This window comes from Saccoglossus kowalevskii, chromosome 2, assembly GCF_978046115.1.
Source record: "Saccoglossus kowalevskii chromosome 2, keSacKowa6.1, whole genome shotgun sequence".
NCBI lineage: Eukaryota > Metazoa > Hemichordata > Enteropneusta > Harrimaniidae > Saccoglossus > Saccoglossus kowalevskii.
The window spans coordinates 28,535,182-28,679,360 of NC_140642.1; the positions used below are offsets into that span (position 1 = coordinate 28,535,182).

A 144,179-nucleotide genomic window follows, 5' to 3' on the forward strand; every position below is an offset into this window, starting at 1 on the left:
TTCAAACATTTTAAGAAGTTCAACAAACGCCTAAAACAAATTCCTGTTTCAATAAAGTGAATTCTAAAGACAATATAGATGGAATATCATCAAAACTGACGCACATGCATCAATAACCTGTCAACTATGTAGCAGCTGAACTGAAAGTTAAAAAATGAACTGAGAAATAATCATTTGATTTAAATTTGTGTTCAAATGAGAACATATCTCCCGCATGCGTGGTGCGACGCCTATTAGAACACCTAAAATATATGATATGAAAAGTATGATGGCTTATAGTATACAATTCTTCCACGTTAAAGATCTTTAAAAAATGTTAATGTACACGACGCAATATTATGAAACTACATAGAATCATGTGGCTGAAACACAACTTTGACAGTTTTATAAATATGACGCCAGCAAAATACCTATTTTATGACATTCTACCATGACATGTTAGAAATATTAAATCACAACTCACCGTTCAGTGGAAATTTGTTGTTTTGTTTTAGTCACTGGAATAAACAACCGTCATTCTGATACAGAACTCGTGACCTCGATAATAAACAGCTCATTATGCATGTAAATTAGGTACCGATACATGCATTTTTTGTTTTATTCATGAACGTTTTTTATTAGACCTGACTACAACTTAACTTGCACATTTCATGCCGTGTGCTTATGGGCTGTGCCCTCATTTAATTTACTTAGCACATTAAATATTGTCAAAATCAGTCACATTGTTGAAAACTGTTTAGACGAGTCGTGTTACAAAGTGTAGTTCAGGCTTGGTGTTTATTCATCCAGAAAATACCCATAATGCACTCTTTGGAGTTACATATAATATATACATATATATCATCATGGCTACTGAGTGTTTTGACTACATCATTGTTGGGGCGGGGAGTGCAGGATGTGTGGTTGCTAGTAGGTTGTCTGAAGATACACTGTCTACTGTATTGCTCATTGAAGCCGGTCCGGAAGACAACGATCCTGATATTCACACCCCAGGTCGAGTTGGAGGCTTATTAGAAAAGTCAAATTTAATTTGGACATATTTGGTAGGAAATTATTTGTTATATGCGTGCTTAGATACAAATAATATAACTCATTCATGTACCAGTCATTTTTATGCAAAAATTATGTGTATTATGAGTTTATTTTATCATGGCGTTAATCTTACTAGAATATATATCCCATGCCAAATAGTATTTATGCAAATGTAGGTCTTACACTTTACATACTAGTGTGTAGTATGTATGGCCCCTGTACAGAACCGAGAAGGCCGACACTTTCGTATTTTCACTGTTGCCATTTTATCCATATTTTAATTGATTTCGTAATCACTTTTGTTTGTACTAGTACGTACGATTTATATTTTCATATGTAATCTATTTAAATTTTAAATTACCCATTACAGTTTGAAATACATTCATAATTGCATTCCTAAATGCTTTTTTTTTCCAATATGAATTTGCATTTCCACTTTGTCTTTTGATATGCTATTTAAGTTTATAATTGCGTTTCTCTTTTACTTTTTGATGTGCAATTCCAAATTGCTTTTGCATTTTTGCATTTTTTTTATTCGAATTCACATTTTTGGCACAAAATATCATACATTGATTTTTGTTTATGACTCGGAACCTTTATAACAGTATTTCAATTAAAAAAAAAAATAGTTTAAACGCAAATTATGTACTATTTTGACCAAATTATTCAATCATTCTAAAATGGTCAATGTTAAACCTTCAAGGTTTGGGATTGAGAGGGTGGTTCTGTGAACAATAATCTATGGGGTTGCATTGTCATTGTATTTATTATTTGCCAACGTAAAAAAGAAAGTTTCATTCCATGTGCATTTAGGCTATCATAGGCCTGATTTTACATTACTTGTACCAGGTTATATTCACATATTATCTTGTCCCAACATCAGTGAACGCAACACCACTTACTGCTGAAAAACATTTGCATGAACAATTGTCATAAACACAGAAACAGTGCATGCTTACTCCTGGCATTACGTCATGTATACCATGGTGTCAGTCGTTTTTTTATACTCTTGTACTTTTAACTTCCCTGATATAACTGTCATTCAATGGTTGGGTGTGTTATTTACAAGAACATTCATGCCTGGCATTAAATGATCAGAGAAGTATTTGGCACAGAGGAAAGGTAAGACATATTTAGCCCTAAAAGAAAAGTCGGACAAACTACGTCACAAGGAACAGTAAGGCAAGCTGTAGTCATTGATTTCGGTTACAAAATACCATTGACCAGGTAACCCAATTTAATTCCTAGTCATGGCTTGTGTACCCCTCTCCACAGGGTCAAGGTCAAACGGGAGGCTCTGTTACAGTTGGTAAACGAGCTTGTGTTGATAGGCGCACGGTGTTTCCGGTAAAGAAGCTATCGGTGCCCGGTTTCCACTCCAGAGTATTTCTAGTCGAGAAATCTATCGGTTGGTGGTTATCGGTTGGTGATGAACTTAAAACCACTCAACAGATTTGTGATAGCAGACAAGTTAAGAATGATACACCAGCTACATACGAGTGAGGCAACGCATGGGCGAATGGCTAACTTCGTTGGACCTGAGAAATGCATATCACCATATACGGATACATCCTCACAGAGTCAGAACCTGTTAAGGTTCACAATAGGATCGAGGGACAACTTATCAGTGCAGATCTCTCCCATTCGGTCTCAAATCGGCTCTATATGTATTCACAAAAATCCTAGGAACAGTAGTGTCAGTATTACACCGGAGGACAGTGGATCTGAGCCCCTACCTAGACGGTGCAAAGCTATGGTAAAGTTGATAGCATTGGTTCTGAGGGAATCACATACCTCAGTCAGGGACTTAATGAAACTGATTGGGAGGATGGCGTCAATGAGGAGGCTCGTACCACAGGCAGCATCGCGATCCAGACCTATTCAGAGACTGTTGCTGGACACAATGCGAAAATACCACAGAATTCACGCGACAGCGCCACCACTCGGCCACCGAGTGAAGATGTCCCCTGCGTGTCGAACGGCCCTACCGTGGTGGGGGTTGGAAGAAAACCTAATAATAGGTGTTCCGTTCGAGGCGATGAAACTGGCGATGACAATACTAACGGATGCGTCGGGAACAGGGTGGGTGCTCATCTGATGGAAATGACTGTACAGGGCCTATGGTCATCCAATCAGGCCAGTCAGCATATAAATTAGCAAGTAATGACTGCCGTCAAGTTAGCATTTTCTCCCCAAGGTGAGAGGCAAGTCGGTCATGATCAGATGTGACAACATGGCCACAGTGACTTACGTCAACAAGGAGGGGGGGGGGACAAGGTCGTCATCACTGAATGCGTTAGCAGTGGAAATACTGACGTGGTGTGTGTGGAAAAGGGGATTCAGAACAGTGTAGCGGATGCGTTGTCAAGGCAACGGCGTTTCAAAGACACCGAATGGCAAATACCTCAGAGAATTGCCAACCTACTGTTCATAATTTGGCCGGACCCATTGGTCGACCTATTTGCGACATACCAACACAAAAAGAGGCCAATGTTCGTGTCACTGAGACTACACGAGTCGGCACTCTGTTGGAACACACTGATAATGCACTGGGAGAACATGGACACTTTCCCCTGATACATGCCGTGTTATGGAAATTGCGATCAACCAGGAATGTCAAGTTAACTCTCATTGCTCCCAGCTGGCCCTCCCAGTTTGGTTTCTTTTGACAGTGCTAGTGGATTATCCCAGGGAGCTGCCCCACGACCCCAGTTGCTATCACAACCGAGCTTACATCATCAGTCCAATTGCATACTGGGAAGCCCCACCTTGTACCCCACCCCACCAGTTACACGCAATTGTACAGGCTGTGCGGGTTTTCAGACTAGGTGTCAGAACAAGTCAGTAAATCCACTACTGGGTTGTACCAGAGTCACATATCATATCAGTGGCGGATCGGGGGGGGAGGGTCTTGGGGTCCGGACTCCCTTGAAAAAGTTATTCAATTTGTTTTTGTATAATATAAAAAAATAATTAACGTTGTTTGGGACCCCCCCCCATAACAAAAGTCCTGTATCCTCCCCTGCATATAGAGCTTGGTGTTGTGAAAGAAGCTTTCATCCACTCTATCCCACTATTCCAGACCTGACAAACTACTTTTCATATTTGTTTGATACAAAGAAGTTGAAAGCAAACACGATAAGAAATGCCAGGACGTCTCTGAATTCAGTATTGCATATTAGTTTGGGGTTAAGCATTTCTGAATTGCTCAAAATTGAAGCTATCATGAAGGGCTTAACTAGGGAGCAGGGCCCACAGAGCCCAAGAACCCAGCCAGACTGGTCTTTATCCAAGGTGCTGGATTCTTTGAGACACACCCCTTATGAACTGATGAGTAAAGCATCATTGGAGGTGTGGTCTAGAAAGACACTATTTCTGCAAGCTCCCTCCTTTAATGACAGGCTAACTCGGGTCCGTCCAGGAAAAATCATACTGAGAACGGTACTGGAATTCAGGGCCAAGAATCAACCATTGCATCAGGAGGCGACTGATATTATCATACCTTCCTTCACGAGACAGGTTGAACTTAATGATACACTGGAGAAGGCTGTGTGTCCGGTAGGAGCCATTTAGCACTACGAGCGCATGACAGAGTCCTTACGTTTTAATCAAAGGGCAATGTTTGTGTGTCATCATACGGGCAAAACTAGCACGGCAGCAGCACTTCTAACACCTTATCTCGTTGGTTTTAGGAAACAGTATACAGAGACTACAACGAAGATAAAACTGACTCAGATAGGATTCAAGCAGTCGGATTCCATCAACTGAGGGGGCTAGGTAACTCCGTGGCATTCTCACATGGGGCTACTTTGGCCAATGTATTGGAGTCAGGATATTGGAAAAGTCCCAATACATTCGTTAATCACTACCTGAAAGACCTCTCCTACCAGTCTGAAGGATTGTTTAGACTGGGTGGGTTTGTGGCTTGACAACGTTTAATTGATGATTCATAGTAGATTAATTGTTCTGAATTATTTTTTATACTTTCAGCCGATACGTTATTAGGCCAGTATTGTACCTCTTGCTGTTTAAGTACTCTTCGCAGTCGTTTGGAGCTGCTAAAATGTTCGTTTTGGCATTAAAGTGTTCACGATTTCATGTTACGGGTGATAAATTTCGTTTCATTTCTTTTGCCTTATTTAGCTCGGGACACTAACCAGTTGTTAGATAACTTATAGTTATCATAACAGTACGGTAATATCATCCTATATGACATAGTTTGTTAGAACTGGCGGCGAAGCCGCCTATTAGTTCTTCTAACTATGGAATATAGGATGATACTTACGTCCGCACCCGCCTCCCCAAAAGAAATGACCAATATCAACGATGCTCGGATTTATAAAGGGAGTAATTTCGCGAGCGTACACACGCTATTTCAGGGATGGGGGACCCTCCCTCTGGAGGTAATCCCCCATCAAAAATATTTTAATCCGAGTTGGGGTTACTGACAAGTCAATAACCAGTTGTTAGATAACTTTTAGTTATCATAACAATACGTAAGTATCATCCTATATTCCATAGTTAGAAGAACTAATAGGCGGCTTCGCCGCCAGTTCTAACATATATATATGTTTCAGTTATTTTTTAGCATTTGGCCGGGGGGGGGGGGGGGAGTCGTAACCCCTTGTAGTGAGAACCAGTGTGAGTGGCCTGCCAACGGGTGCTAAGGATTCCATGGTAAAAGTTATCAGTCACATCTGTTAATGTAATTTCGTTTTACTTAACCGTAAATCAAAAATCACTATTTCGATTTTTAAAACACCGTTTTAAGACTTCCGAAAATCCGCCGTTCGTAATATTTCTGTAGCTATTTGGTCGTAGCTAGAAAGCTAAGGCAGATGAACAAAATCGAGAAGAGATCCCCAAGCCTACACCATAATCAACACCCTGTGCAATTCACAAGTCCTCGCGTTAACAATATTTTAACGATGTTCTGTCCCGTTCCGAACAAGTTCGCATTATCTCGGTCAAACTAAAACAGGTTTATACAGTGAAAAATACACAGCTTGTCATTGAGACTATCGATAATACATAGAGAATATTTGCAATCAATAATATATCATTTATATCGTTATCATTTATTGTATCTTTACATAGTACATCGATTATTTACATTTATTCATGATGTGAGAGTGATAGCCGTTTGACCAATCAGGACTCTTCGCGGGCTTTTTCAAAAAAGTAGAATTCTCTAGTTGTGTTGTTGTTTTACCAGTGAGCTGTCTGATGTAAGTTTTGCCCCAGAACTTTGCCTTGTAAACCTACATAGTTTTGTACGTTCTACTAGACATTGTGTTACATTGTTAGTGTTCAGTTTCTTCAGGAATTCTGTGATAATAAAGTATTCGATTTTAGTGTTATTGCTGTGATCGTGCTTCTGTCAACCCACGAACTACCCATTGCGGCAGTACCACCAATGAAACGCAAGTTAAATATTTCGAACCTAGCGTGGGGACCAAGTTTAACAACCGAGTCCCGGATGCTTATTCAGAATCAAATTTCCCCCCAACACAGCTAGGGTGATCATGGGATCATGTAACGTCTAGGTATTTAGCAGAATTGAACAAATATCGTCAACGTCTTGGTGTCCTTTATATTCTCCGTACACAACAGAGAAATGTTATTTTTGGATTATCACATTAATTCATTTTAGACAAGTACTTAATTATTCAACACATAGTAAAACTAACCCTCGGGATATGTACATAGCCGTTTTTAAACACAATTTTGTTTCGAAACCCATAAAGAGGTTTAAAACACGATGACACGATGTCTTGGAAATTGATTGAATTATTATAAGGATATTCCATCATCTCAGGCTTTCACGCCACTGCTGGCGGGTGGCCTCCACAACAGCTTCATTTTGTTGTGGGGTTGAACCGTAACTCAAGAGTAGGCTTTGTTTGTTGGTTTGGTTTGATCAGTCGGGCATTGAACTTTAGGAAATCACTTGCCGCACACTGCAAAGCTGAATATCTCCTTGGCACAATTGAACATCGTTTAGCCCTGAATAGCTCTTTAGCGGTGTCTATTGATCGAAAAACGTCAACAAGAGTAATACATCGCCGATTTTACCAAGCAGCATATGACTATTGTTGTTTTGTTGACGATAACAAAGGCATCGACGTAAATCCGTGTTCTCACCTGGTCAAGGACGCAGCTTCACTGTTTGAATAACCCATTGAAGTTTTGCATTGATGATTTGCATATTGTCTGTGACCAGTCTAATTATCGCCCGATTGCTGTTGCAACTGTGTCATCAGAACTGTTAGAGAAAGTTTGGCTCAATAGATGTATTGATTGCCTTTCTACTAGTAATGGATGCCTCAAAAGCATTCGATTATGTTCGTTATGATATTCTTTTTGAAAAGTTATTACTTAGGGGTGTTAAGACTTATTTAATGAAAGTTTAAATTTTTTTGGTACAAGCACCAAACATTTGTTGTTAGATGGAATAATTGTTTTTCTGATGTTTTTTTCATTCGTCAAACGGTGTTAAACAGGGTGGGATCTCTTCACCTATATTTTTTACAGTTTAACTTGATAACCTCAGTAATGAACTATCCTCCCTTCCATTTGGTTGTTTAATAGGGAGTCAGAGAATTAATCATTTATTTTATGCTGACGATATTGTAGTATTCAGTACAGGAGCGTATGGTCAACAATTACTAGTTGATACTTGCGGACGGTATGGCGAACTTAACTATATCTTTTTTAATGAGAAAAAAACGTATGTATGTTAATTCAGCCTCGTTTTCGAAGGTTAAGGAATGTATCAATTTATATAAGTGGTAGACTACTTCATTACGTCACTGTATATAAATATCTGGGACACTTGATCACTAGTGACCTTAATGACAACGTTGACATTCAGGCCTAATCTCGTCTCTTTTATGTGAGAGGCAACGCGATTATTCGCGATTTTAAATTTGCGTTCTTAGCTGTTAAATGTCATTTATTTTCTGTATTTTGTGATATTCCATATTGTGCATTTTTGTGGTCTAATTTTACACTTTGTAGTTTTAACTCTATTAGGAGAGCACACTCACTTGTGTTTCGTAAATTATCTGGGTATTCACATTCTGTTGTACAGAGTAATAGGGCATTGTTTGTTAAACTTTATATTAGATCTTTTGATGAAATTCTTCGGAAAAAGACATTTAGTTTGATGGGTAGACTGCACCTTTCATCTAACCCCATTGTAACAAAAAACATTGTACATTTCAATTCATTCCCAGAGTTTAATATGGAAATTATGGGAGAAGAGTATTTTTTGACTTGTATTTTTTTTTGCTATGGATTTTTTATGATCTGAAACAAACATATAATAATATTGTATGTGAATCATACTTGCATATTCGGTATTGTTGTATTGAACCTGAATCACTATACCTTAAAAATAAATCCTCTCGATTTTGAATTGGAAGGCGTCAACACGTTTAGAAAAACATTCACAAAAAATTCATGACTCTCCGATTTTATGAAGCAGCATATAACTACATGTATTGTCGATTTGTTCACGGGAACAAAAGCACCAACGCATCCGATTTTTTTCAACTCTTTGCTTCTCAACAATAGAGTGACGCACAAATCAATTTGGCTATTATTTTTGAATACCCATCAAACATGCTACAACTAGTTTTGTATTTATGTTTGTATGTGAATCGTATTTGCATATTCGGTATTGTTATATTGAACCTGAATCACTATACCTTAAAAATAAATCCTCTCGATTTTGAATTGGAAGGCGTCAACACGTTTAGAAAAACATTCACAAAAAATTCATGACTCTCCGATTTTACGAAGCAGCATATAACTACATGTATTGTCGATTTTTTCACGGGAACAAAAGCACCAACACATCCGATTTTTTCAACTCTTTGCTTCTCAACAATAGAGTGACGCACAAATCAATTTGGCTATTATTTTTGAATACCCATCAAACATGCTACAACTAATGTTGTATTTATGATTTGCATATTGTATGTGAATCGTATTTGCATATTCTGTATTGTTGTATTGAATCCGAATCACTATAAATGTGCCATGTATCATTGAACCACATAACATTTGTGTCTATCATTGGCATCCTCTCATTAACGAAGGAGACTAAAGTAGCAGCAATGTCAGGTACGTTTAGACATACCAATCATTTTTCATATAAACATTGATACACTTGTGGTGTTTTTTTTGTTTTTTTTTGTAAAATGTTCAGCAATTGCTAAATTTTAGGCAAAACTAAAGACAATGTAGATTTTTTTCTCGGCAACGTAGACTCTCCATCACCGAAATCACAGCAAAGTGATTTACACTCAAGGTAGCAACAGGATTAAATCACATTATTGATGATTCAGACATTTTATAAAAATTACTACTGCATGCTACTATGATAACCTATATATCATCTGAAAGCTTAGATATAGGTGATAGCACATGGATCATACCAATGTTTGTTTAAGGGATCATCTGACGGCCTGGATCGCCATATTTTGTCACTATTTCGACTTTTAAAACACCGTTCTTCCGAAAATCTGTTGTTTGTAGTATTTCTGTAGCTATTTGGTCGTAGCTAGAAAAGTAAGGCAGAAAAAACGAGCAGAAATCCCCTGACCCTACACCCTGTGCATTTCACAGGTCATTCACGTAAAATTTTTTTAACATGTTCTGTCCCGTTGCAAACAATTTCGCATTATCTTGGTCAAACATGTTTATACAGTGAAAGACACACAGCTAAGGTGATCATGGGAGAGGAATCGTGTTATTTTAGACAACTGTGGCTTTCGTCCGTTTAAATGTAATTACCTGTTTAAATTTGGAAAGTGTTGAGCTACGACTTTGGAGAAAACATCTTGCTGATCATGTCTGTGTAATATGTCTATACTTGGTACATGTCGGTGCCTCGGTTCCAGAACCTTGGATTTATCATAAACCTAAACTGGAATGTTATGTAATTAAAGCTTGACAAACAACGTCTAGGTATTTAGCAGAATTGAATAAATATCGTCAACGTCTTGGTGTCCTTTATATTCTCCGTACACAACAGAGAAATGTTATTTTTGGATTATCACATTAATTCATTTTAGACAAGTACTTAATTATTCAACACATAGTAAAACTAACCCTCGGGATATGTACATAGCCGTTTTTAAACACAATTTTGTTTCGAAACCCATAAAGAGGTTTAAAACACGATGACACGATGTCTTGGAAATTGATTGAATTATTATAAGGATATTCCATCATCTCAGGCTTTCACGCCACTGCTGGCGGGTGGCCTCCACAACAGCTTCATTTTGTTGTTTGGTTGAACCTTAACTCAAGAGTAGGCTTTGTTTGTTGGTTTGGTTTGATCAGTCGGGCATTGAACTTTAGGAAATCATTTGCCGCACACTGCAAAGCTGAATATCTTCTTGGCACAATTGAACATCGTTTAGCCCTGAATAGCTCTTTAGCGGTGTCTATTGATCGAAAAACGTCAAAAAGAGTAATACATCGCCGTGCAGCAGCATATGACTATTGTTGTTTTGTTGACGATAACAAAGGCATCGACGTAAATCCGTGTTCTCACCTGGTAAAGAACGCAGCTTCACTGTTTGAATAACCCATTGAAGTTTTGTATTGATGATTTGCATATTGTCTGTGACCAGACTAATTATCGTCCGGTTGCTGTTGCAACTGTGTCATCAGAACTGTTAGAGAAAGTTTGGCTCAATAGATGTATTGATTGCCTTTCTACTAGTAATTATCAGTTTGGGTTTAAGCCAGATCATGGTACTGACATGTCTATTTTCGTTTTAAAAGAAGTTTTGTCATATTATAAGAGATTGAATACACCTGTTTTTGTTACATTTATGGATGCCCCAAAAGCATTCGATTATGTTCGTTATGATATTCTTTTTGAAAAGTTATTACTTAGGGGTGTTAAGACTTATTTAATAACAGTTTTAATTTTTTTGGTACAAGCACCAAACATTTGTTGTTAGATGGAATAATTGTTTTTCTGATGTTTTTCATTCGTCAAACGGTGTGAAACAGGGTGGGATCTCTTCACCTATATTTTTTACAGTTTAACTTGATAACCTCAGTAATGAACTATCCTCCATTCCATTTGGTTGTTTAATAGGGAGTCAGAGAATTAATCATTTATTTTATGCTGACGATATTGTAGTATTCAGTACAGGAGCGTATGGTCAACAATTACTAGTTGATACTTGCGGACGGTATGGCGAACTTAACTATATCTTTTTTAATGAGAAAAAAAACGTATGTATGTTAATTCGCCTCGTTTTCGAAGGTTAAGGAATGTATCAATTTATATAAGTGGTAGACTACTTGATTACGTCACTGTATATAAATATATGGAACACTTGATCACTAGTGACCTTAATGACAACGTTGACATTCAGGCCTAATCTCGTCTCTTTTATGTGAGAGGCAACGCGATTTTTCGCGATTTTAAATTTGCGTCCTTAGCTGTTAAATGTCATTTATTTTCTGTATTTTGTGATATTCCATATTGTGCATTTTTGTGGTCTAATTTTACACTTTGTAGTTTTAACTCTATTAGGAGAGCACACTCACTTGTGTTTCGTAAATTATCTGGGTATTCACATTCTGTTGTACAGAGTAATAGGGCATTGTTTGTTAAACTTTATATTAGATCTTTTGATGAAATTCTTCGGAAAAAGACATTTAGTTTGATGGGTAGACTGCACCTTTCATCTAACCCCATTGTAACAACAACATTGTACATTTCAATTCATTCCCAGAGTTTAATATGGAAATTATCGGAGAAGAGGATTTTTTATGATCTGAAACAAACATATAATAATATAATAATATTGTATGTGAATCATATTTGCATATTCGGTATTGTTGTATTGGACCTGAATCACTATACCTTAAAAATAAATCCTCTCGATTTTGAATTGGAAGGCGTCAACACGTTTAGACAAACATTCACAAAAAATCATGACTCTCCGATTTTACGAAGCAGCATATAACTACATGTATTGTCGATTTGTTCACGGGAACAAAAGCACCAACGCATCCGATTTTTGTCAACTTATTGCTTCTCAACAATAGAGTGACGCACAAATCAATTTGGCTATTATTTTTGAATACCCATCAAACATGCTACAACTAGTTTTTTATTTATGATTTGCATATTGTATGTGAATCGTATTTGCATATTCTGTATTGTTGTATTGAATCCGAATCACTATAAATGTACCATGTATCATTGAACCACATAACATTTGTGTCTATCATTGGCATCCTCTCATTAATGAAGGAGACTAAAGTAGCAGCAATGTCAGGTACGTTTAGACATACCAATCATTTTTCATATAAACATTGATACACTTGTGGTGTTTTGTTTTTTTTGTTGTAAAATGTTCAGCAATTGCTAAATTTTAGGCAAAACTAAGAACAATGTAGAATATTTCTCTCGCGAACGTAGACTCTCCGTCACCGAAATCACAGCAATGTGTTTTACATTCAAGGTAGCAACAGCATTATTCATGATTCGGACATTTTATAAAAAATACTACTGTATGCTACTATGATAACCTATATATCACCTGAAAGCTTAGATATAGGTGGTTGCACATGGATCATACCAATGTTTGTTCGAGGGGTCATGTGACTGCCTGGATCGCTATTTTGCTTTCTTTTACTATTTCAACTTTTAAAACACCGTTTCAAGACTTCCGAAAATCCGTTGTTCGTAGTATTTCTGTAGCTATTTGGTCGTAGCTAGAAAAGTAAAGCAGATGAAAAAAAAAATGAGAAGAGATCCCCCGAGTCTACACCCTGTGCATTTCACAGGTCATTCACGTAAGCAATTTTTAACATGTTCTGTCCCGTTGCAAACAGTTGGTTATTTTGGGATTATCACATTAATTCATTTTAGACAAGTATTTCATTATTCAGCACAGAGTAAAGCTAACCCTCGGGATTTCATAGCTGTTTTTAAACACGATTTTGTTTTAAAACCCATAAAGAGGTTTAAAACACGATAACACGATGTCTTGGACATTAATTGAATTATTATAATGATATTAAACGGTTGTAATTTCCATGCATTCCTGGTTCACTTGAGGTGATATAATAATGTTCTGATCACTAATTGGTAAGCTCGTTTCAAAATACGGAAACGAGAAAATAGTGAACTTCCCGTAACGCATAAGCTGAAATTCCTCCTCCTTTGACTGAAGTATGTTTGGTATGTTTTAAACAAACGCTAAATATACATAAATATACATAACTTGTGAGTGGAAAAGATACCGTACCATACGAAACAAACGTTTTTTCGTGAATTTCTACAGAAATATACTATAAAAAACAAATCCGAAATAAACATCGTATACATTTTGGTTGATAAGAATAATAACTAGGCAGGATTATTTTATTGCAGGAGTCATGAATAAGAAATACGTCATCTTACTGGTTGTCTTCATGGTTTTATCTGTCTGTGTCAGTAACTGCAATGGATTCACCTCTAAAGGGAGAAAAATAAAATCGGCCTTCGATGAGTCACGGTAATACACATTCTCCGTTTATGTATTCGCTAGATTCGATCGTCCCTTCACATTCCCATCGTCATAATTAATATCTATGTATCTCATAGTACCATATGCTATATTATAGAAGATTGTACTGAACACTATTTACATTATCACAGAGTTGTTATATATATTGAAATTAACTATGCTATATCACGTGTTTTAGTGTTACAGCAAGTCATCAACCTTGCCATTTTGTTTATCTGATGTTAGTCGTTCATACTAGTTATAATATTTATTTGTTTTGCGGCGATTGGATTGATAAATATACCTTAAAAACATTATTCACATTGAAGCCAATTCTGGGCTTTTCCATGAAAAGGACAATTTGAAATTTTGCCAAATTGGCATATTTATATTTAATCTATTCTGAGGCTGTTTATAAAATTCAACTTTATTTGCCATCATCGTATCCAATCATATAAATATATATTATACATTAATTATAATTAAAAGAATACAAGTCAATTAGCATTTGTATCTTTTGATTTGTTTCAGGTTGGATAACAATCGTGTAGAGCGAAGTGCAAGTGGAATAAACGGTGACAGGAAACGAAATGATGCGAAATTGAAATAAAAAGTGGATGTCATAGACTCAAGTATATTTCAAATAAGAATAGTATCAAATGTTAAATGTATTCGATATACTAGGTGAATAAATATAGCATGGCAATTGAATTAGTACAGTGTTTGTGTGTCAGTATGTTCAGTACTAACACTGTTCTATTCAGGAAATATATCTATTCACACATAGAAATGGCCAGGAAATCCAGCATATTAAAGATGGAATACTGAAGAATACTGTTGTGTGTCCTGTAAACACAAAAAGCTCCACTGGGTCTACATTATGGAGCATTTCCACCAGTTCATTCACTCTGCCTTTGCCTCACCATTATAAGAGCGGTAATAGGAGGTCGGCTTTAGCGAAATCGTACGAACGATGATCATCGGAAAACATTGAAAAAAATATGTGTTTTCGTTCATTCAATAGCGATGGCAAATTAAACATATTTCGCAGCGATGTTAATTCTTGACGTCATTAATTTTGGTAATTACACATTTCCCCAATAACATTATTTTCTCACAATACAGTAGTGCATGTTACACCTATACATCAACTACATCACTTGGGCTTGGGTATTGGGCTTACGATAATTGACATCTATCATGGCAACTTTCTCGTCCATGATAGTAGTTTTCACAAAGATCTATTCACAGTGCATAATGCAGAAAGCGTTAATTTTAATGAACGACAACGATGTGTGTGTGTACCGTGTAGTGATGATATTATGATGGCCTGATGTCCCTCTTTGTTTTTCTCACATATATTTTGCTGTTGCTATTCCATATCAATTTCCAGTTACAGAGTTTGTTTTTGTTGTTGGCTTTGCCGAATAACTCATTATTTGTGGGTTTCGGGTTTTAATTGATATATATATATATGTATTTGAATGAATTCTGAACTATGTTCATTTCGCTGGTGAATTTCCTGTGTTTCCTGGGGCTGACTTATGTCAATATTATATTATTTGATTGCGTTGCTTGAAGTTTGACTTTCAGGTCAAGGTCAGCACTATTTCCACTTGTTTCTTGTAATTTTCAACACCATTTATAACAAAATTCACAGAGGCATGTAGGCTTTGAATTTCTGGTTCTGCTGTTTTGATTCTGTGGATTTTTCTTCAAAAGTCATCCACTTTTGATTTGATTTCTAAGAGTAGGCTTTGTTTGTTGTCATTCTCCATCTTGGTTTGATCAGTCGGGTATAGAACTTTAGGAAATCACTTGCCGCACACTGCGCAGATAAATATCTTATTGGAACAATTCAACATCGTTCAGCTCTGAATATCTCTTTAGTGGTGAATACGTTTCGCTTTTGTCTATTGACCGAAATGCGTCAAAAGTTTGGGAAAACATTCAAAAAGAGTAATACTGTGGTCGGGGCTTTTCCCATCAAGTTTGGTCGTGGTTTCTATCGAGTTTGGGGAACTTCAGTAATCGTAGATTATCTCAATAAGTTGGCAGGCTAGAGGTACGTACGGGAATCATTACCAAGAGATACAGATTACATGTAGTCCAGTATGTAATTCTTAGTAGATTTATTCTTAATACACAGTAGATCCAATTCATGACTGACAAAACCACTAACTATAAACGAGTCTAGGGTGATGACTTTATCATAGTAGTGAGATTGGACGGTTCTCTCACAGTCCATTTGACTGCAGCGCCCCTCGTCACCAATCGGGCTGATATTAATGTCGACTCACTCGTTGTTGCTCTGATCTTTGCTGCTGCTCTCTCGTGTCGTCTTCTTCCAAAACAGCTCTTACCATTTATACACATAAGCAAACAAATTGCGTAGTTTCTTATTTTAGAGATCTTCGTCATGGATGGTCATAGATTAAATTCATTGTTAGTTCAAGGATTGTTTTGATTGGACAAGTAAATAACTATAGTTCAAGGACTGTTTTGATTGAACAGTAAATAACAATTGTCCCTACTTAGAAGGTATTAGAATTCAATGAACAATTGGGAAAGACAATCATATTGTTGTCGTTGGGGAATGTACGCACGTAACGTAGACGTAAAGTTCTAAATATAAAAACACGTAATTTTCGAGGTTTACAAAACATCGCCGATTTTACCAAGCAGCATATAACTATTGTTGTTTTGTTGACGAGAACAACATCACTATTCAAGAACGCAGCTTTATTACCCCATTAAATATACTACAATTAGTTTTGTAATAATAATAATCTTTATTGCATGATCGTGACGAAATGGAAGCGCTATTTATGATTTGCATATTGTTATATTGTAGGTGAATCGTATTTGCATATTCGGTATTGTTGTATTGCCCCGGCAAGTGTGAATTGGGGGTGTGGCTATGCTAATGAGTGTTGTTAATCACTTGCATAGCCTATGTTTACAGAAACTCGTAGTTTATTTACAAGCTAATAATCTCCGTAAACACCGATGCTGGTAACGGTCCAATCAGGCTTGCCTCTATAGAGCATGGACCTGAGCTACATAGGCATTCTGTAACGACAAAACTAATAACGCAGTTAAAATGGGACGTGTTATAAAGTGATGTGGCATAGATTCATGTTTATGTCAACAATAGCCTTAAAAATAAATCCTCTCGATTTTGAATTGGAAGGCGTCAACACGTTTAGAAAAACATTCACAAAAAAATCATGACTCTCCGATTTTACGAAGCAGCATATAACTACATGTATTGTCGATTTGTTCACGGGAACAAAAGCACCAACGCATCCGATTTTTGTCAACTCTTTGATTCTCAACAATAGAGTGACGCACAAATCAATTTGGCTATTATTTTTGAATACCCATCAAACATGCTACAACTAGTTTTTTTATTTATGATTTGCATATTGTATGTGAATCGTATTTGCATATTCTGTATTGTTGTATTGAATCCGAATCACTATAAATGTACCATGTATCATTGAACCACATAACATTTGTGTCTATCATTGGCATCCTCTCATTAACGAAGGAGACTAAAGTAGCAGCAATGTCAGGTACGTTTAGACATACCAATCATTTTTCATATAAACATTGATACACTTGTGGTGTTTTGTTTTTTTGTTGTTGTAAAATGTTCAGCAATTGCTAAATTTTAGGCAAAACTAAAGACAATGTAAAATTTTTTTCTCGCCAACGTAGACTCTCCGTCACCGAAATCACAGCAAGGTGTTTTACATTCAAGGTAGCAACAGCATTATTCATGATTCAGACATTTTATAAAAATACTACTGTATGCTACTATGATAACCTATATATCACCTGAAAGCTTAGATATAGGTGGTTGCACATGGATCATACCAATGTTTGTTCGAGGGGTCATGTGACTGCCTGGATCGCTATTTTGCTTTCTTTTACTATTTCAACTTTTAAAACACCGTTTTAAGACTTCCGAAAATCCGTTGTTCGTAGTATTTCTGTAGCTATTTGGTCGTAGCTATAAAAGTAAAGCAGATGAAAAAAAAATGAGAAGAGATCCCCTGAGCCTACTCCCTGTGCATTTCACAGGTCATTCACGTAAGCAATTTTTAACATGTTCTGTCCCGTTGCAAACAGTTGGTTATTTTTGGATTATCACATTAATTCATTTTAGACAAGTATTTCATTATTCAGCACAGAGTAAAGCTAACCCTCGGGATATCATAGCTGTTTTTAAACACGATTTTGTTTCAAAACCCATAAAGAGGTTTAAAACACGATAACACGATGTCTTGGACATTAATTGAATTATTATAATGATATTAAACGGTTGTAATTTCCATGCATTTGTCATGAATTTGTTTTTGCGTATCTGTTAACCGACTTAATTAGCTGATTATTAGCTGAATTGCTGTGTTATGTCTGTCATCGTTTAGGCCTATTTGAAGTTTTGGACGGAACTTGGCTCAGTGATTTGGAACTAATTACCAGATAACCGCCGCTATTCAGACTATTCATTCTGACAGTTTATATTCATAGTTATTAATGTAGTGAACGATTAATCAAAAGATATGACGTATTCAGTACTTAGTGTGATTGGCTTTATGATTGAAGGTTACGCCCTAGAGTCTTTTTACGGTTTTGTAATTGGTTAGAGTTTTGAAAATGAATAACGCGAGTTTGAGTTGGTCTTGGCGAATACTCCACGACAGACGCAGTCGAGTCCAGTCCCGGAGAGCCTTGGGGCGAGTGTTGACGCAGTCTAAGAGAGTCTTGGGTCAGCCTTGCGATAGTCTTGAGGATTTTTCCCCAGGGCGCTGTGTCTTATAGAGTGCTCGATTGACCGACTAAGACGAGAGCTGAAACGTATTTCGTTGTGTGTGTCTTATTTGACTGTAAAGTATAAGTGACTTCCCCGATCCCGTACCTCAAGGGGACGAGATATAGAGACGAGACGAGATTCCCCCCTGACACGTGTGGAGAACCCAGAGAGAAGAGAATTTACCCCGTGATACATTCCTGGTTCACTTGAGGTGATATAATAATGTTCTGATCACTAATTGGTAAGCTCGTTTCAAAATACGGAAACGAGAAAATAGTGAACTTCCCGTAACGCATAAGCTGAAATTCCTCCTCCTTTGACTGAATTATGTTTGGTATGTTTTAAACAAACGCTAAATATACATAAATATACATAACTTGTGAGTGGAAAAGATACCGTACCATACGAAACAAACGTTTTTTCGTGAATTTCTACAGAAATATACTATAAACAACAAATCCGAAATAAACATCGTATACATTTTGGTTGATAAGAATAATAACTAGGCAGGATTATTTTATTGCAGGAGTCATGAATAAGAAATACGTCATCTTACTGGTTGTCCTCATGGTTTTATCTGTCTGTGTCAGTAACTGCAATGGATTCACCTCTAAAGGGAGAAAAATAAAATCGGCCTTCGATGAGTCACGGTAATACACATTCTCCGTTTATGTATTCGCTAGATTCGATCGTCCCTTCACATTCCCATCGTCATAATTAATATCTATGTATCTCATAGTACCATATGCTATATTATAGAAGATTGTACTGAACACTATTTACATTATCACAGAGTTGTTATATATATTGAAATTAACTATGCTATATCACGTGTTTTAGTGTTACAGCAAGTCATCAACCTTGCCATTTTGTTCATCTGATGTTAGTCGTTCATACTAGTTATAATATTTATTTGTTTTGCGGCGATTGGATTGATAAATATACCTTAAAAACATTATTCACATTGAAGCCAATTCTGGGCTTTTTCATGAAAAGGACAATTTGAAATTTTGCCAAATTGGCATATTTATATTTAATCTATTCTGAGGCTGTTTATAAAATTCAACTTTATTTGCCATCATCGTATCCAATCATATAAATATATATTATACATTAATTATAATTAAAAGAATACAAGTCAATTAGCATTTGTATCTTTTGATTTGTTTCAGGTTGGATAACAATCGTGTAGAGCGAAGTGCAAGTGGAATAAACGGTGACAGGAAACGAAATGATGCGAAATTGAAATAAAAAGTGGATGTCATAGACTCAAGTATATTTCAAATAAGAATGGTATCAAATGTTAAATGTATTCGATATACTAGGTGAATAAATATAGCATGGCAATTGAATTACTACAGTGTTTGTGTGTCAGTATGTTCAGTACTAACACTGTTCTATTCAGGAAATATATATAATCACATATAGAAATGGCCAGGAAATCCAGCATCTTAAAAGTGGAATATGGACAAGAATAGGTTTGTAATTTGTAATATTGTTGTTCATCTAAAGAATACTGTTGTGTTTCCTGCAAACACAAGAAGTTTAGTTTATGATGAATCTTAATTTCATTTGGTCTACATTATGGAGCATTTCCACCAGTTGATTCACTCTGCCTTTGCCCCATCACCATTATAAGAACGATGGTCATCGGACGACAATATTTGAAAAATGCGAGGGCATTTTAAAAATTTTCGCAGCAATTTTAATTCTTGACGTCATTAAGTTTGGTAATTACACATTTCCCCAAAAACATTATTTTCTCACAATACAGTAGTGCATGTTACACCTATACATCAACTACTTCGCTAAATTTCTATAAACTGTTTCTATACAGAACACAAATGTTATCAATTTGTATGATGGTGTTGTATACCTTTTTTTTAAATTTTGGTCAGAATGAAGGTTACATACATTTTGAAATCCGCACACACATATATGTGGATAATTTAGAGCAGTGATACGAGTGAAACATGTGCATTTGTGTTTCAAGTTTATATGCTCGTCATGTGCCAATAATTTATATTGAATGACCTTCTTTGCATAATCACATACGTTTGTTATACAACTACAATTGACGAAACAGCTGTAGTACAAACGATAGTCGATGAAAAACGATAGTTGTTTGTTGTTTGTTCATTGATAGTAATGATATTAATTTATTTTCATTACTAAATTTGTCAAAATTTGGTATACATTTATTAGCTACAATGTAATGTAAAGTTTTAATCTTATTTCATTGTAATGAGGACAATTTATAACAAAATGTTGTTCATCTTCAACATGGTCATTGTCGCACATATTGCAGATTCTGTCTTTAAAATCCAATCCTGTATGCCGGCCTGTTTCATTTTTCAGACAGTGGTTGCCAAGTCTAAATTTTGTTAAGGATTTGCGAAGTTCACTATTTTTCATAATTGTTAAGTAGTTTTCTTGTTCTATTTTGGTTTTAAAAAGTTTGTAGGTTCTTAGTTTATTTTTAGAATTTGATTTTTTCCTATTGTCATTATTTATTTCATTTTTCATCTTTTAATATCTCATCAATTGTTTTTAATTTTGATAATGAGATAATATTTGTTTCATTTAAAAAATAAGAATGGTTTATATTTTTTAATATCAAATCAAGTTTTTTAAACCATTTACTTTTAATAATTTTATTAACATAGTATGCTCGTTCCGAGCGGGCGGTGGAACAACTACGCATAGAACGGGCTGCCGTCGCCGTAAATGAACTTCTAAAATAGAACAAATACAAGACTGCCTGGAAAACAAAATACTGAAGCAGACGGAGAATCTGCTGCCACTAGGTGGCGCTATATACTGGTGGCTACACTGCAGCAGAGATAAACTGAACAGGCAAATCTATATATGTGCAGCAATTAATTAAAATTATACTAAAAACAAATTTAACACAATTATTATTATTTCTTTTTTATTCAATATACCACAACCCCTCTATGTAGGATAGAGCTCAACACAAGCTGCAAATTATTCTGTGTTGTTGCATTTTAATTTGTTCCACTATAAACAATATGCCAAGTTCAAGTTAAATCTCAGGGTGGCGCAGCGCTCAGGTTTTCATGGAAGGTTGTAAGGGGTCCTTCTATGGTTATTTTAATGATCTTCCACGCTTGTAAAATACTGGGGTAAAATTATTCCCCGTTTTGGTTTCTGTGCCCAGGTCGTAACGCTCAGTTTTGTTGCTATTTTTGCTGATTTTAATCAAAACTACAATCGATGGGAGACTTCGATTTACACACCGCGCAATCATTTTCGATGGCAATTTGAAACTGTGTTTCATGTGCGTTTTCGCCGGCGAGTATGTTTCTTTCGTTTGCTTTAACGGGTGACTTAAACCGAACTGATTTGATCTCAGATGCTCAGGTTGGAACACAGTGTCGGTGCGCCAACTTCGTTTTGAGTTTTTGCTGTAAACAATTTCCCAAGCTCAAGTTGGGTGGAGCTCAGGTTGACTCTGAGCAAGCTCAGGTTGAAGCTCAAGATTGCCATTACATACCTCCTACAGTTCACAGCATATATCTACATGTATTGTCGATTTGTTCACGAGAACAAAAGAACCAACACATCCGATTTTTGTTTCCGATTTTTTCCAACTCTTTGCTTCTCAACAATAGAGTAACATACAAATTAAATTGGCTATTATTTTTTAACACCCATTAAACATGCTACAACTAGTTTTGTATTTATGTTTGTATGGGAATCGTATTTGCATATTCGGTATTGTTGTATTGAATCTGAATCACTATACACTAAACATAAATCCTCTCGATTTTGAATTGAAATGCATCAGTACGTTTAGAAAATCATTCACAAAAAATGTATGACTCGCCGATTTTATGAAGCAGCATATAACTACATGTATTGTCGATTTGTTCACGGGAACAAAAGCACCAACGCATCCGATTTGTTTTCAACTCTTTGTTTCTCAACAATAGTGTGACGCACAAACTAATTTAGCTATTATTTTTGAATACCAATTAAAAATGTTACAACTAATTTTGTATTTATGATTTGCATATTCTATGTGAATCGTATTTGCATATTCGACATTGTTGTATTGAATCTGAATCACTATAAATGTACCATGTATCATTGAACCACATAACATCTTTGTATATCATTGGCATCTTTTCATTAACGAAGGAGACTAAAGTAGCAGCAATGTCAGGTACGTTTAGACATACCAATCATTTTTCATATAAACATTGATACACTTGTTGTTTGTTTGTTTGTTTGTTGTAAAATGTTTAGCAATTGCTGAATTTTAGGCAAAACTAAAGACAGTGTAGAATTTTTTCTCGGCAACGTAGACTCTCCGTCACCGAAATCACAGCAAGGTAATTTACACTCAAGGTAGCAACAGGATTAAATCGCATTATTGATGATTCAGACATTTTATAAAAAATACTACTGCATGCTACTATGATAACCTATATATCATCTGAAAGCTTAGATATAGGTGATAGCACACGGATCAGACCAATGTTTGTTTAAGGGGTCATCTGACGGCCTGGATCGCCATATTTTTTTTTACTATTTCGACTTTTAAAACACCGTTTTAAGACTTCCGAAAATTCGTTGTTCTTAATATTTCTGTAGCTATTTGGTCGTAGCTCGAAAGCTGAGGCAGTTGAAAAAAAACGAGAAGAGATCCCCCGAGCCTACACTCTGTGCATTTCACATGTCATTCACGTAAACAATTTTTAACATGTTCTGTCCCTTTGCAAATTTCGCATTATCTCGGTCAAACTAAAACGTGTTTATACAGTGAAAAACACACGGCTAGGGTGATCATGGGAGAGAAATCGTGTTATTTTGGACAACTGTGGCTTTTGTCCGTATAAATGTAATTATCTGCTTAAATTTGGAAAGTGTTGAGCTACGACTTTGGAGAAAACATCTTGCTGGTCATGTCTGACAGTGTGTAATATGTCTATACTTGGTACATGTTGGTGCCTCGGTTCCAGAACCTTGGATTTATCATAAACCTAAACTGGAATGTTATGTAATTAAAGCTTGACAAACAACTGTATGTATTTAGCAGAATTAAGTAAATATCACCAACGTCTTGGTGTTTTTTGTTTTCTCCATACACAGCAGAGAAATATTATTTTTGGATTATCACATTAATTCATTTTATACAATTATTTAATTATTCAGCACATAGTAAAACTAACCCTCGGGATATTTACATAGCATTTTTTAAACAACGATTTTGTTTCGAAACCCACAAAGAGGTTTAAAACACGATAACACGATATCTTGAAAATTGATTGAATTATTATAAGGATCTTAAACGGTTGTAATTTCCATGCATTCCTGGTTCACTTGAGGTGATATAATGATGTTCTGATTATTAATTGGTAAGCTCGTTTTAAAATACGGAAACGACAAAATAGTGAACTTCCCGTAACGCATACGCTGAATATCCCCCCTCCTTTGAGTGTATTATGTTGGGTATGTTATGGTTAAAAGCGGACTAAAATATACATAATTTGTGAGTGGAAAAGATACCGTACCATACGAATCAAACAGTTTTTTCGTGAATCGCTACAGAAATATAATATAAAAAACAAATCCGAAATAAACATCGCATACATTTTGGTTGAATCTAAGAATACTAACTAGACAGAGTTATTTTATTGCAGGAGCCATGAATAAGAAATACGTCATCTTGCTGGTTGTCTTCATGGTTTTATCTGTCTGTGTCAGTAACTGCCATGGATACTTTCGTGTTGGAAAAATAATTAAATCGGCCTTCGATGAGTCAAGGTAATACACATTCTCCGTTTATTTAACACCTACATCTCGATCGTCCTTTCATATACCATCGTCACAATTAATATCTATGTATCTCATAGTACCATATGCTGTATTATAGAAAATTGTGCTGAACACTATTTTCATTATAACAATTATAACAATAAGTTTTTGCTCCGTCGTACGTACCCGATATATATTTTGAATTAGCACATGGCTGATAGCCCTCGACCAATCGGAGTCGCGATAAAGTGTGGTTCTATTTCACCACGAATTCACTTAGATCACGGTTGAAAAAAAAACGCAAGAAAACAAAGGATTTTCATTGCAACAATATATTTATAACGCCAAGATCAGATACAAAGTATCCATTGAGTTATGCTCGATTCAACTGACACTACTGGCAGCACTTAGGCCATCGTTGCATGATTTTGACAAAATGTAACATAATGTACTAAAATGTTGTTTTACAAGTTTGATTGCTGTCAAAATGTCATCATCTTTTCTCGGGCTGATTGGCCAATGCTAAGTCGGTTAGATCGGTGACTATGGGAATTAGAACTCAAATTCAAATGTATCATACCATACGAATCTTTTCATCGGTGTCACGTGTTAGAGTAAGTCATCAATCATGCCATTTTGCTCATCTGATGTTAGTCGTTCATACTATTTATAATATTTGTTTTGCCGCGATTGGATTGATAAATATACCTTAAAACATTACTTACATTGGAGCTAATTATGGAGTTTTTGCATGAAAAAGACAATTTTAAAATTTTGTTAAATTTGCATATTTATATTTAATCTATTCTGAGACTATTTATACAATACTACTTTATTTGCCATCATCGTATCCAATCATATAAATATATATTATACATTAATTATAATTAAAAGAATACGAGTCAATTAGCATTTGTATCATTTGATTTGTTTCAGGTTGAATAACAATCGTGTAGAGCGAAGTGCAAGCGTAATAAACGGCGACAAAAAACGAGATGATGCGAAATTTAAATAAAGTGGATATTCGATCCAGCGTCTTAGACACAAGTATATTTCAAATAAGAATGGTGTTAAATGTATTCGATATACTAGGTGAATAAATATAGCATGGCAATTGAATTACTACAGTGTTTGTGTGTCAGTATGTTCAGTACTAACACTGTTCTATTCAGGAAATATATATAATCACATATAGAAATGGCCAGGAAATCCAGCATCTTAAAGGTGGAATATGGACAAGAATAGGTTTGTAATATTGTTGTTCATCTAAAGAATACTGTTGTGTTTCCAGCAAACACAAGAAGTTCAGTTGTTGATAATCATAATTTCATTTGGTCTACATTATGGAGCATTTCCATCAGTTCATTCACTCTGCCTTTGCCCCATCACCAATATAAGAATGATGATCATCAGACAATATTTGAAAAATGCGAGGGCATTTTGAAAATATTTCGCGATTTTAATTCTTGACGTCATCAATTTTGGTAATTACATGACAAGACATGCACATTTCCCCAATAACATTATTTTCTCACAATACAGTAGTGCATGTTACACCTATACATCAACTACTTTGCTAAATTTTAATAAAGCGAGAACTGTTTCTATACAGAACACAAATGCTATCAATGTGTATGATGGCGTTGTATACCTTTTTTTTTAAATTTTGGTCAGAATGAAGGTTACGTACATTTTGAAATCAGCACACTCATATATGTGGATAATTTAGAGCAGTGATGCGAGTGAAACAGGTGCATTTGTGTTTCAAGTTTATATGCTCGTCATGTGCCAGTAATTTATATTGAATGACCTTCTTTGCATAATCACATATGTTTTTTATACAACTACAATTGTCGAAACAGCTGTAGTACAAACGACTCAGACTGCTCACTATTTTTCTTTGTTGATGAAAAACGATAGTTGTTTGTTGTTCATTCATTGATGGTATTGATGTGATGCAGTTATTACCCAAACCAGTAGATGGCATACTGAGTAATTTAGTTGAATAAAGCGACCAATCGATGCAATAAACGCAGTCAGTGAGGATCTTTGTAAATTGTAAACTCTACTGTTCATAATATGAATATTATGAACAGAATATTTACATTGCTACTACAACAGTTGTATTTATATGACAAGTGTAATTGCTACAGATAATCACAGCATATTTTGTAAACCAGCATTGTCTTAGCTAAATAACCGTAATAAATAATTTTGCAAATCACAATCATAAATTAGATTTAGTCATCTGGGGTTGATGAGGTTTCTTAATTATTAAAACAAGCAGCTTCTCGGCTGAGATAGCTCCGCTGTTAGCAATGCACATTTCAATTAAAAAACAGAAGATATCATTAGAAAATGAACAATAAGTATAGTATCAAAGCAATCAGACTTGTGGTTTTTACAGTAACAAGAATTTGAAAATACCACTTTTTACCAAAAATATTCACCAAAATTAGAGAATTGAAAATATCACGAAATGAACAAATCTGAGAGGTCCACATGTAGTACCTACATATGTAATATCAAAGCAATCAGACTTGCGGATTTTAACAAGAAGTCGAAAATTTATACCACTTTTTACCAAAAATATTCACCAAAATTAGAGAAATAAAGATATCACAAAATAAACAAATCTGAGAGAGGTCCACATGTAGTACCTATATATGTAATATCAAAGCAATCAGACTTGCGGTTTTTAACAAGAAGTCGTAAATATCACTTTTTACCAAAAATATTCACCAAAATTAGAGAATTGAAGATATAACGAAATGAACAAATCTGAAAGAGGTCTACCCAAGGTACATATACACCAAGTACCAAGGCATTCAGACTTGTAGTTTTCAAGAAAAAGTCGAAAAAGTAAAATATTGACACAGACGAACAATCACTCGTATGATAAGCTCCGCTCGACAAAATCGACAGCGGAGCTAAAACGTTGGCCATACGCTGTGCACTGGCAATGCAACAGATTGCTGAATCAATGGTTCTTTTTATAGCATCCCAAACACACAGATGTAAACCCAGTTTTGATCAGAGTCTTGTACAATGTACTTGACTTGGACCAAAACTGTAGGTTTATATCTGAAAACCCAAACTTGCTTGTTGTGTTTCTAATACATATATACAAGATGTAGTGAAATAATAAGTAAACCAACATGCATGACAAAAACAACAATTTATCATTATTACTTTATTTACAAATAAATTCTTTACTATTGAACGTTGTTTCTTTAAACATAATAGATGGCATATGATCAGGTTTCTGCTTTCGAATATAAATACTGATCTCCGTCTGTTAACTGCACTTATTTCAGCACATCATAACATGATTGGGTTGTTTCAAGTGAAGATGAATTATTAAAACATCAGCACAAAAATGAAATACAAAAATAAATATGTATTTATATGATGTGTCAGGGGTTCATTCTACTCCTCAGAATCCCAAAACGGGTTAGCAGGATGTGGGACAGCTGGTTCACTACATGAACCAATTCCCTGTTGTAGTTCATGATTACTCTGCTCATCACTACTATCCTCTGTTACCAAATGTTCTAAACTGGTTCTGAGATTCGGCAAAGTTCGCACAGATGTTGTAGACCAGTTTTGATGCAAATTTAAAGTAACAATATAAGGTCTCTCGAAAAGCGTCCTTTGAGTGTGGATATCTGGCAATATGCTGGAGTTGTATGTTTGTTGTGTCCGTGGGTATATTATAGGATCGTTCACAATTGGTATACTTGACCAAGCGCTGAATGAACTGTGATCAGAATCAGTCTCAACGTCTTGATTATGATTATGTTCATCACTTTGGTAAACACAAGGTCTAGCTCTCCTGTCACAGTCGTCCATAGCTAACTCAGAAAGGGCACATTTCTGTTGAGGTACTTTCATGGTGAAATCCTGTTGTAAACGTAATCTTATCAACTATTTCAAATTGAATGCTGCATATAGTGCACTGTAGGTAACTGTTGAGAGAACACATAAATTTAGGAATGAGGATTTGGTTACATGACAGTAACATTTGTAAAATAGGCACATAATGTTGACAAATCAATTATAAAAACAAGTAACAATAGTTTGACCATAACAAAACAAGAACAATACCACGATATGGAACATTCCAAGGGTAATTTGAAAACAACATTTGTTAACATTTTTGCCAAGCCTGGGCTCTCTCTGGAATTTGCTAGGTAATAGTAAATTTACTAATCAAGAAAAAAAAGTATTAGTAAACTTTTTCTGGAAACTGCGGAGCATTTTCCCGCGACCGAGCACAACGGGGAAGAGAGAAGGAGAGGGAGGTGTCCCCTCTGTCGTTAGCCAAAAACAAGAACAGCATGCTGAAAATGGTGCTTGCTAGTGCAACCTGAGCACTAATTTTGTGTGTAATTTCATGACATCAAATTAGGCAGTCTGCTCCACAAAATGTACCATTTATGATGGTACAACAAAACATCACAACAAAATATAAAATGTAGACACCAGAACCTTTATTTGAATAACTCAGTATTAATTAAACATATTCATGATAAGCTCACATTGTTAACAGTGGAGAAAATAGTCATCATTCGAAAGTTCACTGCCTAGAACACAAGTCTGTGAATAAATTTTCACGGGAAATTTCTCAGAAAAAAACTCTGTGCCAATCAATATTATTATGAAGTAATCTCCCGTGCTCATCATGCAAACCCGCATGTTGACGTTTATGACGACACAAAATGACTATTATTTTCATCGAAATTTCTGAATTAAAGTGAAAAAGTAACTAAAGTAACTTTCGGTCTTGTAACTCGATCTCAATGCTAAGAATGCCCGGTAAGAATGTTACACAAATTATAGTATTTTTCGATCGATTCGCTAACATTGTCTCACCTTCCATTAGCTGTGGAATAATAGCCCTATGTTGCCGACCGCATTATTTACGTGACAGACACTGGCCGGCCCATGTTCGACCATGGAGCTAAAAAAAGAGCTCCATGGTTCGACATACAACAACAAAAATAAAAACAAGACGTCCGAATGAAATTGGTAGGGCAAAATTAGATTGTATGTCGCACCAAAGCGCTACGGAACCGCAGCTAACCTTCCATTATTTCTGAAATCGTGCTGCAGTACGATCAACTTTCCGTTTCTTGGTGCTGTCAGGGTTAGGACACCTATATGTTTCTGGTTCTGAACACGATTTAGCGGTTTCTCCATCTCGTCGTGAAAAATACTCGTCGAGCAGTTGTCTGCTCCTTTTTGACGTAGTCTCCATTTTCAATAAATAAACAAATCACGTGTTTGATAAGGGCGACATGAAACCGTTCCATACTGAGAGTAATGTCGCGGGGTATCTTGAAACACACGTCGACTAAACTACGCATGTGCGATGACACCAAAATAACTTTAGAGTGGAAAAATACATTCAGTGGCAGTTCCGTGTTGATCGCGATCACCATGTAACAATTGTTGCAATCTTAGAAGTAACGGGACATTGTTTAACTTTAAAATGGCAATCACTCAAACCGTAACACGCGTGATGATCACAGTCGAGTCTTGACAATTAAATGAGGGCGATTTGCGAGGGTATTTTGTACAAAATGTGTTCGTAAATTTTACTAATAGATATTTATTTTGTTCGTAAATCTTGTACAAATTTCGTAATTTACGACATTTGCGAGCGACAGCGAGAGCACAGCAAGCATGCTGCAGATGTCTGACAACAAATGTCTCTCACTGAAGAACAGTAGCCTATGATATGCTGTGACATTGTTGCCTATAAATTTGTAACATACATGTGTATTTAATAGCAGAACCAAGTCATTGTTCAATCTTCAAATATGAACAAACTAGTTATTGATTGATTGGCTCCTAAAGTTCAATAAAAACTTCAGTATCAAATAACCTTAGCGTTACTGGTTCTAATAAGGTGTTCACATGGAAAGGATTCATCCATGTCAAAACGGAGCATGTGGCTATTACCCCTTACATTACAACACTCGCATCCATTTTATTTATTCTCAACATGTTTGATACACGTATATTTTATTTCTGGCGGAAATTAATCAGCTCCACACTTCAACATTATGCAACATTTGATTTTATTTGGCGATTTACTGAAACAATAATTGGTTTCTAATAATCATCCCTTCACTTTCCTTTATTCAATGTGTGTTACGTCTAGACACTAGTTTATTTTGGCTCATTCAATTAAAAATGTAAACATTGTTTCAAACTGCAATGATTTTCGCTGTATTCTCAACTTATTCAATATCGTGCCTATTTTATTGGCATAAATAATTAGAAATCTGCATGCAAGCCCACAAAGCCAGTAAGATTTGCAAATTAATTTTCTTTATTCCAACTTGTAAGTTGTATTTTATTGCCACACTCGGTCTTGTTTGTGCGTAGATTCTATAGTGATTAGAATTCCATACGCAAGTCTGTTTTGTCTATACACGTCAAGTGGCATATAGATGAAACTGCTCTCACCTTTTCCATGCTCAAATATCATGCAATGGCACCCTTACATACATTTCAAAATAGAATAACAGTAAGACTGCTAATTTGCGATGGAACGAAATATTGTGATACACCGTGAATTAACTTGAAGGAAGTTTCAACATTTCTTCAGTTTATTATGTTGATGAAAAATTAATTGATCTGTTGTAAGACAACATTGAAATACCCAAAACAATAAAGATAATAACGTGAACTTGCATAATTATATTAGCAACACAGCTAGTTAAAAGCACGAACACTACATCACTGTGTATTCGAAGGTTAAGATTTCCATTAACACCGATTACAGTCAGAACTGGCGCGCACGTACGGTAAAATAAAAAAGAAAAAGAACGTGTACACATTGAGGAAGTCTGTGGGTTCAGTTTGAGGTCAACCTGTCGGGCCTCGATAGTCGTGTCACCAGACACACATACGCAACGCAATATATAATGACATGTCATGTATTTTGATCGCGATGAGTATTCACAGACACGCTGTAATGTGTTTCGTAATAAGTCAGTAAATGTAATATCACCACTGACATGGTTAAAATAAGGCTGTAAATTGAATTAAAATATTCAGGAAACCCGGGTACCAACGACAGCAATTATAGACGGCCTATGTATTAAATGCTAAAGGTCAACCTTAGCTCGGTGAACGAATTTACGGTCGGTTAATTTTTCAGTAAAGTTAAACACAGATACAGACGAAAATAAAAAGTATTAACACACTTACAATGGCAGCTGTTCTTAATTTCTGGTCGATATATACAGCAACAGAACATACACGATTAGTCGCCATGAAAGAGAGAAAGAGTGATAGAGTAGAATAGGAGAAATGGAAATTTCCACGGCTTTCTCAGCTACTAAATTTGAACCAATCAAAAATGGTGTTTCATGTGTAAATGGATATTAACCAATTACAGCGTCGGTTGTTTGGCAGAGGCAGGGGCGACATTATTTCAAACGGATGACAGTCGTACACTGTTGACCTATTTTTTATTTTTATTTTCGTAAATTTGAAATTTAAATACATATTATTCAAAGTTTTCTACATATTTGTCCAATGTCATTAACATATTCTTTCAAATGTCACTTTCCAGAAATTGTATCTGGAACGCGGATGCCACCTGATCGTAGAAATCCGTACAGTGGACATCCCCACCCTTGCAAATGAGTTAGGGGACAGAATTCACCCCACCTCAGTAACCTGTCACATATTATTGCTATTTTAAAGCAACTTTGTAGAGAATAAATACAACAACCAATATTTCGCACAATAATTAGTATTACATTCAATGCAGACATAATTTCCCCAAAACCTAACAATCCTCACCCTCCTATTTATACCTTTCTCTCCCATTGTGATATGGACAATTCTGGACAAATTCAACATGGCGGACGCTGATTGTGGTCGGCATTCTGGCTTATGTGGAAATTATTCCATTTTTGCCTAACTTCTTACCGTGCATTACATGAAACCCAAATATGTGGCACGAAGCGCGGAAACAGGAGCGAAAGCTCCGTGGCATGATGGTCGACTACAAGAAACGGGCCGAAAGGAGGAGGGAATATTATGAGAAAATCGTAAGTCTACAAAAATGAAACATCAAAGAAGTCCCCCTCGCAGTCATGCATGCTGTACTGCTAACTGGAATAATCTTCGTTATGAAGTTTATCCGATGCTATCGTCCAAAAATATTATTTGTCATTGTAGTCATGCAGTCACGAGTAGAATATTATGCATATGTAAGACTTCTACAAATAGAAAATGCCAATAATTCTGTATCGGCTGCGTATGTGACATCTAATTCTAAGCATGTATCTAATAATAACGATGTCACGTCAATTGGTAACTGTTATAAACACCTTCCTACAAAACGTCTACTAGGCTTTTAAGTTTTTAACGCCTTACAGTTTTATCAAGGGTGTTTGGTAGACATTTTAGATGAAGGTCGTTATAAATGATTTACAACTAATTTCAATTTACTTTTTACTGTGAACGAAAAAAGCAACCCAACCAGAATATTGCAAAGTTCACAGTTTTGATAACAAAGTAGCAATATTGATATCAGCTTATCATTACAAATTGTTACAACTTAACTATCAATATTACTATTTTGTTTGCAAAACATATGATATTACAATACTGCTGGTAAAGTTCAAAAACTGTAAGCACACAATTGAAGTTGGGTGTACTACAACTGTACAGTTGAGTTGGGTGAGGGGGTGGATGGGTGACACATTCATTCTTATTATATAATATTCAATGTATGGAGAGGTTTCAGGTGCAGTCACCTTCAATCTCAATTTCAGTCACTGGTATACATCTCCCAATAAGCATCTTGACAACTACCTATGCAAAGTCACCTTCAAATCTCACAACAGCAAAACAGCAGATCGCTTTGTGGTAAGACTTGCGATAATTGGTTGACCACTCCCATTAGAGTGAAGCTGATTGAATGTGATTTGCATAGGAACTAGACCAAATTTAGTACAACTGAAATGAGACAGTTGTGAAATCATGATTTATGCTAAAGCAAAAGCTCAATTTCTTTATCTCTGGTGTGATAAAGAGGCGCATTTCAAAGTAAATCACAGAATTGGTTAGCGCTTCTTATAATATATTGTTAGGGTTTAGACTCGGTGTTTGATTCAAAATAAATATATCATTGATGTTTTTCCATGTTAAAAAGGCAAGATATTATTTTTTATTTGCATAGATAGAAGGGTCTTACGATGCATTCTGTCTAGCTTGACATATTCTGTATTTTTGACTCCCGTGTGCGAAGCACAAAAGGGAGTCTTTGCAGCTACCCTGTCTGTATGTCTGTATGTATGTATGTATGTATGTCACTTTTTTTGTTCCACCGTTATCTCAAGAACCACTAATCAAATTTTGATGAAACTTGGTACATAGATGCTCTGTAATAATGCGCAGAGTTGATTAGGTTTTGGTGAAAATCCATGAATATTAATTAGCTAATTTGCATAATTTTTAGCTGTTCCATGACTGTTCCACTGATATCTGAAGAACCACTCATTGGATTTTGATGAAACTTTGCACATGGATGCTCTGAACTAATACGCATATTTGATTAGTTTTGGGTAAAAATTCATGAATATTAATAACCTAATTTGCATGATAATTAACCGATTTTCAGCTGTTCCATGACTGTTCCACTTATATTTAAAGAACTACTCATTGTATTTTGATGAAACTTGGCACATGGATGCTCTGAACTAATGTGCAGATTTGATTAGTTTTGGGTAAAAATCGGTTTATATTAATTACCTAATTTACATAATGATTAATCAATTTTCGGCTTTTCCACTGATATCTCAAGTACTACCGTAAAATCTGTATTAGAAGCCGCATCTCTAATATAAGTCGCACCCATTCTTTTGAGAACAAAAATTCACCATTTCTCGTATGTGTAGATGCTCTAATAGAAGCAGCATCCCTTCTGTTGTATTGTACCATTTTAATAGAAGCCGCAGCTTCTAATACAGATTTTACAGTAATCATAACATTTCAATAAAACTTGGTACATAGATGACATATGACACTTCACAGACCTGATAGTTTTTAGGGTAATTTCAGTACATATTAATTACCTAATTTGCATAATTAATTAATTTTCAGCTTTTGATATTTCAAGCAATAATGATCACATTTCAATGAAACCTGGTACATAGTTACTTGAGGACTGTGCAGAGACCTAATTAGTTTTTGGGTAAATATTTGTGCATATTAATTACCTTATTAGCATAATTAGTTAATTTTCAGCTTTTCACCTGATATCTCAAGTACTAATCATCACATGACTTGCAACATAGATCTTCTAGGACTATGCTGAGACCTGATTAATTTTGGGGTAAATAATTTCGCATATTAATTACCTAATTTCATAAATAGTTAATTTTTTGCTGTTCCATGACTGTTGCACTGATATCTAAAGAACTACTCATTGAATTTTAATGACACTTTTAAAGAGTACTCATCACCACATTTCAATGAATCTAGGACTATACACCATATTAGGTTTTGGTAAATATTTATGCTTCTTAATCACCTAATTAACATAATTAATTATTACTTGTATCTCAAGTACTGATCATCACATTTGAATAAAATTTGGTACATAAATGCTCTAGGACAATAGGCAGCCTGATTAATTTTGGGTTAAAATCTGTTCATATTAATTCACTAATTAGCATAATAATTAATATTTTTTTGGTTCTAATCACATTTCAATGAAACTTGGTACATAGATATTATATTACGAAAATCTTTTACATTGTGCAGACCTTATTAGTTTTACACTTAAATCTGTTCATATTAGTTACCCTATTTGCATAAGCTTTTCCATCAATATCTCAAGTTCAAGTAATATTGAATTAACTTTTAATGTGTCTCCAATACTCTCAGCACACAGAGTTCTTTCTAAGCTTTCTTTGATTATTTTTTGCAGAAACTAGACCCTACCCAGTTTATTCGCCTTCATGGACGGCCATGTAAAATAAACCTGGATCCTGCTGTAGCAATGGCTGCTGAGGGACCTGGAACAATGTGAGTAATATTGGCATGATTCTATTGCTACATTTCCTTAGTTCAATGTTTTGTTTTATTTGGTATTCTGGTAAGAGTCATTTGCACTAATCAAGTCAATTACCTCACTAGGAATAAAAAAAAGTACAAAATTAGTGCAAGTGCAAGCATGCAAATTACAATACTATGGTTGTCCGCACTCCTGACACTTCACTCTCGACGAATCAAAGACAATATTTGGTAAATGACTGTGTTATATACTGACACAGTTTTGAAATCGCATCTGCCATAAGTAGCTGAGTCCTTGTACATATATGTGTGTTGTTCTATCATCCTGTGGTCTCCTTTGAAATCATTATTGATCTGAACTCTACTAACAAATCTTGTTGCATTTTTTTATTTAAACAAAACAAACATGATAGGATGCCGTGGCAGGGAGATGCTCATAATCTGATTGATAGATTTGATGTTAGAGCACATTTGGATTATATTCCTGAATATAATCATTCACCGTTCCAAGACCTTGATGCAGAAGAAAGAAAATGCAACTATGAACGTTATAGAACACTAGTGCAAAGTGACTGGGCTGGAAGTAAGTATCATTTAATTTGTGTATATGTTTGAGTTAGTAAAGATATTCCATGGTACAGCAGAAATTAATTCAGCTTATCAGGTTCATTATGTGGAGCGTGTATATATTTTTGTTGTTGATTTTTTTTTTATTCCTGAAACATAATGGCGCATGTTTATCACTGAGTGCCAATCATTTAAGTAATAATACTCTCAGAATATACTTGATATCTCTGATTTTCTATGAGTCACTGTGTTTTACGTCTAGAAACTTGTTTATTTTGGTTCATTTAATTGGAATTTAAAATAAAAACGTCACTGTCTAGTTACTATCAACAGTGTCATGTTTGCTGTGCGTGCCTGGAGATCATAACATCTACAGGGATTGCGTTAACCCCATATTTTGCTTCCTGTACTCCAATTATTGAAGTTGGACCCAGTTTTTCAGGCAAGCTGGGGTCCAATCTCTAATAAAATTATCCAGGGTCAAATTTCAATTTCTTGCCAAGACATTAGCGCAAACCCTGCCATCATTAGAATAAGTAGGGTCAAACCAACCACAACGTGAGCCATCTAACTAATAGTAGGGAACTTGGACACATTAAATATAAATAGAATATCACAATGTAATTGCTTTTTATTTTTTTAATACAATCATATAAATTGCTATAAAGTAAATGGCAAAGTCATCCAAACAAAATTTTTGTACTTCCACAGTTTGAAATGTCAGGACACAGTCACTGGCGTGTCTGGTGCATGTCATAACACTCGTAAATGTGTGCATTTAGTCAGATGGTACACCCTGGTAAAAATGGTTTGAACTAAGCAGTTCTAAACAGTCTCAAGACTTGCATTGCAAACCAGTCAGTTAGTTGGCTGGTAATAAAATAAATGAATCACAACTTCTCTGTTCACACGTAATTCTCATGCTCAATAGACGTTTGATGCAAATGGGCGTTGGTTGAGTTCTTGTTGGAGCGAGAAGACTTGTTTTTGCACTTCAACTAGTGTTTTTTCTCTTATTCATGTTCGCTGTGCCAAATACAGTGATTTTCGCTATTTTCACTGGAGAAATGATTCAGTGAAAATAAAAACCAGCTAATATACCTTTTTTCCTATATTTTACATTCAACTTGACAAAAATCAGTGAAAATATAACAACACACCCAAAAAGTTTTTTTCAGCGAAAATTAATTCCAGCTAAAATTAAATATTTTACAGTACCCCCCTATGCATGGTTTAGTAATAATGGAAGAGAATGAATCACATTTCAGGTGCAAAAAAACATGTCTTGTTGATCTCTCACTCTCAATGAGATCTTTGTTCCCTATTTGCAACTACCGGTAAGGTCCATTGTATCTATGTATCATACATTTGTAAATAATCACAATTTGCAGTAACGTTAGAAAATTGCCTGTAATGTTGACGTATATGCGTATATGATTATTTTAATTTTCCCTCTGAGCCCTGGTTATTGCTGGTCTACTACTTGTCTTGATTTCTGTAAAATGTTATTCGTTTCAGTTACTGAAGAACAGTTTCTCTATCAGATTTACCTGGATGAACTATTTGGTGCCGAGAAGAAAAAGAATGATGACAAAGAAAGGTTGGTCCCACTTTCTTTTCCTGTTCAGGGTTTTTGTGCAGTTCTTTGTCACTTTGGTTATGTAGGTTAACTTCATTGTGAATAGATTGATTACTTGGAAGCAAACCTCCCTGAATTCTCTTGGAGTATTCAGATCTGTACTATAAGTTATTTATAGTTAGGATAGATTGCATTTACTCTGTTAGTAGTGCATGTGCTTACGTAGAAGAGTAATATTTGATTGATTCAGTATACAGTTATTGGGGGATTCACTTCTAATAGAGCAAATACGGTAGCTAGTGTAGTTAACTAAATTTAATATAGAAAAAAAAAAAAGTCAAGTGGAGGTGCATGGGATGTGATATCATATAGTAGTCGTATCATTCACATGTAAACTGTAAATTACAATGGGGGAGTTTTGTGAAGCCACAATTCTACATGAGTTCATATTGCATCTCTTCAGGTTGTCTAAGGAGAGGGTATCCATAGGTTATGTCTATGATGATAGTACTACTGCTAATGCTGGAGGAGGAGAAGGCAATGGTGGCGATGAAGGAGGTGATGAAGAGGAAGATGACGAGGATGATGATAGTGATATAGATATAGGTATGTGTAAACCATTGGCTGCTCATAGTGTTATTTGTGGCAATATATATATACATTGATATGTGAAGGGGAAACTATTGCTGCTTACCTTCCAGTAATACACTGCTGGTTTAACCCTTTTCCGGTCAAGTCGGTGAAAAACCGCCGTCAATATGGGTATGCTAGAATTTCCCACTCCAGCTAGCTAACTGGTTAAGTCGTTGAAAAACGGCCTGTTATTTAGGTTGCTCAGACGGTCAAGCGTTTATAATACGTTGTACGGAACCTGATATTTTACACTTGCGAAATTATGGAGGGAGAGAATTTGTTTTCGATTACGCCAAGTCAAATAAATTAACCAAGTAATAAAGAATGTAATTCTATACTCTTGTCTGCTCATTTCACTATTTTACCGTCACAACGCGACGTTTGCGACGACGTAAAAAAACCGCCTTGACCACATTGCAAACTGCAGCATTACAACCGTATTTGAACGACACGATTCACGGTTATAACGGTAGTAACGTATTTTGACCAGCTTGGCAAATAGTCCCGGCACTTAGAATGAATAGCATAACGGATTCCAACGGCTGAGCTTGGAATGTCGGCAATCACCAACGTAAAATGACCGGGACAGCTGGTGGGAAATATTAAAGTCCACGTGATTTCACCGTCTGAGCTAGCATATGCAATTTTATGTGTATGCAAATTGTAACCAGTCTGTGTTCGAAAAAATAACATATTTATTTACATAACAATAAATATTCAAATTGTGGGGAGATGCAGTCTTGTGGACATCTGGTCGTTCAGTATAAATATGGCCGAAGAAAGTGAGATAAAGCCCAGACTCGCTGTGTGCCTCCTTTCCGACACATACGTTAATATGCCGTCCTATACAGATAGAAAGTGTTTTATGAAGGCAAGAAGGAAACTGAAGAAAACGCGTCAATCGTGCAGTGGCACGGGGAGTGATAAGTTTGACATTGACACGACAGATTTTTCACCAGCAAAGCGTGGAAAAAGAAAGAAATCCAAAGCAAAGGAAACATTTGACGTCGGTGAGTTACCAGCCGAGCGTACCACGGACACCAGTGATAATAGTCCACTCAAGAAAAGGCGTAAAAAGAATAAGAACAAACGCAAGTCGGAGACTGTCTCCTCTGTCAATGAACATGCGATTACAGAAGAAAACCGTTTGAAGGACTGCAGGGGCAAACCAGGAGGCAAATGTAAATCGAAGACGAACCGTAAAGTGGTTGAATCGCCAGCTGCCGACAAAGCAGATGCCAAAGAAACGGAAGTTGGTCACGCTGAAATACAACGTGCCGTCGAAGATGTGATACAATTTTTGCAAGACAATGTTTGCGATTCGGAACCGTCGACATCCGCCACAACTGCCAACGCAGAAAAGCAGGGGCCTGAACATATCGACCCAGCGAGTACGCAACAAAACGTCGATGTCACCAAAGAAATGGTACAAGAAAATGTATGCGGTACAGAACAATCAACACTTGCGAGTTTCCCCGAAAAACAAACTATTAAAAAACGTGTTGTGTATGCACACGCATCGCCAATGGACACGCGTGATGATGAACTTGTATTGGACGAAAAAACGGGTGAGCTACGACACAAAATACCAGATGATTTCATAGTTGCAACTGACGACGATACAGATTCAGAAATCGATGAAGATCGTGCTGAGAATGACGATTTTTTAGAGCAACGTTACCCACCTGTACTCGATAGCGACATTGAAATTGAATCCGACACAGAAATTGGTGCTACATTCGATTATGTTGCCTCCGGCACTGGTGAATGGAGAATGGCCACGGAGGAAGACTGCGATATATTTACTATTCCAGTTTTTGAACCCGAACCTGGACCAACTTTCGAACTGCCTTCATATGCTCGTGAGGTGGAATATTTCTACAAATTTATCCCACCAGAACTGATAGAACTGGCTTCTACCGAGACTAATAAATACGCCAAATATCATCAAAAATGCATTGCAAAAAAATTAAATGCCCGCTGGCGTAATACAAATTTCATTGAAATGCAAGCATTCTTTGGTGTGATGATATGTATGGGTGTTGATCACAAATCAGCAATCGACGATTATTGGTCGAGTGACCCCTTTCTGCAGAACATGGGAATTGCATCAGTAATGACTCGGGCCAGATTTCAAATGCTAATGCGTTATTTTCATTTAGCTGATCCAGTAAATGACCCACGGCGGGATCCTGACATTGAACGTCGCCGTCAACGATCAGAGGCCGACCCGTTGTATAAAATCAACCCGTGGCTGAAACCCGTACTCGAAAATTGTCGGCGATACTACCAGATGGGACAGGAAATTTCGATTGATGAGGGTATGATTAGATTCAAGGGACGGTCCAAGTTTAAGCAGAGATTGCCCCACAAACCCGACCGTGATGGCTTCAAAATATGGCAGGTGTGCGACTCGACAACGTCTTACATTGCAAACTTTGAACCATATTTGGGGGTGAAATATAAAACTACAATTGAGGGGAGAAAGAAAGAAACTGGGACAATCAAGAAGACAACACACCGGTTGCTACAGCCCTTCACAGAAAAAAACCATATTCTTTTCTGTGATTCGCTTTTTACGTCAGTTAACACAGCCCTTGAATTACAAGACAAGAAAGTGTACATGGTCGGTAGTTTTAGCAGACGAAATCGGAAAACCATGCCGCCGCAATTAATTCCTGAAGGGAAAAGCAAGAAGCTGAAATTGAAAATTGGTGAAATGAAAGCAGCAACTAGACCGGACGACACTATCAATATTACTGCATACCAGGATGACAGCGCGCAAATATTGATTTTAAATACAGTCTATCCCCCACTGGCTACGTCGGCAGAAGCAGTAGATGACGAGAGACACGTGCCTGTATCGTTACAATGTTACAGACATCACATGGGTGGCGTGGATCGTTCTAACCAAAGGCGAAAATACTATCACACGGGCAGAAAAAACAATCGTTGGTGGATCTACATGGCCTGTTACCTCATAGATGTTGCATTGGTCAATGCTTATGAATGTTTCAAGGCATTGAATCGCACGACTAAAGTAACGCACAAATTCTTCAATATCCGCACAGGTAAACAACTGATTGGTGGACACTCGAGTAGAATTCAAAAATCCATAAGAGAAGTTGGCTCTCTTCCAAGTAACACGTCATTTATTCGTAGTGAAAACATGGATTCGCACGAAATATGCAGACTATCCGGGCGTCAAAAATCGTGTAAGCAGTGCAGCAAGGACGGGAGAAAAACTGCGAGTGGCCGATTATCAGAAACATCAAAAGGATGCCCAATTTGTAAAGTTCACCTTCACGCGGGCGAATGTTTCGCTGCTTTTCATCACAACATGGCACTGAGGGGAAAACGCACCGTGGGAACACAAACACGAAGTACAGAAGAGCAGCCCTCGACATCAGGCAGACGCATGGGAGCAGCCCGCCGGGGTGGACGACTAAGAAAGGCGTACAACAAATAAATTTGGGACTTATTACAGCGTCACGAACTGTACAATAGTTTGAATTGGTGAAAATACGTTATCGTTAATTTAGTTTCATGCTCAGTCGGTATTTATACGTTTTAATGTCAGGATAGTTCATCGGGTCTAGTCGGTGGAAATACGTTTCTGCGTGAGTATATATACACGCCAAGTCCCTGCAGTTACGTTCTCGCTAGTTCGTTTTATTTCAAGTCGTTAAATATACGTTGAAATATTTAGTTGGTTAATGTGGTCATGTCGGTGAATATACGTTACCGTGTGAAGGTAACCCCGATCAAGTCGTTGCAGTTACGTTCTCGTTCGTTTCAGTCTCAGTTTGAGTCGTTAAATATACGTTGTAAGTGTGGACTTACTCATACGGTCAAGTCGGTTAATATACGTTAGAGCTTGAATATAACATCAGTTAAGTCACGGAAAGTACGTTGTAATATGTTACACATGTAGTTCAAGTCGTTGAATATACGTTGCAATTTGAAATGTACGCTAACGGGTCGAGTACGTCAAACACGTTTTCCCCCGTACATGTCCCAAATATCCCCATACTCACGCGTTTTTTTTCTTCTTACTTCGAACTTGCATTCATGTAGTGACCTTGTACTTGCTTGTAATGTGTTTTCAATTAAGCAATATTTATTTCAATGTTTAACACGTGTTTATTGAGACTGTACAAAGGGCAAAACATCGTTACTTAACGAGAGTAAAAAATGTGTATTGAAATAAAACGGTGATTTTTTTTATATGAGAAATTGTTGTCCATGGTGGTAATGAAGTGTGTATGCAAACAGATTGCAAAAAATGTGAAAACTGTGGTCGATACAGTCTGTTAACTATGGCCTATTTTTGCAAAAATGTCTGGCAGGATAGCATGCTCAGATGCTGGCTACTGGAGTGCATTGAATCATGACCGTTTTTCAACGACTTAACCTGATAGCGTGAAACTCCCCTGACCGGAAAAGGGTTAACCCTTTGAGTGCCAGATAATTTTTTCACTCAAAATTTATTGCAAATATTTTCACTTTTTGTAGAATTGTCACTAAATTTCATCATCGTTTTGGATCATACAGACAAGTTCAGATATTGCTTGTAGCTTTTGATCAAAAGGTTTCATAATTTTGTAGATGATGGGCAAAAGTTCAAAATGGTGCTCAAAGGATTAGGTGTGTGTGTCACATTGTGATCATTCCTGTCATTAATTTATTCAGTAATGAATTATGAAGAGTGGGATTTTATTTCTACACAGATATTGATATTGACATTGATGCCTTGAATGATGAGCAGACTGAAGAATTAAACATAACAGGTGTTAGTTATGGGATGAATGCTTCAGAATATATCAGGTAGATATTGCACAGTCTGTGTCTTGGTTTATCCACTGTAAATTCTCTAATTTAGATGTTATTTTTCAAACATTTCAATCTTCCCTAGTACCTAAATTAGTCCAATTTTAGTTTTTTGTGGTCACTGTTCAAGTGTACAATGTTTATCATGGCTAGTGTGAATGGGTAAACTTCAGTTAACATTTAGGTGTTATCTTTGTAAAAAGTGTTATATTTTTTTCAATGCTCAGTTTATTTGTCAGAAATAACTAATTTCTTGATTAAAAAAAAAATCATGCTGTTTTCCTACTGAAATCCAAAAGAACAGACTACAGCATTGTTAAATCCCTTTCGTGTTGAATTCGCCATTAGGTTGCTGAACTGATTTACATATAACATATTTAAATAATCTATGGTAATAGGGGATTTTCCGTACAATTGCGAGATTTCATGAGATGCATGAAAGACGCGCGTCGAACGTCTGCCGCAAAAATCAAACGATTTGATTTTGAACTAGAATTTCTTTCTTTCGTAGCTCACATCGACCGACCGATCTTCAACAAAGGAATATTGCTTTTGAATACCCTTACTTAATCGAAATTGCCTATCATCAAATGTGGACAGCACATTATTAAGCATGGAAATGTCCCAGAAAATACTTTCGCGTTTGTCGAATCCCACGCGATGTTTGACGCCACTACGACATTTGTTTGTTTTGTTTTTACGTTCGATTTCACGCATAACGCGTGATTCTCGCAGTGAACAGAAAATGGTCACGTTGCCACCATCTAGAATTCTGATTGATTAATAATGCGATTGAAAGCATTTGCTTATGTTGAATCTAAGTTGAATTTCACAGTCCAACAAATTTAATTTTTGTACGTTATTATAATCACTTCTGAATAATAAATCAACAATTGCAACACTTCGAAAACAAGTAAGTTATTCACTTGTGAAACGCAGCCTGACCAGATCATTCACTACTACTAAGCAATTCATTCGTGTTTGTTTTTATTCAAAACTTCTTTTAGACTATACTTTTCATTACCAACAAAATTAAAAATAATGCATTTTTTTGTTAGCTCTGCTGTCGACTTTATGAGTGATTGTCCGTTGTCGTCCGTGTCCATGTTTTACGTTTTTGACTTCTTCTTGAAAACTACAAGTCTGAATGTTTTGATACTTGGTGTATATGTACCTTGGGTAGGCCTCTCTAAGATTTGTTCATTTTGTGATGATATTTTTAATTCTCTAATTTTGGTGAATATTTTTGTCATTTTTGGTAAAAAGTGATATTTTCGACTTCTTGTTAAAACCACAAGTCTGATTGCTTTGATATTACATATATAGGTACTACATGTGGACCTCTCTCAGATTTGCTCATTTCATGATGATATCTTTAATTCTCTAATTTTGATGAATATTTTTATCATTTTGGGTAAAAAGCGATATTTTCGACTTCTTGTTAAAAACCGCAAGTCTGATTGCTTTGATATTACATATATAGGTACTACATGTGGACCTCTCTCAGATTTGCTCATTTCATGATGATATCTTTAATTCTCTAATTTTGATGAATATTATTATCATTTTTGGTAAAAAGTGATATTTTCAACTTCTTGTTAAAAACCGCAAGTCCAATTGCTTTGATATTACATATATAGGTACTACATGTGTACATCTCTCAGATTTGTTCATTTTGTGAGATATCTTTAATTCTCTAATTTTGATGAATATTTTTGTCATTTTTGGTGAAAAGTGATATTTTCGAATTCTTGTTGAAAACAGCAAGTCTGATTGCTTTGATACTATACATATTGTTCATTTTCTAATGATGTCTTCTGTTCTTTAATTGTAATGTGCATTGCTAACAGCGGAGCTATCTCAGCCGACAGGCTGCTTGTTATCTTATGGAATTACAAATATTTCTTATGTTTGACTGTACTTTTTCAACAGTTTGTGACTTCTGTTTTAGAACCACAATAAGGCTTTTTACTCCCCTCCGACACCTAAATTAGAGGGACGTCTAAATTAGTGATTTTATGGTACACCAATTCGAAATAAATGCTTGACTGCATGCAGCATACCTTGATTGGCTTACCTTGAATATTACAACGTTGATAATGTGTATGATCTTTGTTCCAGGCAACTGAGGAAAGACAAGGAGGAGTTAGAAGCTTTGAAAAGAGCAAGAGAAGAGGAGGAAGAGCGAGCAATGTATTCTGTTAGTACATGTGTGATTGTATCTTATTAGTTACTTCAGTTGTCAGGCTTTCCTGTACACATTTGCTTAGAATATTTGTCATGATATAGTATATGTTATGTTAAGGATTATATTTTGACTGTTTGTTTCAAAACAGGGTAGAAAATCTAGACGTGAAAGAAGAGCTCTGATTGAGAAGAGATTGAAAGGTAGAAAGATCAGCCCTCCAAGGTGAGTCTTAACAGTGTGTTAATAAATTAATAATTGAATTCTTGCTGAAATCTAGTACCTTGGCATATAGTGTGTGTGGAGATATTGTGCTTACCAGTGTCTGACCGCTCGTCCTTTGGTTCGTCCCTCCGACCATCCATCCATCAAGTTTTAACAGGAGCACTATTGGAGATAGAGACATTCAGACAGTGCTATATTGAAGACATTGTATACTAGATCTGGTCAACCTATTTAATACAGGGGTTGCATTAGTGTTCGATAATGTGGAGTCCCTGGGACCCACCCCTTATAAAATGTGTGGGTCCCTTAAAAATATGTGGGGTCCCTGCCGCTACCGCACTTTATTTTTCCAAAATAGTTTTTTGCACGAACTATTACACAATAAACATAAACAGGCATTAATCACATTTATATTGTACTTTATTTACATGTTCATTCCAGCCTTTACATGTCAGCAATCTGCATTATTTGCATGGTTTACTTCTATTTTTACTGTTATTAAAATGCAATGCTGCTTGTAAAAATTTTAAATCATTACTGGGTTTACCTTCAAGTTCTTCATAAGCCAAGATAAATGAGCTGGTGTCAGACTTAATTTAGACTTAATACGATTCTGACAAGAAAAGGCATTGCCACATGGAACCTGCCGGGGAGGCGATCTTGCAAATAACGAATCGATCCATGGCTTCTAGAAAAGTGATTTTTTTTCTCCCAAAGTCACTTGTGTTATGTAATTAAATAGTTCATTGTTTCGATTAATATTGCCCCCAGAAAACAATACACCCAAAATTTGTACATACTAGTACTAGTACCAGATTCTGCAGTTAATTCGCCTCTGGGCAGTTTAGGTTTAAAAAAAAAATAAAGTGGGACCAAGAAATCGGCGATTTTTCGGCAGATTTTATTTAATATTTGTTATTTAAATATTTTGCCGTCATTTTTCGGACATTTCAATCTTTCCTGACGCCTAAAATAGAGTTTAAGTTTTTATTCAATTTCAAGAGTACGTTTTTAGTGACTAGCGTGAGTGCACAAACTTCGTTTCGATTCGAGTTGTCACTGTAAATGATGTTAAATTAGTCTTCAAACGCTCAGTTTATCTTTTGAAAACAACTATTTTTTGATTTTGAAAAAAAAAATCATGCCGTTTTCCCGTAAAAATCCAAGCCAAATGATCGTACTACAACATCGGCAAATCTCTTCCGCGTTGCGTTAAATAACATTAACATATTTAAATGAGCTATGGTAATTTGAACATGTTGGCGTTATCCAGCATTTTTATTGGTTAATTGGAGATTTGACCTATTAGGTCAACCATGCAAGACAAGGAACATGGCGGATACTCGACAGCATCGAGCGTTAATTTGCGACCGGAATTATTTGATTACGATGAAACGAAGTTGAATTTTATTTGCATTTCATTACAATTGAACAAATTTGTTTTTTTTTAAACGTTATTATAATCACTACTGAGTAATAATCAACAATTGTGAAACTCAGCATGACTGGATTGCGCAACCTTGATCATTTGTTGCTCGGCAGTTGTAATCGTTTTTACTTTGTTCAGAATATAATTTCGTTACCAATTAAATTAGGAAAATAAAGTTTATTTCACGTACCAGGTTCGTTAAAGTAATTTTTTGGAGAAAAATTACCCTGGGTGACATAGTAAGTTTTAGGCGGTTAAATTAGCAGGTCTCAGTATTGACTGTCTCGCCATACTTCAGACGGACTTCACACTTTCCATTGTGAAATGTAGATGCTAATAGGTGTTTTTGAAGACAATGGCATAGTATTGTACGTGAATTTAAAAGCTCTATGAACTTTGTATGCGGGACAATGGCATCGCAAATGCACACAATGCCTTTAGACCTATCATAATACGACCGAGACGTGTGCTTACCGGATGCGTCCCAGGGACTCACCAGTTGAAAAATTCATGCGTCCCACAGAAAAACTATGCTTCCCGGACGCGTAATTCCGCGTTAACGCAATCCCTGTATTTAATGAGCATATATGGGCAAGTGACCTCATTAAAATGCATAAATATCATATCTGTTGCAAATAGACATTCATCAAACTTATTCTTTGCAGTAAGTCTGGCTAGTTTTCCATATAAGGAATAGGAGAGAGATAAATCTGGATGAATCTGTACAGATTGTCTTCAATCATCGTTGTGAATTCTTTAAAATAATCAGAAATTTCTGCATAGTACTGAATATTTGTTTTCTCATTTGATTAGCTATGCCAGAAGAGATAGTCCTACATATCAGCCATACCATCGCTCGACATCAAGGTCATCATCACGTAGCCGCTCACGAACACCTGAGAATGCAGGTGAAGTGAAATTCATTACTAGCTTTGGTGGTGATGAGGACGAGCCAAAGACAACTCAGTCTATCATTGGACCCATGAATCGACCAGAAACCAAAGAGAAGCAAGAAAAAGTTACTGAATCTCGTTACAAATCCCGGTCGGTGTCTTTTTGTTTATTCGTCTTGTTTAACATTGTAGAACTGCTGGGTATAGGGATAAGCCAAAATACAACTGTATGATGATGTGGGTGGCTTTTACTGTGATTGCAAATCCCAAATAATATATGAACATTATGTGAGAATCCATGCTGATGAAGGTAAGGCTTTGAATGGCAACAAATTGTATATATTGCAACATCGGTTTCATGGATAGCCATAGCCATTGTTACAATTGCGTTAAACAAACAAAATGCCTATATAATGAGCATCCCACAAATGCTGAATGAGCATGTAGTGATGATTTTCTCAATTCTTTTGTTGAAACATGGTAAAATTTACATACATACTGGCATATAAGAAATGTTACCATGGTATACGTTAGAAATGTTGTACAAAACAAGTTAGGAGAAAACAGATAGAATTAACACTTTTACTAAAGAGAATTTAAGCTGTCACTCTGGATTATTTGTTTTTCTTATGTCTTTATCTCGTTTTTTATAAATAAATGATGGGTAATGACAAGGGATACATGTTTGTTGATTTTAGACTTGTAGAAGCCTAAACATTGTGCTCTCATTCAAAGATTTTCTCTTGTTGAGAATACTTAAAAGAATGGATTATTGTAGTTTTATGAATATTTCTGTGTTGCTGATGTCTATCACAGATATACTCATCATTACTACTGATGCATGTTGCTGAATTTTAATATTTATTTATTTGTTTTAATTAACACATTGCCTGCTGAAAGCCTTCACAGATAGAATTAATAGAAAAAAGCGACATCACCCAAAATTTAATTCTCAGACTCAGACTGAGTTTTAGAGTTGGACCATAAATTTTTGGTTAAGAATGGGGTCCTATTTTGTGATAAAGATAAACAATTTCTGTTCCACTTTCTTATCAGTTCACCAAATTGTTAATTCAATCTTTGTGGGATTGAATTGGTTTTCAAGCATCTGTTACAGTTTTTTGTTGTGTGAAAAAAAAAAAAAAATTCTTACTAACTCTTGTAAATATTTGTTCTTTTCATATAGAAAAAGAACTAAGTCGAATGGTAGCAGTAGTTCCTCTGGCTCATCTTATAGTTCAAGATCAAGATCACGATCTAGAGAAAGAGATCGATATAGATATCGAAATCGACGATATTCCAGATCACGGTCACGGTCACGCGAGAGACGCGACAGTTACCGGCGTCATCCAAATGATAGATACAGCTATCATAGAAGAAATTCTTATCGTTCACATAGTAGGTCACGCTCGCGGGATAGACATCGGCGCACTAGGTCGCGCTCGCCGATACGTTCTGTAAAAAGATATTCACGATCTAGTTCCCACTCTAGTCGTTCACGATCCCGTTCTAAAGATAGACATGATTATTCCCATGCATATGACCGATACCGTAAGTCTTCATATTCAGAAACCAAGGCTAGGATTGATCGCAAAATTGACATAGAACCTCGGAGTAAGATAAAAAGTGCAGAAAAGGAATCAGTCTTTAAAAAAAGAGAAGAGCTCACTGCCAGATTAAAAGTGTAAGTGAGCATTCCATACTTCAAAACATATCTCATACGTTCTGTCAGTTTTTATTAGTTTATTGGAATCTTCCCTCTGAATATCTGCCCTTTGTTGATTATTTGTATTTGTTTGTTTTTCTAGATCCGAGGCAAGCATTGGTAAAGCCCCTAGTGTTAGTGCTAGTTCTAGTGCTAGTGCTGCATCCAAAGTCAGTAAGAATCTCATATTCTAATTGCATTGCGTAAATTGTAAAAACTCTTATTTGGAAGGAGATCCAAAACTGTTGTGAAAATCTAGTTAAGATGATTTAATCGTATTGTCATATGTTATTGACTCTGGGTATTGTGTTTTTGGTATACAATAACAGAATTATTTAACATGTGTTTTCTCATAAGTACATACTCCATATAGCTCTGTTTTAATTATCGAGCATTTTGTTGCTATTATTTGATTACATGCACTGTATCACAGTTCAATTATTATTAACTGTTTTTTTTCATAGCTTTTGCCAGGCAGTATAGTATTTTCAATAGTTTGTATATTAATAGTAGTTGCATCTTTTTACAGCCCAAACTTACCCCACAAGAAAAACTGAAAAAAAGAATGCAGCTGGCGCTTAACAAACAATGTGAGTATTGCAGATAATTTTTGTGTTTTGGCAGTGAAATTGTGTTATTGTGATGACTCAAAAAATATCGAAGATCCATTTTCAAACATGTCAAATATAGTTTGTAATTTGAATTTACACTGATGTTATGTATTTGATAAAAAGCGGTGTTTGATTACTTCTTGAGGCAGTGATTTCTGATTTTTCTAGTAAATATTTCTTTTTCTATTTAGATAAAGCTGACAAGAAGAAAGAACGAATTAAAATAGATGAGAAGGTACAAGAAAGAATGGTACGCTCATATTTTGTCACTGCACATGTCTACAAACATGTAATTCTGCTGGTCACCCATGCCACAGTTGCAGTCATGTGTGATTTTACAGTCTTTGGGTAAAGGCCATGCAAAGGGTTTATGACCACATATGTAAATCACAGTAGTTGCATTATCAGGAATTATGTTTATTGCATTTCATTGGAAGCTTCCACATTGGTTCTACAGTGTGTTGACAGGGAGATTGTTTGCTGCCACATTAGCTCTAGTGTGTTGACAGGGAGATTGTTTGCTGCCACATTAGCTCTAGTGTGTTGACAGGGAGATTGTTTGCTGCCACATTAGCTCTAGTGTGTTGACAGGGAGATTGTTTGCTGCCACATTAGCTCTACAGTGTGTTGACAGGGAGATTGTTTGCTGCCACATTAGCTCTACAGTGTGTTGACAGGGAGATTGTTTGCTGCCACATTAGCTCTAGTGTGTTGACAGGGAAATTGTTTGCTGCCACATTAGCTCTAGTGTGTTGACAGGGAGATTGTTTGCTGCCACATTAGCTCTAGTGTGTTGACAGGGAGATTGTTTGCTGCCACATTAGCTCTAGTGTGTTGACAGGGAGATTGTTTGCTGCCACATTAGCTCTAGTGTGTTGACAGGGAGATTGTTTGCTGCCACATTAGCTCTAGTGTGTTGACAGGGAGATTGTTTGCTGCCACATTAGCTCTAGTGTGTTGACAGGGAGATTGTTTGCTGCCACATTAGCTCTACAGTGTGTTGACAGGGAGATTGTTTGCTGCCACATTAGCTCTACAGTGTGTTGACAGGGAGATTGTTTGCTGCCACATTAGCTCTAGTGTGTTGACAGGGAGATTGTTTGCTGCCACATTAGCTCTAGTGTGTTGACAGGGAGATTGTTTGCTGCCACATTAGCTCTAGTGTGTTGACAGGGAGATTGTTTGCTGCCACATTAGCTCTAGTGTGTTGACACGGAGATTGTTTGCTGCCACATTAGCTCTAGTGTGTTGACAGGGAGATTGTTTGCTGCCACATTAGCTCTACAGTGTGTTGACAGGGAGATTGTTTGCTGCCACATTAGCTCTACAGTGTGTTGACAGGGAGATTGTTTGCTGCCACATTAGCTCTAGTGTGTTGACAGGGAGATTGTTTGCTGCCACATTAGCTCTAGTGTGTTGACAGGGAGATTGTTTGCTGCCACATTAGCTCTAGTGTGTTGACAGGGAGATTGTTTGCTGCCACATTAGCTCTAGTGTGTTGACAGGGAGATTGTTTGCTGCCACATTAGCTCTACAGTGTGTTGACAGGGAGATTGTTTGCTGCCACATTAGCTCTAGTGTGTTGACAGGGAGATTGTTTGCTGCCACATTAGCTCTACAGTGTGTTGACAGGGAGATTGTTTGCTGCCACATTAGCTCTAGTGTGTTGACAGGAAGATTGTTTGCTGCCACATTAGCTCTAGTGTGTTGACAGGGAGATTGTTTGCTGCCACATTAGCTCTACAGTGTGTTGACAGGGAGATTGTTTGCTGCCACATTAGCTCTAGTGTGTTGACAGGGAGATTGTTTGCTGCCACATTAGCTCTAGTGTGTTGACAGGGAGATTGTTTGCTGCCACATTAGCTCTAGTGTGTTGACAGGGAGATTGTTTGCTGCCACATTAGCTCTAGTGTGTTGACAGGGAGATTGTTTGCTGCCACATTAGCTCTAGTGTGTTGACAGGGAGATTGTTTGCTGCCACATTAGCTCTACAGTGTGTTGACAGGGAGATTGTTTGCTGCCACATTAGCTCTACAGTGTGTTGACAGGGAGATTGTTTGCTGCCACATTAGCTCTACAGTGTGTTGACAGGGAGATTGTTTGCTGCCACATTAGCTCTAGTGTGTTGACAGGGAGATTGTTTGCTGCCACATTAGCTCTAGTGTGTTGACAGGGAGATTGTTTGCTGCCACATTAGCTCTAGTGTGTTGACAGGGAGATTGTTTGCTGCCACATTAGCTCTAGTGTGTTGACAGGGAGATTGTTTGCTGCCACATTAGCTCTAGTGTGTTGACAGGGAGATTGTTTGCTGCCACATTAGCTCTACAGTGTGTTGACAGGGAGATTGTTTGCTGCCACATTAGCTCTAGTGTGTTGACAGGGAGATTGTTTGCTGCCACATTAGCTCTAGTGTGTTGACAGGGAGATTGTTTGCTGCCACATTAGCTCTACAGTGTGTTGACAGGGAGATTGTTTGCTGCCACATTAGCTCTAGTGTGTTGACAGGGAGATTGTTTGCTGCCACATTAGCTCTACAGTGTGTTGACAGGGAGATTGTTTGCTGCCACATTAGCTCTACAGTGTGTTGACAGGGAGATTGTTTGCTGCCACATTAGCTCTAGTGTGTTGACAGGGAGATTGTTTGCTGCCACATTAGCTCTAGTGTGTTGACAGGGAGATTGTTTGCTGCCACATTAGCTCTAGTGTGTTGACAGGGAGATTGTTTGCTGCCACATTAGCTCTACAGTGTGTTGACAGGGAGATTGTTTGCTGCCACATTAGCTCTAGTGTGTTGACAGGGAGATTGTTTGCTGCCACATTAGCTCTACAGTGTGTTGACAGGGAGATTGTTTGCTGCCACATTAGCTCTACAGTGTGTTGACAGGGAGATTGTTTGCTGCCACATTAGCTCTAGTGTGTCAGTGTTCTCCACAATCCAAAATAGCTGGTGGGCGGCCTAATTAGCATAAATTTGCATATTAATTTGCTTGTCATTTACATACAACATTCTAGCATTTATGTCACTAAGTTATTTACTATTTTCTTTTTAATTTAATTGAAACATGTTACAATTTTTTGAAATACAAACGGATTGGTCACTATCAATATTTACGAAATGCAAAAAGTTTGAAATCGATGATTTATACGTTCGCTAATTGTTCTTGTTCAAGAGCAAGTACAAAACATAATTGAGTTATAATGTAGAAAATATACGAGGTGATTTGTCCCCGAAGCCAAAACGGACGATTTGTCAAAACAAAACCCATAACATTTTTATTTGTGGCACGCTAACGAAAAAAATCCTTTGTTTTCCACTGACTTCCTGTTCCGGTCCGTCAGTAAGAATCAGTACTCACCCGTGCCGACGGACGGTAAGATTCATTTACGCATGTACGGTCCACAGGCGCCTGTGGTACGGTCACGATACTTGCGTTTTCATACGTTGTTTTGGAATTCAAGAAAAAATGCTAGCAATCGGCAAAATAAAAGAATCTGCTATGTTCTCGAAAGATTAGACATAAAAAATGGATAAATTGAAGATAACTAAAATATTATTCAATTACAAATACTCGCGGTAAACTAATCCGGCAGCCATGTTTGATGTTTATTACCGCTTTCCGAATTCAGTACACGAACACCCAGAATGCGCTGTTCCCCTATGCAACTTAGATACTAAATCGTTACAGCGCCAACAACGGTGGGTGGCCGACGGTCGTTGAATGGGGTAGGCCAAAAGGTCACCAGTTTGCCTTCTCCATGCTGTTTTCATGATGAAAATCGAGCGAACGTTGTAAATACGGCTAGAATTTTAATTTTTGTTCGAGTTTACATGCAATCTGCTAATATATTTATTTTCTATGCATATACATTTCGTTCGTGTTTACTTCTTTCTTTCGTGATCGGAAGACGATTATTAACAGCTGTAAATTTAAACCACTGCAGTTGCGCATCGTGAGCAATAAGTGGCAACAATGTCGGGCGACAATGAATTCAGGCAATTGACACATTGCCATGAATACACTTGATAACTGCTTGCAGACTTCCAGTGGTCATTGTTTATGTCTGGACGTTTGAAACAATAGCAAAATAAAGGGTTGGGCAACTACTCTTTTGTTTAGGCTTGGGAAGAACAATGCAAGCTTTTTACAAATAATTTCAGCTGGATCTACATTGGTGGGCGGGTGTTGAGAGTTCCTAGGCGGCCGTAAAACTTGGTGGGCGGGCCGCCCGCCTAAAACCCCTTGTGGAGAACACTGTGTGTTGACAGGGAGATTGTTTACTGCCACATTAGCTCTACAGTGTGTTGACAGGGAGATTGTTTGCTGCCACATTAGCTCTAGTGTGTTGACAGGGAGATTGTTTGCTGCCACATTAGCTCTACAGTGTGTTGACAGGGAGATTGTTTGCTGCCACATTAGCTCTAGTGTGTTGACAGGGAGATTGTTTGCTGCCACATTAGCTCTACAGTGTGTTGACAGGGAGATTGTTTGCTGCCACATTAGCTCTAGTGTGTTGACAGGGAGATTGTTTGCTGCCACATTAGCTCTACAGTGTGTTGACAGGGAGATTGTTTGCTGCCACATTAGCTCTACAGTGTGTTGACAGGGAGATTGTTTGCTGCCACATTAGCTCTAGTGTGTTGACAGGGAGATTGTTTGCTGCCACATTAGCTCTAGTGTGTTGACAGGGAGATTGTTTGCTGCCACATTAGCTCTAGTGTGTTGACAGGGAGATTGTTTGCTGCCACATTAGCTCTAGTGTGTTGACAGGGAGATTGTTTGCTGCCACATTAGCTCTAGTGTGTTGACAGGGAGATTGTTTGCTGCCACATTAGCTCTAGTGTGTTGACAGGGAGATTGTTTGCTGCCACATTAGCTCTACAGTGTGTTGACAGGGAGATTGTTTGCTGCCACATTAGCTCTACAGTGTGTTGACAGGGAGATTGTTTGCTGCCACATTAGCTCTAGTGTGTTGACAGGGAGATTGTTTGCTAAACAGCTATCACATACTAGACATACCAACGTTCTTGTGTTCTATTAATTCCTACAATCTTTGCATATGATACTGAAAAAGGGGAATCGTCTAAAACGTCTAGCTATTTTGAATAGTTGCTTATACCAAATATTGCCTACTATATATCTCATTTATAGGTCCTAACAGATTGAACACAGCTTGTTAAGATGTTACTATTACTTATAACTGTCATTTTCAAGTCACTCAATTTGGGATAATTCAAGTATTATTGAACCGTGCATAACTTAAAGAAAAATCCTGCAGAGCTTGTTTCACTCAGTTACGACTAAGGTTTTGGAAGTACATATATGGCATGAGTAATCAATTTGTTAAACATTTGTCATGCATATTTTATCTGGCAATCAGGACAGGGATGAAGAGTTGAGAGAGATTTCCAGGAAGATCAGAAGAAGAGAACGAGAAAAGCGGGATAGAGATATGGACTATGGTGGTAGAAGAAGCAAATCAAGATCACTTTCGCCAAAGAGAGGTGAGCAGCCATCTTGTTTTTTGAAAATGTTGTATTTTGGACATGCTTTGTCAGTTGTCATTGGTACATAGATTATACATGTTAGAATGCATGTCCATGACAATTTGTTTCAAAAACTGGTCAAGTATGGCCGATTGACAGCCATCTGACTTTTTGGCCTTACTACTATATTTCCACAATTTATGTACCATTTTCATTCGTATTTGGCACATGCATCATACATATCAGTGTGTTTCATAATCAGATCAAAGATGGCCGAATAACGGCTGTTTTTATTTTTGGTTATATTACTACTACATGGAACATGTGTTTTGATGTAAATAAACAATCTGTTGTATACGCCACTTGGAACTCAAGCTCGCGACAACCCCTCTGCTTTAATATGACGAGCACAAAGAGAACTTTCAAAAATTTAACGGGGACTGTGTCATTTTCAATGACTTGTCTTGCTTAATTGAGTTTGAATTGTTTTTCAAAAATAGAAACTACTGCATGTCTTGTATGAATAAGTTGCTTTCACTGGAAGATAGGTAAATGGCACTCATTTCTGTACCTGTAATTAATATATACCAACACTTTCACAATTGAACTTGAAACTCGACATCTTTGGTGTATGAATCACCTGTGTCAAAGCTATATGTGTGTCTTCACCGGGCAGAACTTGTTTGTTGACTTCATTATTTATTAGTCCCTGTTCAGACACCGTCCAAAAATGGCCTCTGTGTGTGCGTCCATGCATGTATGTGTGTATATATCTTAGACATGCCACGACTGATTACATTCAAACTTCACACGTACATCATACATAATATTGTACATATGCACATCAATTTGTATGCACCTTGATGCATGTCATTTTGGATTTCAGATCGGATTCAAAATGGTCGACTGATGGCCATTTTGTTTTAGTGAATGCGGTTTTAGAGCCATAACTCTGACATGCTTTGACCGACTATGCTCAAATTTTATATACTCATTATACATCATATACAGATGTATTGCTTTAATGATTCAATTCAAAATGGCCGACATGGCATCGGCTTCTGGACATGTTTATGTTCAAACTATATTACTATAAACAGAACTATATATACTAAACTTAATAACTAACTGGGACTGTACCATGCTTGTTCTCTTATCAGATTTGTGTTCCAGTCGAGATGCTTCGTCTCGTAAGCGCCATCGTTCGCGGTCACGGTCACAGTCGAGCTCCAGCACCAGCTCTCGCTCTAGCTCAAGTTCAAGCTCAAGTTCAAGATCTCGGTCACATTCACGATCACCAGTGAGATACAGATACTAGATGATAATCCAATAAGCAATACAGACAAATATTAGTTCTTCTGTACATATTACAAATTTTTTTTTAATTATTTTAAGTTAGGACAACAAATCAAATATTTGTCAACTAACAGTTGAACTTAAGACAGCATCTACAAGCAATGAACTAGGGCAAGGTCCTAAACTGTAAATTGTGTGCATTGCATTGTTCTTCGACAGACATTGTTCGATTCAAGTCTGAACACTTTGATAAGATATGCAAAGGTCATTTATACTTGTTCATTGATATGATTCAATATAGCAGACATTTTTTCCTAATCAAGTTTTAATTTCTTGTTATACATGAATATCAGTATGTATTTGTGGCAGTGCATTCTTGTATTGATTTTGACTCGTCGTTTCTGTCCTGTCTGAATGGATTTTGACTGGTCCTGCCTCAGTTCTCTCCTATCTGAATGGATTTTGACCCTTCTTGTCATGATCTAGCGAAATGTGTTTCAGTGTTTCTGTTCTATTTTTCACAATGTTTGTTTTATGTTTCCTTTCATTTAGAATTATTAATTCAGTCTCCCTATGTCACCTAACTCTTTCCGAATCTCTACAAGTAATCTACACAGTACCTGCTTTTGTAGAGCTGTAATGCTGGGTTTCTGATACATAATATATATTCCTATGTACTGCTATTTTTTACTCTATTAGAAGTACATCTCTAATAGACCCACCCAAGCCATTTCACCTTGACTAAAGTCACATAGTTTTCGCCACTATTTTAAGCCTGATTTACAACAGTTTACAAGTTATGTGGCTAATATAGTACCAGTTTAGAAGTTAGATACAGATATTAAACTGAGCTAATGCAATGCTGGTTTGTTATAAATTAATTATAAATCAAACCTTGTACCTTGACAAAGTCTGCAGCTTTTTAGTCATGGTGCAATGTCTGAAGTTGACGACTTGATGCAGAAGAGACTGAAAATATTGGCCAACCTCAACCACAGCAGGTAAAGTCTCTAACGATTGAGCTATTGTGGTTGAGGAGGTTTTCAGGAAAAACAGGTGCAAAATGGGTCACTTCAATGTCGAGTACTAGTAGTATGCTTAGAATTATTCATGAGCGAAAGACAAAGCGTATAATACATTTGTATTTATGTAAATTAACTTGGGTTGTGTACTGCCAATGCAGCCAATCACTGGATCATTCAATTTTTCGTGGTATAATTAAGAAACACTCATAAGTGTGAATTAGGGATATAACGCCACACTTTTGGTCAGCCCTTTAAATTGCACAAGTTCTTAGTATGATTTGCAGACGCAAACAAATTGTGGTGGTCTATCCCATAATCCATACTTTGGAGTGAGTGTTTCCAATAACAAATATGACCATAACAATAACTCACATGGCCAATAGTGGCATAAACAGCAAATACAGGACTCTAATAAATAGATGTTGCATCTTTGTTTGAATTTGTTTACGCCTCCCTAAAATTGGGAGTGAATATGTGTTATTCATAGAACCTTGAATACTGTGTTTTATGGTTAAACTTTATCAGTTATCGTTCAAGTTACTGGAATCGATATTTTCCTTTTTCTTTATGATAATGTTGTTTTTCTAATGACAAACTGTTAATAATGAAAACAATAGGGGTAGTCCTATAGCTAGAGATGAATAAAATTGCCATTTGGACTACTGAAGGGTAAGTCATGAGCCTTAACAGACTAGGTATAATATGTACATTGGCAACATGCATCAACAAGCTTCAACATTTTGGACAATTTCAGAAGTGAATTTTGTCACTGAAAGATCAAGAGGCATTGTCAGGCTTTACACTCATTGCACATACATTGTGCATATTATACTATATTTCTGTGAATTGTCGTTTTGTTATTACAAAACATAGCAAATGCCTTCATTTTTACACATAGTATTATAATCATGCCTGAATGTTTGTATCACCTGAAAAAAAAAGTAGTTTACAAACGCATTCACAAAATGTGTACACTTGATTCTTATATAATTTTAACTGTACCACAATTGTCTTAACAGGGGAACCCTTTACTCTTGACACTGAAGTACCGGTAGTCTTGCATGGTGCCCTCAAGTGGTCATATTTAAAATTCCCTCATCTTTGTAGACGTTGTCAGAACTGTATGTGTATTTTCAACCTGAAATAGATGACAAATGATTGTAATATAGTAGGACATGCATCAGTTTATATACAACATGTATAGACAGATGAATAATTGGTAACAAATATGTTGAGATATTTCTCCTGTGTACATTATCTATTTTTTACCTACTATAGCAGTTTCTGTTTGATAATGAATTTGTATTGAGAATGTACTATATTTGATATTTTGAATAGGTTGAGTATACTGGTAATTTTGCAGCATCTACAATGCCTGCACTTGCTTATATGTGTTAGGTTTCCGGTAGATCCAATTATGAAATAAATGCATGTGAAGACTGAGGGGGTGTTGTTGGGTTATTTGTTGGTTTCTGTCTACTAAATCAATATTATACTGTACTTTGCTGATCAATTGTTAGAATCCAAATTTTGATTGGTCCACTTATTTGCCAGCCATATTTGATTCAAATTTGACCACGTTCTGAGGATCTAGGTGATATGAATTTTTATTTGCCATGTACTACAGCTCGTGTGCAGTAGAATTAACAAATAACATCTTAGTGGTCATGTGACTTCTGTCATATGTTTTTTTTCTCCGTAAAATGGCCAAACCGGTGGAAAAATTCTTCGAACACATTGATCTGATATTTAGTTTTTAGCGTCCACATGTAAAGCACATTAAAGTTTGAAATTTTTGTCAAAGGTCTCTTGGTTATGCCACCATTTTGGATTATGTATTGTGAAGTTTGCCATGGTGCTTCTCTACATCTAACTCTTTCAGACAGCTGAAAAGGAATTTGATCACATTATTTGGTTGCCATCTTGAATTTTCAACAAGAATCTTGTGCATTAGTTTCTCATAAATGTTTTAATAGCTCAAATTGATATTTGGCATGTACCATCTGTGGTCAAAGCATTTTCAGAAGAGAAGAAAATAGATCAGTTGCATGGTTTGAATTTTTACAAAATTTGGGGAATTTGTTTATCTGGAGTGCTTTAACCAGTTGTCTAGTTATTTGGCATGTGGCTATAGAGTTTTGTCAAAATAATGCTTTGGCAATTGGGGATTTTTGGCAAAAACTGGAGCATTTGCGCTCTCAAGCCTTTCGCCTGATCAGCTCGTAGCATATATGACCTAAGTGACAAGTAATATACATCAGTAGCTACATATTAAGGAATATTCAGCTTTTAAACTTTGACCCAACAAATCTGATCTGCAGCTTTAGTATTCGGTTTGAAGTCAATGTACAGTCATCTGCATACTGTTAACACAATGACAACCATAGCTCTGTATATTGCTCATAATGTTTGCAGTAACATTTGTGTAGTCTAATCTGTTAACACAATGACAACCATAGCACTGTATATTGCCCATAATGTTTGCAGTAACATTTGTGTGGTCTCCAGTCTGTTAACGCAATGACAACCATAGCACTGTATATTGCCCATGTTTGCAGTAACATTTGTGTAGTCTCTAATCTGTTAACGCAATGACAACCATAGCACTGTATATTGCCCATAATGTTTGCAGTAACATTTGTGTGGTCTCCAATCTGTTAACGCAATGACAACCATAGCACGGTATATTGCCCATAATGTTTGTAGTAACATTTGTGTGGTCTCCAATCTGTTAACCCAATGACAACCATAGCACTGTATATTGCCCATAATGTTTGCAGTAACATTTGTGTGGTCTCCAATCTGTTAACGCAATGACAACTATAGCACTGTATATTGCCCATAATGTTTGCAGTAACATTTGTGTGGTCTCCAATCTGTTAACGCAATGACAACCATAGCACTGTATATTGCCCATAATGTTTGTAGTAACATTTGTGTAGTCTCCAACGTGTTAAAGCAATGACAACCATAGCACTGTATATCGCCCATAATGTTTGCAGTAACATTTGTGTGGTCTCCAATCTGTTAACCCAATGACAACCATAGCACTGTGTATTGCCCATAATGTTTGCAGTAACATTCGTGTGGTCTCCAATGTGTTAACGCAATGACAACTATAGCACTGTATATTGCCCATAATGTTTGTAGTGACAGTTGTGTGGTCTCCAATGTGTTAAAGCAATGACAACCATAGCACTGTATATTGCCCATAATGTTTGCAGTAACATTTGTGTAGTCTCCAATATGTTAACGCAATGACAACCATAGCACTGTATGCTGCCCATAATGTTTGCAGTAACATTTGTGTAGTCTCCAATCTGTTAACGCAATGACAACCATAGCACTGTATATTGCCCATAATGTTTGTAGTAACATTTGTGTGGTCTCCAATCTGTTAACCCAATGACAACCATAGCACTGTATATTGCCCATAATGTTTGTAGTAACATTCGTGTGGTCTCCAATCTGTTAACGCAATGACAACCATAGCACTGTATATTGCCCATAATGTTTGTAGTAACATTCGTGTGGTCTCCAATCTGTTAACGCAATGACAACCATAGCACTGTATATTGCCCATAATGTTTGTAGTAACATTTGTGTAGTCTCCAATCTGTTAACGCAATGACAACCATAGCACTGTATATTGCCCATAATGTTTGTAGTAACATTTGTGTGGTCTCCAATCTGTTAACCCAATGACAACCATAGCACTGTATATTGCCCATAATGTTTGTAGTAACATTCGTGTGGTCTCCAATCTGTTAACGCAATGACAACCATAGCACTGTATATTGCCCATAATGTTTGTAGTAACATTCGTGTGGTCTCCAATCTGTTAACGCAATGACAACCATAGCACTGTATATTGCCCATAATGTTTGCAGTAACATTTGTGTGGTCTCCAATGTGTTAAAGCAATGACAACCATAGCACTGTATATTGCCCATGATGTTTGCAGTAACGTTTGTATGGTCTCCAATCTGTTAACGCAATGACAACCATAGCACTGTATATTGCCCATAATGTTTGCAGTAACATTTGTGTGGTCTCCAATGTGTTAACGCAATGACAACCATAGCACCGTGTATTGCCCATAATGTTTGTAGTAACATTTGTGTGGTCTCCAATCTGTTAACGAAATGACAACCATAGCACTGTATATTGCCCATAATGTTTGCAGTAACATTTGTGTGGTCTCCAATCTGTTAACACAATGACAACCATAGCACTATATATTGCCCATAATGTTTGTAGTAACATTTGTGTGGTCTTCAATCTGTTAACGCAATGACAACCATAGCACTGTATATTGCCCATAATGTTTGCAGTAACGTTTGTATGGTCTCCAATCTGTTAACGCAATGGCAACCATAGCACTGTATATTGCCCATAATGTTTGCAGTAACATTTGTGTGGTCTCCAATCTGTTAACCCAATGACAACCATAGCACTGTGTATTGCCCATAATGTTTGTAGTAACATTCGTGTGGTCTCCAATCTGTTAACGCAATGACAACTATAGCACTGTATATTGCCCATAATGTTTGTAGTAACATTTGTGTGGTCTCCAATCTGTTAACGCAATGACAACCATAGCACTGTATATTGCCCGTAATGTTTGCAGTAACATTTGTGTGGTCTCCAATCTGTTAACGCAATGGCAACCATAGCACTGTATATTGCCCATAATGTTTGTAGTAACATTTGTGTGGTCTCCAATGTGTTAACGCAATGACAACCATAGCACTGTATATTGCCCATAATGTTTGTAGTAACATTTGTGTGGTCTCCAATGTGTTAACGCAATGGCAACCATAGCACTGTATATTGTCCATAATGTTTGTAGTAACATTTGTGTGGTCTCCAATGTGTTAAAGCAATGACAACCATATCACTGTATATTGCCCATAATGTTTGTTGTAACATTTGTGTGGTCTCCAATGTGTTAAAGCAATGACAACCATAGCGCTGTATATTGCCCATAATGTTTGTAGTAACATTTGTGTGGTCTCCAATCTGTTAACGCAATGACAACCATAGCACTGTATATTGCCCATAATGTTTGTAGTAACATTTGTGTGGTCTCCAATCTGTTAACGCAATGACAACCATAGCACTGTATATTGCCCATAATGTTTGCAGTAACATTTGTGTGGTCTCCAATCTGTTAAAGCAATGACAATCATAGCACTGTATATTGCCCATAATGTTTGTAGTAACATTTGTGTGGTCTCCAATGTGTTAAAGCAATGACAACCATATCACTGTATATTGCCCATAATGTTTGTAGTAACATTTGTGTGGTTTCCAATGTGTTAAAGCAATGACAACCATAGCACTGTATATTGCCCATAATGTTTGTAGTAACATGTGTGTGGTCTCCAATGTGTTAAAGCAATGACAACCATAGCACTGTATATTGCCCATAATGTTTGCAGTAACATTTGTGTGGTCTCCAATCTGTTAACGCAATGACAACCATAGCACTGTATATTGCCCATAATGTTTGTAGTAACATTTGTGTGGTCTCCAATGTGTTAAAGCAATGACAACCATAGCACTGTATATTGCCCATAATGTTTGCAGTAACGTTTGTATGGTCTCCAATCTGTTAACGCAATGGCAACCATAGCACTGTATATTGCCCATAATGTTTGCAGTAACGTTTGTATGGTCTCCAATCTGTTAACGCAATGACAACCATAGCACTGTATATTGCCCATAATGTTTGCAGTAACATTCGTGTGGTCTCCAATCTGTTAACGAAATGACAACCATAGCACTGTATATTGCCCATAATGTTTGCAGTAACATTTGTGTGGTCTCCAATCTGTTAACACAATGACAACCATAGCACTGTATATTGCCCATAATGTTTGTAGTAACATTTGTGTGGTCTTCAATCTGTTAACGCAATGACAACCATAGCACTGTATATTGCCCATAATGTTTGCAGTAACGTTTGTATGGTCTCCAATCTGTTAACGCAATGGCAACCATAGCACTGTATATTGCCCATAATGTTTGCAGTAACATTTGTGTTGTCTCCAATCTGTTAACGCAATGACAACCATAGCACTGTATATTGCCCATAATGTTTGCAGTAACATTTGTGTGGTCTCCAATGTGTTAAAGCAATGACAACCATAGCACTGTATATTGCCCATGATGTTTGCAGTAACGTTTGTATGGTCTCCAATCTGTTAACGCAATGACAACCATAGCACTGTATATTGCCCATAATGTTTGCAGTAACATTTGTGTGGTCTCCAATGTGTTAACGCAATGACAACCATAGCACTGTATATTGCCCATAATGTTTGCAGTAACATTTGTGTGGTCTCCAATCTGTTAACCCAATGACAACCATAGCACCGTGTATTGCCCATAATGTTTGTAGTAACATTTGTGTGGTCTCCAATCTGTTAACGCAATGACAACCATAGCACTGTATATTGCCCATAATGTTTGTAGTAACATTTGTGTGGTCTCCAATCTGTTAACGAAATGACAACCATAGCACTGTATATTGCCCATAATGTTTGCAGTAACATTTGTGTGGTCTCCAATCTGTTAACACAATGACAACCATAGCACTGTATATTGCCCATAATGTTTGTAGTAACATTTGTGTGGTCTTCAATCTGTTAACGCAATGACAACCATAGCACTGTATATTGCCCATAATGTTTGCAGTAACGTTTGTATGGTCTCCAATCTGTTAACGCAATGGCAACCATAGCACTGTATATTGCCCATAATGTTTGCAGTAACATTTGTGTGGTCTCCAATCTGTTAACCCAATGACAACCATAGCACTGTATATTGCCCATAATGTTTGCAGTAACATTCGTGTGGTCTCCAATCTGTTAACGCAATGACAACTATAGCACTGTATATTGCCCATAATGTTTGTAGTAACATTTGTGTGGTCTCCAATGTGTTAACGCAATGACAACCATAGCACTGTATATTGCCCATAATGTTTGCAGTAACATTCGTGTGGTCTCCAATCTGTTAACGCAATGACAACCATAGCACTGTATATTGCCCATAATGTTTGCAGTAACATTTGTGTGGTCTCCAATCTGTTAACGCAATGGCAACCATAGCACTGTATATTGCCCATAATGTTTGCAGTAACATTTGTGTAGTCTCTAATCTGTTAACGCAATGACAACCATAGCACTGTATATTGCCCATAATGTTTGTAGTAACATTTGTGTGGTCTCCAATGTGTTAAAGCAATGACAACCATAGCACTGTATATTGCCCATAATGTTTGCAGTAACGTTTGTATGGTCTCCAATCTGTTAACGCAATGGCAACCATAGCACTGTATATTGCCCATAATGTTTGCAGTAACGTTTGTATGGTCTCCAATCTGTTAACGCAATGACAACCATAGCACTGTATATTGCCCATAATGTTTGCAGTAACATTCGTGTGGTCTCCAATCTGTTAACGAAATGACAACCATAGCACTGTATATTGCCCATAATGTTTGCAGTAACATTTGTGTGGTCTCCAATGTGTTAAAGCAATGACAACCATAGCACAGTATATTGCCCATAATGTTTGTAGTAACATTTGTGTGGTCTCCAATCTGTTAACGCAATGACAACCATAGCACTGTGTATTGCCCATAATGTTTGCAGTAACGTTTGTATGGTCTCCAATCTGTTAACGCAATGGCAACCATAGCACTGTATATTGCCCATAATGTTTGCAGTAACATTTGTGTTGTCTCCAATCTGTTAACGCAATGACAACCATAGCACTGTATATTGCCCATAATGTTTGCAGTAACATTTGTGTGGTCTCCAATGTGTTAAAGCAATGACAACCATAGCACTGTATATTGCCCATGATGTTTGCAGTAACGTTTGTATGGTCTCCAATCTGTTAACGCAATGACAACCATAGCACTGTATATTGCCCATAATGTTTGCAGTAACATTTGTGTGGTCTCCAATGTGTTAACGCAATGACAACCATAGCACTGTATATTGCCCATAATGTTTGCAGTAACATTTGTGTGGTCTCCAATCTGTTAACCCAATGACAACCATAGCACCGTGTATTGCCCATAATGTTTGTAGTAACATTTGTGTGGTCTCCAATCTGTTAACGCAATGACAACCATAGCACTGTATATTGCCCATAATGTTTGTAGTAACATTTGTGTGGTCTCCAATCTGTTAACGAAATGACAACCATAGCACTGTATATTGCCCATAATGTTTGCAGTAACATTTGTGTGGTCTCCAATCTGTTAACACAATGACAACCATAGCACTGTATATTGCCCATAATGTTTGTAGTAACATTTGTGTGGTCTTCAATCTGTTAACGCAATGACAACCATAGCACTGTATATTGCCCATAATGTTTGCAGTAACGTTTGTATGGTCTCCAATCTGTTAACGCAATGGCAACCATAGCACTGTATATTGCCCATAATGTTTGCAGTAACATTTGTGTGGTCTCCAATCTGTTAACCCAATGACAACCATAGCACTGTATATTGCCCATAATGTTTGCAGTAACATTCGTGTGGTCTCCAATCTGTTAACGCAATGACAACTATAGCACTGTATATTGCCCATAATGTTTGTAGTAACATTTGTGTGGTCTCCAATGTGTTAACGCAATGACAACCATAGCACTGTATATTGCCCATAATGTTTGCAGTAACATTCGTGTGGTCTCCAATCTGTTAACGCAATGACAACCATAGCACTGTATATTGCCCATAATGTTTGCAGTAACATTTGTGTGGTCTCCAATCTGTTAACGCAATGGCAACCATAGCACTGTATATTGCCCATAATGTTTGCAGTAACATTTGTGTAGTCTCTAATCTGTTAACGCAATGACAACCATAGCACTGTATATTGCCCATAATGTTTGTAGTAACATTTGTGTGGTCTCCAATGTGTTAACGCAATGACAACCATATCACTGTATATTGCCCATAATGTTTGTAGTAACATTTGTGTGGTCTCCAATGTGTTAACGCAATGACAACCATAGCACTGTATATTGTCCATAATGTTTGTAGTAACATTTGTGTGGTCTCCAATGTGTTAAAGCAATGACAACCATATCACTGTATATTGCCCATAATGTTTGTTGTAACATTTGTGTGGTCTCCAATGTGTTAAAGCAATGACAACCATAGCACTGTATATTGCCCATAATGTTTGTAGTAACATTTGTGTGGTCTCCAATCTGTTAACGCAATGACAACCATAGCACTGTATATTGCCCATAATGTTTGCAGTAACATTTGTGTGGTCTCCAATCTGTTAACGCAATGGCAACCATAGCACTGTATATTGCCCATAATGTTTGTAGTAACATTTGTGTGGTCTCCAATGTGTTAAAGCAATGACAACCATATCACTGTATATTGCCCATAATGTTTGTAGTAACATTTGTGTGGTTTCCAATGTGTTAAAGCAATGACAACCATAGCACTGTATATTGCCCATAATGTTTGTAGTAACATGTGTGTGGTCTCCAATGTGTTAAAGCAATGACAACCATAGCACTGTATATTGCCCATAATGTTTGCAGTAACATTTGTGTGGTCTCCAATTTGTTAAAGCAATGACAACCATACCACTGTATGTTGCCCATAATGTTTGCAGTAACATTTGTGTGGTCTCCAATGTGTTAAAGAATTGACAACCATAGCACAGTATATTGCCCATAATGTTTGTAGTAACATTTGTGTGGTCTCCAATCTGTTAACGCAATGACAACCATAGCACTGTATATTGCCCATAATGTTTGCAGTAACATTTGTGTGGTCTCCAATCTGTTAAAGCAATGACAATCATAGCACTGTATATTGCCCATAATGTTTGTAGTAACATTTGTGTGGTCTCCAATGTGTTAAAGCAATGACAACCATATCACTGTATATTGCCCATAATGTTTGTAGTAACATTTGTGTGGTTTCCAATGTGTTAAAGCAATGACAACCATAGCACTGTATATTGCCCATAATGTTTGTAGTAACATGTGTGTGGTCTCCAATGTGTTAAAGCAATGACAACCATAGCACTGTATATTGCCCATAATGTTTGCAGTAACATTTGTGTGGTCTCCAATCTGTTAACGCAATGACAACCATAGCACTGTATATTGCCCATAATGTTTGTAGTAACATTTGTGTGGTCTCCAATGTGTTAAAGCAATGACAACCATAGCACTGTATATTGCCCATAATGTTTGCAGTAACGTTTGTATGGTCTCCAATCTGTTAACGCAATGGCAACCATAGCACTGTATATTGCCCATAATGTTTGCAGTAACGTTTGTATGGTCTCCAATCTGTTAACGCAATGACAACCATAGCACTGTATATTGCCCATAATGTTTGCAGTAACATTCGTGTGGTCTCCAATCTGTTAACGAAATGACAACCATAGCACTGTATATTGCCCATAATGTTTGCAGTAACATTTGTGTGGTCTCCAATCTGTTAACACAATGACAACCATAGCACTGTATATTGCCCATAATGTTTGTAGTAACATTTGTGTGGTCTTCAATCTGTTAACGCAATGACAACCATAGCACTGTATATTGCCCATAATGTTTGCAGTAACGTTTGTATGGTCTCCAATCTGTTAACGCAATGGCAACCATAGCACTGTATATTGCCCATAATGTTTGCAGTAACATTTGTGTTGTCTCCAATCTGTTAACGCAATGACAACCATAGCACTGTATATTGCCCATAATGTTTGCAGTAACATTTGTGTGGTCTCCAATGTGTTAAAGCAATGACAACCATAGCACTGTATATTGCCCATGATGTTTGCAGTAACGTTTGTATGGTCTCCAATCTGTTAACGCAATGACAACCATAGCACTGTATATTGCCCATAATGTTTGCAGTAACATTTGTGTGGTCTCCAATGTGTTAACGCAATGACAACCATAGCACTGTATATTGCCCATAATGTTTGCAGTAACATTTGTGTGGTCTCCAATCTGTTAACCCAATGACAACCATAGCACCGTGTATTGCCCATAATGTTTGTAGTAACATTTGTGTGGTCTCCAATCTGTTAACGCAATGACAACCATAGCACTGTATATTGCCCATAATGTTTGTAGTAACATTTGTGTGGTCTCCAATCTGTTAACGAAATGACAACCATAGCACTGTATATTGCCCATAATGTTTGCAGTAACATTTGTGTGGTCTCCAATCTGTTAACACAATGACAACCATAGCACTGTATATTGCCCATAATGTTTGTAGTAACATTTGTGTGGTCTTCAATCTGTTAACGCAATGACAACCATAGCACTGTATATTGCCCATAATGTTTGCAGTAACGTTTGTATGGTCTCCAATCTGTTAACGCAATGGCAACCATAGCACTGTATATTGCCCATAATGTTTGCAGTAACATTTGTGTGGTCTCCAATCTGTTAACCCAATGACAACCATAGCACTGTATATTGCCCATAATGTTTGCAGTAACATTCGTGTGGTCTCCAATCTGTTAACGCAATGACAACTATAGCACTGTATATTGCCCATAATGTTTGTAGTAACATTTGTGTGGTCTCCAATGTGTTAACGCAATGACAACCATAGCACTGTATATTGCCCATAATGTTTGCAGTAACATTTGTGTGGTCTCCAATCTGTTAACGCAATGGCAACCATAGCACTGTATATTGCCCATAATGTTTGCAGTAACATTTGTGTGGTCTCCAATGTGTTAAAGCAATGACAACCATAGCACTGTATATTGCCCATGATGTTTGCAGTAACGTTTGTATGGTCTCCAATCTGTTAACGCAATGACAACCATAGCACTGTATATTGCCCATAATGTTTGCAGTAACATTTGTGTGGTCTCCAATGTGTTAACGCAATGACAACCATAGCACTGTATATTGCCCATAATGTTTGCAGTAACATTTGTGTGGTCTCCAATCTGTTAACCCAATGACAACCATAGCACCGTGTATTGCCCATAATGTTTGTAGTAACATTTGTGTGGTCTCCAATCTGTTAACGCAATGACAACCATAGCACTGTATATTGCCCATAATGTTTGTAGTAACATTTGTGTGGTCTCCAATCTGTTAACGAAATGACAACCATAGCACTGTATATTGCCCATAATGTTTGCAGTAACATTTGTGTGGTCTCCAATCTGTTAACACAATGACAACCATAGCACTGTATATTGCCCATAATGTTTGTAGTAACATTTGTGTGGTCTTCAATCTGTTAACGCAATGACAACCATAGCACTGTATATTGCCCATAATGTTTGCAGTAACGTTTGTATGGTCTCCAATCTGTTAACGCAATGGCAACCATAGCACTGTATATTGCCCATAATGTTTGCAGTAACATTTGTGTGGTCTCCAATCTGTTAACCCAATGACAACCATAGCACTGTATATTGCCCATAATGTTTGCAGTAACATTCGTGTGGTCTCCAATCTGTTAACGCAATGACAACTATAGCACTGTATATTGCCCATAATGTTTGTAGTAACATTTGTGTGGTCTCCAATGTGTTAACGCAATGACAACCATAGCACTGTATATTGCCCATAATGTTTGCAGTAACATTCGTGTGGTCTCCAATCTGTTAACGCAATGACAACCATAGCACTGTATATTGCCCATAATGTTTGCAGTAACATTTGTGTGGTCTCCAATCTGTTAACGCAATGGCAACCATAGCACTGTATATTGCCCATAATGTTTGCAGTAACATTTGTGTAGTCTCTAATCTGTTAACGCAATGACAACCATAGCACTGTATATTGCCCATAATGTTTGTAGTAACATTTGTGTGGTCTCCAATGTGTTAACGCAATGACAACCATATCACTGTATATTGCCCATAATGTTTGTAGTAACATTTGTGTGGTCTCCAATGTGTTAACGCAATGACAACCATAGCACTGTATATTGTCCATAATGTTTGTAGTAACATTTGTGTGGTCTCCAATGTGTTAAAGCAATGACAACCATATCACTGTATATTGCCCATAATGTTTGTTGTAACATTTGTGTGGTCTCCAATGTGTTAAAGCAATGACAACCATAGCACTGTATATTGCCCATAATGTTTGTAGTAACATTTGTGTGGTCTCCAATCTGTTAACGCAATGACAACCATAGCACTGTATATTGCCCATAATGTTTGCAGTAACATTTGTGTGGTCTCCAATCTGTTAACGCAATGGCAACCATAGCACTGTATATTGCCCATAATGTTTGTAGTAACATTTGTGTGGTCTCCAATGTGTTAAAGCAATGACAACCATATCACTGTATATTGCCCATAATGTTTGTAGTAACATTTGTGTGGTTTCCAATGTGTTAAAGCAATGACAACCATAGCACTGTATATTGCCCATAATGTTTGTAGTAACATGTGTGTGGTCTCCAATGTGTTAAAGCAATGACAACCATAGCACTGTATATTGCCCATAATGTTTGCAGTAACATTTGTGTGGTCTCCAATTTGTTAAAGCAATGACAACCATACCACTGTATGTTGCCCATAATGTTTGCAGTAACATTTGTGTGGTCTCCAATGTGTTAAAGCAATGACAACCATAGCACAGTATATTGCCCATAATGTTTGTAGTAACATTTGTGTGGTCTCCAATCTGTTAACGCAATGACAACCATAGCACTGTGTATTGCCCATAATGTTTGCAGTAACATTTGTGTGGTCTCCAATGTGTTAAAGCAATGACAATCATAGCACTGTATATTGCCCATAATGTTTGCAGTAACGTTTGTATGGTCTCCAATCTGTTAACGCAATGGCAACCATAGCACTGTATATTGCCCATAATGTTTGCAGTAACATTTGTGTGGTCTCCAATCTGTTAACGCAATGACAACCATAGCACTGTATATTGCCCATAATGTTTGCAGTAACATTTGTGTGGTCTCCAATTTGTTAACCCAATGACAACCATAGCACTGTGTATTGCCCATAATGTTTGTAGTAACATTTGTGTGGTCTCCAATGTGTTAAAGCAATGACAACCATATCACTGTATATTGCCCATAATGTTTGTAGTAACATTTGTGTGGTCTCCAATGTGTTAACGCAATGATAACCATATCACTGTATATTGCCCATAATGTTTGCAGTAACATGTGTGTGGTCTCCAATCTGTTAACCCAATGACAACCATAGCACTGTATATTGCCCATAATGTTTGTAGTAACATGTGTGTGGTCTCCAATGTGTTAAAGCAATGACAACCATAGCACTGTATATTGCCCATAATGTTTGCAGTAACATTTGTGTGGTCTCCAATGTGTTAAAGCAATGACAACCATAGCACTGTATATTGCCCATAATGTTTGCAGTAACATTTGTGTGGTCTCCAATGTGTTAAAGCAATGACAACCATAGCACTGTATATTGCCCATAATGTTTGTAGTAACATATGTGTGGTCTCCAATGTGTTAAAGCAATGACAACCATAGCACTGTATATTGCCCATAATGTTTGCAGTAACATTTGTGTGGTCTCCAATGTGTTAAAGCAATGACAACCATAGCACTGTATATTGCCCATAATGTTTGTAGTAACGTTTGTATGGTCTCCAATCTGTTAACGCAATGGCAACCATAGCACTGTATATTGCCCATAATGTTTGCAGTAACATTTGTGTGGTCTCCAATCTGTTAACGCAATGACAACCATAGCACTGTATATTGCCCATAATGTTTGCAGTAACATTTGTGTGGTCTCCAATGTGTTAAAGCAATGACAACCATAGCACTGTATATTGCCCGTAATGTTTGCAGTAACGTTTGTGTGGTCTCCAATCTGTTAACGCAATGACAACCATAGCACTGTATATTGCCCATAATGTTTGCAGTAACATTTGTGTGGTCTCCAATCTGTTAACGCAATGACAACCATAGCACTGTATATTGCCCATAATGTTTGCAGTAACATTTGTGTGGTCTCCAATGTGTTAACGCAATGACAACCATAGCACTGTATATTGCCCATAATGTTTGTAGTAACATTTGTGTAGTCTCCAATCTGTTAACGCAATGACAACCATAGCACTGTATATTGCCCATATTGTTTGCAGTAACATTTGTGTGGTCTCCAATCTGTTAACGCAATGACAACCATAGCACTGTATATTGCCCATAATGTTTGTAGTAACATTTGTGTGGTCTCCAATGTGTTAAAGCAATGACAACCATAGCACTGTATATTGCCCATAATGTTTGCAGTAACATTTGTGTTGTCTCCAATCTGTTAACGCAATGACAACCATAGCACTGTATGTTGCCCATAATGTTTGCAGTAACATTTGTGTGGTCTCCAATGTGTTAAAGCAATGACAACCATAGCACTGTATATTGCCCATGATGTTTGCAGTAACGTTTGTATGGTCTCCAATCTGTTAACGCAATGACAACCATAGCACTGTATATTGCCCATAATGTTTGCAGTAACATTTGTGTGGTCTCCAATGTGTTAACGCAATGACAACCATAGCACTGTATATTGCCCATAATGTTTGCAGTAACATTTGTGTGGTCTCCAATCTGTTAACCCAATGACAACCATAGCACTGTGTATTGCCCATAATGTTTGTAGTAACATTTGTGTGGTCTCCAATCTGTTAACGCAATGACAACTATAGCACTGTATATTGCCCATAATGTTTGTAGTAACATTTGTGTGGTCTCCAATCTGTTAACACAATGACAACCATAGCACTGTATATTGCCCATAATGTTTGTAGTAACATTTGTGTGGTCTCCAATCTGTTAACGCAATGGCAACCATAGCACTGTATATTGCCCATAATGTTTGTAGTAACATTTGTGTGGTCTCCAATGTGTTAACGCAATGACAACCATAGCACTGTATATTGCCCATAATGTTTGTAGTAACATTTGTGTGGTCTCCAATGTGTTAACGCAATGACAACCATAGCACTGTATATTGCCCATAATGTTTGTAGTAACATTTGTGTGGTCTCCAATGTGTTAACGCAATGACAACCATAGCACTGTATATTGCCCATAATGTTTGTAGTAACATTTGTGTGGTCTCCAATCTGTTAACGCAATGACAACCATAGCACTGTATATTGCCCATAATGTTTGCAGTAACATTTGTGTGGTCTCCAATGTGTTAACGCAATGACAACCATAGCACTGTATATTGCCCATAATGTTTGTAGTAACATTTGTGTGGTCTCCAATGTGTTAACGCAATGACAACCATAGCACTGTATATTGCCCATAATGTTTGTAGTAACATTTGTGTGGTCTCCAATGTGTTAACGCAATGACAACCATAGCACTATATATTGCCCATAATGTTTGCAGTAACATTTGTGTGGTCTCCAATGTGTTAACGCAATGACAACCATAGCACTGTATATTGCCCATAATGTTTGCAGTAACATTTGTGTAGTCTCCAATCTGTTAACGCAATGACAACCATAGCACTGTATATTGCCCATAATGTTTGCAGTAACATTTGTGTGGTCTCCAATCTGTTAACGCAATGACAACCATAGCACTGTATATTGCCCATAATGTTTGCAGTAACATTTGTGTGGTCTCCAATGTGTTAAAGCAATGACAACCATAGCACTGTATATTGCCCATAATGTTTGCAGTAACGTTTGTATGGTCTCCAATGTGTTAACGCAATGACAACCATAGCACTGTATACTAGTATTGCCCATAATGTTTGCAGTAACATTTGTGTAGTCTCCAATCTGTTAACCCAATGACAACCATAGCACTATATATTGCCCATAATGTTTGCAGTAACATTTGTGTGGTCTCCAATGTGTTAAAGCAATGACAACCATAGCACTGTATATTGCCCATAATGTTTGCAGTAACATTTGTGTAGTCTCCAATCTGTTAACCCAATGACAACCATAGCACTGTGTATTGCCCATAATGTTTGTAGTAACATTTGTGTAGTCTCCAATCTGTTAACGCAATGACAACCATAGCACTGTATATTGCCCATAATGTTTGTAGTAACATTCGTGTGGTCTCCAATCTGTTAACGCAATGACAACCATAGCACTGTATATTGCCCATAATGTTTGTAGTAACATTTGTGTGGTCTCCAATGTGTTAACGCAATGACAACCATAGCACTGTATATTGCCCATAATGTTTGTAGTAACATTTGTGTGGTCTCCAATCTGTTAACGCAATGACAACCATAGCACTGTATATTGCCCATAATGTTTGTAGTAACATTTGTGTGGTCTCCAATGTGTTAACGCAATGACAACCATAGCACTGTATATTGCCCATAATGTTTGTAGTAACATTTGTGTGGTCTCCAATCTGTTAACGCAATGACAACCATAGCACTGTATATTGCCCATAATGTTTGTAGTAACATTTGTGTGGTCTCCAATGTGTTAAAGCAATGACAACCATAGCACTGTATATTGCCCATAATGTTTGCAGTAACGTTTGTATGGTCTCCAATCTGTTAACGCAATGGCAACCATAGCACTGTATATTGCCCATAATGTTTGCAGTAACATTTGTGTGGTCTCCAATCTGTTAACCCAATGACAACCATAGCACTGTGTATTGCCCATAATGTTTGTAGTAACATTTGTGTGGTCTCCAATGTGTTAAAGCAATGACAACCATAGCACTGTATATTGCCCATAATGTTTGTAGTAACATGTGTGTGGTCTCCAATGTGTTAAAGCAATGACAACCATAGCACTGTATATTGCCCATAATGTTTGCAGTAACATTTGTGTGGTCTCCAATGTGTTAAAGCAATGACAACCATAGCACTGTATATTGCCCATAATGTTTGCAGTAACATTTGTGTGGTCTCCAATGTGTTAAAGCAATGACAACCATAGCACTGTATATTGCCCATAATGTTTGTAGTAACATTTGTGTGGTCTCCAATGTGTTAAAGCAATGACAACCATAGCACTGTATATTGCCCATAATGTTTGCAGTAACATTTGTGTGGTCTCCAATGTGTTAACGCAATGACAACCATAGCACTGTATATTGCCCATAATGTTTGCAGTAACATTTGTGTGGTCTCCAATCTGTTAACGCAATGACAACCATAGCACTGTATATTGCCCATAATGTTTACAGTAACATTTGTGTGGTCTCCAATGCGTTAACGCAATGACAACCATAGCACTGTATATTGCCCATAATGTTTGTAGTAACATTTGTGTAGTCTCCAATCTGTTAACGCTATGACAACCATAGCACTGTATATTGCCCATAATGTTTGCAGTAACATTTGTGTTGTCTCCAATCTGTTAACGCAATGACAACCATAGCACTGTATATTGCCCATAATGTTTGCAGTAACATTTGTGTGGTCTCCAATGTGTTAAAGCAATGACAACCATAGCACTGTATATTGCCCATGATGTTTGCAGTAACGTTTGTATGGTCTCCAATCTGTTAACGCAATGACAACCATAGCACTGTATATTGCCCATAATGTTTGCAGTAACATTTGTGTGGTCTCCAATGTGTTAACGCAATGACAACCATAGCACTGTATATTGCCCATAATGTTTGTAGTAACATTTGTGTGGTCTCCAATCTGTTAACCCAATGACAACCATAGCACCGTGTATTGCCCATAATGTTTGCAGTAACATTTGTGTGGTCTCCAATGTGTTAACGCAATGACAACCATAGCACTGTGTATTGCCCATAATGTTTGTAGTAACATTTGTGTGGTCTCCAATGTGTTAAAGCAATGACAACCATATCACTGTATATTGCCCATAATGTTGTAGTAACATTTGTGTGGTCTCCAATGTGTTAAAGCAATGACAACCATAGCACTGTATATTGCCCATAATGTTTGTAGTAACATGTGTGTGGTCTCCAATGTGTTAAAGCAATGACAACCATAGCACTGTATATTGCCCATAATGTTTGCAGTAACATTTGTGTGGTCTCCAATGTGTTAAAGCAATGACAACCATAGCACTGTATATTGCCCATAATGTTTGTAGTAACATTTGTGTGGTCTCCAATGTGTTAAAGCAATGACAACCATAGCACTGTATATTGCCCATAATGTTTGCAGTAACATTTGTGTGGTCTCCAATGTGTTAAAGCAATGACAACCATAGCACTGTATATTGCCCATAATGTTTGTAGTAACGTTTGTATGGTCTCCAATCTGTTAATGCAATGGCAACCATAGCACTGTATATTGCCCATAATGTTTGCAGTAGCATTTGTGTGGTCTCCAATCTGTTAACGCAATGACAACCATAGCACTGTATATTGCCCATAATGTTTGCAGTAACATTTGTGTGGTCTCCAATGTGTTAAAGCAATGACAACCATAGCACTGTATATTGTCCATAATGTTTGCAGTAACGTTTGTGTGGTCTCCAATCTGTTAACGCAATGACAACCATAGCACTGTATATTGCCCATAATGTTTGCAGTAACATTTGTGTGGTCTCCAATCTGTTAACGCAATGACAACCATAGCACTGTATATTGCCCATAATGTTTACAGTAACATTTGTGTGGTCTCCAATGCGTTAACGCAATGACAACCATAGCACTGTATATTGCCCATAATGTTTGTAGTAACATTTGTGTAGTCTCCAATCTGTTAACGCTATGACAACCATAGCACTGTATATTGCCCATAATGTTTGCAGTAACATTTGTGTGGTCTCCAATGTGTTAACGCAATGACAACCATAGCACTGTATATTGCCCATAATGTTTGTAGTAACATTTGTGTGGTCTCCAATGTGTTAACGCAATGACAACCATAGCACTGTATATTGCCCATAATGTTTGTAGTAACATTTGTGTGGTCTCCAATGTGTTAACGCAATGACAACCATAGCACTATATATTGCCCATAATGTTTGCAGTAACATTTGTGTGGTCTCCAATGTGTTAACGCAATGACAACCATAGCACTGTATATTGCCCATAATGTTTGCAGTAACATTTGTGTAGTCTCCAATCTGTTAACGCAATGACAACCATAGCACTGTATATTGCCCATAATGTTTGCAGTAACATTTGTGTGGTCTCCAATCTGTTAACGCAATGACAACCATAGCACTGTATATTGCCCATAATGTTTGCAGTAACATTTGTGTGGTCTCCAATGTGTTAAAGCAATGACAACCATAGCACTGTATATTGCCCATAATGTTTGCAGTAACGTTTGTATGGTCTCCAATGTGTTAACGCAATGACAACCATAGCACTGTATACTAGTATTGCCCATAATGTTTGCAGTAACATTTGTGTAGTCTCCAATCTGTTAACCCAATGACAACCATAGCACTATATATTGCCCATAATGTTTGCAGTAACATTTGTGTGGTCTCCAATGTGTTAAAGCAATGACAACCATAGCACTGTATATTGCCCATAATGTTTGCAGTAACATTTGTGTAGTCTCCAATCTGTTAACCCAATGACAACCATAGCACTGTGTATTGCCCATAATGTTTGTAGTAACATTTGTGTAGTCTCCAATCTGTTAACGCAATGACAACCATAGCACTGTATATTGCCCATAATGTTTGTAGTAACATTCGTGTGGTCTCCAATCTGTTAACGCAATGACAACCATAGCACTGTATATTGCCCATAATGTTTGTAGTAACATTTGTGTGGTCTCCAATGTGTTAACGCAATGACAACCATAACACTGTATATTGCCCATAATGTTTGTAGTAACATTTGTGTGGTCTCCAATCTGTTAACGCAATGACAACCATAGCACTGTATATTGCCCATAATGTTTGTAGTAACATTTGTGTGGTCTCCAATGTGTTAACGCAATGACAACTATAGCACTGTATATTGCCCATAATGTTTGTAGTAACATTTGTGTGGTCTCCAATCTGTTAAAGCAATGACAACCATAGCACTGTATATTGCCCATAATGTTTGTAGTAACATTTGTGTGGTCTCCAATGTGTTAAAGCAATGACAACCATAGCACTGTATATTGCCCATAATGTTTGCAGTAACGTTTGTATGGTCTCCAATCTGTTAACGCAATGGCAACCATAGCACTGTATATTGCCCATAATGTTTGCAGTAACATTTGTGTGGTCTCCAATCTGTTAACCCAATGACAACCATAGCACTGTGTATTGCCCATAATGTTTGTAGTAACATTTGTGTGGTCTCCAATGTGTTAAAGCAATGACAACCATATCACTGTATATTGCCCATAATGTTGTAGTAACATTTGTGTGGTCTCCAATGTGTTAAAGCAATGACAACCATAGCACTGTATATTGCCCATAATGTTTGTAGTAACATGTGTGTGGTCTCCAATGTGTTAAAGCAATGACAACCATAGCACTGTATATTGCCCATAATGTTTGCAGTAACATGTGTGTGGTCTCCAATGTGTTAAAGCAATGACAACCATAGCACTGTATATTGCCCATAATGTTTGCAGTAACATTTGTGTGGTCTCCAATGTGTTAAAGCAATGACAACCATAGCACTGTATATTGCCCATAATGTTTGTAGTAACATTTGTGTGGTCTCCAATGTGTTAAAGCAATGACAACCATAGCACTGTATATTGCCCATAATGTTTGCAGTAACATTTGTGTGGTCTCCAATGTGTTAACGCAATGACAACCATAGCACTGTATATTGCCCATAATGTTTGCAGTAACATTTGTGTGGTCTCCAATCTGTTAACGCAATGACAACCATAGCACTGTATATTGCCCATAATGTTTACAGTAACATTTGTGTGGTCTCCAATGCGTTAACGCAATGACAACCATAGCACTGTATATTGCCCATAATGTTTGTAGTAACATTTGTGTAGTCTCCAATCTGTTAACGCTATGACAACCATAGCACTGTATATTGCCCATAATGTTTGCAGTAACATTTGTGTTGTCTCCAATCTGTTAACGCAATGACAACCATAGCACTGTATATTGCCCATAATGTTTGCAGTAACATTTGTGTGGTCTCCAATGTGTTAAAGCAATGACAACCATAGCACTGTATATTGCCCATGATGTTTGCAGTAACGTTTGTATGGTCTCCAATCTGTTAACGCAATGACAACCATAGCACTGTATATTGCCCATAATGTTTGCAGTAACATTTGTGTGGTCTCCAATGTGTTAACGCAATGACAACCATAGCACTGTATATTGCCCATAATGTTTGTAGTAACATTTGTGTGGTCTCCAATCTGTTAACCCAATGACAACCATAGCACCGTGTATTGCCCATAATGTTTGCAGTAACATTTGTGTGGTCTCCAATGTGTTAACGCAATGACAACCATAGCACTGTGTATTGCCCATAATGTTTGTAGTAACATTTGTGTGGTCTCCAATGTGTTAAAGCAATGACAACCATATCACTGTATATTGCCCATAATGTTGTAGTAACATTTGTGTGGTCTCCAATGTGTTAAAGCAATGACAACCATAGCACTGTATATTGCCCATAATGTTTGTAGTAACATGTGTGTGGTCTCCAATGTGTTAAAGCAATGACAACCATAGCACTGTATATTGCCCATAATGTTTGCAGTAACATTTGTGTGGTCTCCAATGTGTTAAAGCAATGACAACCATAGCACTGTATATTGCCCATAATGTTTGTAGTAACATTTGTGTGGTCTCCAATGTGTTAAAGCAATGACAACCATAGCACTGTATATTGCCCATAATGTTTGCAGTAACATTTGTGTGGTCTCCAATGTGTTAAAGCAATGACAACCATAGCACTGTATATTGCCCATAATGTTTGTAGTAACGTTTGTATGGTCTCCAATCTGTTAATGCAATGGCAACCATAGCACTGTATATTGCCCATAATGTTTGCAGTAACATTTGTGTGGTCTCCAATCTGTTAACGCAATGACAACCATAGCACTGTATATTGCCCATAATGTTTGCAGTAACATTTGTGTGGTCTCCAATGTGTTAAAGCAATGACAACCATAGCACTGTATATTGTCCATAATGTTTGCAGTAACGTTTGTGTGGTCTCCAATCTGTTAACGCAATGACAACCATAGCACTGTATATTGCCCATAATGTTTGCAGTAACATTTGTGTGGTCTCCAATCTGTTAACGCAATGACAACCATAGCACTGTATATTGCCCATAATGTTTACAGTAACATTTGTGTGGTCTCCAATGCGTTAACGCAATGACAACCATAGCACTGTATATTGCCCATAATGTTTGTAGTAACATTTGTGTAGTCTCCAATCTGTTAACGCTATGACAACCATAGCACTGTATATTGCCCATAATGTTTGCAGTAACATTTGTGTTGTCTCCAATCTGTTAACGCAATGACAACCATAGCACTGTATATTGCCCATAATGTTTGCAGTAACATTTGTGTGGTCTCCAATGTGTTAAAGCAATGACAACCATAGCACTGTATATTGCCCATGATGTTTGCAGTAACGTTTGTATGGTCTCCAATCTGTTAACGCAATGACAACCATAGCACTGTATATTGCCCATAATGTTTGCAGTAACATTTGTGTGGTCTCCAATGTGTTAACGCAATGACAACCATAGCACTGTATATTGCCCATAATGTTTGTAGTAACATTTGTGTGGTCTCCAATCTGTTAACCCAATGACAACCATAGCACCGTGTATTGCCCATAATGTTTGCAGTAACATTTGTGTGGTCTCCAATGTGTTAACGCAATGACAACCATAGCACTGTGTATTGCCCATAATGTTTGTAGTAACATTTGTGTGGTCTCCAATGTGTTAAAGCAATGACAACCATATCACTGTATATTGCCCATAATGTTGTAGTAACATTTGTGTGGTCTCCAATGTGTTAAAGCAATGACAACCATAGCACTGTATATTGCCCATAATGTTTGTAGTAACATGTGTGTGGTCTCCAATGTGTTAAAGCAATGACAACCATAGCACTGTATATTGCCCATAATGTTTGCAGTAACATTTGTGTGGTCTCCAATGTGTTAAAGCAATGACAACCATAGCACTGTATATTGCCCATAATGTTTGCAGTAACATTTGTGTGGTCTCAAATGTGTTAAAGCAATGACAACCATAGCACTGTATATTGCCCATAATGTTTGTTGTAACATTTGTGTGGTCTCCAATGTGTTAAAGCAATGACAACCATAGCACTGTATATTGCCCATAATGTTTGCAGTAACATTTGTGTGGTCTCCAATGTGTTAAAGCAATGACAACCATAGCACTGTATATTGCCCATAATGTTTGTAGTAACGTTTGTATGGTCTCCAATCTGTTAACGCAATGGCAACCATAGCACTGTATATTGCCCATAATGTTTGCAGTAACATTTGTGTGGTCTCCAATGTGTTAAAGCAATGACAACCATAGCACTGTATATTGCCCATGATGTTTGCAGTAACGTTTGTATGGTCTCCAATCTGTTAACGCAATGACAACCATAGCACTGTATATTGCCCATAATGTTTGCAGTAACATTTGTGTGGTCTCCAATGTGTTAACGCAATGACAACCATAGCACTGTATATTGCCCATAATGTTTGCAGTAACATTTGTGTGGTCTCCAATCTGTTAACCCAATGACAACCATAGCACTGTATATTGCCCATAATGTTTGCAGTAACATTTGTGTGGTCTCCAATCTGTTAACGCAATGACAACCATAGCACTGTGTATTGCCCATAATGTTTGCAGTAACGTTTGTGTGGTCTCCAATGTGTTAACGCAATGACAACCATAGCACTGTATATTGCCCATAATGTTTGCAGTAACATTTGTGTGGTCTCCAATGTGTTAAAGCAATGACAACCATAGCACTGTATATTGCCCATGATGTTTGCAGTAACGTTTGTATGGTCTCCAATCTGTTAACGCAATGACAACCATAGCACTGTATATTGCCCATAATGTTTGCAGTAACATTTGTGTGGTCTCCAATGTGTTAACGCAATGACAACCATAGCACTGTATATTGCCCATAATGTTTGTAGTAACATTTGTGTGGTCTCCAATCTGTTAACCCAATGACAACCATAGCACCGTGTATTGCCCATAATGTTTGCAGTAACATTTGTGTGGTCTCCAATGTGTTAACGCAATGACAACCATAGCACTGTGTATTGCCCATAATGTTTGTAGTAACATTTGTGTGGTCTCCAATGTGTTAAAGCAATGACAACCATATCACTGTATATTGCCCATAATGTTGTAGTAACATTTGTGTGGTCTCCAATGTGTTAAAGCAATGACAACCATAGCACTGTATATTGCCCATAATGTTTGTAGTAACATGTGTGTGGTCTCCAATGTGTTAAAGCAATGACAACCATAGCACTGTATATTGCCCATAATGTTTGCAGTAACATTTGTGTGGTCTCCAATGTGTTAAAGCAATGACAACCATAGCACTGTATATTGCCCATAATGTTTGCAGTAACATTTGTGTGGTCTCAAATGTGTTAAAGCAATGACAACCATAGCACTGTATATTGCCCATAATGTTTGTTGTAACATTTGTGTGGTCTCCAATGTGTTAAAGCAATGACAACCATAGCACTGTATATTGCCCATAATGTTTGCAGTAACATTTGTGTGGTCTCCAATGTGTTAAAGCAATGACAACCATAGCACTGTATATTGCCCATAATGTTTGTAGTAACGTTTGTATGGTCTCCAATCTGTTAACGCAATGGCAACCATAGCACTGTATATTGCCCATAATGTTTGCAGTAACATTTGTGTGGTCTCCAATGTGTTAAAGCAATGACAACCATAGCACTGTATATTGCCCATGATGTTTGCAGTAACGTTTGTATGGTCTCCAATCTGTTAACGCAATGACAACCATAGCACTGTATATTGCCCATAATGTTTGCAGTAACATTTGTGTGGTCTCCAATGTGTTAACGCAATGACAACCATAGCACTGTATATTGCCCATAATGTTTGCAGTAACATTTGTGTGGTCTCCAATCTGTTAACCCAATGACAACCATAGCACTGTATATTGCCCATAATGTTTGCAGTAACATTTGTGTGGTCTCCAATCTGTTAACGCAATGACAACCATAGCACTGTGTATTGCCCATAATGTTTGCAGTAACGTTTGTGTGGTCTCCAATGTGTTAACGCAATGACAACCATAGCACTGTATATTGCCCATAATGTTTGCAGTAACATTTGTGTGGTCTCCAATGTGTTAAAGCAATGACAACCATAGCACTGTATATTGCCCATGATGTTTGCAGTAACGTTTGTATGGTCTCCAATCTGTTAACGCAATGACAACCATAGCACTGTATATTGCCCATAATGTTTGCAGTAACATTTGTGTGGTCTCCAATGTGTTAACGCAATGACAACCATAGCACTGTATATTGCCCATAATGTTTGTAGTAACATTTGTGTGGTCTCCAATCTGTTAACCCAATGACAACCATAGCACCGTGTATTGCCCATAATGTTTGCAGTAACATTTGTGTGGTCTCCAATGTGTTAACGCAATGACAACCATAGCACTGTGTATTGCCCATAATGTTTGTAGTAACATTTGTGTGGTCTCCAATGTGTTAAAGCAATGACAACCATATCACTGTATATTGCCCATAATGTTGTAGTAACATTTGTGTGGTCTCCAATGTGTTAAAGCAATGACAACCATAGCACTGTATATTGCCCATAATGTTTGTAGTAACATGTGTGTGGTCTCCAATGTGTTAAAGCAATGACAACCATAGCACTGTATATTGCCCATAATGTTTGCAGTAACATTTGTGTGGTCTCCAATGTGTTAAAGCAATGACAACCATAGCACTGTATATTGCCCATAATGTTTGCAGTAACATTTGTGTGGTCTCCAATGTGTTAAAGCAATGACAACCATAGCACTGTATATTGCCCATAATGTTTGTAGTAACGTTTGTATGGTCTCCAATCTGTTAACGCAATGGCAACCATAGCACTGTATATTGCCCATAATGTTTGCAGTAACATTTGTGTGGTCTCCAATGTGTTAAAGCAATGACAACCATAGCACTGTATATTGCCCATGATGTTTGCAGTAACGTTTGTATGGTCTCCAATCTGTTAACGCAATGACAACCATAGCACTGTATATTGCCCATAATGTTTGCAGTAACATTTGTGTGGTCTCCAATGTGTTAACGCAATGACAACCATAGCACTGTATATTGCCCATAATGTTTGCAGTAACATTTGTGTGGTCTCCAATCTGTTAACCCAATGACAACCATAGCACTGTATATTGCCCATAATGTTTGCAGTAACATTTGTGTGGTCTCCAATCTGTTAACGCAATGACAACCATAGCACTGTGTATTGCCCATAATGTTTGCAGTAACGTTTGTGTGGTCTCCAATGTGTTAACGCAATGACAACCATAGCACTGTATATTGCCCATAATGTTTGCAGTAACATTTGTGTGGTCTCCAATGTGTTAAAGCAATGACAACCATAGCACTGTATATTGCCCATGATGTTTGCAGTAACGTTTGTATGGTCTCCAATCTGTTAACGCAATGACAACCATAGCACTGTATATTGCCCATAATGTTTGCAGTAACATTTGTGTGGTCTCCAATGTGTTAACGCAATGACAACCATAGCACTGTATATTGCCCATAATGTTTGTAGTAACATTTGTGTGGTCTCCAATCTGTTAACCCAATGACAACCATAGCACCGTGTATTGCCCATAATGTTTGCAGTAACATTTGTGTGGTCTCCAATGTGTTAACGCAATGACAACCATAGCACTGTGTATTGCCCATAATGTTTGTAGTAACATTTGTGTGGTCTCCAATGTGTTAAAGCAATGACAACCATATCACTGTATATTGCCCATAATGTTGTAGTAACATTTGTGTGGTCTCCAATGTGTTAAAGCAATGACAACCATAGCACTGTATATTGCCCATAATGTTTGTAGTAACATGTGTGTGGTCTCCAATGTGTTAAAGCAATGACAACCATAGCACTGTATATTGCCCATAATGTTTGCAGTAACATTTGTGTGGTCTCCAATGTGTTAAAGCAATGACAACCATAGCACTGTATATTGCCCATAATGTTTGCAGTAACATTTGTGTGGTCTCAAATGTGTTAAAGCAATGACAACCATAGCACTGTATATTGCCCATAATGTTTGTTGTAACATTTGTGTGGTCTCCAATGTGTTAAAGCAATGACAACCATAGCACTGTATATTGCCCATAATGTTTGCAGTAACATTTGTGTGGTCTCCAATGTGTTAAAGCAATGACAACCATAGCACTGTATATTGCCCATAATGTTTGTAGTAACGTTTGTATGGTCTCCAATCTGTTAACGCAATGGCAACCATAGCACTGTATATTGCCCATAATGTTTGCAGTAACATTTGTGTGGTCTCCAATGTGTTAAAGCAATGACAACCATAGCACTGTATATTGCCCATGATGTTTGCAGTAACGTTTGTATGGTCTCCAATCTGTTAACGCAATGACAACCATAGCACTGTATATTGCCCATAATGTTTGCAGTAACATTTGTGTGGTCTCCAATGTGTTAACGCAATGACAACCATAGCACTGTATATTGCCCATAATGTTTGCAGTAACATTTGTGTGGTCTCCAATCTGTTAACCCAATGACAACCATAGCACTGTATATTGCCCATAATGTTTGCAGTAACATTTGTGTGGTCTCCAATCTGTTAACGCAATGACAACCATAGCACTGTGTATTGCCCATAATGTTTGCAGTAACGTTTGTGTGGTCTCCAATGTGTTAACGCAATGACAACCATAGCACTGTATATTGCCCATAATGTTTGCAGTAACATTTGTGTGGTCTCCAATGTGTTAAAGCAATGACAACCATAGCACTGTATATTGCCCATGATGTTTGCAGTAACGTTTGTATGGTCTCCAATCTGTTAACGCAATGACAACCATAGCACTGTATATTGCCCATAATGTTTGCAGTAACATTTGTGTGGTCTCCAATGTGTTAACGCAATGACAACCATAGCACTGTATATTGCCCATAATGTTTGTAGTAACATTTGTGTGGTCTCCAATCTGTTAACCCAATGACAACCATAGCACCGTGTATTGCCCATAATGTTTGCAGTAACATTTGTGTGGTCTCCAATGTGTTAACGCAATGACAACCATAGCACTGTGTATTGCCCATAATGTTTGTAGTAACATTTGTGTGGTCTCCAATGTGTTAAAGCAATGACAACCATATCACTGTATATTGCCCATAATGTTGTAGTAACATTTGTGTGGTCTCCAATGTGTTAAAGCAATGACAACCATAGCACTGTATATTGCCCATAATGTTTGTAGTAACATGTGTGTGGTCTCCAATGTGTTAAAGCAATGACAACCATAGCACTGTATATTGCCCATAATGTTTGCAGTAACATTTGTGTGGTCTCCAATGTGTTAAAGCAATGACAACCATAGCACTGTATATTGCCCATAATGTTTGCAGTAACATTTGTGTGGTCTCAAATGTGTTAAAGCAATGACAACCATAGCACTGTATATTGCCCATAATGTTTGTAGTAACATTTGTGTGGTCTCCAATGTGTTAAAGCAATGACAACCATAGCACTGTATATTGCCCATAATGTTTGCAGTAACATTTGTGTGGTCTCCAATGTGTTAAAGCAATGACAACCATAGCACTGTATATTGCCCATAATGTTTGTAGTAACGTTTGTATGGTCTCCAATCTGTTAACGCAATGGCAACCATAGCACTGTATATTGCCCATAATGTTTGCAGTAACATTTGTGTGGTCTCCAATGTGTTAAAGCAATGACAACCATAGCACTGTATATTGCCCATGATGTTTGCAGTAACGTTTGTATGGTCTCCAATCTGTTAACGCAATGACAACCATAGCACTGTATATTGCCCATAATGTTTGCAGTAACATTTGTGTGGTCTCCAATGTGTTAACGCAATGACAACCATAGCACTGTATATTGCCCATAATGTTTGCAGTAACATTTGTGTGGTCTCCAATCTGTTAACCCAATGACAACCATAGCACTGTATATTGCCCATAATGTTTGTAGTAACATTCGTGTGGTCTCCAATCTGTTAACCCAATGACAACCATAGCACTGTATATTGCCCATAATGTTTGCAGTAACATTTGTGTGGTCTCCAATCTGTTAACGCAATGACAACCATAGCACTGTGTATTGCCCATAATGTTTGCAGTAACGTTTGTGTGGTCTCCAATGTGTTAACGCAATGACAACCATAGCACTGTATATTGCCCATAATGTTTGCAGTAACATTTGTGTGGTCTCCAATGTGTTAACGCAATGACAACCATAGCACTGTATATTGCCCATAATGTTTGCAGTAACATTTGTGTGGTCTCCAATCTGTTAACCCAATGACAACCATAGCACTGTGTATTGCCCATAATGTTTGCAGTAACATTTGTGTGGTCTCCAATGTGTTAAAGCAATGACAACCATAGCACTGTATATTGCCCATAATGTTTGCAGTAACATTTGTGTGGTCTCCAATCTGTTAACGCAATGACAACCATAGCACTGTATATTGCCCATGATGTTTGCAGTAACGTTTGTATGGTCTCCAATCTGTTAACGCAATGACAACCATAGCACTGTATATTGCCCATAATGTTTGCAGTAACATTTGTGTGGTCTCCAATGTGTTAACGCAATGACAACCATAGCACTGTATATTGCCCATAATGTTTGCAGTAACATTTGTGTGGTCTCCAATCTGTTAACCCAATGACAACCATAGCACTGTATATTGCCCATAATGTTTGCAGTAACATTTGTGTGGTCTCCAATCTGTTAAAGCAATGACAACCATAGCACTGTGTATTGCCCATAATGTTTGTAGTAACATTTGTGTGGTCTCCAATCTGTTAACGAAATGACAACCATAGCACTGTATATTGCCCATAATGTTTGCAGTAACATTTGTGTGGTCTCCAATCTGTTAACACAATGACAACCATAGCACTGTATATTGCCCATAATGTTTGTAGTAACATTTGTGTGGTCTTCAATCTGTTAACGCAATGACAACCATAGCACTGTATATTGCCCATAATGTTTGCAGTAACGTTTGTATGGTCTCCAATCTGTTAACGCAATGGCAACCATAGCACTGTATATTGCCCATAATGTTTGTAGTAACATTCGTGTGGTCTCCAATCTGTTAACGCAATGGCAACCATAGCACTGTATATTGCCCATAATGTTTGCAGTAACATTTGTGTGGTCTCCAATCTGTTAACGCAATGACAACCATAGCACTGTGTATTGCCCATAATGTTTGTAGTAACATTCGTGTGGTCTCCAATCTGTTAACGCAATGACAACTATAGCACTGTATATTGCCCATAATGTTTGTAGTAACATTTGTGTGGTCTCCAATCTGGTAACGCAATGACAACCATAGCACTGTATATTGCCCATAATGTTTGCAGTAACATTTGTGTGGTCTCCAATGTGTTAAAGCAATGACAACCATAGCACTGTATATTGCCCATAATGTTTGCAGTAACATTTGTGTGGTCTCCAATCTGTTAACGAAATGACAACCATAGCACTGTATATTGCCCATAATGTTTGTAGTAACATTTGTGTGGTCTCCAATGTGTTAACCCAATGACAACCATAGCACTGTATATTGCCCATAATGTTTGTAGTAACATTTGTGTGGTCTCCAATGTGTTAACGCAATGACAACCATAGCACTGTATATTGCCCATAATGTTTGCAGTAACATTTGTGTGGTCTCCAATCTGTTAACGCAATGGCAACCATAGCACTGTATATTGCCCATAATGTTTGTAGTAACATTTGCGTGGTCTCCAATGTGTTAACGCAATGACAACCATAGCACTGTATATTGCCCATAATGTTTGTAGTAACATTTGTGTGGTCTCCAATGTGTTAACGCAATGACAACCATAGCACTGTATATTGCCCATAATGTTTGCAGTAACATTTGTGTAGTCTCCAATCTGTTAACGCAATGACAACCATAGCACTGTATATTGCCCATAATGTTTGCAGTAACATTTGTGTGGTCTCCAATGTGTTAAAGCAATGACAACCATAGCACTGTATATTGCCCATAATGTTTGCAGTAACGTTTGTATGGTCTCCAATGTGTTAACGCAATGACAACCATAGCACTGTATACTAGTATTGCCCATAATGTTTGCAGTAACATTTGTGTAGTCTCCAATCTGTTAACCCAATGACAACCATAGCACTGTGTATTGCCCATAATGTTTGTAGTAACATTTGTGTGGTCTCCAATGTGTTAACGCAATGACAACCATAGCACTGTATATTGCCCATAATGTTTGTAGTAACATTTGTGTGGTCTCCAATCTGTTAACGCAATGACAACCATAGCACTGTATATTGCCCATAATGTTTGCAGTAACATTCGTGTGGTCTCCAATGTGTTAACGCAATGACAACCATAGCACTGTATATTGCCCATAATGTTTGTAGTAACATTTGTGTGGTCTCCAATGTGTTAACGCAATGACAACCATAGCACTGTATATTGCCCATAATGTTTGTAGTAACATTTGTGTGGTCTCCAATCTGTTAACGCAATGACAACCATAGCACTGTATATTGCCCATAATGTTTGTAGTAACATTTGTGTGGTCTCCAATGTGTTAACGCAATGACAACCATAGCACTGTATATTGCCCATAATGTTTGTAGTAACATTTGTGTGGTCTCCAATCTGTTAACGCAATGACAATCATAGCACTGTATATTGCCCATAATGTTTGTAGTAACATTTGTGTGGTCTCCAATGTGTTAAAGCAATGACAACCATATCACTGTATATTGCCCATAATGTTTGTAGTAACATTTGTGTGGTCTCCAATGTGTTAACGCAATGGCAACCATAGCACTGTATATTGCCCATAATGTTTGTAGTAACATTTGTGTGGTCTCCAATGTGTTAAAGCAATGACAACCATATCACTGTATATTGCCCATAATGTTTGTAGTAACATTTGTGTGGTCTCCAATGTGTTAAAGCAATGACAACCATAGCACTGTATATTGCCCATAATGTTTGTAGTAACATTTGTGTGGTCTCCAATGTGTTAACGCAATGACAACCATAGCACTGTATATTGCCCATAATGTTTGTAGTAACATTTGTGTGGTCTCCAATCTGTTAACGCAATGACAACCATAGCACTGTATACTAGTATTGCCCATAATGTTTGTAGTAACATTTGTGTGGTCTCCAATATGTTAACGCAATGGCAACCATAGCACTGTATATTGCCCATAATGTTTGTAGTAACATTTGTGTGGTCTCCAATCTGTTAACGCAATGGCAACCATAGCACTGTATATTGCCCATAATGTTTGTAGTAACATTTGTGTGGTCTCCAATGTGTTAAAGCAATGACAACCATATCACTGTATATTGCCCATAATGTTTGTAGTAACATTTGTGTGGTCTCCAATGTGTTAAAGCAATGACAACCATAGCACTGTATATTGCCCATAATGTTTGCAGTAACATTTGTGTGGTCTCCAATCTGTTAAAGCAATGACAACCATAGCACTGTATATTGCCCATAATGTTTGCAGTAACATTTGTGTGGTCTCCAATGTGTTAAAGCAATGACAACCATAGCACTGTATATTGCCCATAATGTTTGTAGTAACATTTGTGTGGTCTCCAATGTGTTAAAGCAATGACAACCATATCACTGTATATTGCCCATAATGTTTGTAGTAACATTTGTGTGGTCTCCAATGTGTTAAAGCAATGACAACCATAGCACTGTATATTGCCCATAATGTTTGTAGTAACATTTGTGTGGTCTCCAATGTGTTAAAGCAATGACAACCATATCACTGTATATTGCCCATAATGTTTGTAGTAACATTTGTGTGGTCTCCAATGTGTTAAAGCAATGACAACCATAGCACTGTATATTGCCCATAATGTTTGTAGTAACATGTGTGTGGTCTCCAATGTGTTAAAGCAATGACAACCATAGCACTGTATATTGCCCATAATGTTTGCAGTAACATTTGTGTGGTCTCCAATCTGTTAAAGCAATGACAACCATAGCACTGTATATTGCCCATAATGTTTGTAGTAACATGTGTGTGGTCTCCAATGTGTTAAAGCAATGACAACCATAGCACAGTATATTGCCCATAATGCTTGCAGTAACATTTGTGTGGTCTCCAATCTGTTAACGCAATGACAACCATAGCACTGTGTATTGCCCATAATGTTTGCAGTAACATTTGTGTGGTCTCCAATGTGTTAAAGCAATGACAACCATAGCACTGTATATTGCCCATAATGTTTGCAGTAACATTTGTGTGGTCTCCAATGTGTTAAAGCAATGACAACCATTGCACTGTATATTGCCCATAATGTTTGTAGTAACATTTGTGTGGTCTCCAATCTGTTAACGCAATGACAACCATAGCACTGTATATTGCCCATAATGTTTGCAGTAACATGTGTGTGGTCTCCAATGTGTTAAAGCAATGACAACTATAGCACTGTATATTGCCCATAATGTTTGCAGTAACATTTGTGTGGTCTCCAATCTGTTAACCCAATGACAACCATAGCACTGTGTATTGCCCATAATGTTTGTAGTAACATTTGTGTGGTCTCCAATCTGTTAACGCAATGACAACCATAGCACTGTATACTAGTATTGCCCATAATGTTTGCAGTAACATTTGTGTGGTCTCCAATGTGTTAAAGCAATGACAACCATAGCACTGTATATTGCCCATAATGTTTGCAGTAACATTTGTGTGGTCTCCAACGTGTTAAAGCAATGACAACCATAGCACTGTATATTGCCCATAATGTTTGCAGTAACATTTGTGTGGTCTCCAATCTGTTAACGCAATGACAACCATAGCACTGTATATTGCCCATAATGTTTGTAGTAACATTTGTGTGGTCTCCAATCTGTTAACGCAATGGCAACCATAGCACTGTATATTGCCCATAATGTTTGTAGTAACATTTGTGTGGTCTCCAATGTGTTAAAGCAATGACAACCATATCACTGTATATTGCCCATAATGTTTGTAGTAACATTTGTGTGGTCTCCAATGTGTTAAAGCAATGACAACCATAGCACTGTGTATTGCCCATAATGTTTGCAGTAACATTTGTGTGGTCTCCAATGTGTTAAAGCAATGACAACCATAGCACTGTATATTGCCCATAATGTTTGCAGTAACATTTGTGTGGTCTCCAATGTGTTAAAGCAATGACAACCATTGCACTGTATATTGCCCATAATGTTTGTAGTAACATTTGTGTGGTCTCCAATCTGTTAACGCAATGACAACCATAGCACTGTATATTGCCCATAATGTTTGCAGTAACATGTGTGTGGTCTCCAATGTGTTAAAGCAATGACAACTATAGCACTGTATATTGCCCATAATGTTTGCAGTAACATTTGTGTGGTCTCCAATCTGTTAACCCAATGACAACCATAGCACTGTGTATTGCCCATAATGTTTGTAGTAACATTTGTGTGGTCTCCAATCTGTTAACGCAATGACAACCATAGCACTGTATACTAGTATTGCCCATAATGTTTGCAGTAACATTTGTGTGGTCTCCAATGTGTTAAAGCAATGACAACCATAGCACTGTATATTGCCCATAATGTTTGCAGTAACATTTGTGTGGTCTCCAACGTGTTAAAGCAATGACAACCATAGCACTGTATATTGCCCATAATGTTTGCAGTAACATTTGTGTGGTCTCCAATCTGTTAACGCAATGACAACCATAGCACTGTATATTGCCCATAATGTTTGTAGTAACATTTGTGTGGTCTCCAATCTGTTAACGCAATGGCAACCATAGCACTGTATATTGCCCATAATGTTTGTAGTAACATTTGTGTGGTCTCCAATGTGTTAAAGCAATGACAACCATACCACTGTATATTGCCCATAATGTTTGTAGTAACATTTGTGTGGTCTCCAATGTGTTAAAGCAATGACAACCATAGCACTGTATATTGCCCATAATGTTTGCAGTAACATTTGTGTGGTCTCCAATCTGTTAACGCAATGACAACCATAGCACTGTGTATTGCCCATAATGTTTGTAGTAACATTTGTGTGGTCTCCAATGTGTTAACGCAATGACAACCATAGCACTGTATATTGCCCATAATGTTTGTAGTAACATTTGTGTGGTCTCCAATGTGTTAACGCAATGACAACCATAGCACTGTATATTGCCCATAATGTTTGTAGTAACATTTGTGTGGTCTCCAATCTGTTAACGCAATGACAACCATAGCACTGTATATTGCCCATAATGTTTGTAGTAACATTTGTGTGGTCTCCAATGTGTTAACGCAATGACAACCATAGCACTGTATATTGCCCATAATGTTTGTAGTAACATGTGTGTGGTCTCCAATGTGTTAAAGCAATGACAACCATAGCACTGTATATTGCCCATAATGTTTGCAGTAACATTTGTGTGGTCTCCAATCTGTTAACGCAATGGCAACCATAGCACTGTATATTGCCCATAATGTTTGTAGTAACATTTGTGTGGTCTCCAATGTGTTAACGCAATGACAACCATAGCACTGTATATTGCCCATAATGTTTGTAGTAACATTTGTGTGGTCTCCAATGTGTTAACGCAATGACAACCATAGCACTGTATATTGCCCATAATGTTTGCAGTAACATTTGTGTGGTCTCCAATGTGTTACAGCAATGACAACCATAGCACTGTATATTGCCCATAATGTTTGCAGTAACATTTGTGTAGTCTCTAATCTGTTAACGCAATGACAACCATAGCACTGTATATTGCCCATAATGTTTGCAGTAACATTTGTGTGGTCTCCAATCTGTTAACGCAATGACAACCATAGCACTGTATATTGCCCATAATGTTTGTAGTAACATTTGTGTGGTCTCCAATCTGTTAACGCAATGACAACCATAGCACTGTATATTGCCCATAATGTTTGCAGTAACATTTGTGTGGTCTCCAATCTGTTAACGCAATGACAACCATAGCACTGTATATTGCCCATAATGTTTGCAGTAACATTTGTGTGGTCTCCAATCTGTTAACGCAATGACAACCATAGCACTGTATATTGCCCATAATGTTTGCAGTAACATTTGTGTGGTCTCCAATGTGTTAAAGCAATGACAACCATAGCACTGTATATTGCCCATAATGTTTGCAGTAACGTTTGTATGGTCTCCAATGTGTTAACGCAATGACAACCATAGCACTGTATATTGCCCATAATGTTTGTAGTAACATTTGTGTGGTCTCCAATCTGTTAACGCAATGACAACCATAGCACTGTATATTGCCCATAATGTTTGTAGTAACATTTGTGTGGTCTCCAATGTGTTAACGCAATGACAACCATAGCACTGTATATTGCCCATAATGTTTGTAGTAACATTTGTGTGGTCTCCAATCTGTTAACGCAATGACAACCATAGCACTGTATATTGCCCATAATGTTTGCAGTAACGTTTGTATGGTCTCCAATCTGTTAACGCAATGGCAACCATAGCACTGTATATTGCCCATAATGTTTGTAGTAACATTTGTGTGGTCTCCAATCTGTTAACGCAATGACAACCATAGCACTGTATATTGCCCATAATGTTTGCAGTAACATTTGTGTGGTCTCCAATCTGTTAACGCAATGACAACCATAGCACTGTATATTGCCCATAATGTTTGTAGTAACATTTGTGTGGTCTCCAATGTGTTAAAGCAATGAAAACCATAGCACTGTATATTGCCCATAATGTTTGTAGTAACATTTGTGTGGTCTCCAATGTGTTAAAGCAATGACAACCATATCACTGTATATTGCCCATAATGTTTGTAGTAACATTTGTGTGGTCTCCAATGTGTTAAAGCAATAACAACCATATCACTGTATATTGCCCATAATGTTTGTAGTAACATGTGTGTGGTCTCCAATGTGTTAAAGCAATGACAACTATAGCACTGTATATTGCCCATAATGTTTGCAGTAACATTTGTGTGGTCTCCAATGTGTTAAAGCAATGACAACCATATCACTGTATATTGCCCATAATGTTTGTAGTAACATTTGTGTGGTCTCCAATGTGTTAAAGCAATGACAACCATAGCACTGTATATTGCCCATAATGTTTGTAGTAACATTTGTGTGGTCTCCAATGTGTTAAAGCAATGACAACCATAGCACTGTATATTGCCCATAATGTTTGTAGTAACATTTGTGTGGTCTCCAATGTGTTAAAGCAATGACAACCATAGCACTGTATATTGCCCATAATGTTTGTAGTAACATTTGTGTGGTCTCCAATGTGTTAAAGCAATGACAACCATACCACTGTATATTGCCCATAATGTTTGTAGTAACATTTGTGTGGTCTCCAATGTGTTAAAGCAATGACAACCATACCACTGTATATTGTCCAAATTATTAAGTATCATAAAGTTGGTACAGATTGAGAATCATTGCTGTACTGCTGCCTGGTTGATTGTGAGGAGACATCTTGGTTCTAAAAATTCATGAAAATTGGGCATTATTTCTGTCATTCTAGAACTGGATTTCGTTAATGCATGGAAATATTTCATTCAATCTTGGAATGTCCATTGAACATGCAAGTCATTTTTTCTTCTTCAGATTGATTGAAAATGGCTAACTGGCGGTCGTTTTGTTTTAACAAATGCAGTTCCAGATTCCTATCTCTGACATGCTTTCACCTATCATTCAAACTTGGAACATTATATCCTACATAAGCACATGCATTTGTTTCAAGATCCAATTCAGGATGGCCGAATGGCGGCCGTTTTAGTGCTAAAAATTAATCAAGATCAACTATTTCTGCCATTTCCGGAACTACATCACCTTCATGCATGAACATATTTCAATCAAACTTGCTATGTCCATTAAACATAATGGGTTCTTGATGCACATCTAATCAAAATGGTTGAATGCTGTTTTGGATCCACATCGCTAACATGGCTGGACTTATCATTGGCAAACTTTATATATACGTCTTGTAATACATTTGCACATGCATCTGTTTCATAATCTGATTCAAGATGACTGATCATCATTTTCATAGGCAGATTAATGGAACGAATCGTGCAAATATACCGGTTCCTCTTTGTATCATGTCTGTCACATGAGTGTAAATAGTTATTTGTCACTAATGACAGTCACTAAAAACTAGACAGGGACTTCTTATTGACAATGACTTGTCCTGAAGAAGGACATGTACAGTTGAAATAAGGGAGAGGCACGGTTATGATTAGAGTTATGGGTGAGGGGGCACTAAGAAATATTCAATTAATTTGCACACAAAGACCTTTAGTATTTATTTCTAAAACAATTTTGGGACCCCTCAAATTTACCGTATGTAAAACGTGAAAACCAGTGTCTATGCTTATAATGGTATAGTTGTCAAGTCTCAACTATTTACACATTTCGACGCTCAAGCTTGGGTATTTACATTTGATTTCAATTTGCAATGAAAAGGGAAATACATGAATGGTATTTATGTGATGCCTTTTGTTGCATGACATTGAAATAACACAACATGCCTTTCTGGTTATATTCAACACACAATTATTTGTATTTAATTTATATGAAGCATATAGTACGTTCATCCAGAGGTTTGTTAATACACAGATTGTTTAATAGAATTGAAATATGATCCTTTATATGTTTAAAATGTCTTGAATTATTTATAAACAAAAGTAATGCGTTCATATCATTTATTAATAATGAAAAATTACTGTGACTTTTACATAAAAGTGTGTAATCCGCGATCCCATGCATCCACTGAGCATTCACAGTACAAAAACTTTTGAAGATATCGTGTTGCAGTTACAGCAATTATGAATATGTCTCGCCATAGAGGGCGTACGTCAGAACAATAACTTTCTGACCTAATATGCGATTTCGAATTTTCGTGAGAAGATATGGCGTTTAGAGAAAACTAGTAACTTCACACTTGGTCTGTTTCACCATACTACCTTCCATGGTTTCACGGATACATCTGACTGTGGAAGGGTGCGGGACACTTCGACCGCAGGCTGACGTCGCACTTCGCTGTGTCTGTAGAGTTTTCATGCGCTGGGGAGAATGTAGCCCTGAGTACAGTCCTGTATGTTGGCCTCCTTTCTCCCTTCCGTTGATCATTCGGCCCCCACAGTCCTGAGAAGTCGCATAGACCAGGAATTCGACACTATTGTGAAGGAATGTATCGGGCGATTTAAGAGACATTCAGCTTTGCACTTTTCGCCAACGTTCCAGTACTGTAAGTTCATTTTTCGGCCACAAAAGGGGATTTGTGATCGCTAGATTGGTCGATAGATGTTTTAGCTGGTTACAATCATGAAAACTGCAGAACGGTTCTCCGCCATAAATTTGTAGACGGGTGTCGAATCCTCGGTCTATGCGACTTCTCAGAACTGTGGGGGCTGAATAATCAGCGGAAGGAGGCCAACCAACAGGACTATTCAGGGCTAGGGGAATGAGGTGAAATCGGTGGGAGAAACACGGAATTTACTTTCGTATTTGTTAACGCTGTCTTGTGTGCAATAACGTTTTGAATAGAGACACAAGCTTTTGTTTACATTTTTTAAAGTTTCATGGTCTGAAATTAGCATGATTTCAGCGGGAATATCATATTTAACATGACGTTGTTCATTGTAGGCCCCCGACGCCCGTGGTCGAGAAACTGAATAATAGTGACCTGTTCTAGCGCCCTCAGCGATACGATAAATATGTTGACAAATTTATCTAAGTTTGTTTAACATATTTGCCGTTTATGCACGCGTGCCATAAAAGCAAAATAGGCACGGGATATGTGTCAACTTCTATATACGTTTACATAGTGAATTGCTCCATAACATATAACAAAATTGAAAAAGATGGGAGTCACCAGGCCATTCGCTGAGAAAATTATCGCAGTGTTTTAGTAAAAGGCAACCATGTTGTCACGTGTATTAGAGACTTTTACCATTGAATACAATGATGGTAGGGATAATATGCCACATCTCAAATTGTTGGGTGAAAAAAAAGGAGGTAACTTATTGTTATGCCGAATAATTTAAAATCGTTAAGCAGTATCACCTAATGTCTAATGTAGAACTGTTCTAAGAATTGTCCTACGTATATATTAACGGTATGGTATTCCGTCATTACTCTGGAAATCGGTATTCGAACAAACCTTCAGAGCACCGTTACTTCACAGGACAGAACCGTATGTTAATGGGTTTTACGATTTTCGATAAAATAATTATTTATAGTTCTGCAGAAGTTGGACCATCATGATTATGAGTTGATGTGAGCTTTGCGTAATTGTAACCAATCGTAATGGTTTTGAATATACAGTCATTAATGAATTAATTATTATTTATATGGCTCATTTTTTTACTTCCGTCGAACTTGTGATACATTTTGCAAAAAAATCTGTATTGTATTATTGATTAGTGTTTGTGTTTATAAATCGGCTAAAATGGCTATCCTCGGGGGCGGAGCTATGTCACAGACGTTCCACGTTGCTAAGACGCGCACCACTGTACTTGTATTTCTATGGACTCTGTGTGCGCTGCTGTGGAACGCCGGTCGAGCCGGTGAAAATTCGAGAAAACAACACAAACTCAACTTTGAAGTAATCCTGAACAACCAAATTTACATATGTTACACACATAGGGCTAATCTTGTTACACTGTTCAGGGGGGTCGCAACAACCACCCCAAAGTACCGTTTTCTGCGAGTTTTTGGCCTTTTTTTCACGGCGAGGGTTGCCAAGCGGTGAAAAACGCCCGGATATCCGCCCGCGAGGATATCTGGTATCGCACCAGTATTCGGGTATTTGTGCGAACAATTTAGTACATTGACTTCAGTGGGTCACATTGGTCGTTGATTGTTTATGCATGTACTTATTATAAAATTGAACTGTAGTTCAGATCTGCTGCTGAGCCATTGTGACTGGATTGCACTACTGTTACTTTCTTGTAGACGTATTTGTCGACAATATATCATCGCTTCCAGACTAAGCACGCGCTGTATTCGGTATTGCACAACGCGCAGTACAGTATGTAAAATGGCCGAACCTTCATACTGTCGTCGTCGCCGTTGGTGGCGTATTATTCAATGGCCTGGTTGCCAAGATACAGCATTTTAAGTATACAGGTGTTTTTAATTTCGGACAAAAAAGAACGGTTCCAGTAAAATAATTGCCGTGTTGTAAATGTTTTCTTTGCCGTAACAGTAGTTACTTGTGCTGGAACAGATGTTAGGAACAGTACAGGTGGCGGCAACATGAAAGGAAATGAAATTAGATAAAGTCTTGATAGATTTTCATCTTTCAGGCCATCTTCATTTCCATTTCAGCTATTGTTTCTAGTAAACATTCCTTCTCCTGAGATACACTAATTACCATGATTGCGGTAGTTTTGATAGTCTAATCCGTGGGCATATACTAGCAATTACTTATGGATTAAACACTGACAATAACGACCATTTAATTGTGATCCCCGCACTTTAAGCCCGGGATTTTACCGAGAAAAACCATGCCAGTTTTGACATTGTACCGGCCCTCGTTGTTTTTTAGGTAGGAAAAAAAAAACAATCGCGCGGCAGGGGCGATGGAGTAATAGTGCACACCTTTCAAAATGAATGATTACTACATATTTGTCCATTGTTGTTGTAAGATATTTTAAAATGTCTGCTGGATAAAAAAAAGGAGGGGGTAATAAATTATTGTTAAAATAAACCTGCAGGGTAAACACACAGTTAATTTCATGTCCGGATTCTAGTTTGTCTCTGGGGCATAATGGTGATGTTGTTTTAGTTCCTGCCGAGTCCCGGGCTAGGGGAACTCGCAGTTGGCGGGTTTCATAATTGGCTGGGACTCTGGAGTACGTATTTCGAATTCCCGACACCGCCTTGCCAACATAAACTAATGTCATCGGTATCTTGATTCTGAATTTTCCCATGAGTTAAGTAAATGATATCAGTTTATATGTGTTTCGCCCAGTACTATCGTGGTTTATTTATTTTCTATTTGTTGACAGAAATAACGGACAAATGCTGCAATTATTTTCAAGTATCACTCCATGCCGGCTCTGTCTCGGCAACGCGTTCAGTATGATACTGCGATCATTGCAAAATTTAGAACGACCGTTCCCAACTAAATATTCTGAATAACGCCAGTTGTCCCATCAAAACGGCACCATACGCTAATTGCATACATCGGAGTGTCTCGTCGTTTCATATTTCAACGATGGCGTGTCGCACACTATACCGGTTTTGTGTAATTTGTCACATTTGGTTGTATGTACTGAAATGATCAAATAATGTGGTAGAAATAAAGAAAACGTAAATCTGCTTGCGAAAACCGCGGATCTCTGTTTTCGCCTCATTAATTACACCGTGAAAAGACATGTGTATAGAATATTACAGCTACTCATAATCGGCTAACCGTGTTGACGGATATGAACGTAGACATAGACATGTCAGTGGATTGTTGACTTATTTCCGGTGACGCCTTCATTACTCTGAAGCACGTCTTTTCATCCAGCATGTTATTTCAGCTAATTTAAACTAATCCGTAATTTCGCTAATTCAAGATATTGTTAATTTAATAATAATAGTGTAGATTCTCAAGATGAGACTGACGGATGGCACTTTAGCTAAATTAAGATTATGTTAATGTGTACATTGAGTCAACTTTGCTGAAATAACAGTTTGATAACTCCTTAGAAAAAAACAGGCATATGATTCTAGAAAACACCTTTTGCCGGAGGCGATTCACGATTTCCATGCTTTTTGTTTTAATCTAAAATCCACACTTGTTTAACATGAGGCTATACATTTTTTTTTGGTGAATAATTAATCGCGTAGAATTCGCATTGATTCCCATAAACTCGGGATAATAATACTACAATACTGCCAAGTACAGAGGAGATGGTACTTTGGACGTGTATCCGATAAGAACGGAGCAGAGGGCAGTCTCATCTCTAGTGGTGCTTCGATAGCGCAGTAGACAATTGGCACTTTCAGCTCATCATTGTTTATGTCGGTCCGCTGAGAGGCGGCGTCGCACCGCAGGAACACGCTTCCCACCCTTGTCAAGGCACAACAACCGTGCCACCAGTGAAATAAGTCTGTCTGTGTTTGGACAACGAGTCGAATTTTTCTCCACGCATCTAAGTTGCAATCCGTTGGGAAATGGTCGCAAATTAGGCAGCTACTAACCCGAATGCAGGAGGAGTTATAAAAAAGAAAAAAAAAAAAAAAACGGTAATCACTCTACTAGTGGTACCCGATTCGAGTACGGTCTTTTCAAAATGAGGCAGGAAGTCCTAGGAGGCACTGGGGAAATGATGGACATATGGAGCATTTAGTTGTACCCATCATATTCATCTACTGCTACTATAGAAATAGACATACTCATCACATTCACGTTTGAAGTGGAATCACAATAGAAATATACATAGCCATTTTACACCCATTAAAGGCGTCTGTGCTAAAAGTGGCTTTATAATAAAAAGGTGTATATTGGCTATTTCTATTTCCACTTTTAACGTCTAAATATATAATATACATATATAATATACATATATATATACACATTTTATGAATGTTAGTGAATATTCCATCAAACATATTCGTAGTAAATGCTGTCACAAGTTATTTTTAGGGGTTGGCCATAATAATGGTAGGGGTGGTAGAAAAAACTGTGAAAATTGTTGTTTTTGAGCTAGTTTTTTCGTCTTTTTCGTAATCATTGTGTAATCCTTTTCTTACAAATAATTTCTGTCACAGTTTTCTTTCTGTAGATTTGTTTCCAAAACCAAATCTACCCCCAAAGACTCTAATGGTCAACCCCGCAAAGAGTAAACTTGCGAGAGTCAAGTATGTAAACAAATAAAGGGTTCAGCCTAATTCTCACCATGCGTACTTGCAGTTTCTCGCACACTTTACCGTGCCGAAGTCACACTTACGGTGAACGACCCTGTCACAAACAGCATTCCCGAGCAAGAACCACAGTTGCAGAATCAAATTCGGGACGTAAGATTGGCTTGATGTTGCCTACCGGTTTGCAAGCTATCGATGAGATTTGTTTACGAAAGTGAACAACTACTACAATACTGTAAAATACTTTATTTTAGCTGAAAATTAATTGTCACTGAAAAAAAAAATGAGTGTTGTATTGAATTTATTTTCACTGATTTTTGACGAGTTGAATTTGAAATTTTGGAAAAAAGGCATATTCGCTGGATGTTATTTTCACTGAATCATTCCTTCAGCGAAAATTAATTCCAAGCGAAAATAAAGTATCTTAAAGTATATGACGTTTTCCATGTGAAGGTCAATGTGAGTCATATCACAATTTAGATATATCCGCACAATTGTGTCCGTCGTTTTTCTGGGAACATTTATTCAAAGCATGTAGCTGAGGTCCCTAACAATGGACAAAATGTTGCACCAATACTTTGCGGGAAAACGATAGAGTTCAAAGGTCTAATCAGCTGAAACTCGAACAAGTGGTGTTTTAGCAATTTAGATTTTTTTTCCATTTCTAACACATTACATGCGGAGAAATGACAGAACAATTGATTATACCGATCATCTCCGAAAACATGTAATGTTCGTGAGATATCGACAAGGCTATTCACAATGTGGCGTCATGTTTCAAATTATCATCCGCGTATGCGTGGCGCCGAAAAAGTAAAAACCCAGGTACGATGATAATAACCAACATTCTGCCCCCCCACTCCCTATATTTAGGGGGGCCTATGCTTGTCCCCTAATTTTTTTGACCCCCCCCCATATCTAGGGAAAGGAAGAAAATTTAACCCCCCCTTTCACGGGCTTTTCCGATGAATTTCACCCCCTATCTAGGGAACGTTTCAGTCTAGAACTCCTTTTAAACCCCCCTTTTTTGTATATCTCGGGAAGTGTTTTGAAATACACCCCCTATTTTGAGAATCTCGGGAAAACAAACAAAAAATACCCTTTTCTACGATTTTCTCGGGAAAATGTTCCCGAGACAGATCGTCAAAAAGTACCCCCTTTCCCGAGAAAATGGGAACGCGCATGCGGCCCCCTATGGATCCTGAGTGGGGGGGGGGGGGCATTCTGTAACCTATGTGAATTCACGTGTATGGTACGTGGCCAATTTGATACCAAGTGACTATATACCATTTATTCGTAGTCGCAAAGACAACACGTATTCATAATAATAAGGTATCGAATTCTAACCTAGCTATCGGTCAAGTTAGTTGGTTATTGTTATACCAATCGCTTCTAGAGGTTAGAATGAGCATGGAGGTAAAAAGATCTCTTTTTACCTCCATGAAATGAGGGCACGCCAACTTAATAAACTCATTCGCTAGACGCGTATTGGATAAAAAGAAGATAACATCGTAACATCTTGTAGCAAGCGCCAATTTGATACTTTTTTTTAAATTTAGATAACTCATAAACGTGCATCATTCATTCACACTACACCGGTGGACATCGTTTCATCTAAACATATAGCTAAACAATCGTCAAGCAGATCGTTGGAATTCTGTGTAAACAATGTATTTTACGTCGCACGAGTTCCACGACGCGTCACGACGAAATTTAAGGGCGGCGGTCGTCGTGCTGCGTCTGGTCGATATGGGACTCATAGCGACGTATACAACGCGTGTAAAATACATTGCTTGTTTACATGAAAATCGAACACTGTTGCACGACGACCACCGCCCTTTAACCGTTTTAACTACACCTGAAATTAGCGCGCAGCATAACAATCGGCTAATCAAAAAATACGCGAGATTAAATTATATGTTTTGCAGTTGGTAATCATGCTGGTACACAGAGATGGAACTAGATGAAACAATCATGAACGGGATCTGTTGATTCGAAGTTTCCTACGATGTACTATTATAATTACATGACCCGGGCCGCATAGTACAGCATTGATGTAGAAAGATAACAATATCATATCCGTGCGACCAATTTTTTATACTTTAAACTGTCAAAAACATTGCGAACATTAGGGTGGTCGGCTCTTCTTCTTCAAAAAAGAAACAGCATCTGTTCTCCCAGAGGAGGGCGACACATCGGTGCTTCACGGGTAGAAGCTGGCGTTGAAACCAGACTCCGTGTCACCAACATCTCCTTTGCCGAGGGGTGAGGCCCAAGGATCTCGGAGATACTTGTGAGAATTAAATATTATTAATTGTTACACGAAGTGTTTTTTGTATGTATGCAGAAACGTTTGAAACTGATTTTTCAACTTTCACTGAGTCGGAGAACTCCACTACAATAGGTGAGAATTTCCCCCCACGCGCCTGTATCGAAAATAGTATTCCACCATACAGCGGAGGCAATCGAGGGCAACGAATCGGAAAATCTCATTAATGGTTCTTTTGTTTTGCTTGATTCCGTCCTTGGGGGTTAATTGGGGCTCCTTCCGTCAGATGAGAGGGTCCCAGAGCGGCACCAGCCAAACGTACAGTAGGCAACTTTATACTTTCCAAGTACCTGACATATCGGAAAATCCTAGCAATATGCTCACGTGATCCACATAAGCATACGATTATCTATCATTTAAAGATAATCCGAGATTTCATCTCAAATTAGCTTAATTTATTATTTATTATCATTTTTTTTTATTTCAATGTGCAGTGAGTGGTGTCTGATTACTGACTGACGTACGGTTGTTTTTTCACCACCACTGAGTCGTGTTACAACATCTGGACCATTCACGCACATACAGCAATTTCCATATTAATTATTATTACGCAGTCGTGTTTGTGGAGAAGTATCATGGAAGAAAAACACAGGTTGCTTAGTATGAGAACAAACATATGTGGAATCGATGCACAACGATGATGAATTTTAATTATATTTCGGGTTTCGAATATGAACTAACCATGATAGGTAATGTTACCGAACAAAGTTAAAATACACTAATGTAAAAATGGCAATTTGGCTCAAGCATAAGCACCACATGTAGCAGTGTCCGCTCCAATCAATATGGAGATGGCAAGACCACGGTGACGCCCGGTAGTAAAGTTTGTCGTTGTTTTATACAAAAAAAAATACTTCGATTTGGACTGAAACCGGCATAAACTACAGACTTGATTTACAGAGAATTGGTGTAAATGAAAATGTCATATGGGCATTGTTGTTAAGTTGTCACAGTTATCAGTCATCGGTAGTTTGAACGATCACGGTCAACGACACGTCATTGCATGACAATGGACGCGGGCATGCGGATGACAAGATTATCATTTATAGTACTTTTCAACCCTTTGATAAGAAGAATTTAAAATTCAACGATGTTTTTTTAACTGAAAGGAATGAACGGACGTTTTTTTCACAGAAACTACAGTAACAAAGACCGACTTACGTAAAATAATCAAAAGATCTAAACTAGTACTTCCCTTTTCGATTGCGTGAAACTGTAGAGAGACGGCGCCCGTATTCATACGCAGTATGGTGGTGCCAAATAGTTATAAATCTGTGATACCAGCACGTAGCCCTCTGTATTAAAGTTTGTACTACGGGCAACAACAGCGTGTAGAATAAACATGCTTTTATCTTGATTTTGCCTCCGCTCGACCCCTCGGGGAGGGGATGCTTCTCAAAATTAAACTGATTACTTCTATACTCTCAAGTCTTTCAAATCAGATATAGCGATGCTCTATACTGCGGAAATCAACTGTATCCTTTTTTTTTCTTTCAAGCAATGTCTTTGTCAAACTCCCGGACAGATAAGAAATCTGTGCACTTTAACGTGGGTTATAAGGAACGGACTTTGGATTCAGTACGATTCTATCTACACATCATAAAGGCGACGCAGGTGCGAGTGGAGTACTGTCCGCTTTGACAAATAATGGGAATACGAGTGAAAAAAAAGATAATGACGCGTCTTTATTCCGAAAATTGACCTTCCAAAAAACATACATACTTTGATTCAGGCATTATTTACTTATTTTTAAGCTACAGTTAGTATGCCAATTATTGTTACATTACAATGCTTTCAAATCTGTTTCGTGTGCTGCATAATATTGACTTGTTAGTTGTGCAGATACGGAACGATTACACGAATCAGTAGTGACGAACATACGGCGAAAGGATAGTCTCGGTATTAATACACGACATTATACTGGATATGCGAAACATTCTCAATTTGAAGTAAAACAAGTCGCACAGATGATGATGATGGTGATGGTGCTGGCGATAATGATAATAATAATGATAATGACCACTCCAGACGCGTTTGACCTCAGTAGCAACAATGTCACCAACACACTGAGTAGAATTTAATGCGGCGATAACGACAGTTTTGATAATAACGTATCATTTATAAAGTAAATGATCTAATTATACCAATTAGATACAGTTTTGGGAGCTAATGGGATACTTATTTTTATGGTCGGGACTCCAATTGTTTTCTGATTTTGGAAATATTCACACCGATCAGTAACAGTTTTTTTTCCCACGGCTGTCGCCAAAAATGTCATAGTATGTCGTGCGACACGCACGGGGCCGTATGTTGCCGGAACAATCAGACCGATCCCCGTCAAGTTTCTAAACTATCAAACAAAATAGATATGTACGGGTCCGGCGGGTGACAGTAGTGATGGAGCGTAATAAAAGTATGACTTACTGATTGAGATTACTAATTTCCTGCTATCAAATAAATTTAGCACAAATTCAATTCACCGCAATTTGTCGTGACTTTATTAATTGTGGGTATGATTCAACATTGCTCTCAGCTGGAGCTTTGAAAAATAGATGTGTGTTCCGTCGCCCCGGGCTGTACCCCCCCCCCCACGTTTATGTTTATACATGCCAATATTTCTGCTGAAGCTTTTTTATTACATCAATCAGGCAAGGTGGGTGAATATGAAAATACAAAAAAAAGTGAGACGGAATTCTCAATGATTTTATACTCTCTATAGCCCGAAAGTTTGGTAAGTAAACGACGCCCTAGATAACTAGATGAAGACGTTGTTGACAGTTGTCTACATCAAGAAGCCCTTATCATCGTACGCCAACTGAGTACATGCACTCATACACAGAAATAGGAAAAAATGTACGGTGATTCTGATGCCTCGGGCAAAACCTATTAACTCGTGGCGTCATTGTCAAACTTAGAGTAACGAACGTTGCTGCTGAAAATGCTATGCTGTTTAATTGAATTTTTAAACCCTGATGAGACGGTAAAACGCCGGCGATTTTCCACGACAAGGCTTTCAAAAGACCGTCCTCGATGATTCCTATTGTTGTCTTGTCACAGCACCGCGCAACACACTTTTTACCGGCACGATAAGAGCTAATACATTTACCAATGCGTAACAATATAGGGATTTATAAGTACCTATTTTCGTATTAACGAATAAAAAGATAAAAGTTGGCCAAACTGATATTCAGTACAATGAGTTCTTCAAGTATGGCGGCCACCCCATCTGCGCGCGCACACGACCTCGTGACATACTGGGGCGCATCGCCCTGTGTACCCCCGTGGACGGAAGATTACGACCGCCAGGATGATTACAGTTGCCACGGGGATTGAATTGATAATGAAACACTCTGTTAGTCCATATTTTAGGAATAAGTTATAACACTATATACTATTAGTAAATTCAGTCATTGTCCTCAGTCGCATTGGTACGTAGAAAGCGGGTTGCTTTGGAGAGAAAAAATCGACACTTGGGTGACGGATGAGAGTGACCGACCCTATCATGTCGCTGAATCAACAAACTAGACAAGGCCCCGGGGCGCGGCGAGTACAAACGTAGAACACCCAAGTTCCTGTGCGAACCGAGGGTCTGTATCGATAGTCACACTGGAACGAAACGCCGAGGATGAAAGGATAGCTAGCAAGGCGTGTCGTGTATGCTCGGGTGGTCAGAAATACCGATTTTTTTGTAATGAAACACCGGTATAGTGTTGCATTTCATTGATAAGCGCAATTGCTGCGCTGCATGTAATTGAAATCAACAACACCCCTATTTAACGAAGGTGAAAAATGATAAAGTCAACGTAGGGGCAGATATACGCGATCTTGCGGAAATATTCCTCGTTAGCTGCCTTTCTCCTTAAACACACACAGTCTTCCACCATCAATCATAAGCACCGTAATTATACGTTTAACGCCGTAACCCCGACACAGACGGTTGGATAAGAAACAAACGTCGGACTGGTGAGTGAAAGGCCTATCTACCTCCGAAGTCTACCTTATCGCCGTATTGACAAGGTTGTGATCTGGAAATTCACAGCAGATCACCAAAGTTCAATATTAATAATTTGTTAGTTTAGACGCTTGTACCCCGTGGCGTGGCTCAACGTATTTTGTTACTACGACCTGACGCGCCAGACAGATTCACGTGAGTTAACCAAGCAAGCTTGTCACTAAGCATATTATGTCTCCGCATGCGAGCGGGGGAAATAATCTGCGCACCGTCGAGATTTGTGTGTGTGTGTGTGTGTGTGTGTCAGTGCAAGATTACATAATTTTGCTTGTGGTTTGATGGCGGTTTAAATATAGTTCAACTGTACAGGTACACCGACCGAAACCTGCGACATGGTTACCTCAATAAAATAACCCTAAGTAAAAGACACACTCCCCAATTAAAGTGGTCGATAGTTGACATATATTCATCCATACTTGAACTCTATGTTTACATTCCATGAACAATAAATAACAATACGTGAGTTTCTTGATTTGCCGTAATGAGGTATATTGAGCACAAGTACTAGTACGATATAAGTGTTGATAAAATGTCATAGGGATCAAGTTTTCAAAACTTCACTCCATCTACGAGGTTGATAAGAAGTACACTGGATAAATTGTACTTTTTTTTTCTGAAACACACCGACTTTCTGAAAATATCTTAGGTCAGAATTTGAATTTATCATGTGTCATATTACTGGTAAACACCCGACGGTCTTGCAACCTCGTAAAATGGGGCGTTCGTGACAGTTCCGATATCGTTTATTTATTACATGCATTTAGTAAAAAACAAGGATCCTGCTAAATGTTTCATGTTGTTCGTCTTTTTATTTCACGTTTAACATACGAAAAAACAAACAGATCTAACTTATTTAATAACATCTAATCACAATGCATGCGATACATCATAGCCGATCACACTGTACGATTACCAGTTTTTCTGCCAACTACCCCCCCCCCCCCATTAGATTGATGGACTTTTTTCGTGAAAATATTGCGTCTTATGCGAGTCTGAGGACGTTGGATATATTAGTGGAATAGTTCTTTTGTTATGCGCTCGATATCGTATTTGAACATTTTTGTTATCATTATGCGGGACGGGGGTCAGATTGGTCGAATGCATTGAGAAATGCTCAACCACTATAACACCGTCTTCTATGTGAAATCAATTATTGGCGCGTCGAGACTGTCTGCTCCACTGAGACCATCAATTCAACATACAGACTTACCCACTCAACATATATTCCTATATAGCAATTCTATGTTCGCTGTATATAATCTTTGACTGTCTGCCACTGCGCCGTGATGTGTGTGTTTTATTCACTCGTTTTGTCAAAGGTATGCCAGAGGTATTGTGTTCGACATCACCATATGTCACCATATGCCAGTATTTCTTAATTGTAAGTCGGCTTTCATGATCCGCTTCGCCGCTACTCGTGCCGAATATTCCGAGCTTCACAAATCCTGCGGTTAGCTAACGGTCCGTGTTAGTAGTTGACCAGATGATATATGATTTCAAAATGTCACCCAAGATAATCAACGATATATGTTCAATTCCCCTAAAACATCCGAAAATAAAATGACAATGATACACACGTCATCTCTTTATATATATTTTAAAACAAGAAATAGTTTTTAGACGTGGAATATACATATAGTGATTGACCAGCAAGCAATATTACACTTAGATAATAAGGAATAAGACGTATTTTTTAAGGAATGATGATTTTAAATATTATAAATATTTAGTGCGTGACTTTGCCCATCCGATGTCTCTTACAAAATGGCGACCGATCCATCTGTTAAATTTACCGGATTTTTAATAATAATCGCGGGTGATGCTTAACATATTGTTGATATTAAGTACAGTTACAGTAATGTAATCTGAGTCGTAAACAAAGTTTACAAGCTCAACAAATCCATTAACCCTAATGTTCGGACACCCGTAAACAATACGATAATCACGACTCGTGGAAGTAAATATTACTGCCAATTATTTCCGAGTGTCGTAAACATGGTTAGATACTGTCAACAAAAATTATATCACACTACACCAAGCAGGGGTGAAGTGGAAACACATTTGTTATGATATACCAATCAATAATTGGGAAAAATGAGGTTATCTCCCAATACAACACACTAACGAGCTTTTCAAGCAAACGAAAACACAATTAAAAAGAAAAATTAAGAAGGACACCGAAGGTATTTTCCGGCAGGAGGAAGCGTAGCTCTGTATGGCGCTGTATTATATTAACTACGACTTTCCTCGGGTCCTATACACGGTAGAGATATAGGCAACAAGCTTCATTAGCCAGCAACAAAAGGCGACACAGTCAATTGTGGGAAGACCGTAACACTACGAAGAAATATCCCAGGCTTCGTTTTAGATTGTAAATACTGGATCTGTTTGTTGCGCATCAAAAAGGGAATGTAGCGAATAAACTTAAAGAAGATATACTTTTTTGAAAAACAGAATCACTCGGGTCACCTATCTCACCGGGTTCGTTTTTTCCCTTTCAAGTGCGCATCCTTTTCAGCCGCTGGCAGAGATGCTCCCTCACTGTGCACATTGTTCATCTAGCTTGTTACGTTTTCAGAATAGACTCGGCGCCCAACCTTGCTAGCAACAATAGCAACCAAACTGAAAGGCGAGTCAATTAAACATTGTATTCACTAGTGAAACTCGAGTAGTCGGTGAAAAGAAAAGGGAAAAAAATCTATTAAGATGTGAAAAAAATTAGGACTTTTCTGACATGTTTTTTTTTTCTTCTCTTCCTCTATTCACGATACTCCAGCAAATCCATTAAAATGTTAACAGATTCGTTAATTCGAAATCACAAGTATATAATGTCTTGCTTTTAAACATACCGAGATTTGATTTCATATTAACTGGCATCCAGTTAACGCATCTTTTTTTGGGCATATCGCGTGGCTTATTTTGGTTATCAAAGGCTGTTTTGTTGTTCCGCTCTGTCTAAGATACAGCTTAGTTCACGGAATCATGAAACCGCACACACATGGTATGTTTTTTTGAGGGCGTGTATTGTCGGGTAATACAAGTGACATGATTTCAACAAAACAAAATAACAATCATTACATCTTTTGTCAGAATTATATATAATGTACTAAACACTATCTTTTGACCGACAACGCTAATAAAATGTGTGAATAATAGGTAAACTTAGAATAAAAGTAATTGAAACTAATTATTACGAGTTTTATTTCCTCCGGGAGTTGTTTACATATATATGCGAATTGCGCGTCCTACTATAAATTTAATTTGTGGACAGTTCTATATATTGCTGATTTTTTTCTAACGTTCCTAGTAACTCTATGTTGGACTGAGTCGGCATGTGTACAGCCAGATCTAGTAGACGCAGGTGGTAGTGCCTTTAATACCGTGGTCTGTACGTATCGGGGTCTCGTAACGTGGTCTAGGTGTGCCTTCTGTTTTTGTATGGTCATTGTTTGTATATTGCGCCCCATATACATATAAACAGTGTTAACATTTACTCAAGGAAGCATGGGACAAACAACCCTTGCTAAGGAAATGTTGCCAAATTTTACAAACGAAACACGCCATGTTGCAGCATACGTAATGCATAGCACATGGATTTTCCACGTACTCTTGTGACAGTGCCCGCTGGGGATATTCTATTGTATTAGAGGGAGAGGAAGGATATCCTATTATGTTAACCGGGAAACACTACACTGTATTCGTGGTGGATGAACTTGAAGCTTTTTGTTCACAGCATCCCTCAAAGACGAAAAACGCTGGAATTGTCGACACTTTTGTTTTACAGTAAAGATTGGCACTGGGGAGGGGGTCAATCGGAAGCAACAAAAATTGATATAATGCAATACCACATGACAGCATGGTCTGCATCATAACAATTACCGTTTATATGGCCACTTCAAAAGTAATGACACTATTGCTATTCTAGGCAATAAATTAGCTATCATTTATACGCTATATCGTACAGTGGATATCCACCAACACCTGCGTTTCCATCCTACAGAACGTTTTTGTATGTTTGTCGAATTGATGTTCTACCGTTTTAGGTTTTGCCATGAAAACATAGCATTTTTTGTGATTTTTCGACAAATTTACAATTTACGACATAGCTGTTTTGTTGTCACCTCCCTCCAATTATATGTACATCTGTTGCGATGAAGACACGTTCTCCTTCATTATTCGGTCTAAAAATATATTTTTTAAGATCTCAGTACTTAGTCAATCAGTAAAAAAAAAACACTCTCACCGTCTCGTATTTATGTCTATTGATAACAATAATTTACAAATGAAAACAAAAGATTACAAAACAAAACAATATCTTGCATTTCAAATATTGTGTATTGAATCTTTATGGCGATAAACATTAGCAAAACAAAAAAACATGGCAGTTACAGTAATGTCGGTGTTGTCTTGTCACGATGTTAAAATTCAACTACTATTAATAGTGGTCAACCACAAAAAAATAATATAGTTTACTCACACATTTTCACACGAAAACAACATTTCTCAAAAGCAGTGAATGCAAAGAGGAAAATACAGCAAAGAATATATAATTTCTGTAAAAAAAACTTGACAAAAAAAAATGAACGAAACGTTTCATAGTGAGCTTAAAATGGCCGTTCTGCCAGTGAGAAAAAATATCACGTCTTCCAAATGGACAGTTTATTGAAATATATTGCATTTTTTCAACGTAGGGGGTTTGTTGATATTAATTTTAAATATATAATATATAACATATTTACATTTTTTTCTGCAGATCGCCTACAATGTTCTTTCAAAAAAACAACAAATATGGCCAACCTGGACTCAGTTATGGTCACAATACAGATGGTCATCCATTGCGTACGGTGAATGTAGGTTTTACAACCGACCTCTTTTTTTAACATTTCTTTGTTATAGCAAGAGTTTTATTTAGTGACGGCAATCAGAATTGACCATTGCATGGTGCCTGTGAGTACCGAAGCCGCCCTGACATCACGCCGTCGACACAGTCCCCGACAAACAACCCAAGTGATGCGACTGTGCTGAGTGGGGATCTTGCGAACACGGGTAGATATGATGGTGTCCATGGTGGAAATACTTGGTGTCGCACACGACAACCGGCATTGAGTGGTTATTATCGCCAGTATGGTGGACTACTTTGGCAGTAGGGGCTCCTGAGAAACGTAAATCGTGTCGTGGATCGTGCATATGGCGGTTGATCATACAATGTGGCGACGTCTTTTCCATCATCAGATCATCACTATAAAAAAAAAGAAATGGGATTTACTCATCAGATGTTTATTGATTAATTGTTTGTACGGAAACTCTCCGCGGTATGCATTAAGCCACAATGCTAACTGCGTGTGGACTTTGCTAAGTTGGACCGCTTCAAAACGAACTCCCAATGGACACACAGAATGTTAGCAGTATACGCAAACAATGGGGGAGTCCGTCCGTTTATAATTATATTCATTAAAACACGATATCATTGAAACAAGACCATTTCAAGTCGATAGGAAGAAGAATCACACAGGCTGATCGGGACAAGCACCAGCGACCAAGTGTAAAACAAACAGAATCAGTTCGATCAGTGGCCCCGGGACGTTCCACCTGGACAATCGACACCGGGCGATAAGACGCCCGTGAGATTTCAAATGCACAAGACAGTTGAATACAGTAACATACACGATTTTCCGTAGAGGTTAATTAAATACGAATGAATTGGTGTTCTTTTTCACAGGTTACTCCAGAGGTCGATTGCGAGCATCGACCGGGTATTGGCGGAACCTTGTTGCAACTGTTTACATCATTGGGAACAACGGGAATAATGTTCTTTTTATATTATGTATCCACTCAACAAAAGTAGATTAGAGCATGGAGGTAGCATGGATTAGAGAGATTAAAACGTCGATCACCCGGTGTAATACACAGTATTGTTATTGTGCTATGGAACTACTAGCAACTTTTTTCATCTGCATGCTGGCACGCTGGCGGTTTTGGAACCTTTTACTATTTGATGCTCCAAGCGACCGCATATATATATGGCGTCGGCCCAACATTAAGACTTACATGCGCAATACAGGAAATTATTTACTGATAAATTATGTTAACAAAATTAAATCATTAAAATTAATCTTCATAAAAATTACAGATCAGTTTAATTATATGTCGTGTCGCGTCGACGTACTATGCAGTATACCACAGTCCGTTGAGGGACTGTGAGTATACATAGCCACGTTTTCACTTTTAGGATGATAGTATCCGACTGTTTAACTCCATTTCAGATATGGTTTGTTACGGGGGTGAAATACAGTTTGGTTGGCATTTTATAAAATAGGTATTAAATACTCAAAGATGTCCCTCAATCTGTAAGTATTTATCTACATAAATATATTTACATATTTTCATGTGATCGAAACAAGTTATCATAACTGGTTTCAGTACGTGTTCATTTGTTGCTACGTGAAGTCTTATTCTAAGGGGTATGTCTTCTTAGACGGTCAGTTGCCGCGTTGATAGCCGAATCAATGAGATTAGACTTGCAGGCCCGAGGCCGAGATGGCCGGCAACATAGAACAAACCTGAGTATTTTTTGTAGTACTTGGGGAGGGGCACGTAAATAGTACGCGCGTATTACGGTATAGATTTGGACCTTATGTTTAACTATTACTTTTGAAAATCGTATCTGTTATTATAGCACGAGCTTGAGTTGCGAGTTGCGTAAGTTGTTCTAAAGACAACTTCTTTGAGTAGTAAATTTTCAACAACTTTTTATTTTTTAGTCTGTTTTATTATAAACCAAAATTGTACAATGATACTACCAGAGCTGTGGTCTAAATGGGGATGGAGGGGGGGGGGTGCCGATTCGCCAAATATAAAAACCATGTCAACTGTTTCGTCTAAGGAACTTCCGTTTGTTTTTGCCAAGTGTTTCACATCAAACAAAAGATAATTTTTTTCCGGAGAAAACCATACGCAGAAAAAATATAATCTCAACCCCTAGTGGGATTATAAACATCCCGGATAATAACATGGTTTATGGAATGCAAACAAATACACGAGTACAAGACGGTACGTTTCCTGGCTGGTGATAGCAATAACAGATCCTAGAATACAAGGAAACCACAGCGAGTATTGCCACGTTTCAAATTCACTTGATTTACCTGTTAAGTTCGACCCTATTATAACGAGTACTTGCACTGTAACAATGAGTACAATGTTAATGTTCAATTGGGCTTACGAGTTTGGCTTGAGAGCAAAGTCACTTCATAGTGGCCACACACTGAATGGCTTATCTGAACAGATAATCGACCTTACAATGTCTTTAGTCTCTACGCAGGGCACTTGGGTCGAACGAAGTCAACAATGTGTTGCTGTATTTGTCGTAAGGTTATTCATAACACTTAAGGCTATTTTATAGCAACATACCACGGATATAGACGTAAATACTTTGTCTGTAATGTAATTTTAAAACATTACCAATATTAATTATTGTTCTTCCGGTCTTTAAAATTAACACAACAAATGACAGAAGTAGAACGAATAAATACCTTTTGAGAATCGGCGGTGCCCTGTCTCGTTGTCGACGGTTTTTGAACCAATTGCTGACTTGGGTTAACGTCAAACCGGTGACTTTTGCCAAATTTCGCTTTTCGTCCGGTGTAGGGTAGCGATTCTGTTTATAACACTCTTTCAAAGCCGTGCGCGATTTCTCTTTAAAGCAATACACTGTCTCTTCCCCGTCCCATATAGTTTTTGGGAGAGGGAACTTCCTACGAATGCGGTATTTGTCCACGGCGCCTAGCGGCCGACCGCGGATTTTTTCCGCCTCAATGTAGTGTGCCTTATACCACAGATTTTGTAGTTCGTTGTGACTATGTTGGTCGAAATTCTGACTTTCCATGATAGTGTAAAGTTCTTTGAAATTGCCGCGGTGGAACGCCACGGTCGCCCTGGCCCTGAGTACACTCTCGCTGCCTCGTAGAAGTTCGTTCGGTGGCAGGGACCACAAGAATTGAGCTAACCGGTCGGTGTTTCCGCTCTTCTGTAAAGCTTCGCAGACACATGCTACTTGCTGGGGCGAAAACGTGAGTGAGTTCCCATTATCAGAGTCATTTCTTCCCGGAGATCTCCGCTCCAAGTCTGCACTCACTTTGATGGTGATGTTCGGGTTGACATTTTCTATCTGTGAACTCATCTTTGGGAAACTAATACGCACGATCACGCAGTGTGGAGAGTTCCGTATACGATGCCCCGTCCAGATGGCAACAACGCACGCCGTCGAATGTTTTGGTACACTAATTGCGCCGTCTCTCAAGTACTTTCAGCTGATCGGTCTGTCCCACATAAACGCACTTTATCTCTAATACATATCATTATATCGAAACTCTCGTCCTCAGCGCTGATTGGACGAAGTATAGGACTCCCGGAAGTAGGAGGGCTGGCGCGTACCATTTCATTCGGAGGTGACAGACAAAGTGATGCAAAGTGTGAGCGTGGTGTCTGTGAGTATTGGTATACAAGTAGAGGCAAATAATAAGCCTGGATTGCACAACGTGGCACACACCGTATCCCCCATGGAGCTAAATTCAGAAGTCAACTATAATTATAATTATTGCGTCATCAACAACACACTACATTTTAAAATTCTGAATTGAAAATTCTACATTGATTTTTTGTTTAATACATAAAATAACATTGGGGTAACTGCATATTTTTAGCTCCACGGTATCCCCGACAGCTTGTTATTCGAATTATCCGTTAGTACCTTCCATGAATTATCGAAGCTACATTCTTGAAACGACCTTTCCGGTAACTATGATCAGAATGATGGAAGCATGTATTACGTCAGATGGCTGCCAATAAAACTATTTTGGTATATTTTAGTACTAATTAAAAATAGTTACGAAATATGGATTTCTATCAGATTAAAGGTTTACTTTTTTTCCCGTTATATTTAAAAAAAGGATGATTTTGATGAGTGTATGTAATGAAGTCGTTCCAGATAAATAACGTGCGGTCTAAAATCACAGTCACGTGTCTGGAAACCAAACACACACACTATTTCATGATATGAAAATAACGAGTCTGTTACCTTCAACTAACCGCAAACGTTAGAATATATGTACATCGTTGTTCCAATGAATCAGATTTACAACTTGATGCCATTTTGCGACCATCACTGAAACCATCGACGTACTACTATCAAGCACATCCATGCTGAAACTGAATACGACGTCATATGCGCGAGATACGTGTCACTTTGCTCTCAGATGAAAGAGACGCGATCAGTGTTCATTCTCAAAAAGTAGGCAATCCCTCGAATGATTTCGGTTCATGTACGTATAGAGGTATCGCAGAATGTACTCGTTAGGGATATACACCATGTGGGTACCACAATACGTAGAAGGCTACATTTATCCCCGGCATCTACAAGAGAATCAATTTGCCCTAAATTGAATCATTTAAAGAAACATTACAGTCAAACCATTAGTCTGTTTTGGTTCGAATATCGACTCGGCTGCACCATTTTAACACCGGGTAACCCATATATAAGTCACACATTCGGAAAGAAACAGTTATTTTTCAAGGGTGTTCATGGATATAATTTAAACATGATGATGATTATAATTTATATTCTGTCATTCATTGCACAGGTAATGTAAAAAAAAATATTAATAATGTGCGGTGCAATGGTTGTGTTCCATGTGCGTAATATAGTTTGCATTCTGAAAGTGACATAACAGACGAGTTTCAAAAAAGACCATGCGCGACGGTACATCTCACTTCTTACGTGCAGCCCTTCCCGTGAAAGACACAGGAAACGGGACACCGTCGCTTCGCACTGAAACCTTCGAACGATCAATAACACCGAAGAAACTCCCCCTGTAAACAAACATTCGTTTGTCTTCCTATTGTTCTCATTGTCTCTCATTTAAATTGTTAACAAAGTGAAATTGCCGATGGCGTACACATGGCGTCACTTACTAAAAGTCGTGCTAACTTCAGATCTAAATATAATTTTAGAATTACTCTTTGGTTATGTTGTCATTTTTAGTATACCCATCCGGAGGGCACGTAAAAGTGGATCCCTTGTGTTGATTGTGTCCTCAGCCAACGTATGAAAATGTTGTCGCAATGAGTAGCCGATTGCGACGGGATATCTGGAACTTACCCTAAAAAGAGTGCCCATGGAAGATTACGGTCTAACATCTATAAATAAATCCAAATGAAACTCACAATAAACACTACCATAATAATTGGACTCGTCATAGACTTCCTCTTTATAAGATTTTAGACTCATTTTCTTCTTTTAATTGACCAATTTTACGTGTAACAAATTATGTGTATAATCACTGCTCTAATAGATGCACGGCGATATAGTAATTTGCATAAAACCACAATGGATAATTAAAAATATACATCGTACTACATGTAGACGATTTTGAAATACTGTGATGCTATCTTTGCCAGCCTCGTAACGTATCGAGTCACATGGCGTATACCAAGCCAGTTTTAGAGGACATGACATCACTAAATACAGCAGTATTGCTAGTGACTCGATAAAAGTCAACGGTCAGTACAGGTGTCTATGGCTTGAACCGCTCAAAAAAAAAACGAACGTTAAAATGTTACTATTTATTGGTTTCTTTAGAATTTTTTGGCAAAAACGCACGGGATTGTGTAAATTTCATACTAGTCTGAGTGTAAATATTTTGGCACCTTATGACCAGTTCAATCATTTTTATTTTCTTCAATCAATATACCAATACGTTGTATTCATGGAGGTTGTTTTAGAGATCGACATATCATTGCACATTGTCAGTAACCATGGCTATCAATACCCACACATGAACTAAACATATTACGCTATCATATTTAGCATTATCACATTATTGATTACCGGTACATTGTAGATAGCAAAAAAAAATGATAACGAAATGAGAATCAGAGAAATTCGAACATTTGGATTTGAAAATGATTGATTGACATACAACTAAAGGGTACGTTTGTCAGCGACGTTCGTTCGGCATGTGTGCTACCGAATTTGCTCAAATATTCCACTGATAAAAACGAGGAAGGGTTCTACAGATACAAATGGGAGCAAAGACGACAAACGAATTTCTGACTCGAACGTTTTGGTTTAATCATAGTATGTTAGTTCCGACTTCGACACATAACTTTGTGTTTTTTTTTACATAATTTGACATATTACGGAAACGAAAGCAAAAGATTTCATGTCAATACAAAATAAAAAAAAAAAAAAAAGAGCCTTGGTTATGGAGTACAGAAACCAACTGAGCGCCGCTCACATGTACTCAAGTATAAATAATACAAACTTCTCGAAAAATGAATAGTACTGTATACAACGAAGGACACTAAAGCGTTTATATTTTCGGTGGTGAGTGGGGAATCAGTCAAGCAGGAACGCGCAATGAAAACTACTAAATCTACACATTACGCGTAACTCGAATGTTAGTGAACGATATATCGAATTACAATTTGGGCGTGGTTTTGCAAAAGTGGGCGTGGTTCTAAAATATGGGCGATTTCAACATCAGTATATCACAATTCTCAGGCATATGGTCTCACTAGATACGACGGGCACCACTGTACTATTTGGTTAGTTGATCTACACGTTTAATTTATAGTAGTAGCACGCCATTATGTTCGGAAAAAGAACAATACCCAGTAGTAGCGGGGCGACACGTATCAGAAATACACATGGCCACGATGTTCTTATCACTCCGCGTCCCTGTCCGCGAGTGATTTCCCACTCGACATGTGCGAACAACATAAAGGCTTCAGTGTATAATAAAATCAGCATATACTGCCTGATGCCCGAGGTGTGACGTCAATAGCAAGGAGGATAACGCTCCGTTGTGATCGAGTGCAAACGCACAACGACGTACAACCATGGAAGGTAGTACCTTCCATGGTACAACATACTACACATTTATATCAGATCTCTCGCCATCCCAATGTTTGTTCTGTACTCAAACTATTTATCTGAGACTTAAAGGGAAGTGTGCTTCAAATATTGAAACTGTCAACTGTACGACGTTCGGGGCTTAAATAAATATAAAACCTGAATTTTTTTATTCTTTGTGAATGCCATTAAATTTGTAATTTCATCTTTGAAAGATGATCTCGAACTTAAGCTATTGGCTGCGTTCAATTTGAGAGTAAAAGCTTCGATTCCATGTATGCAAATGAGGCCTTGTCGCGTATGCACTATACACGTTTCTGCAGTCAGCATGTGGAAGAAATGTTCACGCTATTTTGTTCTCGGTTGTATATACTAGGCGTCGCGGATAGGCAGATATTTCATGTATCATGGAAATGAGGACTTGGCGCGCCAGCACTACACGCGTGTTCACAGTTAACACGTACGAGAAATGATCACGATATTTTGTATATACTGAAGACGAAGAATAGGTAGACATTCACGTTTCATACACATATAACTACAGCATATCCTCAAAATAATAATAACTCATCTGATCCAGAGCTCGGGCCGGCTGAGAATCAATATGGATTTGGACACCGTGTGTAATTATAACACATACTGTAAGAGAAGACATCGAAAAAAAGTATTTGTGGAGGGGGCAGTAATGGGAATAAATGTGCATGAGAGCATGCTAGGTAATAGAGTAATCATCACTGAATAGGAGTTGTTGTCAGACGAAGATAGTGACTGACTTAACGCATCGAAAAGGCAAATAAATGAGCCAGATTTCAATAGCCAGATTTCCTATGAGAACTCATCAAAAGCAAATCAGCTTTCAACAATGGCGAGGCAAAATGGTTCTGGCGTTCTCTGTCATGAGGAGAATTTTGAAAATACGCCCTAATGGGAGCGAAAACGGATAATCCTCCTTTTTTTCAAGATGAATTATAACGAAAATTCCGCCTAAACAAATGAGCCGCGAGTCCGGAACTTAACAATGATATGACGACATAATCTGACGATCGCGATTTTTTAGTAAAAAAAATCTTACAATTCCCTCAGTTCTTAAATCAATAAGACCTACGAATAAGTGTGTGGATAAAATAATTCATCTATGATGTGGAAATGTACTCGGAAATGTGATTTCTGATTTTGATGAGCCGGAAATTGAAAAAAAAAAATCGTTCGACGGATTAGGCTGGCAATGCCCGGATTTCTATCAATATTGAGTATACAGTTACAGTTTTCTTCTGTAATATTTTGAGTATCGCATCACAATTACACGCCCTTTACTCAATGTACACATAAATATATGAGAAGGTGAAATTATGGTACAGGTATTAAAACATTGTCATGTACTTCGCTGTATTCGTATTTTATTGGAAATTATCATTTATTTATTTATTTATTTATTTATTTATTTATTTATTTATTTATTTATTTATTTATTTATTTATTTATTTATTTATTCATACACTCGTTCGCTAACTCATTCATTATTTCATTAATTAATTTATTAATTAATTAATTAATTAATTAATTAATTAATTAATTTATTTATTTATTTATTTATTTATTTATTTATTTATTTATTTATTTATTTATTTATTTATTTATTTATTTATTTATTTATTTATTTATTTATTTATTTATTCATTCATTCATTTATTATTCATTCATTCATTCACCCATTCACCCATTCACCCATTCACTCGCTCACTCGCTCATTTATTTATTTATTTATTTATTTATTTATTTATTTATTTATTTATTTATTTATTTATTTATTTATTTATTTATTTATTTATTTATTTATTTATCCCGGAATTATGTACACATTTACAAATTCATCACTCACTAATGCATCAAAGCTCGTGCCATGATGGTTTACACGAATCAATATATATTTAAAAAAAGTTCTTCAGTCTTTGAAGGTAGAAATTTTGGCGTCGTACAACCAGCTACATACGTATAAGCTTGCAGTTTAATTTTTCATTTTATATTTTCACATCCATAGTTTGGCCTACTTTAATACAGTTCGAGGTCTGTCAATGCAAATAGGCAATGCAGATTACAGACAAGATCAGTTATGTCTCCGAGTCCCCTATCCGTTTAAACACAAACCATATTTTTACTAAAATGTATTTTTTTTGACAGAATCTAAAATAGACACCGTGAAAAAAATGGAAAATACATTTACACTGTTCAACCCCAAAGTACTAAGTAACTGTTTTAAAATTAAAAGATGCAAATACTAGTAGCCTCCATATTCCTTAATAAGCTTATAAACATTATAAATGTCATAATCGGCGACATTGGTTGAGGAATAACCCGATACTCTGTCCTTGAAATTCGCTAGTTGAATTGCAGGTTTGTACTAAGTATCCCCCGGAATGCTAAGCTACGCACGAGCCGGCGGAACCGTCTTTGATCAAAAAAAACTTGAATAGAGCGAGAAATCGTGTACCAGTTTTTATGACGTGGCGTCACGACGTACGTACTTTGTCCTACACCCCAAATGATAGTATCGTTCTTTGTGTGTCATAACTGTTTGTGTTTTTGTGCAGGTGATGTCATCATTCTTAATGCATCAATGCAGCTGGTGTCATCATTCTTGGTACATCAATGCAAGTGATGTCATCGTTTCCCGAGTCAGTACTTGTAATGACATCATTCGTCATTTACAACAGGACAGCACACATATAAACAGACGGAACATCGGCATGCCACCATTTACGAAAGACTCATTAACACAGTAATGCTAATAGTTTTATGTATGGTTATCAATCTAAATATATTTTATAAAATTGTCTCTCGACTATATCTCCAGAGAGCAGTCTTACACATATACACTAAAACCACGGCCTTATTCTTCCTCGGCAGTATCTGTATTTACACTATCCTGTTTGGAGATATACTAGTACATCTTTCAATAACGTGCATTCAAAACATGTTCATTTCATCGCACGGGATAATTTTCACTTACAATATGTTTTCCCTGAAGATGTGTCAGAGATAACACATTGACTCTTCCGTATCTTTTACAACATACAGTATCTATGGTTACACATGACACAATGGAATGCTAGAACGACGCGTCATAATAAATTGTCAGCGAATAACGAAATGTTAGTATAGTATGATAATTCAATCATTTAAGACCACATACATTTATTTCCCCCAAACGTGGCTTATGCACACATTGTACGGACAACCAAGTATAAGAGTGCACACACACACACGACATGTATGAACAAATCACCAAAAACCATCCTTCAAATGCAGAATGTCCCGGATGTCCGTGAGATGAGAGACAGTGCCAAATCTTTGTCGCTTGATTATATCGGCATTAGACGGCAAAGAGCAACGGTTCAATGGCGCTGATTTCCTTCTTTCGCATAAGAAGATTATCTGGAGCCAGTGACTTGTTAAAATTCGAATGAAACAGGGGATTAGTGATCACCATTATTACTAATCTTGGATGGGGTTAATTGCGGTGCGGTTATCTCTCGCGCAGCATCGTGTCTCTCTCTGTGTGGCGGATAGTTTCAAAATCGATGATGAAGGGACATCTTTACATCTTGGTATAAGAATATTCGTTTTCACCAAAAATCAATGTCGCGAATGTTTGTGCTTATGTTATGTTTTCCCAGGTTCAAGTTCATAAAAGATGCCCGTTTAATAGTCTCGATTGGCAACACTTTGATCTTTATATAGTAGGTCAGAGATCTTTTAGTGGTCTGAGAGTGACCGAATAAACATATAGGAAACAGGGGCTCTAATCTAACTTGTCATTTTCTAAGACCGCCAAGTTAGTTTATTTTTTAGTGAAAATAAGCTTTTCATGACCAAATGCAAGAATATCAAGTTTTCAGGTTGACAACATAATGCGTCAGATCTTACTTACAGCTTACATTTACGCATCTAAATACGTCATATTCCCACACAGTAATCTCGTAAATTACTGATTTTCCTAACAATTAGACTAACTAAGTTTTTAGAAAATGGCAAATTGAATTAGATATCGGCCACACGTTGTTTGTTTACAGTGCTCTTCTTTATTTTCCTCACATGTGCTCTTGTTCAGTGGAAGAAAATAACAATTATTATAATATTTATAACTTGTACAATTGATTCGTTCTACAAAAAAACACTACCCCTATGACATTCATCAGGTATCGTTCTCGTGTGATCCAAATAGTAGTCAGATTTGAAGTGATTTAAAACTGCTGAAGTCTAAATTGGTTGTGTATGTGTGCATTTGTGTGATATAATACGTCACTTCCTGTCTTCACGTGGCGATACGTGGTGTGAGGTGAATAAAATGTCGGGACACATGTATAAACATTGTGCCAAGGTAAGCTGTGGCATTTCACCACGTGAAACTGACGTGCCTGAACGGCAAAATTAATTAGGTAGAAAACTACGAATTAGAAACTATAATTAGGTAAATACAAAAAATAATAATAATGATAAAGATAATGATAATAATTATGATTAGTTCACATTTCATTGAATTGACTACAGGATATCCCATTGTAAGGGGTAACATAATTATGTTGTATATTAACCAGTCCCACGCGTGTTTGGCGGAGAGCGAGATTCAGGCGGTAGCTTGTTTTTAATGTGACCTCCCCACGAGACGTACTATCATGTTGTCGTGTCATCCGTTTTGAGACTGTAAACAGACACTAGGACTGCTGCGTTGAAGCGATTACACCCAGGCTTATCGTCACTAACCAGGATAACAGAGAACTCTATTCATTCACGTTTTCCATTCACCCAGCTGACATTTGAAATTGAAGCCTCCAAGACAGGACCCAAAGGGCGATCAAATTTCATTCATCTACGCTGCCATTTCAGAGATAGGACTATTCTTACAAGTTTGTCTCGTCAATTTCAATGAATCGTCAGTAGTAACATTTGCTTCTCACTCATTACAACGTGGCGCCGGAGACGATATAAAGTTTAAAAAAAAAGACAAGAGAATAACAAACTGCTCACCCGCTTCAACTTTCGAACAAACACGCATATTGTGAATTAGTAACATTACGACAAGAAATAGATAGCTACACTTCTTAGAATTGTATAATTTTGAATTATGAAATATTTCACCGGCACAGAACCATACGTAGTACGTTAACGAAAATAATTCATTTATACCCCAATAACAACAACAACAACAACAACAACAACAACAACAACAACAACAACAACACGCTCCTCTCCGCGATCACCCGCAAGAGACCTTTTCACACGCTGTATACCGATGTATATGGCATATACATCTTGAAGACCGTCTCAATGTTGTTTTCATTCAAATACAGCGGCACTTGGAAAGCATAAATATGCCCTCAATTGTAACGTACCGATGCCAATATGAAGAGAAAATAGACAGTAAAAATTACAAAAGTTGTAAAAGACAAACCGTAATTCATGCTGAAGTGACGGGCTTTGGCGATCACCATTACAGAACTAGAACTAACCATTACTTTACAGGCAAACAATTAATTTACATTATTAAAACATTTCCGGTTTATTGATGGATTGATGTTTCATTATTGGCTAGAATACATCTTTCTGTTCGGTGATGTACTGCTGATGTACCCTCTCATTAATCACTGTGTCACTTGCGATCAGATTCAATCGATTAATCTACGATTAATATATAAACTAATTCCTCTTTTAAAATTAAATCTAGCCTGACGAGGTCGCGTGAGTTGCGCCCTCCGCGGAGCTGATGCCGTTCGGCCGGCGAGGGCATACTCACGCCCACATGTCAGGCTAGCCCACACCATGGAAGGTACTAACGTTAGTAGACCTTCCATGCCCACACCTAACATACTTACAACACTGAACGGACATTGCACGGCTATAATTCGAAACAAAAAATTGTTAAAAATACACTGTAACCTCAGTATAATGAACACCGTTATAATGAACTTCCTGATATAATGAACACATAGCGTGTCTCCCGCTCACAACAAACCCAATGTATTATGTACTTCATTATAATGAACATTTCACTATAACAAACTAATTGTATGTCCCTCAAAGAGTTCGTTATAGCGAGGCTACAGTGTAATATAATTGTTACAATAAGTTCTCATTTGAGAATGTCAGTCATGTAGTATACAATTTAGATTATTTGTGGTACCATCTCTCCCATTCCAATGAAGAAATGAAATCAGTACGGCTTCATATACACGTTACTCGAATAACGGTCAGATTTGATTAAAAGTGATTAATTACGAAATGCAACGAGCAGTTTGTGTGATCACATTTTAACCTAGTCCCGTTCAATTCGCATGATAAACAACCGCGTGATTTGAATACTTATTCTGTTTTCCCCTGATGACATTGTTTATTACTCAGGGTAATGATTATTAATTCACGCAAATGAGACGATTATTTAAACTAATCGTGCCATGCAACTCCCCCCTGGTTTATTACTCAGGGTAAAGTTGCGCTCATAATCATAATCATGACCGTGGTGTCATGATAATCATGTTTGAAAACAGGAATTTGTAAGAGCGATAAAGCACGTTGCAGGTACTGCAGCGATAGTTGTACTGAGGATTTACTATTTCAGGAGGTGTCATTGCAAGATTTATTCTTAACTCATCTTAGAAGCCATGCGACATATGTTCTCGTTGGAAAACAAAACAAAAAAACTCAACTGCTGCCACAGAGGGAGCTGTGCACAGTGAAGATTAATAGATCCAGTCCCAATTCCATAAGAATGAATTTCATTTGAACGACCATGACCATGACTATTTTTTGTCTTTATTGAGTCGAGCGGTTTAAACAAACCACGTATAGTACGATAATTATAATCGATTTTCGCTTCGCAATTTTTTTTGTTTTTTATTTTTATTTTACAATTTTTTTGTTTTTTAACAGAATGAAACAACGTTACGTCACAAATGATAGAATAAATACAACGTTCTATCTTGGCACCAAACGCAATCTGACGTCGTTACGACTCGGTTTATTCAGGCAGTCAATCACTATACTAGTACTTGTTTAACAAACAAACAAAACAAATGCATCCCAGTTATCTGTCATAGGGGGCGTTCTTGCAAAGTTAACTGACCGATTGTGTGATTGCTACCACAGTCAACTTACTGTGATTTTTACTGATACTCGTCATAACAAATTATGAAGCACCTAATCAGTGGTTATTATACGAGCACACGCATCCCGGGGACACACACTAGCACCTCCACGCAAGCAGGAATAGTGCAAAATGGCGTCTTGTTTCCGGAAGTACTTATATATGGAACCAGCCTGGTGTCATGTTTCCGGTTGGGCTTAGTATTGTCAGGGGGACATATATATATAGAACCAGCCTTGTGTCATGTTTCCGAATGTACATAGTATTGTGTCAGAGGTAGATATATATGGAACCAGCCTGGTGTCATGTTTCTGGATGTGTTTAGTATTGTGTCAGAGGTACATATATATGGAACCAGCCTGGTGTCATGTTTCCGCATGTGCTTAGTATTGTGTCAGAGGTACATATATATGGAACCAGTCTGGTGTCATGTTTCTGGATTTGTTCAGTATTGTGTCAGAGGGTCATATATGGAACGAGCTTGGTGTCATGTTTCCGGAAGTACATCTATATGGAACCAGCCTGGTGTTATGTTTCTGGATGTGTTTAGTATTGTGTCAGAGGTACATATATATTGAACAAGTCTGGTATCTTGTTTCCGGAAGTACATCTATATGGAACCAGCCTGGTGTTATGTTTCTGGATGTGTTTAGTATTGTGTCAGAGGGGCATATCTGAAACGAGCCTGGTGTCATGTTTCCGGATGTACTTACTATTGTGTCAGAGGTACATCTATATGGAACGAGCCTGGTGTAATGTTTCCGGATGTACTTAGTATTGTGTCAGAGGTACATCTATATGGAACCAGCCTGGTGTCATGTTTCTGGATGAGTTTAGTATTGTGTCAGTGGTACATATATAAGGAACAAGCCTGGTGTCTTGTTTCCGGAGGTACATCTATATGGAACCAGGCTGGTGCCATGTTTCTGGATGTGTTTAGTATTGTGTAAGAGGTAGATATATGGAACCAGCCTTGTGTCATGCTTCTGGATGTGTTTAGTATTGTGTCAGAGGTACATATATATGGAACCAGCCTGGTGTCATGTTTCTGGATGTGTTTAGTATTGTGTCAGAGGTACATATATATGGAACCAGCCTTGTGTCATGTTTCCGCATGTGCTTAGTATTGTGTCAGAGGTACATATATATGGAACCAGTCTGGTGTCATGTTTCTGGATTTGTTCAGTATTGTGTCAGAGGGACATATATGGAACGAGCTTGGTGTCATGTTTCCGGATGTACTTAGTATTGTGTCAGAGGTACATCTATATGGAACCAGCCTGGTGTCATGTTTCTGGCTGTGTTTAGTATTGTATCAGAGGGGCATATATGGAACGAGCCTGGTGTCATGTTTCCGGATGTACTTAGTATTGTGTCAGAGGTACATCTATATGGAACCAGCCTGGTGTCATGTTTTTGGATGTGTTTAGTATTGTGTCAGTGGTACATATATATGGAAAAAACCTGGTGTCTTGTTTCCGGAGGTACATCTATATGGAACCAGGCTGGTGCCATGTTTCTGGATGTGTTTAGTATTGTGTCAGAGAAACATATATAGAACGAGGCATATATGGAACGAGTCTGGTGTCATGTTTCCGCATGTGCTTAGTATTGTGTCAGAGGTACATATATATGGAACCAGCCTGGTGTCATGTTCCAGATGTGCTTAGTATTGTGTCAGAAGTACATATATATGAAGCCAGCCTGGTGTCATGTTTCCAGATGTGTTTAGTATTGTGTCAGAGGTACATCTATATGGAACCAGCCTGGTGTCTTGTTTCTGGGTGTGTTTAGTATTGTGTCAGAGGTACATATATATGGAACCAGCCTTGTGTCGTGTTTCCGCATGTGCTTAGTATTGTGTCAGAGGTACATATATATGGAACCAGTCTGGTGTCATGTTTCTGGATTTGTTCAGTATTGTGTCAGAGGGACATATATGGAACCAGCCTGGTGTCATGTTTCTGGATGTGTTTAGTATTGTGTCAGTGGTACATATATATGGAACAAGCCTGGTGTCTTGTTTCCGGAGGTACATCTATATGGAACCAGGCTGGTGCCATGTTTCTGGATGTGTTTAGTATTGTGTCAGAGAAACATATATAGAACGAGGCATATATGGAATGAGTCTGGTGTCATGTTTCCGCATGTGTTTAGTATTGTGTCAGTGGTTTCCAGATGTGCTTAGTATTGTGTCAGAGGTACATCAATATGGAACCAGCCTGGTGTCATGTTTCTGGCTGTGTTTAGTATTGTGTCAGAGTGGCATATATGGAACGAGCCTGGTGTAATGTTTCCGGATGTACTTAGTATTGTGTCAGAGGTACATCTATATGGAACCAGCCTGGTGTCATGTTTCTGGATGTGTTTAGTATTGTGTCAGTGGTACATATATATGGACAAAGCTTGGTGTCTTGTTTCCGGAGGTACATCTATATGGAACCAGGCTGGTGCCATGTTTCTGGATGTGTTTAGTATTGTGTCAGAGAAACATATATAGAACGAGGCATATATGGAACGAGTCTGGTGTCATGTTTCCGCATGTGCTTAGTATTGTGTCAGAGGTACATATATATGGAACCAGCCTGGTGTCATGTTCCAGATGTGCTTAGTATTGTGTCAGAAGTACATATATATGAAGCCAGCCTGGTGTCATGTTTCCAGATGTGTTTAGTATTGTGTCAGAGGTACATCTATATGGAACCAGCCTGGTGTCATGTTTCTGGATGTGTTTAGTATTGTGTCAGAGGTACATATATATGGAACCAGCCTGGTGTCTTGTTTCTGGGTGTGTTTAGTATTGTGTCAGAGGTACATATATATGGAACCAGTCTGGTGTCATGTTTCTGGATTTGTTCAGTATTGTGTCAGAGGGACATATATGGAACGAGCTTGGTGTCATGTTTCCGGATGTACTTACTATTGTGTCAGAGGTACATCTATATGGAACCAGCCTGGTGTCATGTTTCTGGCTGTGTTTAGTATTGTGTCAGAGGGGCATATATGGAACGAGCCTGGTGTAATGTTTCCGGATGTAATTAGTATTGTGTCAGAGGTACATCTATATGGAACCAGCCTGGTGTCATGTTTCTGGATGTGTTTAGTATTGTGTCAGTGGTACATATATATGGACAAAGCTTGGTGTCTTGTTTCCGGAGGTACATCTATATGGAACCAGGCTGGTGCCATGTTTCTGGATGTGTTTAGTATTGTGTCAGAGAAACATATATAGAACGAGGCATATATGGAACGAGTCTGGTGTCATGTTTCCGCATGTGCTTAGTATTGTGTCAGAGGTACATATATATGGAACCAGCCTGGTGTCATGTTCCAGATGTGCTTAGTATTGTGTCAGAAGTACATATATATGGAGCCAGCCTGGTGTCATGTTTCCAGATGTGCTTAATATTGTGTCAGAGGTACATATATATGGAACCAGCCTGGTGTCATGATTCCAGATGTGCTTAGTATTGTGTCAGAGGTACATATATATGGGACCAGCCTGGTGTCATTTTCCAGATGTGCTTAGTATTGTGTCAGAGGTACATATATATGGAACCAGCCTGGTGTCATGTTTCCAGATGTGCTTAGCATTATGTCAGAGGTACATATATATGGAACCAGCCTGGTGTCATGATTGCAGATGTGCTTAGTGTTGTGTCAGAGGTACATATGTATGGGATCAATATCAGCAGTATGGTACCATTGTTCTTCAGAACTATAGATCCAGTATGACGACATGTTTCCAGAGGTATATCGATATATAACTAGTATGGTGCCATGTTTATATTCTAACATGGCTATGCGCCCTCCACATATCAGATCGCCGGATTCACGATTTATATTTAAAGGTTAGATCACGGTCCGATGTCACCGAGGAGTGTGATCTAACCGATATAGCACTGGCCAATCGGCCCGACTAAGGATTCGTATCAGCCAATCAAATGATGACATTTTGACAGCAATCAAACTTATGAAATAACATTTTAGTACATTATGTTATATTTTGTCAAAATGTTGCAACGATGGCCTACGTGCTGCCAGTAGTGTCAGTTGAACGTTAGAAAAGGTCTATGGTTGAATCGAGCGCGGTTTTCTGTAACTCAGTGGATGCTTTGTATCTGTCTGATTGTTGCAATGAAAATCCTTTGTTTTCTTGCGTTTTTTCTGCCGCGATCTAAGTGAATTCGTGATGAAATAGAACCACGCTTTATAGCGACTCTGATTGGTCGAGGGCTGTTGGCCATGTGATAATCTCTGTATAAATTGTGAGAATTTAGTTAGAACATGGTTAAGACCAAATGGCTGTCTATGATCAACACTGGCTATGATCAGCATTGGCTAGGATCAGCACTGGCTATTATCATCACTGGCTATGATCAGCACTGACTTTGATCGCACTGACTATGATCAGGGATAACCATGATTCGGAGAGAGTGTAATCAACATCAATGAGAATCATTTGCTTTCATTATTAAATTTATCATAGGTTATATATCATTATTAAATCGATCATAGGTTATATATCGGTTTGGCATCAATATTGTTAAAATTGTGAAGAAATCTTCCGTGGTCAATAGTAGGTAAAAGAATAGATTACTTTGAGTAGACGTCCACATAGGTTTGGGATTTGTTGATATTGACTTTGTAGCCATTAATTAAAATTAAAATTCAGATATCTGTAAATATGGAATCGAAATGGGGTTATCTTACCAGATATATGTAAATATGGAGTAAGCCTGGCGTTATGTTACCAGATATATGTTAATATGGATTCGAAATGGGGTTATGTTACCAGATATACTAGTATTTAAATATGGAATCGAAATGGGGTTATGTTACCAGATATATTTAAATATGGAATGAATATGGGGTTATGTTACCAGATATCTGTAAATATGGAATCGGTATGGGGTTATGTTACCAGATATTTGTAAATATGGAATCAGCATGGGGTTATGTTACCAGATATCTGTAAATATGGAATCGGTATGGGGTTATGTTACCAGATGTCTGTAAATATGGAATCGGTATGGGGTTATGTTACCAGATATCTGTAAATATGGAATCAGCATGGGGTTATGTTACCAGATATCTGTACATATGGAATCAGTATGGGGTTCTGGTACCAGATATATGTAAATATGGAATCGGTATGGGGTTATGTTACCAGATATCTGTAAATATGGAATCGGTATGGGGTTATGTTACCAGATATTTGTAAATATGGAATCAGCATGGGGTTATGTTACCAGATATCTGTAAATATGGAATCGAAATGGGGTTATGTTACCAGATATAATTAAATATGGAATGAATATGGGGTTATGTTACCAGATATCTGTAAATATGGAATCGGTATGGGGTTATGTTACCAGATATTTGTAAATATGGAATCAGCATGGGGTTATGTTACCAGATATCTGTAAATATGGAATCGGTATGGGGTTATGTTACCAGATATCTGTAAATATGGAATCGGTATGGGGTTCTGTTACCAGATATCTGTAAATATGGAATCAGTACGGGGTTATGTTACCAGATATCTGTACATATGGAATCAGTATCGGGTATGTTACTAGTTATCTGTAAATATGGGATCAGCATGGGGTTTTGTTACCAGATATCTGTAAATATGGAGTCAGTATGGGGTATGTTACCAGATATCTGTAAATCTGGAATCAGCATGGGGTTATGTTACCAGATATCTGTAAATATGGAATCAGTATGGGGTTACGTTATCAGATATCCGTAAATATGGAATCAGCAAGGGATTATGTTACCAGATATCTGTAAATATGGAATCAGCATGGGGTTATGTTATCAGATATCCGTAAATATGGAATCAGCATGGGGTTATGTTACCAGATATATGTAAATATGGAAACAGCATGGTGCTATGTTTCCAGATAAATTTAAATACGGAATCAGCATGGGGTTATGCTACCAGATATATTTAAATATGGAATCAGCATAGGGTTATGTTACCAGATGTATTTAAATATGGAATCAGCATGGGGTTATGTTACCAGATGTATTTAAATATGGAATCAGCATGGGGTTATGTTACCAAATAGATAGAAGACTACTCCACCATTAGTATTCAAGGGTTATAGAAGAACTTACTCAGTGTTAAGGACTAACTCAATGTCTTTAATGGTAAAGACATTGAGTAAAACATTCTATAATCCTTGAATGGTAATGGTAAAGACATTGAGTTAGTTTTCTATGACCTGTATTCTGTATTCAGGCCTCACACAGTGTCTTTACCATTGCCGTTCAAGGGTTATGGAAAACCTTACTCAATGTCTTTACCATTGCCGTTCAAGGGTTATGGAAAACCTTACTCAATGTCTTTACCATTACCATTCAAGGGTTATGGAAAACATTACTCAATGTCTTTACCATTACCATTCAAGGGTTATGGACAACCTTACTCAGTGTCTTTACCATTACCATTCAAGGGTTATGGAAAACCTTACTCAATGTCTTTAACATTACCATTCAAGGGTTATGGAAAACCTTACTCAATGTCTTTACCATTACCATTCAAGGGTTATAGAAGGCCTCAATCAGTGTCTTTACCTTTACCATTTAAGGGTTATAGAAGACCTTACTCAATGTCTTTACCTTTACCATTTAAGGGTTATAGAAGACCTTTCTCAATGTCTATACCTTTACCATTTAATCGTTATAGAAGACCTTACTCAATTGGTTTACCTTTACAATTCAATGGTTATAGAAGGCCTTACTCAGTGTATTTACCATTACCATTCAAGGGTTATAGAAGGCCTCAATCAGTGTCTTTACCTTTACCATTTAAGGGTTATAGAAAGTCTCACTCAGTGTCTTTACCATTACCATTCAAGGGTTATAGAAGGCCTTACTCAATGTCTTTACCTTTACCATTCAAGGGTTATAGAAGGCCTCAATCAGTGTTTCTTTACCTTTACCATTTAAGGGTTATAGAAGACCTTACTCAATGTCTTTACCTTTACCATTTAAGGGTTATGGAAAACCTTACTCAATGTCTTTACCATTACCATTCAAGGGTTATGGAAAATCTTACTCAGTGTCTTTACCATTACCATTCAAGGGTTATGGAAAACCTTACTCAATGTCTTTACCATTACCATTCAAAGGTTATGGAAAACCTTACTCAGTGTCTTTACTATTACCATTCAAGGGTTATGGAAAACTTTACTCAGTGTCTTTACCATTACCATTCAAGGGTAATATAAGGCCTCACTCAGTGTCTTTACCATTACCATTCAAGGGTTATAGAAGGCCTTACTCAATGTCTTTACCATTACCATTCAAGGGTTATAGAAGGCCTTATTCAATGTCTTTACCTTTACCATTCAAGGGTTATAGAAGGCCATATTCAATGTCTTTACCTTTATCATTCAAGGGTTATAGAAGGCCTCACTCAGTTTCTTTACCATTACCATTCAAGGGTTATAGAAGGCCATATTCAATGTCTTTACCTTTACCATTCAAGGGTTATAGAAGGCCTCACTCACTGTCTTTACCATTACCATTCAAGGGTTATAGAAGGCCTTACTCAATGTCTTTACCATTACCATTCAAGGGTTATAGAAGGCCTCACTCAGTGTCTTTACCATTACCATTCAAGGGTTATAGAAGGCCTCACTCAGTGTCTTTACCACTACCATTCAAGGGTTATATAAGGTCTTACTCAATGTCTTTACCTTTACCATTCAAAGGTTATATAAGGCCTCACTCAGTGTCTTTACCATTACCATTCAAGGGTTATAGAAGGCCTTACTCAATGTCTTTACCTTTACCATTCAAGGGTTATAGAAGGCCTCAATCAGTGTTTCTTTACCTTTACCATTTAAGGGTTATAGAAGACCTTACTCAATGTCTTTACCTTTACCATTTAAGGGTTATGGAAAACCTTACTCAATGTCTTTACCATTACCATTCAAGGGTTATGGAAAATCTTACTCAGTGTCTTTACCATTACCATTCAAGGGTTATGGAAAACCTTACTCAATGTCTTTACCATTACCATTCAAAGGTTATGGAAAACCTTACTCAGTGTCTTTACTATTACCATTCAAGGGTTATGGAAAACTTTACTCAGTGTCTTTACCATTACCATTCAAGGGTAATATAAGGCCTCACTCAGTGTCTTTACCATTACCATTCAAGGGTTATAGAAGGCCTTACTCAATGTCTTTACCATTACCATTCAAGGGTTATAGAAGGCCTTATTCAATGTCTTTACCTTTACCATTCAAGGGTTATAGAAGGCCATATTCAATGTCTTTACCTTTATCATTCAAGGGTTATAGAAGGCCTCACTCAGTTTCTTTACCATTACCATTCAAGGGTTATAGAAGGCCATATTCAATGTCTTTACCTTTACCATTCAAGGGTTATAGAAGGCCTCACTCACTGTCTTTACCATTACCATTCAAGGGTTATAGAAGGCCTTACTCAATGTCTTTACCATTACCATTCAAGGGTTATAGAAGGCCTCACTCAGTGTCTTTACCATTACCATTCAAGGGTTATAGAAGGCCTCACTCAGTGTCTTTACCACTACCATTCAAGGGTTATATAAGGTCTTACTCAATGTCTTTACCTTTACCATTCAAAGGTTATATAAGGCCTCACTCAGTGTCTTTACCATTACCAGTCAAGGGTTATAGAAGGCCTTACTCAATGTATTTACCTTTACCATTCAAGGGTTATAGAAGGCCTCACTCAGTGTCTTTACCTTTACCATTCAAGGGTTATAGAAGGCCTCACTCAGTGTTTCTTTACCATTACCATTCAAAGGTTATATAAGGTCTTACTCAATGTCTTTACCTTTACCATTCAAGGGTTATATAAGGCCTCACTCAGTGTCTTTACCATTACCATTCAAGGGTTATAGAAGGCCTCACTCAGTGTCTTTACCTTTACCATTTAACGGTTATAGAAGTCCTCACTCAGTGTCTTTACCATTACCTTTCAAGGGTTATATAAGGTCTTACTCAATGTCTTTACCTTTACCATTCAAGGGTTATATAAGGCCTCACTCAGTGTCTTTACCATTACCATTCAAGGGTTATAGAAGGCCTCACACAGTGTCGTTAACATTACCATTCAAGGGTTATAGAAGGCCTCACTCAATGTCTTTACCATTACCATTCAAGAGTTATGGACAACCTTACTCAGTGTCTTTACCATTACCATTCAAGGGTTATGGAAAACCTTACTCAATGTCTTTACCATTACCATTCAAGGGTTATGGAAAACCTTACTCAGTGTCTTTACTATTACCATTCAAGGGTTATGGAAAACCTTACTCAGTGTCTTTACATTTACCATTCAAGGGTTATAGAAGGCCTCACTCAGTTTCTTTACCATTACCATTCAAGGGTTATAGAAGGCCTCACTCACTGTCTTTACCATTACCATTCAAGGGTTATAGAAGACCTTACTCAATGTCTTTACCTTTACCATTCAAGGGTTATAGAAGGCCTCTCTCAGTGGCTTTACCATTACCATTCAAGGGTTATAGAAGGCCTCACTCAGTGTCTTTACCATTACCATTCAAGGGTTATATCAGGTCTTATTCAATGTCTTTAACTTTACCATTCAATGGTTATATAAGGCCTCACTCAGTGTCTTTACCATTACCATTCAAGGGTTATATAAGGTCTTACTCAATGTCTTTACCTTTACCATTCAAGGGTTATATAAGGTCTCACTCAGTGCCTTTACCATTACCATTCAAGTGTTATAGAAGGCCTCACACAGTGTCGTTAACATTACCATTCAAGGGTCATAGAAGGCCTTACTCAATGTCTTTACCTTTACCATTCAAGGGTTATAGAAGACCTTACTCAATGTCTTTACCTTTACCATTTAAGGGTTATAGAAGGCCTCACTCAATGTCTTTACCTTTACCATTTAAGGGTTATAGAAGACCTTACTCAATGTCTTTACCTTTACCATTTAAGGGTTATAGAAGACCTTTCTCAATGTCTTTACCTTTACCATTTACGGGTTATAGAAGACCTTACTCAATGTCTTTACCTTTACAATTCAATGGTTATAGAAGGCCTTACTCAGTGTCTTTACCATTACCATTCAAGGGTTATAGAAGGCCTCAATCAGTGTCTTTACCTTTACCATTTAAGGGTTATAGAGGACCTTACTCAATGTCTTTACCTTTACCATTTAAGGGTTATAGAACCCCTTACTCAATGTCTTTACCTTTACCATTTAAGGGTTATAGAAGACCTTTCTCAATGTCTTTACCTTTAACATTTAAGGGTTATAGAAGGCCTTACTCAATATCGTTACCTTTACCATTCAAGGGTTATAGAAGGCCTCAATCAGTGTCTTTACCTTTACCATTTAAGGGTTATAGAAGACCTTATTCATTGTCTTTACCTTTACCATTTAAGGGTTATAGAAGACCTTACTCAATGTCTTTACCTTTACCATTTAAGGGTTATAGAAGACCTTTCTCAATGTCTTTACCTTTACCATTTAAGGGTTATAGAAGACCTTACTCAATGTCTTTACCTTTACAATTCAATGGTTATAGAAAGCCTTACTCAGTGTCTTTACCATTACCATTTAGGGTTATAGAAGGCCTCAATCAGTGTCTTTACCTTTACCATTTAAGGGTTATAGAAAGTCTCACTCAGTGTCTTTACCATTACCATTCAAGGGTTATAGAAGGCCTCACTCAGTGTCTTTACCACTACCATTCAAAGGTTATATAAGGTCTTACTCAATGTCTTTACCTTTACCATTCAAAGGCTATATAAGGCCTCACTCAGTGTCTTTACCATTACCAGTCAAGGGTTATAGAAGGCCTCAATCAGTGTTTCTTTACCTTTACCATTTAAGGGTTATAGAAGACCTTACTCAATGTCTTTACCTTTACCATTTAAGGGTTCTGGAAAACCTTACTCAATGTCTTTACCATTACCATTCAAGGGTTATGGAAAACCTTACTCAGTGTCTTTACCATTACCATTCAAGGGTTATGGAAAACCTTACTCAATGTCTTTACCATTACCATTCAAAGGTTATGGAAAACCTTACTCAGTGTCTTTACTATTACCATTCAAGGGTTATGGAATACTTTACTCAGTGTCTTTACCATTACCATTCAAGGGTAATATAAGGCCTCAATCAGTGTTTCTTTACCTTTACCATTTAAGGGTTATAGAAGACCTTACTCAATGTCTTTACCTTTACCATTTAAGGGTTATGGAAAACCTTACTCAATGTCTTTACCATTACCATTCAAGGGTTATGGAAAACCTTACTCAGTGTCTTTACCTTTACCATTTAAGGGTTATAGAAGACCTTACTCAATGTCTTTACCTTTACCATTTAAGGGTTATAGAAGACCTTACTCAATGTCTTTACCTTTACCATTTAAGGGTTATAGAAGACCTTTCTCAATGTCTTTACCTTTACCATTTAAGGGTTATAGAAGACCTTACTCAATGTCTTTACCTTTACAATTCAAGGGTTATAGAAGGCCTCACTCAGTGTTTCTTTACCATTACCATTCAAAGGTTATATAAGGTCTTACTCAATGTCTTTACCTTTACCATTCAAGGGTTATATAAGGCCTCACTCAGTGTCTTTACCATTACCATTCAAGGGTTATAGAAGGCCTCACTCAGTGTCTTTACCTTTACCATTTAACGGTTATAGAAGTCCTCACTCAGTGTCTTTACCATTACCTTTCAAGGGTTATATAAGGTCTTACTCAATGTCTTTACCTTTACCATTCAAGGGTTATATAAGGCCTCACTCAGTGTCTTTACCATTACCATTCAAGGGTTATAGAAGGCCTCACACAGTGTCGTTAACATTACCATTCAAGGGTTATAGAAGGCCTCACTCAATGTCTTTACCATTACCATTCAAGAGTTATGGACAACCTTACTCAGTGTCTTTACCATTACCATTCAAGGGTTATGGAAAACCTTACTCAATGTCTTTACCATTACCATTCAAGGGTCATGGAAAACCTTACTCAGTGTCTTTACTATTACCATTCAAGGGTTATGGAAAACCTTACTCAGTGTCTTTACCTTTACCATTCAAGGGTTATAGAAGGCCTCACTCAGTTTCTTTACCATTACCATTCAAGGGTTATAGAAGGCCTCACTCACTGTCTTTACCATTACCATTCAAGGGTTATAGAAGACCTTACTCAATGTCTTTACCTTTACCATTCAAGGGTTATAGAAGGCCTCTCTCAGTGGCTTTACCATTACCATTCAAGGGTTATAGAAGGCCTCACTCAGTGTCTTTACCATTACCATTCAAGGGTTATATCAGGTCTTATTCAATGTCTTTAACTTTACCATTCAATGGTTATATAAGGCCTCACTCAGTGTCTTTACCATTACCATTCAAGGGTTATATAAGGTCTTACTCAATGTCTTTACCTTTACAATTCAATGGTTATAGAAGGCCTTACTCAGTGTCTTTACCATTACCATTCAAGGGTTATAGAAGGCCTCAATCAGTGTCTTTACCTTTACCATTTAAGGGTTATAGAGGACCTTACTCAATGTCTTTACCTTTACCATTTAAGGGTTATAGAAGACCTTACTCAATATCTTTACCTTTACCATTTAAGGGTTATAGAAGACCTTTCTCAATGTCTTTACCTTTAACATTTAAGGGTTATAGAAGGCCTTACTCAGTGTCTTTACCATTACCATTTAGGGTTATAGAAGGCCTCAATCAGTGTCTTTACCTTTACCATTTAAGGGTTATAGAAGACCTTACTCAATATCTTTACCTTTACCATTTAAGGGTTATAGAAGACCTTTCTCAATGTCTTTACCTTTACAATTCAATGGTTATAGAAGGCCTTACTCAGTGTCTTTACCATTACCATTTAGGGTTATAGAAGGCCTCAATCAGTGTCTTTACCTTTACCATTTAAGGGTTATGGAATACTTTACTCAGTGTCTTTACCATTACCATTCAAGGGTAATATAAGGCCTCAATCAGGGTTTCTTTACCTTTACCATTTAAGGGTTATAGAAGACCTTACTCAATGTCTTTACCTTTACCATTTAAGGGTTATGGAAAACCTTACTCAATGTCTTTACCATTACCATTCAAGGGTTATGGAAAACCTTACTCAGTGTCTTTACCTTTACCATTTAAGGGTTATAGAAGACCTTACTCAATGTCTTTACCATTAACATTTAAGGGTTATAGAAGACCTTACTCAATGTCTTTACCTTTACCATTTAAGGGTTATAGAAGACCTTTCTCAATGTCTTTACCTTTACCATTTAAGGGTTATAGAAGACCTTACTCAATGTCTTTACCTTTACAATTCAATGGTTATAGAAGGCCTTACTCAGTGTCTTTACCATTACCATTCAAGGGTTATAGAAGGCCTCAATCAGTGTCTTTACCTTTACCATTTAAGGGTTATAGGAAGTCTCACTCAGCGTCTTTACCATTACCATTCAAGGGTTATAGAAGGCCTTACTCAATGTCTTTACCTTTACCATTCAAGGGTTATAGAAGGCCTCAATCAGTGTTTCTTTACCTTTACCATTTAAGGGTTATAGAAGACCTTACTCAATGTCTTTACCTTTACCATTTAAGGGTTATGGAAAACCTTACTCAATGTCTTTACCATTACCATTCAAGGGTTATGGAAAACCTTACTCAGTGCCTTTACCAATACCATTCAAGGGTTATGGAAAACCTTACTCAATGTCTTTACCATTACCATTCAAAGGTTATAGAAAACCTTACTCAGTGTATTTACTATTACCATTCAAGGGTTATGGAAACCTTTACTCAGTGTCTTTACCATTACCATTCAAGGGTAATATAAGGCCTCACTCAGTGTCTTTACCATTACCATTCAAGGGTTATAGAAGGCCTTACTCACTGTCTTTACCATTACCATTCAAGGGTTATAGAATGCCTTACTCAATGTCTTTACCTTTACCATTCAAGGGTTATAGAAGGCCTCACTCACAGTCTTTACCATTACCATTCAAGGGTTATAGAAGGCCTTACTCAGTGTCTTTACCATTACCATTCAAGGGTTATAGAAGGCCTCACTCAGTGTCTTTACCACTACCATTCAAGGGTTATATAAGGTCTTACTCAATGTCTTTACCTTTACCATTCAAAGGTTATATAAGGCCTCACTCAGTGTCTTTACCATTACCAGTCAAGGGTTATAGAAGGCCGTACTCAATGTCTTTACCTTTACCATTCAACGGTTATAGAAGGCCTCACTCAGTGTCTTTACCATTACCATTCAAGGGTTATAGAAGGCCTTACTCAATGTCTTTACCGTAACCATTCAAGTTTTATAGAAAGACTCACTCAGTGTTTCTTTACCATTACCATTCAAGGGTTATATAAGGTCTTACTCAATGCCTTTACCTTTACCATTCAAGGGTTATATAAGGCCTCACTCAGTGACTTTACCATTACCATTCAAGGGTTATAGAAGGCCTCACTCAGTGTCTTTACCTTTACCATTTAAGGGTTGTAGAAGGCCTCACTCAGTGTCTTTACCATTACCTTTCAAGGGTTATATAAGGTCTTACTCAATGTCTTTACCTTTACCATTCAAGGGTTATATAAGGCCTCACTCAGTGTCTTTACCATTACCATTCAAGGGTTATAGAAGGCCTCACACAGTGTCGTTAACATTACCATTCAAGGGTTATAGAAGGCCTCACTCAATGTCTTTACCATTACCATTCAAGGGTTATAGAAAGCCTTACTCAATGTCTTTACCATTACCATTTATGGGTTATAGAAGGCCTTACTCAATGTCTTTACCTTTACCAGTCAAGGGTTATAGAAGACCTTACTCAATGTCTTTACCTTTACCATTTAAGGGTTATAGAAGACCTTACTCAATGTCTTTACCTTTACCATTTAAGGGTTATAGAAGGCCTCACACAGTGTCATTAACATTACCATTCAAGGGTTATAGAAGGCCTCACTCAATGTCTTTACCATTACCATTCAAGGGTTATAGAAAGCCTTACTCAATGTCTTTACCATTACCATTTATGGGTTACAGAAGGCCTTACTCAATGTCTTTACCATTGCCATTCAAGGGTTATAGAAGGCCTCAATCAACGTCTTTACCTTTACCATTTAAGGGTTATACAAAGTCTTACTCAATGTCTTTACCTTTACAATTTAAGGGTTAAAGAAGACCTTACTCAATGTCTTTACCATTACCATTCAAGGTTTATAGAAGGCCTCACTCAGTGTCTTTACCATTACCATTCAAGGGTTATAGAAGGCCTCACTCAGTGTCTTTAACATTACCATTCAAGTGTTATAGAAGGCCTTACTCAATGTCTTTACAATTACCATTCAAAGGTTATAGAAGACCTTACTCAATGTCTTTACCTTTACCATTCAAGGGTTATAGAAGGCCTTACTCAATGTCTTTACCATCAACTTTCAAGGGTTATATAAGACCTCACACAGTGTCTCTACCATTACCATTCAAGAGTTATGGAAGGCCTTACTCAATGTCTTTACCATTACCATTCAAGGGTTATAGAAAACCTTCCTCAATGTATTTACCATTACCATTCAAGGGTTATGGAAAACCTTACTCAATGTGCTTACCATTGCCGTTCATTGGATATGGAAAACCTTACTCAGTGTCTTTACTATTACCATTCAAGGGTTATAGAAGGCCTCACTCAGTGTCTTTACCTTTACCATTTAAGGGTTATAGAAGGCCTCACTCAGTGTCTTTACCATTACCATTCAAGTGTTATATAAGGTCTTACTCAATGTCTTTACCTTTACCATTCAAGGGTTATATAAGGCCTCACACAGTGTCTTTAACATTACCATTCAAGGGTTATAGAAGGCCTCACTCAATGTCTTCACCATTACCATTCAATGGTTATAGAAGGCCTCACATAGTGTCTTTAACATTACCATTCAAGGGTTATAGAAGGCCTCACTCAATGTCTTTACCATTACCATTCAAGGGTTATAGAAGGCC

General features: G+C 37.5%; 3 protein-coding genes and 3 long non-coding RNA genes across 8 annotated transcripts; 4 read left to right on the forward strand and 2 right to left on the reverse strand.

Annotated features, from left to right (window-relative positions):
• Positions 1–9,085: 9,085 nt before the first annotated feature.
• LOC144360774 (uncharacterized) lies at positions 9,086–14,276 on the forward strand. 2 transcript variants are annotated; one of them, XR_014927500.1, is made up of 3 exons: positions 9,086–9,162; positions 13,451–13,574; positions 14,097–14,276. It is a non-coding gene; the product is annotated as an uncharacterized LOC144360774 (long non-coding RNA). The 2 variants fall into 2 exon arrangements; XR_014927506.1 differs by lacking the exon at positions 9,086–9,162 and adding an exon at positions 12,259–12,350.
• A 2,771-nt stretch (positions 14,277–17,047) lies between these two features.
• Positions 17,048–19,739, forward strand: LOC146748640 (uncharacterized). Its single transcript, XR_014931420.1, has 3 exons — positions 17,048–17,143; positions 18,914–19,037; positions 19,560–19,739. It is a non-coding gene; the product is annotated as an uncharacterized LOC146748640 (long non-coding RNA).
• Positions 19,740–22,515: 2,776 nt separating this feature from the next.
• Positions 22,516–25,290, forward strand: LOC144353406 (uncharacterized). The gene is made up of 3 exons (XR_013420799.1): positions 22,516–22,576; positions 24,057–24,180; positions 25,108–25,290. It is a non-coding gene; the product is annotated as an uncharacterized LOC144353406 (long non-coding RNA).
• A 2,059-nt stretch (positions 25,291–27,349) lies between these two features.
• On the reverse strand, positions 27,350–31,514 carry LOC100372123 (uncharacterized). The gene is made up of 2 exons (XM_078009997.2): positions 31,396–31,514; positions 27,350–28,139 (listed from the first exon to the last, which is right to left on the reverse strand). The coding sequence occupies exon 2, from the start codon at positions 28,063–28,065 to the stop codon at positions 27,601–27,603; it is 465 nt and encodes a 154-aa protein (XP_077866123.1). The 5' UTR covers positions 28,066–28,139; positions 31,396–31,514; the 3' UTR covers positions 27,350–27,600.
• Positions 31,515–32,036: 522 nt separating this feature from the next.
• On the forward strand, positions 32,037–59,126 carry LOC100372878 (CLK4-associating serine/arginine rich protein-like). 2 transcript variants are annotated; one of them, XM_006817515.2, is made up of 15 exons: positions 32,037–32,246; positions 35,135–35,232; positions 35,634–35,803; positions 37,306–37,387; positions 37,830–37,972; positions 42,730–42,826; positions 44,951–45,029; positions 45,166–45,239; positions 47,482–47,712; positions 48,748–49,245; positions 49,370–49,436; positions 49,796–49,856; positions 50,069–50,127; positions 55,257–55,380; positions 56,523–59,126. In XM_006817515.2, exons 1-15 carry the CDS (start codon positions 32,148–32,150, stop codon positions 56,678–56,680), a joined length of 2,040 nt encoding a protein of 679 aa, XP_006817578.2. In that variant the 5' UTR covers positions 32,037–32,147; the 3' UTR covers positions 56,681–59,126. The 2 variants fall into 2 exon arrangements, with proteins under 2 accessions (XP_006817578.2, XP_077866126.2); XM_078010000.2 differs by lacking the exons at positions 55,257–55,380; positions 56,523–59,126 and having other exon boundaries at positions 49,370–49,440; positions 50,069–50,101.
• Positions 59,127–113,535: 54,409 nt separating this feature from the next.
• LOC100373027 (homeobox protein SIX6-like) lies at positions 113,536–117,382 on the reverse strand. Its single transcript, XM_002735560.4, has 2 exons — positions 116,630–117,382; positions 113,536–114,339 (listed from the first exon to the last, which is right to left on the reverse strand). The coding sequence occupies exons 1-2, from the start codon at positions 117,274–117,276 to the stop codon at positions 114,072–114,074; spliced, it is 915 nt and encodes a 304-aa protein (XP_002735606.1). The 5' UTR covers positions 117,277–117,382; the 3' UTR covers positions 113,536–114,071.
• Between the last annotated feature and the right edge of the window lie 26,797 nt (positions 117,383–144,179).

Excerpts from the sequence above, each read along its gene's own strand:
- LOC100372123 (XM_078009997.2), bottom strand. The coding sequence starts at position 28,065 with ATGAAAGTACCTCAACAGAAATGTGCCCTTTCTGAGTTAGCTATGGAC.
- LOC100372878 (XM_006817515.2), top strand. The coding sequence starts at position 32,148 with ATGTGGCACGAAGCGCGGAAACAGGAGCGAAAGCTCCGTGGCATGATG. Across the intron at positions 35,804-37,305 it reads GCAAAGTGACTGGGCTGGAA|TTACTGAAGAACAGTTTCTC; the intron begins GTAAGTATCATT and ends TATTCGTTTCAG. Across the intron at positions 45,030-45,165 it reads AAGAGCGAGCAATGTATTCT|GGTAGAAAATCTAGACGTGA; the intron begins GTTAGTACATGT and ends GTTTCAAAACAG.
- LOC100373027 (XM_002735560.4), bottom strand. The coding sequence starts at position 117,276 with ATGAGTTCACAGATAGAAAATGTCAACCCGAACATCACCATCAAAGTG. Across the intron at positions 114,340-116,629 it reads GCACCGCCGATTCTCAAAAG|TGATGATCTGATGATGGAAA; the intron begins GTATTTATTCGT and ends TTTTTTTTATAG.